Source organism: Amphiura filiformis, chromosome 3, assembly GCF_039555335.1.
Source record: "Amphiura filiformis chromosome 3, Afil_fr2py, whole genome shotgun sequence".
In the NCBI taxonomy this organism is placed as follows: domain Eukaryota; kingdom Metazoa; phylum Echinodermata; class Ophiuroidea; order Amphilepidida; family Amphiuridae; genus Amphiura; species Amphiura filiformis.
This window is the reverse complement of record NC_092630.1, coordinates 72560157-72704335: the sequence shown is the minus strand read 5'-3', so window position 1 is coordinate 72704335 and position 144179 is coordinate 72560157. Positions and strand designations below refer to the sequence as shown.

At 36.6% G+C, this 144179-nt stretch overlaps 2 protein-coding genes across 5 annotated transcripts; both read left to right on the top strand.

Annotated features, from left to right (window-relative positions):
• Window positions 1-36990: 36990 nt before the first annotated feature.
• LOC140149077 (origin recognition complex subunit 5-like) lies at window positions 36991-48998 on the top strand. 4 transcript variants are annotated; one of them, XM_072171236.1, is made up of 10 exons: window positions 36991-37080; window positions 41173-41314; window positions 41825-42121; window positions 42768-42954; window positions 44229-44359; window positions 44648-44787; window positions 45297-45504; window positions 46016-46126; window positions 46764-46876; window positions 48590-48998. In XM_072171236.1, exons 2-10 carry the CDS (start codon window positions 41180-41182, stop codon window positions 48636-48638), a joined length of 1371 nt encoding a protein of 456 aa, XP_072027337.1. In that variant the 5' UTR covers window positions 36991-37080; window positions 41173-41179; the 3' UTR covers window positions 48639-48998. The 4 variants fall into 4 exon arrangements, with proteins under 4 accessions (XP_072027337.1, XP_072027341.1, XP_072027340.1 ...); XM_072171240.1 differs by having other exon boundaries at window positions 37042-37080; window positions 41178-41314; XM_072171239.1 differs by lacking the exon at window positions 36991-37080 and adding an exon at window positions 37196-37217.
• A 12008-nt stretch (window positions 48999-61006) lies between these two features.
• On the top strand, window positions 61007-143052 carry LOC140147483 (reelin-like). The gene is given in 73 exon segments (XM_072169260.1): window positions 61007-61251; window positions 66647-66902; window positions 68205-68308; window positions 69097-69169; window positions 70009-70157; window positions 72278-72374; window positions 73083-73323; window positions 75347-75507; window positions 75971-76122; window positions 76773-76888; window positions 77385-77597; window positions 78016-78146; window positions 78838-78947; window positions 79173-79242; window positions 81304-81537; window positions 84434-84595; window positions 85303-85539; window positions 86242-86375; window positions 86813-86987; window positions 87331-87468; window positions 89347-89536; window positions 90224-90435; window positions 90685-90844; window positions 91385-91549; window positions 92762-92991; window positions 93619-93770; window positions 94700-94762; window positions 94765-94857; window positions 94860-94902; window positions 97029-97279; window positions 100591-100776; window positions 101490-101710; window positions 101712-101770; window positions 108297-108437; window positions 108905-109085; window positions 109565-109832; window positions 110161-110347; window positions 110839-110947; window positions 111643-111869; window positions 112533-112753; window positions 113264-113414; window positions 114049-114307; window positions 115109-115246; window positions 115679-115823; window positions 116417-116585; window positions 116891-117031; window positions 117392-117575; window positions 118032-118225; window positions 118587-118708; window positions 119531-119760; window positions 121218-121398; window positions 121401-121431; window positions 121946-122141; window positions 122921-123105; window positions 123496-123602; window positions 123870-124043; window positions 124611-124831; window positions 125237-125478; window positions 125815-125975; window positions 126322-126535; window positions 127100-127396; window positions 129359-129368; window positions 131627-131841; window positions 132361-132556; window positions 133336-133520; window positions 133917-134023; window positions 134448-134621; window positions 135276-135496; window positions 138224-138465; window positions 138959-139119; window positions 139603-139816; window positions 140572-140868; window positions 142759-143052. Coding segments are annotated over 73 exon segments (12324 nt in total). The 5' UTR covers window positions 61007-61055; the 3' UTR covers window positions 142811-143052.
• The last annotated feature ends 1127 nt before the right edge of the window (window positions 143053-144179 follow it).

Sequence of the window (144179 nt, the reverse complement as noted above, 5' to 3'; positions counted from 1 at the left end):
CCGAAATTTTGAGGTACATCTTTAATGTGTGTTGAGATCACTGTTTTAAAAATATGTTTATATAAAATAATTGTATCTACCAACACAGATGAATTTTCATTCAATAATATAAACGAATTAATACCATACAGGGGAGAAACAGGACATTCCTTTATTGCGTGTTTGATGTTTTGATATTCATTATGATATTTTACTCTTCTATAGATATTTCAGTGGAACAATTATACGGATGTCTGGTGTAAAGTCTGATGTAATTACACTATGGTTAACAGGCGCTGTGTTAACCTGTTCAACAATCGGTAACATCATTAGTATGTGTCTAGTAGACAAGATTGGGAGGAAGACTCTTCTCCTTACAAGTCTTGCTGGTAAGATTGTCATGATTTTGATAATACATCATGCAGTTATTGTTAACTACATGTATGCACACAACACAGGGGCACTCACAATAGGCAATTGAACCCTACTGGTAGCGCTGTATCGTAGCTATTGGGGATGAACTAGTTAGTATCATATATCAAAAAGTATAAAAGCTATGATTTTAGTACTTTGTCTATGTTTCAATTACTTATTCTTTTCCAAATATCTGAATCTTCAACCCGGTACAAGCTTTAATAACGGGGGAACATACATTTTTATTAAAAAGAAATCCTACCATCTATCCAAACTCGCCGTATAATTCCAATGCACATTTTACTTCACCGGGCAGCCATTTTTTGATCGTATTTTGAAGATTGGTGTCATAAAACCGTCATAGGTACAAATTTAGTACTTTCTGTCAATCAATTATGGCTTATTCTTTAAATAATTGGCATAGTCCTTATAATAACGGTGGTCCGCCTTGATGAGTAAATGACAGCACACAGCTGCAAACCAGTGACAAATATCCCAAAACTCGGTCAGTGGGGCTCCGTTCGTACATGTCAATAGAGTCATCGATTGGATTAATCGTCCGTAGCGGACATTTCGGTCGCTCATTGGATCAATATTATCAGGTGGTAATAAATTGTCTTCACCTACACCAACACCAAAGAAAACACCACCACCACCCCAAAGCAACAGCAACAACACCAATGCCAACACCACCATCATCATCATCATCATCATCATCGTCGTCGTCGTCGTCGTCGTCGTCGTCGTCGTCGTATTCGTTTTTATTATCATGATAATGATGATGTATCATCAACAGCATCATAATCATCATCATCATCATCATCATCAAGCCAATTTATTTATTTATTTTTATTTATGATCCTATCTTTGGAGTCACTCTCTATACGATGCATAAACAAGGCATCTTACTTTATCATTACAGAATCCATTTCACATGCGTCCATCTCTCAAAAGCTCACACAAAATCATATCAAAGGACCGTGAAAATCCAAGTAGTGGGACAGTGCCTAATTTGCATTAATCCAAAATTTGGAGTTGGTCAAATACCGAATGTATTTCTCTCGCCATAAGGGTTCAGAAAAACTATAGTTTGACCTATTTCTGATGTATAGTTCTTGAGTTATAGTATGTCAAAATCTGGATTCCACAGGGGACAAAAATTTAAAAATTCTCTGATTTTGATTTTGAAAAATAGTCTCAACTTGTTCCGCTTGCAAAAACATTTAAAAAAGAATAGTGTGCCTTATCTCAGGTGGTTTGTTACCTTGATAACATGGCCAAATATATCAAAATCCTTTGAGCCCTGTTGACCTTGACCTACTTTATGATGTTACCTATGTAGCAAAGCATCCAAAACAATGCAACTGTTCTCATTTTAATTTATTTTTGCCAAAGGAATAATTTGAGACCGATTGAATTAAAACTGTGGACACCCATGGACCCTCAAAATTTGACCTTTGACCTTTTTGCCTATAACTCAAGAACTATTTCGGAGACAGGTCAAACTATACTTTTTCTGAATCCTTATGACGTGAGCAATTACATTGATATGGTTTTTAACAGGATCTGGCCAGCTATGAATTTCCACTCTCTGCATAAGCAGCCATTTTGGATTTATGCAAATTAGGCACTGTTCCACTACTTGGATTTTTAGGGTCTTTTAATGTGTTATTCAATAAGCCTTTATGAAAGGAATGTATGTGATTAAATGGATTCTGTTGCCATTAGTGGCGGATTAACCCCTTATTTTTCCTAATTTTACTGGCTTAATTCCTCTGTGAACTTCTCTGCAGGTGTCACGCTAGGCCTGATATTAATCAGCATGTCTTTCTTCTCGATGTCATTGACCACGCTTGGCGTTGCTATTGAAGAGCCGGATTCTGGTGTATGTTCTACCTACAGGTTAAGCAAGTTTTGAAAACAATCGTTACTCAAAACCTAGTGACTTGTATAAATATATTATTTGACAAAATATATATTTGAATAATTAGAATAATAACATATATTTGTTTCTTTTGGGTTTCATTTTGACACATATTGTATAAGCCTAAATATAGAATAACGCAGTAAGTGCATGACATCGTCCAGACCAGGTAAAGAATTATTTTGTATAGGCATCAAAGCACGTGTCTATATAAACTGCTCGCCGGCTACTGAGGGTAACTGAACTTAATATACACCGCGCTCGGTGAGCGATTGGTTGAAAACCAACCATTGGCTAAAAACCAATCACTAATAGCTCAGCGATATAATTTATTCAGCTATGAGTTTTCTTTCAAAATATCCAGGCTAAATCCTATAGTTGAAGGTCGAATCTTTCAATGGCTGTATAGAATAGTAAACTCGGTGACAATAAGATCACATTCCTCAAACACATAATTGCATATTTTATTCCTAGTTATAATGAAAATAGACATTTATTGGTCTGGTGGTGTATATGATTTTAAAATGATTATATCTCAAATCCTTGAATATATCCCGTTATTTTTGGTCTGTGTAAAAACATATTGCTTGACTTGCAGTTGAATATATGTGTTGAAAGAATATGGTAAACTTATTTCTGCGCTTTTGGTCATTTTAGCTTATGAATAGCAACGCTGCATTCGTTGTAGGAAAGAATCGTATCTTGTTATCGTACATGTGCTTAGCCTGAATCGCTCGACCAAAATCGCCATGCGTGGCTGTTGGAGATCAAGTGGATTCGCCCTATTTCTGACACAAAGACATAGGGATGATGACGCTGTGTCGATATGCGTCGTTCTTCAAGAGAAATTTTCCACTGTTGTAATGTGACGAAAGACTAATTTGATATGTATATTAATCATTGTAGAGCTTGCACTGAATGCATTCAACAAGAAAGTTGTGGCTTTTGTTACCAAGAGGACAGTTATAGGGAGTATATTAAGGATACTGGCTCTTGTTTACAAGTTAACAAGAAAGATATCACACGCTCTATTGTGGGAAGATGCTCAAACAATGATACCAATCATAACAACGTTGGTGTAAACACGACTGCTAAGATCGCCTGGACGAATGAGTTCTGTCCTAACAATGTCAGCCTTCTGGCACCTTTTGCAATGATGATATATCTTCTATGTTTTGAATTAGGTAATTGAGTGTTCAGTTATATTAATTTCCCGAATTAACGTAGTCTATTAATTGCATAGTTAAACAGTCCTGTAAACCGAATACAATCAGCAATATTTGGAAACGATTTTGGTATCATGCATTCTCATCTTTTGATTGTGTTGCGAATCGTAAAAACGCAAGATCAAATGCACCTTTACCCAGTTCGCACACGAATGCGATAAATGTTTTTTTTTAAATTAACTTTTAAGCGTTTCAATCTAATATTGTTCGCTAGAAAGATTTTTTCCACCACTATAAGGCACTTTGTTTGGTATATATATTATAGTTTTGTTAGAATATCCGTTTTGATTACGACTGTCAAAATGTCCAAATCAGTACTTCATTTCTAATACAGGGTGTCCCTGTAAGAACTATATCGTCGGAAACTGAATCGTTTGTGTATTTAAATGCCACACCTAAACATAACTAAATAACTGATGTGGTTGAGGAATATATCAGCTATCACATTTTGACAATTGACCTCTCCGCTTTTTGAAATAAAAGAATTTTACGAAACCACCCCATTTTCAGCCCGTTCCACGGAGTAAATATCTATTATAGACGCCTCATGCGCTGATGATGCGCAGTGATTAGCACTCCGAATACATATCATCGATTGATATTTGAATCCGTGGAAAGGTTTGAAAATGAGGGAGTTTCGTGTGCTCTTGCGCATTTACTTCTGTCACCTCTAATTCCAATATGGCGTCCAAATAGGTCGTCACCTTCACATGCACCCTATACTTGCTACAATATTCTGATTATAAATTCCAATCGCATGCGTGATTGTAACAAGAGAAGTGTCATTTGAAAGAAAATGTTTTTACATGCCGTTGATACCAATGTTGCCGGGGTACAAAAAACTTGCAAGTAATATTTTGAGCCACAAACATGTTTCTAAGTATTTTGTTTCTGGGCTTAATGTAACAAGCAAGCGAATAAATGAGGTGTTCTTAGTTTGAGCGCATGCAGCAGCGCAAAAGGACTTAAAAACCAAAGCGTTTTTTGAGATATGGACCTTCGATTACATGCACAGGCGCTGCGTACGCAGTATCCGGGAGGAATGACAGTTTCGAATTAATTTGTGAATGATATTGAAACTACAACATAAAATGCCAGTGCGCATTTGCGATGCTACCCCGGGGGTACCACTGCATTGTGCTACTGTGCATTATTGTGCATTCTCGAAGTAGCAAGATTTATTATGTTGCATCCCCGGTTGCATCTTGCATGTTACAGTTTCGTGAACAAAATGACGTCAGACATGCGCACTGGCGGCATTTTCAATCCATGCTGATATTTTCTATTGCCAATATATCGGATATTTTCGGAAAGACCGCTTGCAATTTTGTTATGTACACAGGATTGGGTCCTATGACGTGGCTAATTAACACAGAGATCTACCCTACATGGGCTCGGGGTTTCTGCAACGGCCTCGCTACCGCAACAAACTGGATTTCGAACTTAATTGTATCTATGACTTTCCTTAATCTAACACGATCAATAAATCGGCAAGGTAAGAGTTACTTCACACTTCTACCTTAGTTCCAGTGTAACGATTCATTAGAAATTGATAGTGCGATATACTAACTGATGTTCTTAAAAAAGCAGGTGAAGTCGTCAAAGCACAGTTTGCTGATCTTATCATAAATGCATCCAGGTGGTGGCCGCATTACATTCTCTGAATTCAGTAAATTTTCATCGTCAACCGTGTAATTGAATGGGATTATTTTGAAATTTTAAAACGCTTGAAATATTACAAACAAATAGGCCTATGTTGATAAATAATATAAATACAAGCTAAAACCGTTGGGGTTCGATAATGTACAGGTGAGGTACCAAAAACAGGAGCAATGTAGTCATCATCCTCATCCATAAGAATGGGAACATCACATAGACCTGAACAATCTTCTATTTAATATCTTTAAAAGTCATCATTTTAGAGACTTACTTTAGCCTTGAATTTCAATCAACCCAGAGAGCAAACTATATTCACAAGTGGGTTTATAGAACCCATAAACTCATGCAGAGTGCCCCCCCCCAAAAAAAAACCTTATTGCGCCCTCTTTTCTGAAAAGTTAATCAAATAATTATATTTGGGTATGTAAAGAAACCTGTTACCTTTATAGAACTGAAAGATTCAATCTGCTCTTTTAAAGAAATGTACCTATTTTTCACTTCGTCCACGGAGGAGGTTTGGTCACTTTAAAGATTGAAAAGGAGTATACGTAAAATTTGAGAATGGGCTTTACCAGTGGGCCTATGGGCTATGTCTTAAGTGTCATTAACTTTCCTGGTTATTTATGCATTTTGGCTTTATTATGTTTCTTACTTTCTTACTTTGTTGTTTCTTGCTTTCTTTTTATTTATAACATGTCATTTTCTCTTTTTGGGATAACAGGTAGCCTGAAAAGGGCTGTTTGGTATGTCCTTGGTTCTTCGGAAGTGAGTTTACTTTGCTGCTTTGCCCTCTACCTGGTTGCATCCTTGACGAATATAGGTTTCAGCCTTGGTCTTAATTGCATCACCCTCCTAGTGCGCCGTATACTTGCGAATGCAGCATTAATACCATGAAGATGGAAGATGGATAACCAAACATTCTTGGACTGAGGTTCTGAACGCGACATCTCCTGCTGATAAAGCGAATGCATTTTATGCTACTGTTCAGGAAGCAATTGATCTTCACTTCCCCTCTAAGGTTATCAAACTACATTCCGAGGATAAACCTTGGATCACTCCTGAGATTAAGAACCTAATCAGGAAACGTCAGGTAGCTTTTGTTGAGAAGAAAATGTTTCTCTGGCGCTTTCTCCGCAATAAGGTTAGTCGTGCCATCGATCAAGCGAAGAAATTTTACTACAAAGATCGCATTCAGAACCTCAAGTCAAGTGATCCATCGGGCTGGCATAAGGGAATCCAACTAATAACCAACAAATGCCAGAAAGGGCCAATTATCTCAGTCCCTGGTGTCCAGCAAAATGATGAAAAAGCAATTGCAAGGGCTATAAATGATAATTTTGCCTCAGTCTCACAAAGTAGACCTCCAATCAACACACAGGAGCTGCCTGCTTTCCTACCTGCAAGATTGCCACCTCAGATCCAGGTATGGGATATGTACAATGCTCTGAAAAAACTGAATGTTAAAAAAGCAGCAGGACCTGACGGTCTTCCTGGGAGGTTGATTAGAGAGTTTGCCTGTGAGTTTAGCATCCCAGTAACAGATATATTCAACTCATCTTTAAAAGATGGAATGGTCCCCCAAGTTTGGAAAGATGCAACAATTGCCCCAATTCCAAAGGAAACCCTGCTACAATCTCAAAACTAAGGCCAATCTCATTGACTTCCCTTTTGGCAAAAGTATGTGAGGGGTTTGTTGCAAATTGGGTGCTTGATGATATTTCTAGTGCAATTGACCGCAACCAATATGGTAGTATCAAAGGGTCGTCTACTTCTCATTGTCTAATTGAAATTCTTGATGTTTTTTTTCAAAGGTACAGACAAAGGAGGAACTGTAGGAACCCTAGTTGTGACGGACTTCTCCAAGGCATTTGATTGCATCGACCATACTTTAGCTATACAGAGACTCTACGAGCTTGGTGTCAGAAGCGAGTTACTGCCGTGGATTATAAACTTCCTCACAGCTCGTCGTCAACGGGTGCAGTACCACTCTGCCCTGTCAGAATGGGAAACTCTCTCATGTGGTGTCCCATAAGGCACTAAGCTGGGCCCCATCACATTTCTTGGTGTAATCAACAATGCTTCTGAGGAGTCTCTGACTAAAAGCTTTAAGTATGTCGATGATCTCACCCTTGGAGAGGTTCGTCCTGCTAAACAAGTCAGCCAGATTGGACCTGATGTTCAGGACTTGGATGCTTGGGCAAAGACAATCATCTCAAGCTCAATCCGAGTAAGTGCAAGGTGATGCAGGTTTGCTTCATGAGGGAACCTCCCGCCCTCCTAGTCTTCGCATTGCTGGGATTGAGCTTGAGGTGGTGTCTGAGACTAAGCTCCTGGGCCTGACTGTCCAGTCCAATCTTGGCTGGCAGTCTCAGGTTAACAATATGGTATCAAAAATTTGAAATAAATTTAATCTGAATCTGAATCTGAATGAATACGGTTGCGAAGATGTTGGAGGCTAGCTGGTGATCCTCGCTCATAATGAATGCGTTCCGAAGCCTAATGCTAATCCATGTCATTAACCAGTCAACATTAATAGGTAAACTTTCACGGGAAAATTTTCTGGACACGTGACCAATGCGTATCAATGTGAGTGTAACCTCGAGCCTTATCTCTGACCCCCGGCGGTGACCTCGCTATTCAAGTCTTAGTAATTTTGAAGTGGAATAGTATTTTTGACCGCAATTTTGATAGAAATTTGTGCATTGCAAATTTATTGAATATTATGTTATCTTAATTTTTTCACAATATCATCAAAACGTAATTTCAAAAATATCTATCTACGGAAAAAATATTTATCTACGGAAACTCTTACCATAACATTATTAACTTGCGACAAGTAACTTATTTTGCCTCAAAGGAAGAATTCTTCCTATTCAAATACATTGGAAGAACACCCGCTGTGCTCGGGGTCACATTCCATAATGCTAATATGTCTGCGCCCATGGGTGTCACGTGTCCAGAAAATTTTCCCGTGAAAATTTACCTATTAATTCTGACTGTTAACCGTGTGTTTCGTTTTAATCTTTGATGTAGCAAAACCTCATCCGTGGACAAATTGAAAAACGGGTACATTTCTTAAATGAGCCGATTGAAATAATTGTTTTGGTTTATTAAAGCTAACGATTTAAGGTTTCCTTTCATACTAAAATACATTTGATCAACTTTTCAGAAATAGGAGAAAATAAGGGCGCAATGAGGGTTCTGTTTTTATTGGGACAACCTGTAAATAAAGTAAATGAATATCAAAAACCACTGTGCATAGCTGTTCATCAGTCCAAGAGAACGCCAAATATGGATCAGGAGTATTACATAATAATACCCTGCTATGACAATAGCTGCACTAGGTTAATCGTATAATCTCCTTATGTGGTTAGCATGGCTGGTCCAGGAAATCCACAAGGTCAGCCAATGTATGTACATGTATTCGGTACATGTACCATATCTTTTATAATGGGTGATAAATTTCTGGTTTGTTTTATTTCAAAACGCAACATTCGATATTCTAAAGCTTGGTCCAAATCCAAGAGAAGAACCAACTCTAGTAATTTATATCAGACGTTGCCTTTTTGATAGAAATGGTGTTTGTGGATGTGCACAGTTTCCCATTAGATCATATCATGCTGTTGTACATCCAAGGTCAAAGGTCTTTTAATCCATATTTGGCGTTGTTCTGGGACTGTTCATGACATTCGTAGATTATGAGAAGGCGTTTGACAGTGTTGAAATATCAGCTGCTCTCCACTCATTGGTTGACCAGGAAATTGACCATGCGTACATCAACATCATCAGTACAGCAGGGGCATAACCAGCGTCATAAAAGATTGATAAGATCCGTATTGACCGAGGAGTAAGACAGGAGGCACGCTTAAATGCCGTTTGAAGCGCGTTTGGAACCAGTTATTCGCCAGATAATATGGGATTAACATCAATTGAGAGAAATTTAATTATCTAAGATTTCATCTTATAGTAAACAATATACAGAGCAATTGACAAATGTGATCATTAATGAATCGGATAGCAACGTATATTTTTGTGGGACCTGAGAGCATATCAGACACACCAAATTGCATGTAGCTGTGAGGAAATGCCGTCCATCATTTGACAATTTTTACCTTTCGTATTGAAGATATACTTTTTTATGTGTCCGATGTGCTCTCATGTTCCACAAAAATACTGTGCAAACATTGTTATCCGATCCCTTAAATGAAGACTTAATGCAAAGAAAATTGGGCTGAAGCTGGAATCGAACCGGCAACCTCTGCTTTGCGAGACCAGTGCTCTACCAACTGAGCCACAGTGTCTTCGACCCTATATCTTCATGGCAGGAATCGCCATGGTAGGTTAAATCCACAGCCACGATTAGCCATTTGGTTCAAACCTTTAAAGCTCTTTTAAACTAATAATTAGTCGAGGGACATAACTAAGGCTACTCACAATAGCCGGGTAATCGATCTTGGTTGTGCGTGATTAAGCTTGTATACCCCATTGAGGTCAATGGTCATCGACTTTATACTGCCTACAGTGAGTGCAGCTGTACTACACGCTGCACGCTGTAGTCCATAACAGGACCAACGCAATATAAAATGGTCAAATTTTGAGTTCAAAGCGCACGGCCAATTTTCAAAGCGCATTCTAGCGACTATCATATCTGTTCAACACGTATTTCCAAGTTTATGAGACCAAATCTGGTTTCTTGAGAAAAAAATCATGACGGAGATATTCATCATTTTCTAACCCGGTATCAGAAGATTTTCGTCTGATATCAAAATCGTGCATAGCAATTCACGTGTATCGATCCCGTGTATTCATTTTAGTGTCCCTTCTGCACCAAATAATTATTAGCCAGGCGGTGTCGGTGTGTGAGCTATCCAGCCCTATGAAGGACGGCGATCCCAATTACCAATATCTTTGCTAGGGAGCAAGTTGAACAGCAAACTCCTTTGACCAAAATACTACTAATCGGGTCAATAATATTTCTTTTTTTTTTTTTTTGATTTAACAGGGACTTTCCTTCTTTATGCTTGCATGTCAGCACTTGGGTTCCTTTTTGTTTTAATACTTCTACCCGAAACCAAAGATAAAACACTGGAAGAAACAACAGCGCTATTTGATAAGCCAGCTTATTCCTGTTTCGAACAAAACAGGAAGGGTTACAAGAAACTAGATCGTTAAGGTAAGGAGAGGTACAAGCATTTTGCTGAAGGGGTGTCTTCCATTTTATGTATCCTTTCAATTGTTAATTTTTCATCTGAAGGGTATAAAACATTTCCCAGACGGTTTTTTTTAAAATTTTAACAATGTGTGTCTCAATTTCACTGAATTCTTGACCCAAACTTTTTTCCGCCACGACGCCTCAAGAATCTAAAAGGGTGGTGTGAGGGGTAGGAGGGGAGACATTTTCGCTAGCAAATACAATGTATTACTACTATTACTAACTTGTGCTCCCACTAGTTACCGGGACAAATGGAGACAACAAGATATGGCAAATATGAATCACGATCTGAATACAAAATCTGACATACAACCAATTAATGAAGTGGGACAAAATATTATACTATTATAGCCTACACTTTTTGTTTTACTCACAGGTAACACATGCCAGCAGCAATTAGTTGCAAACTGCAATGACATACGTAGTGACACATACGATACCAACTTAGGCCTACTTGAGAGGAGAGAGGTCAGATTAAGAATGAAGAATGAGATTTTTGTTTTTTTTTGTTTTTGGTTGATTTGTATGGCGCTTTCAACTACTGAGGTTATTTGCGCCAGTACTCACTCCTTTGTCAAGTTGCACCTGTATAATTCCATTCAGTCACAATACATAATTATCTGCTTCACTGCACCTTAGTTATTTCTATCTTCTTCATGCCTAGCTCGTTGTATATCTCTTGCTGTTTGCTCGTACGATGAATCCAAATTTATTTCCTTGTCGACGTGGTAAAAAACCAAACAGTGTCTCTTCAGAGCCACCACAGGCTGAGTCAGCCGAGGAAGGGCTAAAACGTGGTCAAATTACTTTGCATGATCCTACGCTAGCTTGACTTCCCCGCATCCAAGCCTGTTCCCCAGAGCCCAAGTTAGCGTTATCCATCCGACACCACGTGGAGGTTTGGGTTGAGTTGCCCGCGAACAAATACTTTGCCAGCTCTACGGGCCTTGTCGGACTGAAGAATGAGAAGCTAGGCGCTTCTCTTTTAAACTGTAAACTTAGAATACCGCATCGTTCTTTGTGTTTTTCATCTATAGAATCCTCGAGTAATAATAATACTCTATATGATAAGCTACACGTTTGCGCAAATGAAGTCAGTCACATACTCAATGCGCAATGGTGTGGTGGTGATATGTCTTGTGTATGTGCAATCATGCGTGTAATGGTTGTATGTCTTGTATAAGAGATTGACCTGTGGAAGAGATGATGCATATTTTTTTGTTCTATACAAAACAATCTACCTGACGAAAAATGACGAACATTTGCTTGTTTCTCTCCATTGCCATGATTGCGATGGTGAAAAACCAAGTAGATGAGACGTTAGCTCAATATGCTAGGAAAATATTGAAACCGATGACCTCATGTTTTGTTTTGTTTTTGATTTTTTTTCCACAACTTGACCTCATATTGACTTTGGCTAAAGAAGACCGTATAAAATTAATGTTTTGGTTCTCGTCCAGAGGATTTTCATGAAATGATGAGGGAGGTAGTGGTGTTTTTTTTCAATGTAAAAGTAGCATTGTTATATTTGTAGTTTCCGGCCTTTTCCAACAGAGCCCGAAGAAAGGGGGAGCCTCCCCCCCCTCTTTTTTAAATGTGAAATTCTGAGGGATAAACCACATAGACTACCACAAAATGTCTTCGAAGATTTTCTAAAGTATTCCAAAGTCTAAAAAAAAATTTGAAAAATCTAAAAAAGGGGTCCGAACAATAGCACTCGACATCCGGCATCTTGGAGAAATATTTTGATGTACTGAAAATGGCCAGAAACTGTTAATAAAACTGCCGATGTGCCAATTTGAAACTGTCGTAAAGTGAATTGCATACGAGTGCCACAGCTCTGTCTATAGTGTAATTTGTGTTCTCCTGTTAGTGTTCTGCATTTGCCATATTTGGAGAAACTGTTAATAAAACTGCCGATGTGCCAATTTGAAACTGTCGTAAAGTGAATTGCATACGAGTGCCACAGCTCTGTCTATAGTGTAATTTGTGTTCTCCTGTTAGTGTTCTGCATTTGCCATATTTGGAGACTACATTTATATTACATTAGTTGCTTGCTTTTGCACATGTTAATGACGCCTCAATTCGCCTATGACCTCGTTTTATTTTTATAGTATAAAAGGTGAAAGCAATAGAGTTCTCTCTTGGCAGCAGTTATTATGAAGAGAGTTTGTATGCTCTCTATGTGTTGGTCGTCGTTGTGCTTCAAAAAGAGGTACACCTTAGTGAACCAATTCGCATGGCCGATAATCATTGATAATGTGCTATTAAATAAATAAAAAAGGAACGAAGGAGAATTTGATTACACGAAGGTGCTCCTCCTCCCTAAGGATATTGTTCTATTGACTTGCTGGAGTCTGGTTTATAAAACAACACACCTGTCAATAAAATGGATCAGTGTATAAAGAAGCCTGTGAAAAGAGAGTGATTAGTGCAAGAAGCATCATTTGTGGAGATTGTCATCTGTGTGAGGATTTTATACCCAAAGGATTTGTAAAAAGAAACTTCAAAAAGAAATAAGCAAACGTGCAATATTGGGTTCCTATACACTTTTTACTCAAAGTACGACCACACCTGGTCTGTCGAATAATTACTCACTATAATAACTTCAGTTTTTTGTTTAATTGTAGTGCAACTTATTTGTCCAGTTTATTGAAGTTCTCGAACACTTTTTTTAATGCTGTATAATATTTATGTAATGTATTTTAATGCTGTATAATATGTGAAGAGCTTTGTTGCAAAAACCCTTACATCCACTTGCTCAATTTTGAGAACACGTCAAAAAATCATTTTCAACAAAAGCAAGTTTTTGGCGGGGTGCTCATCCTAACCAAGCATCCAGCCAAAAACTGCTTTAGTTGCAACCCCCATATATCCGTGAGTTTTTTGGTGATTTTTTGTTCTCAAAATTAGGCAAGTGGATGTAAGGGGTTTTGCAACAAAGCTCTTCATTTATGTAAGTTCAATTTTATATGGTTTTCTTATCATGTATGATCTACGTGTATCTTAATGCTGTATAATATTTATATATTAGCAGTCACCCGTCTTTCGCGGTCACCGTCTTTCGCGGTCACTGTCTTTTGCAGTACTGATGTTTTATATAATTTTTTTAAATGTTCTATTTAATGTGATTGGTGAGGTGAGAGGATATTGTCATTTAGAATTACAATTGAGAAGGTCAGATGCAATTTCAATGTTTGAGTTAATTTTGTTACCTTGGGGTGCACCCCATTTTCAAAGTTGTGGTGCAATTTCACCTGATGCAGCGCAATTTTTGAAGTGCAGTCTCAGAACAATCAAAATCCACATGGGCCTAAATATTTTGCACAGACACAAATTAACTGTCAGCTGCTACTGTATCAGACCCGGTATCAGACAAACCCTCTCCGACCGAGTTCCCTAGTTATGTAGACTTGCACCTGCATTGCTGAAAAGTCACTCAATTTTTTTTCTTAACCATGATCTGTTCCTATGGGAAGTCTCAGTGAAATTGTTCAAAAGTCACCCATTTGGGTCACCAAACCACAGGTTTGGCAACCCTGAATAATTTGTCCTTCAAAAGCTTCACTTACAAACCAATTCAACAAACAAACACTTTACTGTTGACTATAGGTTCTCCATACACAGAATTTAAAAAAAAAAGCGCACTGATTTATAGTGCGCTACGCACAGGCACAACGCCTAGACGTTGATCCACAAGCCTCAGCACACTTTAGCAGACAAATTAGTTGAATAAAAAAGATGTTAATTGAGTTTCTACTGTGTCATGTAATAGTTGAGACTACATGTATACTTCTACTGTGTCATGTAATAGTTGAGACTACAGGCATATCCTCACACCAATGACAGGACAGAAGAAGGCCTATTTCAGGCTATGTCAACATTAGTGTATTGTGTTGGTGTGAAAAGTTTTAGCTCGCAGTGCGCTGCCAGTGCTTTTTAAACTAATTAACATTATTTGACACCATTAACGTAAACAAAAACAAAATTGGATATTTTATTGGGGTGCGGACAACCTTACTCTACGCAACGCAAAAATCCGTTTTCCGAAATAATGTAAAACGTAGAAGTTTTTAGCCTTACCAATTCGCCAAACTCAGTAATTTATTATAGATAATCTCAAATTTATATGTTTTTATAATGTATGATCTACGTGTACGTTAATGCTGTATAATATTTATGTAAGCTCAATTTTATATGTTTTTTTTAATGTATGATCCACGTGCATTTTAATGCTTTTATATGTTTGTCTCAGGCCCCTACTGAAAAATCAAAAATGAAATACTTGTTGAATGTTGAGTAGGTTGCCCTGTTTAATAAATAAATAATGCTTTGGCTTTTTGGACTCCCTTTCCTTTTCCATTTAAAACGGTTTTTTAATTCCTTTTTAAAATGAATTTTACTGAAGGTATATTTTCTGTTTTGTATGCATTGGTATTTATGCACCTGCGGAGATGGCATTTTGTCTTCTCCATTCTCTAGTCTGGTTTACGTGGTTTTTTCTTCAATCATTGTGCTTAAAGTTTGTATGTTTTTAATGATTACAATAAAGATTGAAATTATGAAATTAAAAAGGATATCCATCAGCCGTCCAGGACATTGCAACAGAACTTTGTAATCAACAAGAATAAGACTGCCGGTTAAGTAGTAATTAGAGTGATTATATTGTTTATGCATTGGGCTATTCCAGATGTATTACGCACCCCCCCCCCTATGGAAGACACTTCCGGAATTCGGGGCTAAATTGACAGCCGGAATTCACATGTCAGTAAAACCCCATGGAAGACCCTGCCGGAATTGTGGTAATATGGCCAGCCGGAATTCAAGTAAATGTAAATGTCTTCCACAGGGTTCCAGCTGGAATTAGAACATTTTTTCAGTTTCCAGCCAGAATTCAAGTAAATTGTAAATGTCATTCATAGGTTAATCGAGATGGCGACCATAAGTGAAGATCCTGCCGGAATTGAAGCATTTTTGACCATTTTCCAGCCGGAATATTAAGTTTTTTGATTAATTTTAGCAGCTGGAATTTCACCTAATCTCAATGTCTTCCATACCCTCCCAGCCGGAATCTGTGCTAAAAATGACTGCTGGAATTCTAGACACATCTCAATTCCAGCTGGAATTGTATTTTTTTAAATGTCTTCCATAGGGGGGTGCGGAATACATCTGGAATAGCCCATTTTTGTTCGTGTGTACAACAGTTACTAACCATATTTTACTTTTCATTAAAGATTCAGATTTTGTTAACTTATTAAAACAGTGTGTTATTGTTGTGCATTCGTGTGAATTTGGGTAAAAGGAGATTTTGTCTGGAGTCATTACAGCTCGTAGTCCGTATGTTCTTTTATTGTATGCTAGATGCAAGATTTTGAATTTATTAGATTTTGCATTTGCATGAATTAACGCATTTGTATTTGTTCCAAAAAGAAGTCTGAATTCTGATGACTTTTAATGTATTCTGCTTTAACAAATTATAGATTATCCCCTTTAAGATATAAATGCGTGTAATGCACATTAACGTGATTGGTTGTGTTTCGACGAAACAAAGCGTTGATGCGGAACAATTACTTATAACACCGTAAAGCACATCTAGATTTGACTAGGTTTCTAGTAACATGAGACATCACTTGTTTTTTCGAGTCCAATTTGAGCAGATTTTTAATAAATTTTGACACGGAAAATTTAATGAGATCTTATTTCAATTTCACTAGAAATCGTGTCAAATTTACTAGATAGTTTTAAGATTGTATGTACATTGGGGCAAAATGTCATTGTAATTGATTCAATAAAAATGATCGGATCTTATTCACATAATGAAGTGTGGATATATTAACATTGCAAATAACATGATAGTGTGTATACTTCTCCTTCCCTTGGTTTTAAATTTTAATCGATCACATTGGATTGTTCTAATAATGAAGAAACATTCTTACAGCAATACCGCTACCAAATTAGATTATATTTCATCTACAGATCTTATGAAGAAAGTGCTACTTCTTGATGTACGTCACTCAGTGTCACATTGAGTGAATTTACATGTACAAGTTTTGTAATTTGTTCGGACTTTTACTTTTCTTTTTACTTTCAAGGACTCGTAATTTAGTCATTGATCCTAAAAGATTCCGTGTGATTAAGTCTCACTTTCACTTGAATTTGATTCTTATTCTAACTCGTATCTGATATTCAAGGTTCCCAATCAGAAGCAATAAGAAATAATCTTGCTTCGCCTCCACGAAGGAAAGAATATTTACAAGTAAACCATTACCCTCGAGCACTACGTAACTCCCAGTCACCGCGTTTTCTATAATTAATTGGTTGGAATTGATAAAATATTAGTTTTTCTTAATGCGTGTCTCTAGAGAAGCGGGGAAAAATGATTGCTATAATCTTTGGCATATACAGTGTTGGCGTAGAAAATTGTCGAGAATGGCGAAAAATCACTAAAAAGCCTAAAAATCTAATATCAAGACGGCCAACATCACAAAGAGGGACACGACTTCTGGGGAGGGTGCTTGCTACCCTCGGCTATCCCACAGGGCTTATTGTATAGAATACCGTAGGCCTAAAGTGTACTATGTATTATATCTCGATACCATTGGCTTGTTCAAGAATTACAAGTTGCTTAATGTTTATGATACTTATGATTTATGTATAATACCAATCAGTTACCAAATGCCTTCAATAGTTATTTTGTTGAGCAGAGGAATCACCACAGGTATCACACAAGAAACGCTGAAGATTACAAGATCTGTCTAACAAAAACAGAGTTTGCTAACAAAACAATAAGTACTGCCGGGCCAAGAAAATGGCATTCGATTGACAAATGCGCCAAAACGGCTACATCAGTAAAACTCTTTAGGTCACAAATTAAAACAAACCTTATGGAAATGTACACTTAATACCTCTTAGTTACTTCTTAATTGTTTTTTCTCCCTTTTTAAAAAATCGCTTAAAATTAACTGATCTCTTAGCATTTATACTATAACCACATATTCACAAAATGTCAGCTTTCTTGTGCGATATGAGTTATGAAATCTTAATTTGTCTTACACTTATATTCTGCACGTTCTTTATTCATCATTTGTTTTTTCTGCTTAGTTCTACATGAATGTATGAAAGAGATTGGGGGTGTTTGTATGTATGTAATTGTATTTTATTAGATAAATTAAGGGATCTGGAATGAGCGTTTTGAGCGTTTCGACAGTATTTTTTGTGGGACGTGAGAGCACATCAGACATATCGAATTGCATTCTGAATACGAAGAATGTCCTTCTGATATCAAATAATTTTGATTTTTGAAATTCACGATATAATACAAATTTTATGACAAATTATTAAAATTTGATATTTTTCACATTTGGATATATAACAGTCCTCGAAGTAAATTTTATCAATCTAATGATATGTTCTTAAAGTGTATGTAGCTGGGAGGAAAAGCCGACGATCAATTGAAAATGTTGACCTTTCATATTGAACATATGGATTTTTTTCCCAAAAATACCTAATTTTTTGGTGTTTTGGGGAAAAATCCATATCTTCAATACGAAAGGTCAAAATTTTCAATTGATCGCTTTTCATCCCACCTACATACACTTTAAGTATAAATCATCAGATTTAAAAGTTTACTTCGAGTACTGTTAAATATCAAAAATATCAATTTTAATCATTTGCCATAAAATGTGTGTTACATTGCGAATTTCAAAAAATCAAAATTATTTGATATCAGAAGGACATTCTTCGTATTCAGAATGCAATGTCCCACTGTTCGGGCCTTTTTGGCCTTCTCAGCATCTCCTCATTCAAATGTGTTTGTTTTGCTGTTATTGTATTGTTGTATTTTTGAATGAAATAAAGATTGATTGATTGTTGATGATTCTGTTTGTATGTTAGAGTCCTGGTCTACGTCTACGTCTACGGGAGAGCTATTTACCTTTATTCAATAGAATCGTCACTTATGTTTCTTGATAAGAACATCACCTCGCCTATGTTTCTTGATGAAAATTTGAGAAACACTCTCTATGTTTTTTGATGAGAGGCATCGTCTATATTTATTGATACATTCTGCACGTCCTGTTCTGTCATTTGTTCTGTTATTTCGATGTCCACTATGAGTTCCCGAAGGGGATATTTTCTGGTCCAACATAATGATTTTACTGCAGATGCAGGGATTAACACGTGAATTAATCAACGCCATCAACCCCAAACACAATATTCAATGGTGAAAAATTATATAAGTAGTCGGTGGGAAAAAGACTTGCATTAAATAGCAGAACTGACCAGGAGACCAACATAATATGGAAGTAATAACGAAAATAAGAAGAATTTCAAGTATTTGTCGATGAGCCGAATTCCTTCCATTGCGTTGTCTGCTTGATATTGTCTTCATCTGTTTCTTAAGAATCCTTATTGTGGCGATATTCACAACAACCATCAGCATTACTGGCATGTAATATTTGACTAAAAATGCGGCAATTCCAATGAAAAATTGATACTCATGTCCAGGAAATATATCAACATATATTCCATTCTGGACAGGAGTAAGGTAATGTTGTTTTTGGTGAAGAGTCGCTTGTGTTTTACTGGATGCGTAACCGCCAAATACCTTTCCACTGAAAGTGTTATTAAAGTGAATACCAATGCTACAATAGAAACCCACATGATATTAGAAGAATCGGCCACTTTGCAGTAAAAACTACCGATGACGTTCGGATCCATGCAAGGATTTTTCGGTTGAGGAATATGACAGACGGAGGTTAGGATTTCGACGTTGAATCAACGTTGATACAGCGTCGATGTTTCAACCTAACCTGATTTCAACCTAATGCTTAGTTGAAATTGGGTTTAAATTTCAACGTTGATTTCAACGAAATTTCAACGTTGATTTCAAATAACCTTTAGGTTGAAATCAGGTCAGGTTGAAGTCCATTAGCAATTACAACGTGATTTCAATCTGATTTCTGAAATTGAATTTTCAACGTGATTTCAACGTCACCTGACGTTGAAATAATAATAATAATAATAATAATAATAATAATAATAATAATAATAATAATAATAATAATAATAATAATAATAATAATAGTAATAATAATAATAATAATAATAATAAAACTAACACTAATAATAATAATAATAATAATAATAATAATAATAATAATAATAATAATAATAATAATAATAATCTGCGCCCGCCAAAGCAACGATAAAAGTATTCGTAGCGTTGTGTTTGTCCGAAAGATAACGATAGAGTTTCCTATTATACCAATAATTGCTAGAATCAATTTCAAAATATGAATCCAATCCCAGAGTACGGGTACAAGGTGGATTGAAGGTAACGCCAATTGTGACATGTTACTTTGATTATTATCCTCTATGATTGGTTCGAATTGATTGCATTACGCCAAAGCAATCAACTACGCTATGATATTGCAGATATGTTTTTTGTAGGTGTACATATTTCAATTTAGAGGTCAGTAATAACACGACTGTTAATTCTATTTCTTTTGATCAATCGACAAATATTCATAAGTCACATAATTTCAAAGAAGTAGACAAAAGCAGCAGATACGCATGATCATGATGATTTAGAAGACGAGACTTTCCGATATCACGGTAAAACAACGGTAATGTAATTGTAGATGCGCATAAATGTGAAGGATAAATAGCGGTATAATGTTGAGCTGTAGTCCCAATCAATTAGTTTTGTTAATGTTCGATCACTTTATAAGATTAAAGTAGCGTAGCCAAAATTTATGTGTGAGGGGGCAAAGGACACTTTACTCTTTGCTATCCCCATTTTATCCCTGAAAAATTTCCGAGATACAATACAAAACAACATCTAAAATTTCCCACTTATAGAGTGACTGAATATAGAGCAAACTTCGATGAGTCCAAAGAATTTTCAAAAAGCGCAAAGTCGACACTGCAATGAAGCCCCATTAAACCCTCAAAAGATACTGGCTACCCCAAAGACAAGAGAAGCAAGCTATTAGACAGGTGATTGTATGAGATCGGCTTCCAAAACTGCATATCTGATTATGTTGCAAGGGCAAATAATGTCGTGAATTGAGAGGACTATAAGATACTTGGCAAGGAGCATGTCAGAAGGTCTAGAGAAGTACGGGAAGCGATGGAGATCAGAAAGATGGGGACAAAGAACATGAATAGAGAGGAAGGCACTTATTTCCTAAGTTACGTATATGACCCACTTTTAAAGACTAAAAAAGAGTTTCCCGGGAAAGTAGATCAGAAGCTCAAATTGATTTGAAGTATAAACCTGATGAATCTATTCTCTAAAGTGGATGTAAAACATTATAACATAATGTTATTTAGACTATGCCATGGTCGATATTTGATAAACATGATAAATGAAATATGTTATTAATCATGATGAACGCACTCAGTAGAACTCGAAATTATACTGAAGTTTATTACAAAAATTCAATAAATTGTCATACAAAATTTTAAAAAAGTTTATATAATATTAGTGACACACAGTGTCATCGCCCCGATATCTTCATGGCAGAAATGGTAGATCGAATCCACTTGTTCTTCGATAGCCACGCATTTTGTTCCGACCTGTTTAATAGTTTTGAGACGCACGGGCCGAGTGACATCCGACTAAGGCTATTGACAAAAGCCCGGTAACTAGTAGATTTGAGTGAACCTGGTACGTCATCTGCATTAGACTTCCTCCACCAGTGGTCCAGATTGCGCTTGTAACATGATGTTTCGTTACCCCGATTGTTTACGAATAATGGCAGCTGTCATTTTTTCTGTTTGGAACATATAAAATCTGAATTTTTGTGCGTTTTTGATTTCAAAACGCACGGTTGTTTGTCAATACGCTCGCCTATGACTATCATGTTCTTTCAACACATATATTCAAGTGCAAGCCTTAAAATTGGCTTCTTTAGAAAGCAAAAATTACGGGAAATATTCATCATTTTCTACCCGGTATCCAAAGATTTATCGTCTGAATATCAAATCGTGCATAGCACATACACGTGTATCGATCCCGGGTATTGATTTAGTTTCCCTGCTGTAATTATTTACCAGGCGATGTCGATGTGTGACAGTAAAAAGGACGTTTACGTATGTTATTGACTGCAACATAACTGGCAGAATTAAATGGCACAATACTGAGTAATTGTGATTTTAGAATCTACCCGTTTATTGATCGCTTAAGCCAGAGTAAAACTCACTTAGGAAACTAACAAGCAGAGGGAGTACGGTGACTGAAAATATTAGATGTGAAAACCTATCAATTGTAGGGCCTACACAAATTAATACAAATAAGAGTTTTATGCTTAAATGTAATAGCCTGAGTATGCACAATGGACAAGTGGACTACGGAGAAGTCTAAATGTTTAAGTGTTGACAAAATATTTCCAAACTTAACAATAACATTTCGACTAATACATCTTTAAATTGTAGTCTTTTCATGACCTTTTTATTATATAAAATGCTAGGGTGAACAATAGCCCATGAGGAGCGCGGTGGGGGTGTGCACTATACATGACCAAAACTGAGATTCAGAACAGTTCGGGCATCCAGATGGCAGACGATACCTCTCGGTCAAGGATAGGGTGGTCAGTGCTTTATGTTACACCCCTAGGTTACACCCCTCATTACCCGACATTAAATGTTATTTTTATTTATGACCCAACCCAAAACGCGTTTAAAAAATATTTTTGTCTTTGCGACAATGTTACTTTGCGACAATGTAAGTGTGATAAAAAAATATTATCTTCCAATACAAGATGAAACATCCTCGATCAAATTGGGAATCAAGTTAAAATGCCACAATCAATCAATATTTGGGGAAAGGATTCTTACTCCAAAAAGGTAAATCCGGCAATGGTGATGCAATTAAAATGTACATTTTAATTTCATCGCGCGATGCTGCGATGTTTTAAAAGCATTACAGCATCGCATCGCGCTGTTTTCTGTCAATAACTACATCACTATATAATAAGGTCGCAGACTTCCCACAAGTCGAAAATCATACGTACATCCTAAAATTCGCTCTTAATTAATTCCACTCTTTTGTCTTTATATCGTGGATATCTACTGAAGATGTCATATAAAGAAGATGGTAGGACCATTAATGTAATGTAAGCATTTTCCTAGTTATGTTTTGATTTTATCCTTCAATTTATTTTATACTTGATCAATATTGGATCTGACTGGCTTTGTGCCAAATGTTATAAATTTAGAAAAAAACATGGCAATGAATTATCATTATCATCCAGGGCTGCAAGAAATATATCCAATATCATAAATCATTAAACGACTGTTAAAACTAAAAGGGGAAATTAGGAATAGTATAATGCACTCATATATCATGTATAATAAACTTGATTTCTTTCACAAATGGTTGAGAGCTTTCGTAATGGAAGACAATCACTTAAAGTTGCGGAATGATGCAATGATGTAAAAAAAAACATACGACGGTGATGATTATTTCTTCATTTTCTTGATCGATGGTAATAGTTGTTATGTCACATCCTATGGCTAACATTCAGTGCTAAATTTCATTTCCAAGAATTTTAGATTCGCAGAATGTTGACATAATGTTAATTCCGGAATATGACCTTGCAACACAAATTTTTTGATTAAAATAAAAATCGGTGATTTTTGGATCAATCAATAGTGACAATTGTCAGCTAACATAATTAGCTAAGTATATAAAACACAAGTTACTCAAATGTATTGATATTTTTTATTTATATTGATCAAACATGGACTGTTTTCATTTTCTATGGGATTTTACACACAGCATCATTCAGCAACGCTCCTTGCAATCATTCTGCAACACACCTAGTGTCGGGGACAATTTGGCATAAAGTGACAATGCCTATGATTTTTTTCCAAACGGATACTGATAGTTGTTAGGATACGTCATAAGCCTTACATTAAGTGGCAAATTTAATATCACAGATTACTAAACTCAAGGAGTTTGGCAAAAATGTTTTAGTGAAAACAATACTGCTCCCGTGCGCATCATTCCGCAACGCGAAGTTTGCATGTGCAAATTAAAAAAATTTAATTGGAAAAGCTTCTTCTACCTATAATCATTCCCTTACCAATAGTTCACCAGTCAAGTTAGCTCAATCAATAAGGCGTTCGACTATGGTGCGAGAGGTTGCGAGTTCGAACACTGGTGGTGCCTGGTATGCTGATGCTCTCGTGAAAAAAATTTTTAGTTAGCTTGAAATTTCCCTGGACAAGGAACTCACTGCTAATTTGTCTCGTTGTAACCCGTACGAAACTCGGGGAGCTGATCCTGGTTGCGATGGTTATTTGTGGTATGTCTAGGGTGTGTGCTCTTGAAGCAGCAAAGTCCCTGAATTGTTGTTTAATGGTTTATGGAATGATGTGGGGCCATAGTGGTCAGCGACAACCTGTAAAGTGTGCTGAGGCTTGTGGATCAATGTCTAGGCGTTGTGCCTGTGCGTAGCGCACTATAAATCACTGCGCTTTTTTTTACCATTACACTATTCATCTTATCATGCTTATGTTGTTAATACATGTTTGGCTGCTACATTAAAAAGAATTGGCCAAATTATCAATCATTATGTAGTGGGTAAATTGCGTAGATAAACATGTAGCTCATACGTATAATAAAACAAGCTACAAAATAATGTTAAATGGTCATCACTGTAGATAATAAAATAACGTACGTTCTTTTATTGTACTTTCATGCTAGATGAAAGACTTTGACTTTAATAGATTGTCCTCACATGTACCATTTGCATGAATTTGTGCGTCTTCCAAAAAGAAGTCTGAATCCTGATGAATTTGAATGTGTTCTGGGTTAACAAATTTCAGATTGTCCCTTTAAAGATAATGCGTGTAATAAAAATTAAAGTGATTGGTTGTGTCTCGAAGAAACAAAGCGATAATGCGGAACAATTACTTTTAACACCGTAAAGTCTTGAAACATATAGATTTGATTAGATTTCTGTTGAAAAAAGTTCTCAATAGATTTGCAAATATGACCTGATTCTAGACCCAATTTTGGATAAATTTTAACTAGGAAAATCTAGTCAAATGGACTCGATAGTCATAAGATTGTAAGCTATTGCATATCAGGTACATACGGTAAAAATGACATTATTATCAATTAAATAAATTGGCAGATTTTTTTCTCCAAATTGACGAAAACATGAACACCCTGTCAATAATGAAGTTCAAGTAAGTATGGTAAAATTAAACGTTCGTTGAATATTATAAAAAAATTATTAATATAAATATTATACAAACATGATAACAATGTAAAATAAAGTAAAAGGAAGGTGTACATTATTACTTCTGTTGGTTTTAAATTTTGTTCGATCACATTGGATTTTGTAAATAATGCAGAAACATGCTTACACTTACAGAAATTCGAACACTATCTTTATGATTATGCTTCGTCTACAGATTTTATGAATACGTAATTGTCACATTTAGTGACTTTGCATAGCATAAGCTTTGTAATGTGTACAGACTTAAATTTATATTTACTTTCAATGACTCGTAAGTTTGTTGTTGATCCTAAAATATTCCGTGTGATCAAGTCTTACCTTCAATTTGATTCTCATTCTCGTATCTGAAATTATTGTTCAATCATGCAACAATTTGCAAACCTATGTGCACCAAATGCGATACGAGTATAATGCATTAATGAAAAATAGCCTCAATACGAGAACCAAGATTCGAAATCATATACATTGGGCCTCTGCTTATGCATAATCGATACCATCGGCTTCCTTGATCCTGTTGAAAATTAGAGCCTTTTTCAGTTAATAGAAGCCGCCACCTATGTTTCTTTATAAGAAACATTTCCTCCCATATGTTTCTTGATAAGAAACATTGTCTATGTTTCTTGATAAGAAACATCGCCGCGCCTGTGTTTCTTGATAAGAATCTCTCTATGTTTCTTGATGAGAAGCATCACCCATGTTTCGTGATACATTTTGCACGTCCTGTCTTTGTTCAACAATATCATTTTGATGTCCACTATGAGTTCCAGAAGGCGATATTTTCTGGTCCGACATAAAGGTTTTCCGGAAATTCTTGTTTTTAAATGCATAGATACAGGGGTTAACACATGAATTAACAAAAGCCATTAACCCAAACACAGTATACAATGGTGAAAATAAGTAGTCGATAGGAAGAAGGCCTATGTTAAAGGCGAAATAGCAGAACTGATCAGGAGACCAACATATTATAAATGTAATAACAACAATAAGAAGAATTTCAAGTATTTGTCGATGAGCCGAATTTCTTCCATTGCGTTGTCTGCTTGATATTGTCTTCATCTGTTTCTTAAGAATCCTTATTGTGGCGATATTCACAACAACCATCAGCATTACTGGCATGAAATATTTAATTAAAAATGCGGCAATTCCAATGAAAAATTGATACTCAGGACTAGGAAATATAATAACACATTTTCCATCGTGGACAAAAGTAACGTAATAGCTTAAAAGCCCATTTATAGCCAAAGATGCCAACCAAAGTCCACAAATGATTCCAATGGTGTGTTTTTTGGTGAACAGTCGTTTGTATTTTACTGGATGCGCAACGGCCAAATACCTTTCCACTGAAAGTGTTAGTAAAGTGAAAACCGATGCTACAATAGAAACCCACATGATATTGGAAGAATCGACCACTTTGCAGTAAAAACTACCGATGACGTTCGGATTCACGCGGGAAAGTTTCGGGTGAGGAATATACAGATGGAGGTGGTGAGATCTGCGCCCGCCAAAGCAACGATAAAAGTATTCGTAGCGTTGTGTTTAGATCGGTTTGTCCGAAGGAAAATGTGGATAACAATAGAGTTTCCTATAATACCAATAATTGCTAGAATCAATTTCAAAATATGAATCCAATCCCAGAGTACGGGTACAAGATGGATTGAAGATAGCGCCAATTGTGACATGTTACTTTGATTATTATCCTCCATGATTTGACTCGATTGTATAGCAATCAACTATACGCTATAATATTGCAGTCATGTAATATGGGTGTACATATTTCAATTTAGAGGTCAGTAATAACCACTGTTAATTCCTTCAATTTCCTTCTACCTTATCTTGTGAGCAGTCCTGCAGTCGACAATATTCACAGCAATAATACTTACAGAATATATTTTCAAAGAACGTCAGAATTATATCACAAATCAAATTCATCAAATTCAAAAATAGAAAGCAGCACTTAACGCATGATCATGATGAATTAGAAGACGAGACTTTGCAGTGAGACAACGGTAATATTGTAGATGCGTATACATTTAAGGAGAAATAGCGGTAATGTTGAGCTGAAGCGCCCAATCAACTTTAGTTTTGTTAATGTTCAATCACCAATAATAAGGTCACGCGCAAGAAGGTTTCAATGACAATTATTTTGAAAATCTTCCCAGAAATACTTTTTTCCTTTTCATATTTTAACAGCTATGAAGGCTGGGATATATAATCGTAAATATTGCACTGGGAACTAAATTTACAAAAATTGTACAAGTAGCTTCCAGCTGACAACTAAAGCTCTGTGTGTTGCGCTCGCTCGTAATGAAATCGTAACTACCGCATTATTTTTGCAACATTACTTCATATTTATATGAGAGTGGGAATCCAGATACCGCATTGCCAATAATAAAAACGCCAAAACAAAACACGAACAACACAGCCATATTTAACTATAGTCTTTGTTTTTTAAAAGCTATTTTAAACTTGATTTAAAGTCTGATCAAAATGTGATCACGTTCGTAGATTGATGCCTTGCAGACTAGATTTTTTAAGGAGCCACACGGCTGATGTGAGAATTATTCTGATATTTCCCAAAGCTGGTAAACCGTAAACCGCGAAGCGCCATGTTAGTGTCGATATGTCGCGTCGCATATTTGAAATAGTGCCATGTTTTCAAACAATTTGAATCGAATATCGCAGAAGTACAGTGACACTGACTCAGCAATGTATGCCACCACCCGTGACCATCGTCATTTGTAAGATACGGCTGAACCACTTCAAGTTAATTAGAAACGATAATTAATTGAAGTCCGTTTAAAGGAGCATTCAGAGATGTTGCACACCGACATCGCCCGGTTAATTATTACATTATACAGCCAGAGACACTGAAATGAATACCCGGGATCGATACACGTAAATGTGCTATATTCAGACGATACATCTTTGGATACCGGGGTAGAAAATGATGAATATCTCCCGTAAATGATTTCGTATAATGAAACCAGATCTGGTTCCTTGCACTTGAACATATGTGATGCGATCAAGCAAAATCAGTCGGAACTCGCAAATATTGATTCTGAGATATAGCCAAACGAAGGAAATATTTGCTTTTGTTTCCTTTTGTTTTGGAGACACTTCAATTGCTCATATCTTTGAAACAGCTTGTTCAATTTCAATGGGGTTTTCTGCAAAATCCAGCTTTGTAAATGCTTCTTACTATGCTATAAGAAACTAAAAATTAATATTTCCGAGTTCCGACTGATTTTGCTTGATCGCATCACATATATGTTCAACTCATACGATAGTCGTTAGCTTGCGTCTTGAGAAAGAAGCGTGCGTCTTGAACTCATAAACTGACAAAAATATTCTGATTTTCTGATGTGAGCACTCACTCACATGGCGTATACATGTTCACTCACACACAGAGTTCACACACAGTAGTGGTGTGAGCACTCACTCACATGGCGTATACAAGCTCACTTACACACTAGAGAAGTCAATTACCGAGGTATTGACAGTAGCCTTAGTCGGGATGTCCCTCGGCTCATTATGCGTCTTTGTCGGAACAAAATGGCCATGCGTGGCTGTGGATTCAACCTACCATGGCGATTTCTGCCATGAAGATATCGGGGCGATGACACTGTGTGTTGTATATTTTTTCTGGGATTATACCATCGAAAATCTCTCTTTATCATATCTGAACTGATAATCCATCACTTCATTACCATGTGTAACCGTTGTGTTTGACAGTTCGAATTTCATAAGAAAATCGAGATATTAAAAAAATTCTCGGATCCGATAATTTTACGCGCAAAGCACCATGGGACGATATATTGGTAGTCATGAGGTCTAGTCTCCTCCGGCACTGTTTTGATTCCGGTCGCCAGCCTCGCTGTGTGTAGAGAAATATCAAACCGGCGGCGGCGAAGACTAGCCGAGGTAAACAACACAGCTCAGATGATGGATTTGAACGTAGCGCCATGACCTTGAAAGCTAAAAAGCTAAGGGTCTTTGCGTAATTGGATAAAATATAAAAAGTGATTTGATAAAAGGTTGATAACATATCTCTGTATCAATGAATGTATTGACCAATCCGTTCAAAAAGGATTCATGGAGAAACAAACAACCACTCAACCAGTAAGCATTCAGGTTGTGTATAGGTGCCAGAATATATCTGCAACATGTCTTACTATGACAAAAAATCCATCCGAGTCAAGACCAGTGAGATCACTTTCCCGGGCTCTGTTTAGGGAGTGGAGCCTAAAATCATGTTTCAGTTCATTAAAATTGCTTTCCCAACAGCTTTCGAGTTACTTTAAGAAATATGATTTGCACTTGCAGTGCACAACTAAGAAAAGCAAGATCGTTGGTTCCATAATATGTTTATTTTGTACATGCCGTTCAATATAATGGCTTTAATAAAGATGTTTAGTTTCTTCATGGCGCTCAATATAAGGGGCTTATAAAGAAAACATTATTTCAGCGTCACTTATATATATTCATCAAAACAACCACGAATTATTATTATTGAATTTTTAATATATAACGTTTATTAATTTCCGCTTCCTGGCTGATGAAGTATGCAATAATTTACAATACACCATTCATTCGAAATTGAAAATGACCGTTATATTCCGGGCTTTATTCACAAACGAAGAAAAGAGCATTTCAGGCGATATTTTTTCAGTTGTTGGTAATTTTTCTTAAATCATACAGTTTACTTCTTCAGAGTAATACATTAATCTTACAGGAAATAAGCCAAGGAAGCCACAGGTCACATTATATATTGTCATGTAGATTGTGCTGTGGTTATTGAGTTATGACAAATAATAGGTCAAAACGAAAGCTTTCGCTATTTTACCAGTCCCATCAGTGGCGTAGCTAGGGCTTGTGGCGCCCGTTGTTGTTTTAACGGGTAAGATAGTTGCAATTAGAATATTCCATTAAACACTTTTCATATTTCAAGCTTTTCATTAACAGGAAATAACGCTAAAAATATCGCACCGTTTGTTAGTATCGTCTCAGAAGTTGACGAAGTATTGAATCGTCGTTTCGAGACATTTTTTTTCAGTATACGTTACAAGTTTAATAGTAATACTCTTTGCGCGTTTTTTAGAGATACGATGGTATTTCGATGAACGACCTTCGCGCTAGTTGATCGTAACGAGTCGAACGCCCTAACGTCCGACGTTGAGCGCTTGAACTTCGAGCGTTGAACGTTCGAAGTTCCAATGTCGAACGTCGATGGTTGAAACTTTGAACGTTTGAAGTTTCAAGGTCGAAAGTTCAAAGTTTTCGAGTCGAACGTCTGTATCCCCCCCCTCTTACTACTTACGTCAACTATCAGAAATGTGAATTGTGTGAAGCTAATAACCCTATCATTGAGAACACGTTTTTTGAATACCATCCGCGGAGACTATGGACCTGGATGAGCCCAGGAGATAGAACAAGGAACCAGCTTAATTACATCATGGTCAGGAAGAGGTGGAGTACATCAATCCAAAATGTCAGGACACAGTCACACGACCGGGTGCTGACTGTGGTAGTAACCATCAGCTACTTACAGCCAAACTGAAATTGGGATTAAAAGCTAAGTAAGACAATGAACCACCTACCAGGTAGGATGTTGACAACATCCCCACTCAATACTCAGTAGATGTGAAGAACAAGTTTGACGAGTTACTGATATAGTTAATGAAGAGGAGCAGACCCCAAATGAATTGTGGGAAGACATGAAAGAAGCAGTCCAGACCACAGCAAAGAGAAGTACATCCCCAGAACATGCAAAAAAAATAAAAATAGAAACAGCCGTGAAACTCTTAGCAGACCTTAAACCCTGATGACAGGAAGAGAGCAAAGGAAATGAGGAAAGGAAGAATGAGTACGCTTTATACAAAGAGGTCTCAAAAGGTTAAGGAAGAAACTACAACGAAAGGAAGTGTGTGGAAATGGAAAGTGTGACGGTGACTCAAATATAGCTTTTGGTATTGCCAGAGAACTGACTAAGAAGTGGAACCCCAGGATGGATGTTATAAAGTGAAGAGAGGCGATGGGCCCATCCCAGTATATAGCTCCCAGCTGTTTGAAGCACAAGATTACAAGGTGCATGTACATTGTGAAACGAGTGATTAAAAACATCCACCATTCAGATATGAAGTTAAGCTTGCTACGGATCGGAACTGGTAAAACTGCCAAGTCATGGCATGGCATTGATAATGTAGCTGAGTTGTGGAAGGCAACTGGGAAAGAAGGGATTGACCTAATGTGGCGTCTATCTTGTATCATTTGGAAAAAGAAAAAATGGCCGAGAGACTGGTAGGTATACTTGTGGAGGGCATTATTTATTCCGCTGCCGAAGAAGGGAAATTTGAAAGAGTGCACCAATCACCGGACCATCAGCCTGATTTGCCATGCAAGTAAAGTGCTTCTGAAGATCATCATCAAGAGAATGAAGAACAAACTAGGGTAAGAAAAAACGGATGAGCAGGCAGGATTTCGTGAAGGAAGGGACCAAACCAAATTGTCAACATCAGGAATGTTATTGAGAAATGCAGAGAGCATAGATTTCCTCTTTACATGTGCTTCATTGATTACAGTAAAGCTTTTGACTGAGTTAGCCAACCTCAGATGTGGGAAACTATGAAGAAGATGGGTTTTCCAATCCATCTTGTGGACCTGATCAGCCGCTTATATGAAGACCAAGAATCTGCAGTCAGAACAAGTAGTGCTAGCACATATTGGTTCAAGATCGGAAGAGGCTTGCGGTAGGGCTGCGTACTATCACCAAACCTATTTAACATCTACTCTGAAGACATGAGAACAGCTTTGGAGGGGTTTGAAGGTGGAGTGAAGTTTGGCGGTACAAGGATCACTAAACTGAGGTGCGCTGATGATACCACTCATATTTGTAGCAGCAGAGTAGAGCTGATTGATATTTTGAAGCGCATCAAAGAGGCCAGTGAAGAAAAATAGATGGACAGCAGATTGAGGAGGTGGAGCAATTTGAATTGTGTTCATTGATTAACAACATCGGTGATATCACAACTGAAATTAAGAGAAGACCGGTTTATGCAATGACAACTGCAATTCAGCTATTGATTTCCCATCGGCTGTTTTGTCGTTGTGTTTTTACGGTGCAAAAACCTTATGATCCACGCTCGGGATAAGAAAGTTAAAAGCCTAAAAACCTTACTTCAAAAATTTCGGTGACTACGAAAATCCCGCGGTTTTTTTTTTTTCATTAAAGAGTCTCAATCTGGTGTTCAATGGGAAAGTAGCCAAATTGTCGCATAATTCAGAGGGGCTTCACGGACGGAACATGATCGAATATTCATACTTTCATCTGCAGTATGCATGAGCTATTAAATCACTGAGGTTTTTCAATTCTGCAGACATTGAGACACTATTATAAATACAAGCTTTAGCCTATTGTTCCACGTTCAATAATAGGATTTTGCCTAGATATTTTGAAAAACAACTCATGGCTGAATTTATTACATCGATGAGCTATAAGCTATGGCGATTGGTTTTTAGCCAATGAGATAAAACTCCGGAAAAAGCGAGCTACCTTATTGCAAATACCAATCGCTCACCTAGCGCGAAGTATAGATTGAGTTATTGAGGTCAAAGGTCACATGGGGGATAAAAATGCTCTGATCAAGTTATAAAATATCACAAATTGTTCGTCTGGTCCCAAGGAATACAAAAGTCAATGGTCAAGAACTCTCAAATGGCAGCTTCAGCAGTAAGAAATGGTGGAACACTGTTAACACCTTAGCTGGTAAGTCCACCAGAGCTGATATACCAGTGCACGATGGCCATCAAGTCTACACTACATCAAAAGACAAAGCTGAAAAATTCTGCCAAACCTTTGCCGCTAAATGTGAGCTTGCCAGCGCAGAAGAATCTATTTCTGAAGTTCAACATTCAGCAACGTGTGCAATGGAAAAGGCAGCCTTCAAGGTCAAAGATGTTAGAAAGCTTCTCAGGAATCTACAACCAGATAACGCTACTGGTCCCGACGAAATCCCTGCAAGGAGTCCTGAAGGAGTGCAGCGCAGAACTTGCAAGACCACTCAGCCTGCTATTTCAGCTTTATTTCTCCAAGGGAGTTTTCCCAAGCCAATGGAAGACTGCATCTGTCATTCACAAGAGAGATTCGAAGTCTAATCCATCTATGTTCCGCCCATCTCTATGCTCTGCATCATCAGTAAGGTCATGGAGGCTGTTGTACAGAACCAACTTCAGAAGTACCTCCTTGGAAACCAACTGATTTCAGATTGACAGTTTGGAATTAGGCCACACCACAGCACAGGTGACATCCTCACCATTCTGACTCAAAGGTGGTCCAACTCCCTGGACAGAGGAAACGCCCTGGACAACAAAGGAGCATTTGACAAGGTCTGGCATAATGGCCTTTGCTCGAAACTCATGGCAAAAGGAGTATCCTGCAAGCTGCTCACCTGGATTATGACCTACCTGACAGATCGTTCCATCAAAGTTGTCCTATTAGGACAGTCATCAAGTACCTCCTCCATCAATGCATCAATTTCCCAGGGGTCAATATTGGGCCCACTTTTATTCTCTGTCTTCATTGCTGACCTGGGTGATGAGTGTGAAAACCAGCTATACTTCTACGCAGATGCTTCCACCTTGTTTTGCGAGATTACATCTCTAGAGACAACCCTGAAGCAGTTACTGTTAGCCTAAACAGAGACCTGGAGAAAATGAGGATCTGGGCAGACAGATGGAAGGTGACCTTCGGGCCATCAAAATGTAAGGCAATGACAATATCAAGAAAGAGGAATCCAATCAAGCTAGATCTTCTGTTTGGTACCACCAGTACCAAACTGGCTGAGAAGGAGGAGCTGGAAATCCTGGGAGTTACAAGCTGACCTGGACAAAGCACATCTCCAACGTTTCATCCAGAGCAGGACAGAAGCTTGGCACTCTGAGGAGAGTTGCAAACAAACTTCATGTGAGAGGCAGAGCAACTCGTTTACAAGGCCCAAGTTCGCAGTGTGATGGAATACGCCTCACTGTCTTGGATGCGTGCCACCACCACTCTATGATTATTAGACTCTATCCAGAGGAATGCCCTTCGAATCGTAGGTGTGAGCGAAGAAGAAGCGATTACAGAGCTGAACATCACATCTCTCCATCAAAGACGTCAAGTTGCTGCAGTAACAGTCCTCTACAAAATGCACACCAGCTTGTGCCCACCAGATCGGAAGGCACTGCTACCAAAGCCATTTGTAGTCAGAAGAGCTAACCGCTCCAGCTTGTCCATGCCTTGCCATGCTCTCACAGTAACAGTTTCTAGACCCATATCTACTGCCAGGACCTTCATCCACACTGCCTAGTTCACGTTTGGAATAACCTGCCAGATGGGGTAGTGGGAGACGTTACTAGCAACGGCGCACACCGACATCGCCTGGCTAATAATTATTTGGTGCAGCAGAGATACTAAAATAAATACCGGGATCGATACACGTGAATTGCTATGCACGATTTTGATATCAGACGAAAATCTTCGGATACCGGGGTGGAAAATGATGAATATCTCCGTAAATGATTTCGTCTCAAGAAACCAGATCTGGTCTCATACACTTAAAAATACGTGTTGAACAGATATGATAGTCGTTAGTTTGCGCTTTGAGAAAAGGCCGTGAGTCTTGAACTCAAAATCTGACCAAAATTCTAATGTTATATTGCGTTGGTCCTGTATGGACTACAGCGCGCAGGCTATAGCTGCAGTCAATACTCCAGTGGAGGCAGTATGACCATTGACCGCAATGTCGTATACAAGCTTACTCACACATCGAGAAATCAATTACCCCGGCTATTGTCAGTAGCCTTAGTCAGGTCACTTGGCTACTGCGTCTCATATTAAAGGTGGAATAAAATGGCCATGCGTGGCTGTGGATTTAACCTACCATGGCGATTTCTACCATGAAGATATCGGGGCGATGACACTGTGCGGCGCACCATCCTTCAAGAGCAGAGTGCATAAGCATCTCCTTTCATGTGCCTGATGCTTAAAGTTACTGTACACCTTCACTCTTGTTGTTCCTAATTTCCTAAACTGCTGTGAACCACTGATTGGCCCCTGTGGTTGTCTTTCATAGTGCCTAGGTGCCTATATAAGTTCTTGACTTGTGTCACTCCTCATGGGCTATCCTCTAGCATTTTATAAAAAACAAAAATCTCCAGGATGCATAATTGTTATGGGCACTAAAATGACCCAGGCAAAAATCACCTGCTTCCCATTCCATGCAACAGCAAACACTCAAACACACTGTTTATTATATAAGAACTTAATTACTATTAATTAATTAGTGCAGTATGGCTGTCAATCACATAACAGAATCATACAATAATTAAACAAGATACATAGATATATTTTACTACGATTACTTATCTAAGCCTGGTGATCTTGTTTGGCTGAAGATCTGATGAGATTCCTTTGATGGTCTCAGTTCTTGACCCAAGATCCGGCAATGTCCAAGATCCTGTCTATATATCTCAGTCCAAAGTCCTGATGACTATGTTTTCCCTATCCTAGCTGCTATAGTGCTTTCCAAATGGTCTTCTATGTTGACCGTAAACTCCTCTCTCGGAGATCTCTTGAGCAAGCTTTCTGCTCCACTTGACAGTCAGATAACACACTATGTTAGTTCAGCAAAATACCACAGTTCGATGATGGAGATATTTCAGTCTGCCGCTTCTTTGAGTTGACAGCACAATCGAGCACTATTGGCTCTACTACTGCCTTTGCCGTATTTTATTCTCTCCAACACAAGAATCGCGAACCGAAGTTTGAAGACTTCAGTTATGGTAACTTTGTACCAATACTGGCTAACATAAATTTCACAGAGTTGGCTCTTAGATATTCATACAGCTTCTCCAGATCATTTCATATCCAGGCTTTATACCGTATATCATTTCTTATCATTCTAGATTAATCTGAACTATTTATGGCATATTACAACATTTAATCATCCCATATATGGCACATTACATTATTTCTTAAAATAGATCATTACATCATCACAAGCAAATCAGACTCATTAATCTGTTTACATCATAACACATTACCTCAACACAAACCAATCAGGTTCATTGTGTACTGTACAATGATTCTTGGCATAGCGCCAGCAGCAATTATTACTGTGGTAATCATGTTCAATTGGATTCCATTATGATCCTGAAACTTCTACACATTAGGGCCTACTAGATATGAATTTCTTGATCATTAGCATTCCAGAATATTCTATGAATCTCCAGATATTCCAAATTCAAACAAATGAAGATAAATATCAAACCAACTTCAACAACCCTATAGAGTATATGTAATCTTCACAGTTTATAGGTCATATATACCATTAAATCTAGACTCCGTAGACATAGCAAACCATAGGCCCTAGGCCTACATTTTTTGTTTTCTTTTGTCAAAACGAATAATTTGAGACTATTTTAATTGCAATTGGCTCATTTTGAAAATTTCCCACTGTACAATTTTAGTTTTACCCTTTGACATTATTTTGACCTATACCTCATTAAGGGAGCACACCACTAAATCAATGCGCCATTTGTGCAACCCTACTGAGTTCCGGTAAAATACAGAAAGTTTTTGAGGTATAATGGGCTGCTCTTTGGACTAATAATCAGAAAGAGTAGCGAATGATAGCTTAAATAAAAGTGTAAAGCCTGTGCATGAATTTGAAGCACTAAAAGTCGCATGTTTATAATTATCGAGAGAATAGGTCCGCGTATTAAAAAATGGGCAGAAACGGGTTTACAGTCATGAGAGCATGTCAAAAACAGTGAGGGCGCTGTTTAGCGGCTCCTACCGGGAAAACGAGACGGAAGACTACCCATACATTGAAACATATGTTAAACTTTCATCGATTTGCAATCGACTGGTTATCCTTAAATTTCTCAGAATGTGCCGAAAAGGCCTCAAAACGAGCAAATAAAACTGGTGTTTTTACACGTATTTCAATGGGACAATTATTTAGTGGTGTGCGCCCTTAATTAGGCAGATAAATGACCTTTGACATTTTTACTTTGTGACAAAAGGAAGAACTTGTGATATTTCATAACCTGATTTTAAATTTACTCCCCTTGTGTGACCTTAATAGCTCAATTAGTAATTCTATAACACCCCACCTATTTTGGGTGTTAAAAATTATAATCCCCCTATATTTGGTCTAAAAATTCTATGACTCCCGCAGTATATTCATGACACACTCCCTTTCCGAAGAAAATGACAGCCCCCCCCCAAAGGAATCGACACTACTTTTTAAAGGGCATTCTTGTTTCAGTACCGTGGTAAAGCAAGCTCGTATGACTCACGCGTGGAATTTGATTTCGCAGATTTTGTTGTTGGGGGTTTTAAACAAGAATTTGAATCTATTACAATACCAGGTAAAGTGAAGACTTCCAGACAGATACACCTGTGATTATTGATAATAATAGTGTAAATAAAAAATTGGTTTCGTGATGGCAAGTAGGCTGCATCATGATGAGCAGCATTGTTGATTCGAACTTGTAATTCATGAATTGTAAGCTTAACCATCATTATGATCATGCATTCATTGCATTGTAAACATTGTCATTACAAAATGCTCCTCAGCCATCAATTATATTGTAGTTAGTTGATACACATGGATTTGAATAAATAAACAATGCCTGACCAGTTTAATCTCGAGCTAGCTCCTATAGGCTAACATAACATGGCTAAGTACGTAGTAACTGTGAAATAATGAATGGTCGTTTTTTATGAAGCGTGACATGTACACAAATACAGCCCCCGGAATGGTCTACTTTTAGCAGACCTCAACTACGGAACAGTTTAGTCATAGTCAAAAATGCGATCCCCTACCCTTTGCTTACCTTTGGTCGAATTTGTAGAAGTCTCCGTGTCGAAAAAATGCCCGGTACTTGCCCAGTAGATATGGCCACATTGCTTCAGTCCTGTTAATGAATATTTCTTCCGTAATCCAATGGACAATGGTTCCAACGTGGACATGATAGTCTCCTACACAGCCAGATTGTGTCAGTCTGATGCTCATCGATCCTAACAAACATGTGATAACCACATACAGTCTGGTCTGAGACTAATTTTATACGCATGCGCGATGGAGTTCTTATGCCCCTGTCATACTTGCATGCCGCTGCAGCAAGCGGTATGACGTTTCAGCCAATCGTAAGCCTTGTTCATGTCCGTTTAGCTGCACTGCTCATGCATCATGCCGATCAGCGGCAAGCGACATGAAAGCATGAAACCAGCATTAGACCCGCCATTTTGTGTGTGTTCTGTTCGCAAATTGTCATCCTTGTTGAATAGGAAAGTAACAGGGGTTGTGCACCCACTAAAGTGCAACCTGCTTATAGTGCAGGGCGATACATTCAAAGATAGTGTGCACCCATTGTTATGGTAATTAATTCGGTTACGTAATTACTTCTACGACGAATAGCTTGATATGTAGATTTAAAAAAATAATAAACATAATTTTTCACCAAGTGATCCCGTTTGAAATTGAACCCAGGAGAGGATGTCGGGTTTACAAGTATCACTTTCAAAATTTAAGATCATTTCAAGAGCCCAAATGGCACACAGAAATTTTGAGGCCTGGGTCTCTTGACCAAACGTGCAGTATGGTACCGTAGCGATATCGCAAACCAGGAAGTGAGTTGCTCGAGAACTAGTCGGATTCGCTGAAGCATGACACCGTGTAAGGCAATGGAAGTTCAGAAGTAAACACAGCCGATCACGACAGGCGATTGCATCAAAAATGTTGCTAAAATTACACTTCAGCAGAATTTTAGACTGTCCAAAATATGCAAATCTTGCCTAAAAGATACAGTTGACTCATCAAAATAACTTTCATCCAAATTTCAACATTAACAGAATAAATAACCTCCGGTGTAAAAAATTGCACCGCTGTCCGACCGAAAAACCATAGTAAAGTACTCTAGCATCGAATGCGTAACTATCGTGTGCAAATTCGAAGCTAAGAGTTCTCGAGTAAGAAGTGAGGTTGAAACTTCACTTGAAAACCAGTTTGGACCACTTTTCAGGGAGAGTCCTTACTTACAATGTACCGTACATCATTTATCATCACCAATCTGACTAGGCCATTACTTCGGTGTCCCTGATGTAAAACTGCGGTACCCCAAGATCTGGGGTTCCATCAATTACTTTTCATTCATTCATGAATAGAATAGAATACATAAGTTCCAATAAGGTTTAACAGGCCACAGATTTAGAGTTATGCACAAAGCTTTCGATACAATATCATCTTCAGTGTGTTAATACTACAACCTACTCTCTACAACAGCAATCACAGAAATGACTGCAATATATTTAATCTTACACAACTACTACAGCAACTACAAAATGATGAAAGATAATTTTAAGCAAATCAATATATCAATAAATATTGATCAGAAAGAAGTGTTACTCCTCAATGTTTAGCCCAAGGGGTGTGAGACAGCGGAGTTGCTGGATCCAAAAACTTCCTTTGGTGAGGCGAGAGGAAGGGTCTGAAGTTTGTGGGAGGCATCTATGCCAGTAATGGAGAGATCATTGATGTTATGATTTGATGAATTAAAATGATTGGCAACGCCTTTGTCTTTTTTTGTCTGCAATAATAGAATACATGATATAAATTTACAAAATACAATATGTGAGAGTGAAGGAGTCACAGAAAAGGCCAAAAGAGGCCTGAAAGTATGTGATCCCTTGTTTGGTTAATTCATCAATGGACATGGCAGCAGATTGTCAGATCAATGAAATAATTAACAACAAGCTGTCATATCCTGATATGAATTGACCTAAATAAACATTTAAAAAAACTAACAATAAACAATAGTAATAAATAATATAAAATAAATATCCAATGTGGTCATATAAACCAGAAAAAATAAGAATTAATAGTAACTTTAAAGATGCTTTTTAAATACATGGCGGAATTAATGGATAGATGATGAACTTTTGATGCTGTATATTAATATCAACATTATTCTTATTGTGCTATACAGAATTGTACACAACAGTGATTTTCAATACACGATCATGAATTGATTGAACAGATTAAATCTCCCGCACTGGTACATCTGTGGTTCCGTCAATAGAGGGCCAAATACAGTAAACTCTTCTAGAATTAGTGTATATGTGATGCGATCAAGCAAATTCAGTCGAAACTCGAAAATATTAAATCAGTTTCTTATGGGATAGTACAAAACAGTTATAAAGCTGTATTTTGCAGAAAACTCCATTGAAATTGATCAACCAGTTCCAAAGATATAAGCAATTGAAGAGTTCCCAAAACAAGAGGAAATAAAAGGAAATATTTCCTCTGTTTGGCTATATCTCAAAATCAGTACTTCCGAGTTCCGACTGATTTAACAAGAGTTATGTTCAGGAGAAGTCCCAATTCATTCAAGGGGAATATTGGTATGATTAAAGACAGAATTATAAAGACTGTTTTGCGTCTGATGTCACTATCAATCAAACTCCCTATGACCCTTGATTGGTTAATAGCGCGAAAAAGCCTTCGTAAAATGGAGGTTGATTCATTTGGTGCTGATCAGAGAAATGGAATCGTAGAAGATGGCGAGAAATTACATACTTTTACAAGGCAAAAAGCAACTTTTCTAGGCATTGTTGACATGGTGCCTTCAGGAAAGAAAGTTTTCTACTATAAAAACCTACTTGTGAGATGGTTTATATATTTGAAGGTGCAAAATTAACCATAAGGCAACCTGTTTTACCATTGGGTTCAGCAACTCATCATCGTGACACTTGTAAACAAAATGTGTGCCCGAATTTGATTGACAGATGGCATCAGATGCAAGCTAGTCAATTGATTCTGTCTTTGATTATAGGATGAATTTGGCATCGCCCATGCAGGTAAGAGATGCATGCTAGTTTAGGGTTATAAAATTTGTCATCATTGACTGGTGAATTCAACAGCTTTATCAACATGATATTTTTCTCTAGTTTGTCGGCAAAGATTCAATGTCAGATTCCAAGTTAAGGCAACATGTCGCCAAAGAAAATTGAAAAGACAGCAACACTAGTCTAGCAGCATAAATGATTAGAAATTAGAGGTCTTAGGTTTATGTTTCACTCTGGCAGGACATAGACCATAGGAAATGCAATATCTGCCTATTTCTCCAAGGTAAATTATGAGCTGCTAAAATCTCTTGTCTTGCCAGATATATATAGAGCCTGGATTGATTCCGCTGGTTATGATTGTTTCTTTCTCTCACTTAGTATATTATGCCCAAGTGCTTTTACCACATTCTTGTTGTGCATATCAAGGAGGTGGGGTTGAACATAGATCTGTTGGACAATTCTCCTAGCTTTCCAGGCCTAGCTTATATCTAAATCATCTTGTAACTTGACGCAACCTTCATTCTGTGAGAAAATCAACATGTCAGCATTGCATGAATGATAAAGGAATAGTGCGAGTATAATTGGTTTATAGGTCTCTATCATTTTTTTTTCAGACCAGGTATGGCCAGTAAAAGGAAATCAAGAACAGTGAGCAAGCCAGCCATTACATTGTCAGATGAGGATATAGAAAGACTAAAAGAACGTCTACCATGCCGAAACAAACAACTTTCCCTGTTACTTTCATTATTTGGACAGGTGAGATGAATAAGAATTCTTTAAATAAAAAGGAATTACATCTATTGAAAGGCTTATATGAAGATGGTGAATACATGCATTTTGAAAACTGCACATTCTTCTGCAATACACCTCAAGAGTATATGCAAAGCTCTCAGACCTCTCAAATGAAATGATTATATCTTCTCATTAATGCAAATTGTAGTCCTAATATAAACAAATTCCAATTTCTAAGGCATATTTTGAAATTTGATGCTATAGTATATTCAAAGATGTACTACGTAAACCATTTGGACATTAAAATGTATTGAAAATTGTTAATTGCACCAGGTATGTCCCTCCCTTTGAAAGTGATACTTGTAAACCTGACGTCCTGGCCTGGGTTCAGTTCTTGGCGGGATCTACTTGTCTCTCCGTTATTATTTATGATGGAGAACTTGGTGAAAAATTATGTTTATTATATTCCAAGCCATAAAGTATGTTAGGTTTGGTTTTTGATGTAATGTTCTTCATTAACATTTGACACTACAGGCCAACCTGCCTACCTACCCATCTATATTTATCTATGGTCATTCTGCAACTGGCAAGTCCCTTGTGATCAATTCAGTACTGCGTACACTTCAGCTGCCTCACGCATTCATCAACTGTGTGGAATGTCAAACACAACGTAGCCTATGTGAGAGCATCCTCAACCAGATCGCTGAAGTAGAACCATGCTCAGAAAATAACTTTGAGGTTTTCTCACGCTGCGAAAGCATGAATGATTTTGTGAGGTTGCTGAAAGGAGTTGTGAAAGAGAAGAACCAGGAGAGTCAAACCATTTATATTGTAAGTTTTATGTTCATCTTTTTTGATAATAAGTAATGTGAATTATTTGTAGGATATATAATTTGTGTAGGAAGAATAAGTAATATATTATTTTATTTAAATATTACACCTAAAACTTCTTAATTTAAAATTCCATGAGGTTGCAGTAGATATATTTGATTAGGTACAACATCTAATTTGGTTCTAATAGTGCTATCGATGCCCCTGAGGTACTGAAAGCTCTTTCTATCATACACTGAATGAATATTTGCATAGTGATTTTGTTTTTCATTTAAATGAAAAATGAAAAAAGATAACATTATGCAAATGTTAATTATTATGCTTGATACAATTTATTGCAGGGTATAATAGAAACAGTCCTCTGTACCTAAACAGGCACCAATAGCACTATATAGTTTGATCAGCTCGTAATCGGCGGGCCTTATAACATCGCGGATTGATATCAATAAATTTAATTTGGAGAATTGTCTTGCGACATCTCACCAGAAATATTAAAAATACCGCCGATTACAAGTTGATAGGACCAAATTTGACAAATTGATGTGGTACTGTAATCCTAAAAAACTGGTTGTGTTTTGTTGATTTAAAAGTGTTAAATTTTAAAAATAATGTTAATGGATCCAATTTAACGACTGCTGTTTGCCAGGTTTTAGACAAAGCAGAAAGATTACGCAACATGGAGGGAAATGTGTTACCAGCATTCCTACGACTAGCAGAGCTTTCAGGGTGCAGCGTGTGTGTGATCCTCATCAGTCAGATTTCATGGGAGAAATTCAGATGTGGCACAGGATTCCTGGAACCTCTTGTATTACACTTCCCAGACTATACTAAAGGTATACAAACTATGTTCCTTCTTTGGGTTATTATAGGATACATTGACAAATGTAATGTGATCTGTCTTTTGCAGATAAATTCATTTTATAATAAAAGCAACTGGTGTATTCTACAATTTATTATGCTGTAGCAAAATGTTTAGATATTTAATAATACCCAAAAGTAATTGATGCAAATTTATTAGCCTCATTTCTGGTTCTTTGGCTCCTCCTAGTAGACAACTTTTTGTCCAAGATGAGAGTCAAATTGTTCAATTTATTTCTGTGCATTTGTGCAGGAGCAGTAGAAATGAAATGTACAAGTAAAATACATGTCTGAATAAGAAGAAAAGTGATAAAATAATAATAAATTCATTTATAAAAAATGATTCATAGCCATCACTTTTCTACTTGTAAAAATACAATTGTACAGTTGTACCATATTTGTTCTTTATTTGAACTTGTAAAACAATCTCTTTTACTGTATAAAGTTCATTTTCCCATGAATAATACTCATCAATACTTGACAGCAATCAATTGTAGCACATACCTGTGGAATGTGCAAATATGGTAGTTGTATCCCTGCATTGTTGCCTTCCAAGTGAACTTAACCAAGAGTACATATCTTAATACAGATGGCTGAGCTCTGAAGGTTAACAATGCCGGTGGTAGTCGCCATTGATATACTTCTATCTCTTCTAATTACCTACATTGTTCATTGACATTATGATGTGTATGTGAAAGTCAGTATAATAGTACATATTCCTATATATCATGTTACAAATAGAAGTAATTATAAGATACAAACAAGGGAAGAGGCTTACGCATCATATACTAGAACATGGAAACATTCAAACATTGCAAACTAGCGCATAAGTGGGGTAATCGTTATTCTTAATAATAATATATCAATATACAGCATCACACACTAGCACAATTAAACATGAAATTACAAGTAGAAACATTACATGCATATGCAAGTAAACCAGAGAAAAAACTCCTGACATACTTGCCTGTGCGGGGGCTTGAACCCCAGACCTCTCGCTTGCGGAGCGAACGCTCTAACCACGGGGCTACACACACTGCCCCTGATAAACAGGACTCAAGTCTGGTACTTATGGATATGAGCAGTCAGGGTAAACAGTACAAACAACACATAGCACACCAGTGTACGAAATCAATTAATGATGCTTACCCACCAGCCTAATATAATCATACAAACAATTATAAGATATCAAATTCTTTAGATTATGGATTATCATTATCCTTTATTTGTTCACTTTGTTGCTTTGCAGATGAATTGCTGACCATTGTAAGTCGAGATTGCCCTTCAGACTACCCTGTAGAATTCTACCGTTCCTACGCAAATCTTCTCATGAGTGTGTTCTACATGGCTTGTAGAGATCTCAATGAAATTAGACACTTGGTAAGCACTTGGCCTCTGGGCCAAATCTGACCTGTCAAGCACTTTGAACAACTCTAAAATGTGAAGGAAAACATAACACCCTCAAGCATGTATGGCCCCACTTGTGGCCCTCAAACAATTATAGGTGCAAGGACAAGAGATTGTATTTTAAAAGAACACAGATTTTGTAACAAAAGTAAACTGACATGACTCTGTTGCCTCAAACACGCACTGCTTCACACTAAAACATAAAAAATCAATTGTGCTTAATGGTAGAGTTTATGTTACAATATCAATTACATTTTTCAGGCGCAGCTGAATTTCCCAAAGTATATAGAACCAATTAACAAATCAGAGGCTACCACACAAGATATCCATAAGTTATGGAGGAATATAGAACCACACTTAAAGAAAGCTTTACAGACGGTATATCTCAGAGAGATTACAAGGTAAGGCAATGAAATCATATTGATATTCTTTTTAGGTCTGATAAATTTGACTCGCGACTGGAATGTAGGGGTGTGTGTGTCTCGCACTTCACATTCAAACCGTGGACCACTTTGCAATTGGGGACCATCCTCGGTTTCTGGAGGTCTGCAAACAACTGCAAATGTATATATAATGTATTTGCGAAATACATCCTCTATTGTTATATGAGATATAACGTCCACAGTAGCTAGGTCAAATTCTTAATACACAAACAAAATGGGGGAAAACGTCCTCGGTATGTCGATTGAGTATGGATTTGGATGACCACGTTTGCATGGTCCTAAAGAGTGTCCACGTTCGGAGGCGATTACTTGTAGGGGTGGGTTTGTGTGTGGGGGGGGGGGTCTGTGTGCATTCATTCGTGTTTATAATATTGTTAAAAATCACATGCGTTCTGCTTGATCGCTTGATCAAGCATAAATCTGTGGCAAGGATTTTTAAGTCAACCAATTTGTTTTTCTTAACACAGTGCACAATGGGAGGAGTATCAGCAGACAGGGGATAGCAGCCAACCAGTAATGTTATCATCACGAGCATTTGTTGAGCTGCCATTCTATTCCAAATTCCTCCTTATTGCTTCCTACCTGGCATCATACAACCCTGTGAAATCAGATAGACGCTTCTTCTCCAAGCATCATGGCAAAGTGCAGAAAAGTAAAGTGGCAAGAAAGAAAGAGGTAAGTCATCATAACAGAAAAAATATGAGACAAAAAAAGTAATATAAATTTCAATTTTTTTTCCTGCAACAAATGCAATATTTTCCATTCATAACATTATTGTTTGTATATTTGTTTTCAAGTAAGACTGAGCAGTCAAGTTAGCTCAATTGGTATGGCATTAGACTCAGGCGCATTGGTGAATGGTGATGTGAGTTTGAGATCTGCACAGTCATTGGTTGTTCCCATGAAGTTATGAGTCTCAATTATTACATGCTGAACAAAGTATATAATCGATCAATTAAAGGAACAACTTGGAAAAATCAGAAACTCTGTTTCTGTAAGAGCAAATCGTCTGTTGGCAAACTTCCATTGATTCAGTAGAGTTGTAATCTCATGCTTTTGTATTATGTAACAACTTCTGGTACAGATAGCCAGTCTCAAACAAATAACAAATTATGGCGGTAACTCAGCTACCAAAATTATATAAACAACAATACTTTAATGTTCATGGTAAATTTGATTTCCACAGACAAGTCACCAGTTGCTTGGACCCAAACCATTCCCATTGGACAGACTGATGGCTATATTCTACAGCATTGTAGATGCAAGGGTGGCACCAACAGCTAATGTATTCTCACAGGTATGTCAACCCTGAGTCAAAATAATATTGTGTTTAATGGCATCTTGACAACATCCTTTAAATCAAAATCCCCAGGTAAATGTGAAAGCATATCAAACATTTCATTGATTATGCCTCCGATGACAGTAATGTAGTACATCCCCTCTAGCTCATATTTACATGCACGATGTCACATTTTATGTACCACAATAGTTTTCTTGTATGGAATGATGCATTTTGCTAGGGGAAAGGTTGATAACTTAGATGTGATGTTTCTTACTCAATTTTAATCTTCATCCTTTGTCTCTGAGTCTGAACAGTACAATGGGTTTTTGATGACTGAAAAATACAGAGCATTTAAAAAAAAGTGACAGCCACAAGAGACTTTTGTTGTGGACTTCAGATGTGCAAGTAGGATCACACACTATTTGTCTTCAAGATGTTTTAAATTCGTAATGCAAGTTACCTTTGACACAACCACACAGAATCTATTTCCTAGATTTTAGGAGAAAAGTTAGCACAAAAATTAGTTTGCACCCTCAGTCAGTTGCTGTATGTCTAGGAGCCATGTTATTATGCACATTCACTAAAACATCAGGAAAACTGATAATAGTTTTCACTCTTTAAAGTATGTCTTTGTAACCAATTATAATTTCAGATTTCATCTCTGATAACTTTAAGACTACTCTCCTGTGTGGGTCATGATGACCAGTTAGACACACCCAAGTATAAATGCACAGTATCATTAGACTTCATCAGGGGTATATCCAGGTAAGTCAGCTTTGAGCTCTCTCTCTTACTATATTAGTAAGAAGTTGACAAATAAATTTGTTGTATGCAACCGGACCTGTCACCCACTATAACATTGCACGCATATCATGTGGTAGGCAGAAGAGCCAGAAGTCTGACAACAAATGTAACTTGTTCGAAATGATAGTAAGTGACTAAGATTTTCATAATCTCACAGCTCCTTGTTATGCTCAGGTGGAGTGTTGCAAGTTAGTAACAGAATCTTGCCAAAGAAATCAGCAAAACCTTACTAATTCAGAAATAAAGGGTAATGCAGTATCATTTGCACCCAAATAATGTGTCAGGAGGCAGTAAAATGTACATCGCATCCATTGTTTAAATGGTTTTACTGCCAAAGTTACATTATTTGGGTGTGAAGGATATTGCAACACTCTATATCAAAAGTAGTGCAATTTTGAAGAAGATATGTTACTTTTGTGCCAAATATTTCAAGTTGTAGTTATCAAGTGATGTGGGGCCGTAGTGGTCAGCGACAACCTGTAAAGTGTGCTGAGCCTTATGGATCTACATCTAGGCGTTATGCCTGTCCATAGCACACTATAAATCACTGCGTTTTTTGAGATAGCATATGTGTATTCACAATGTAAGTGACTGCGCATATCATGGAACTTGTACGCATAACCACACATAATGCTCTGCTTAGAATATGTCATGCTAGGGCACATTACGATTAATAGACCCTCACATAATGCATTCGGACAAATCACAGTGCAAATATTTTGAATAATGGATGGTGGAGGTAATATAATGTTGAATAAACCTGCCTTCAGCACACCTGTTATATTCACTTCATGGTTCTGATATGACAATAGTTTCTAAATAGAGAGATCCCTATAAGTTTCTGTATCATACATTCTGTAGTTTTTTACAAACCATACGACCTCATGCAGCTTTTTACTACAAACTATACTTGTGAACCTGCTGTTGGAAGGAATTAACCATATCAGTAATACTGCCCTCGTAGGGTGGTATGATGATAATTACTGTGGGAAGGAAGGAATAAGCAATTCTGTTGTGAAACAAAGTTATTTTACTTTAAGGTGGATCAGAGGGGAGCATAATCTAGAGCTGTTTACACTCAAATATTGAGACAAATAAAGCAGACACACAAGAGGAATGGTATGGGTTCTATAAAGTATGAATCAATCATACACATTAGAAAGCGCTGCATGTAGTAGGTAGTATTTACATGTATGTGAGTGCAATATTATTAGACAAAATAATACATTCCTTATTTTTCTAACAGTTTTTCAGATGTATATAGGAATGCATGAATAATGATTCATGGCTTAAATTTGGCACTTACCTATTCATAGTGGAGAGTTGTAAATAAGGCCAAATAAAAAAAAATGTTTTGGGTCAACCTCCCTCACTTTCTATAGAATCAATTCATGTTTGTTTGTTTTTTCAATTTTCATATTAAATTTTGAAGTTTTTAATGCTAGTGTTTTTGTGGTCTAATCCCACATAATCTTAAATAAAAAAGCGCCACATTATTTTCATGGCAGATGCTGAAAACTTCTAGTAATATCAATGCAAATAAGTTATGAACCATAGCAATTATTGGTTAGTGTGTGAATAACCAGTGAGTGGGTACCCTTAGCTCATGTGTGTGATTGTGTGTAAGAGGTGTAATCATTTGTTTTCTAGCCTCTAATTTTGTTTGTCTTGCAGGACTGTCAATTTTGAAATTGTGAGATATCTATATGACTTTGCTGTTTGAACATCCATTTGAAATCTGAACATCTGTATGTATGAAACTGAAAACTGTATACTATATTGATATAATAGCTGAAATGTTTAGCTGAGAGAACAGAAGTAGTCATATCTTCCTCTGACTCAAAACATAAAGGATGCCTTGGAAAAAATGCTGGCAAAAGTAATTTTCATCCAGCAAACAGTTTGCAAATCTATTTGATAACACCATATTTCATTTGTGAATCTGTAATGCTAATGCTGGATCTACATGTCAAAATGCAATGCTTTTTGGTTGCACAACAGTCCACATGACTCAAGCAAATGCAAACGCGCTAATATATTCAAATTTCTACATGAACGTACCTGTGTATACCATCAATGACCAGTGGACAACCCAAAAAGTGACCATATATGGAAGAAAGCAAGTCTGGGAAACATTGGCTATGTGGATTCCTTTGTGTTAGCATCGGGAGCTTTGTGCACATGCATGAGAACAAAATTGAAAGTAAGGAGAAAACAACACATTATTATCTTGGATTGGTACAGGAAGAAAAATAAAGAAAAACAAAGTAAAATGAAGCAAGAAACACTGAATAGAGCATGATATTGTTTTTATTGACTTGAAATTGTTTGTGTGTAACATCTAGTTGGTATAGATCTATCATTTTATGTTCCTTTAAGTAAATGGCTTTTGGCAGCCATTCAAAGATAACCAGACTGGAAAGGAATGATTTTGTAAACAGTAGGTAATGTTTATTTTGAGTACATTGCATTGTTCAAGTTAATCGGTCTTTATCAACAGCACAATGGCATTCTGTTAAATAAAAGCATCACTGAAAGAGCCCTTTGTAAGTGTCAGGATAATAGCAGTCAATTTAGAGTTTGTTCGGCTTATAATTGGTGAAAAAATTGAAATAGAATGGTGTGCATGCTGTTGGATGCAGCACTTATGCTAGTTGTACATTGCATAATGTGTGACTGGCGCATGCTTATGTGAATTTACAGGATCGTAAGTTGAACTTTATTGACGCGCAGTACCAAAAACCAAATAATTTTTGCTAATAAGCCGAACAAACTTTAGCTCAATCAAAAATACTTGACTTAGTTGCCTTATTGGATTGAATTGTGATTTAGGCCAAAGGTTGCCAACCTGTTATTTAGTAGCAACTTGAACTATCATCAGTGACTTGAAAATTATCACTGTGACTTCAAAACTTGGGTGGAAACATTAATTCTAGTTTGTTTTCAGTGAATTTACCCCGGGGGCACTCAACCTAAATTTCGGTGGGGGTGTGTGGCACGAACCGCTGAATTTTGGGAACTAAAACTGATTTTCAGAAAAAATAGGGACTTGATGATCATTTTTGGGGGGTCTAGTTGGGCCAAATTATATAGGCTTTGGAGCTAAAATATTAAAATTTTAGCTGGAGAGCTACAATTGTCAGAGAGTTTGAGGCTCAAAGAACTGAAGCATGATCCAAATATGGGTCTTAAGGAAATGCCGGAGAGCCTGAAAAGAGGACCCTTGACCGCCGCATATAACTGTACCACCTTTGCATGTGAGTGCCCCCCCTAAATTTAGCTACAAAAGCAACAAATCATGAAGTTTTTGCTAAAGATCATTGGATAAAATTTACTGAAAATATACAATTTGGCAACCCTGCTGGAGCTGTGGCAGTCAAGACAGTTAGCTCATTGAAAAGTTTGAGCCTGCTTAAAGTCACACCTTCCTGGACAAAACATTACAGATTGTCCCTGTTATCTATGCAAAAAGTGGCATAGCTTGGGGGCAGCTGTCCACCAAATGGGAAAACTTGCCCACTACTGTGGGATGTTGGCCGCCATGATAGTGTGCATAAAGTCAACCGCCTGCAAAATTCTTGAATATGCAACTGTTCTAAGGTTATTCAAGATGAAATCTTGTTTGGGTACTCCGGTACTGAGTCTATATCGAGCTGTGCCCAGGGTAACAGTATTTGGCCACTGCTAACAGCAATTTTCTGTAACATGCAATGAACCAATAATCTTATTCAATGTCTCTGCATCGGTTTTATTTTTATGCAAAAGATTTTACGGTCTCTAGACTGAATAAAGACATGTGTAAATGAAGCTGTTATCATCAAGCATTACACATTACACAAAACTTGATTATGAGTCTTCATTCATTTTATATCATTTCAACTTACAATTAATTCAAATAGCAAAGAATATCACTTTGTCTCAACTCCTTTCAAATAAACCCTAAATTAATAGCTTACTAGTTTTGAACAGCAGTTCTTTAATCTGAATCTGGCCTTATTGAGCATGCAGATCAAAATTGTATGTGTAGGACATTGAGTGTTTGTTGCATTTTGTTGTCAGTATTTTGTTTGTTCCAAATAGTTGTGCTATTATAACTTCAATTTACATACATTTGTCCTGGTTTTGCAAACAGTAATGTAACACAACACTCAAAGCATACTAATGTAGAGTACTGAATGTAATAAATGGCAATTTGATATGTAGGTCTGTGAGTAATGAAAGGAACATTCATTTAACAGAAACCAACCTTGGAAGTGAATTTCTTCAAAATCAGAAAGTGTTTGTAATATGGTGTCAGTGATTTAATAAAATACAAGCATGTAAAATGAGGAGATCTGCAATATTGTTTCTTGTATTGATTGTATTATATTATAATGGTTATTGTCATTTTTGTTGTTTCATTTCCGTATAGGAGTATAGTTTGTATGGTTGTCTTATTTTCACATTTAATCTCAAAACCAGGAATTTCAAAGCCTAGAAACATAATTTTGATCCATAGGGTTTGATATTTAGGTCTTTGTAACAGTGAAAAAAAAACTGCTTAGAACTGTAAAATTTGTAAAATAATAATAACACCAACAAATTCTGTTATGCAATAATAGTTTGCCTATGTGATCTGAATCCAATTGAATTTGCATTGTTTCTTTTGACAATACGCTGATTTGGTAATTCAGAACAGAGTGCATTGTGGGTAAAAATCTCAGACTCGAAATGGGATACAATAATGCAATCCTCCCATAGGAAACTGTGAGAATGAACTTTGATCAGGAATTTGTGTAATTTTATTTTTCATTTACAACACTGGCTCTTTGATTTGTTATAAGTTGTGTAGGGATACTATTAAAGACCCAACAATTGGTAAAAGTTTTAAAAAAAGTTCAGTGCCATTGAAGTACTGTACGAGTCCCACCACGATATCTCAGCAGATTTGTACCCAAACTGTACTCTGTTCTGAATTACCAAAATTGCTATAGTTTATAGATCAATTCAGCAAATAGGTCATAGTCTTAATTATAATATGATTTTATTTGTTATGAGGTTTGCAGTAAATTTATGCAGGTGATTTTTTCTGTCCTTGGCCCACTAAAATAGTAACACGTTTTCCCTTTGATTTGAACAAATGGAGTAATTTAATGTAAAGTCTGCACAAAAAGTAACTCAGCTGTTATAAATACGCCTATAGATTCAGAACAAATAATTGTTTTCACAATATTTCAACATAGAGAGAAGGATGATTTATTTACACACATTTTGATACCCCATTCGTCAAATGTCGTTCAATATTAACAACACAGTAGTGCTTTTACAGAAAAATACCCGAATTTAAAAGTTGCAGTTTACAGCGATCAATGGTTATAATGCCAGCACTGTAAACATGTAAAGCCCGCCATTATCTTCGCGCTTACTTCAAATCAATACAAATAACTGCAACTTTTAAATTGGGGTATTTTCCATTCAAAACACTGCTGTATTGTCAATATTGAACAAAATTGACAAATGGGGTATCAAAATGCTTGAAATAAACCATCCTTTTATGTTGAAATATTGTGAAAACAATTATTAGTTCTGAATCTATAGGCGATTTATAACAGCTGAGTTACTTTTTGTGCAGACTTTACTATAAGAATAGCTTGAATTACATGTGTAAGGTAATATGGTAGTGAAGTTCGAACTGCTTCTCAAGGCTGAAAAATGCTGAAGAGGAGATTTAGTTTTAGTGACTTTATGGATGATGCAGTATCATATTATTTACAATCAACAATATAAAATACATTAGATATTTAAAACCATCTGGACTTTTAAAGCTGGCTACAGTATTAAGTCCCATCCGAGATGCATCTTCAGACCCATTGGACTGGCGCTGAAATAGTTGACTTGTGACTCAAATGAGTGACGTCATGGGAGAGATGGCTGCATCATGGCTCTTAACAGGTTGTGGTATGGTCCCCTCCTCAGTTGAGTGAACAGAACAACAACAACAGCAACAACAAGTAGTTATAAAGGGCCTTGAACCCAAGCAGTCTCATATTGTATTTCAACAATTAATGTACCATCCACAACCCACATGTGGAATGCTCTCCCTGCGCATATCGCTGTTATAAAGACCCCGGACCAGCTTCAGCAAGGAGATTAAGTGACCCTACCGACTTTTTATTCTAGGTAGAATATTCAATGTAACATATCTATGTTATTTAATCTATTCCTATTCTATTTCCAGTAATGTTTAAGTTCTAACAAATGTTTGATGAAGTAAAATCGATAATATATTTCTACCAGATATTCTATGTAAGGGCTCATATTGAAATACCCTACCACGTTTTCACACAGAAAGAAGGCAGGATTCCCCTCGCTAAGCGCGCGCCTCATGAAAGCTCGGTCATAAAACGGATGGATTATATGCATCAGTGATACACCCTGCCCAGGATTTTAACAAAAGAAGGCTAGCACAGGAAAGCTGCAGGATGGCGCACACCTTCCTGTGTAAGGGAATTTCAATATGAGCCCTAACTTATTATCGATTTTACGTCATCAAACATTTGTTACAACTTGAATATTAGAATTGTACTAGCTTGTACTAACTAACGTAGATATGTTACATTAATATTCTATGTCGAATACTCGCAGTATGTAGCGGCCCTAATAGCTTTCTAGGTTCGGACCTGCCAGCAGTCTCTACAAGATGATAGTGTCATGCTGTTAATGCATAGGTATGAATTGTCATAATATCAACTCAAAACAATATACTGTACATTGGTCCTGGACTCGGCATTATATGAGGAGAGGGAGCCAAAGTTTGAGTTCATCCTTTTGTATTTTTGAAATTTAGAACTCATCAAACCATTTCTGAACCATCTTTAAACTAAGAAACACCTCATTTAGCCTCAAAAGTCAAAACTGTTCTCAAAACAGTCTATTTGAGGCAAATGTTTTCCTCAAGATTTTGGCTTATGTCGTATTATGTAGATTCAAACAATAGTGCTGGAATCAGAGTACGAGTTCCAATATAGTATATTAGTGATGTAAATTAGCTACATGCTTTATGTTACAATCTCATGACCTCGTTTGGTAACTTGGCCCTCTCTTTTAATTATAAATCTTATTGAAATGCAGATGAATGAAAAGAATATGCACGCCATGTTGTTGACAAATGTTGGAGACCTTTTACCACAATATCATGTGAAACTGATCCAAACCCATTATCACTTTAAAAAAACAATTTGGTAACTTGGCAGAAAGTTGGAACAGTAATTGTAATCCCTGGATTGACTTTGATATTATGCCTCTATTCTAAACCAAAATATGTGCTGTATTGAGCTTGGCAAAGATTCAATTCATTTTCTCCCAATTCAGTAGCATATGGGGGGGGGGGGGCTGACAAAATTTCCTCTATGCATCATTTTGTATCTGCCAACCCAGACACATTTTCTAAGGATTGGAGTCTTCTCTCTGTCTGACCAACTCAAAATATTGTTTTATCACGAAAATGGCAGTTTTGCACCATTTTTCCCATATTGTGGCTGTTTGTAGGTGTTAAACATGTCAAAAAGAAGATGCACACTGTAGTTTTGGTTGCATTTCAGTGGCCAGTAAATGGAGCTAGCCTGCCTGGTACACTTCTTGACAGGGTGCAATAACTTCCTGTGTGTATGTGACATTCTTATCAAGTTTGACATTAACCGGTCCTTTTATTGAACATTCATGGTATTTACAACATTGTATTCGTTTGCCATTGTAGTCCTTGATCTTTCATGAGTTGCAATGTTTTATAGGTTTTGTAGACATTACTGTTTGTAAAAAATATACAACAAAAGTGAACCTAAAAGTGATGCAACCTAGCAAAATGAGTCGGATGTCGGGAATTTTGATTTTGAGATACAGCCAATAATAATATTCAACTTCCTTTGTATTTTATTGTTCCAAGCAACACTAAAATGGCCATATCTCTGAAACCGTAAACCAAATTATGATAGGGTTTTCAGCAAAATAAAGCTCTGAAAATGGTTATGTAATAAAATTGAAAACTAAATTTTGATTTTGATCGACATCAGACTCATTTTGCTTGATCACATCACAAATGTTCCAAGAGTATGGTGAATATGTCAGACATGTATCACAATCACTAGGATCTCAACATTCTTATTTGTTATGACACAGTTCTTTAGCCTCAAAGAGGCATGGTCTGATTTGTCATGTTCTGTTTTGTATCTTTGATTGAGGCCTTTGACTTTTGAGACAATTTGACACATTTGATCATCAGGATAACCAAAACCTGAGATTTGGTAGCCAATTTGGGTAACAGTTTAAGAAAATACTTGTATTTGTTTCCCATCCTATAGAAACCAATGGTTAAGAAACAAAAATTGGGTGACTTTTTGACATTGACCCCCATCATTTTAAGCTTAATTCCTGTCCCAATAAAGCCATTGGTTCAGAGAAAAATTGGGTGAATTTGAAGTGATTTGAGCAGCAATTTAGGCTGTACATTGGCAACATTATTTCATTTGAATGGAAGAACACAATTTAAAAGTAAAATCAATTCAGTCAAGTGAAAGTTGGCAACAGTATTTGTTGCTAACCTTTACTTGATTTTGGTTGTACTGAATGTGTTGCTTGAATGCTAATGCTTAAGTTACAAAATTGGTGTGGACATTGGCACACTTCTCTCTGTTAGCAACAACATTTGGTTGAAAAAAATAGTACAGGTGATAATTTTTATATGACAAGATAATGTTGTTCAGTCTTGACAGGTATGGTGATTTTGAGTAACATCTAGTGGTACCAGCTGGGACATGGCTATTTCCCTTCTCCCATTTGCCTCCCCATTCAGAACAAAACACATTGGAAAAAAAAACCCACTATTTTAGGCATCAATGTTTTGGCAAATTTTTCTCAGCAAATTTTTGCATTTGTGTCGCCTCTGCCTCTCTGGAAAAAAATTATGGTGTGACTACTGGTAACTGCTGGTTCAGGGAGAAGAAGCCTTCCTGAGAGACTTAATTGCAATAACTGTTTGCAAGCATTTAATCTTGTGAACTATTTCCTCTCAGCCTAAGTTGACAAGGTCTTTGGACAGACTGACAGATTGCTATCTCAAGTAGTTGCTTATATGACCTAGGCCTATACTTTAGTCTGTATCAAGGATGCTGTTAGTCAGTATAGACTTTAAATGAACTTGAAGTGAATGCAGTGATATGTCACAATTGCTTCCATTAATCAATGTAGGGAGTAATCAGGGGGCTTTCTTGTTAGAATGTGGCATTCACTCCTGCACTGCATGTTCAATACATAGGCTACACACTCATTGAATAATGATGATTCTGAAGCGGTACATGGATGCACTTCTTCTTCTTCCTTATAAGTGCCTCCCTCATATGTATGAGTATTGTCGCACTGTGTACAGACAAGCTGTACTTATTTTTTACTCTGGAACCTAGAGTAGATGAGTGTATTTTTGAAGTACAGTCAGCAGTACCGGGATGATCCCCTGCTCTTTTCGAATAGCCTGTGACGTTCTTTAACGTGCACACTACAAATATGCATGTACACGGGACCGACAGCTTAAAGTGCCCTCCGAAGCACAAAGCAAGTAAAGTGAAGTGCCTTGCTTAAGGACACAAAGAGCCAGCCAAGCTCAGGCTGACCTGGGATTCGAACCCTTGACCCTTGGATTCACAGTCCAACGCCTTAACCGCTAGGCCACGCTCCCCTCTTATACTTGCGTATAGGTCTTGTTTTTATGTTGGCGTAGATGCAATTGAAACTAAACAAGTATTTTTATGACATGGACGTGGCTGGTGTATTTAAAATTCATTAAAATAATAATATATTAACAACCATGAAATAATTAAGGATGATGCTACAATTATTGCAGATGGTGGGAGTGTTTTGGTAGGTATGTGTAGTAATTCTATAGCTATGCCCAAGTTTGCTCAAAAAAGTTATTTTTTAAACTTTTTTTGATAAAGTTGGTTTTTGATAATGCATGCATGCATGCAGCAGGCAAAATATCATGTGTTCAATAATCAAAATCTGTATTACATTTTATTTGTTAGATTCTTGACGTTAAAATTTTAATTGTTTTACTGAAATCATAAAGTTTTTTTCATTAACATCAAATTTGAATAAAGAGTGGGCATTCCATTTGGTATATTTTAGTGTTTAGTAATCATCTATAAAATAAATGTATGCAAGTATTATGCTAAGTGTTGGTTACCATAAAATTGGTATAATAATAATCATGACCACCTAGCGTTGTCCTGGTATAACTTCCTGGAACTGCATTGTTGAGACTTCATGTCTGAAACTTTTCCTTTTAATGTTAATTCTTTTCCTTACACATACATTATCATGATTATATCTAGGGACAATCTGGTTTCAAATTCCTCATAAACACATACCCATTATTGTACTTGTGAATAGGGAGTAAAATGCTAGGTAGTACTTTCACTCTATCAGCCAATCACAAACAAGTGTCAATACTTTAAACCAATCAGAATCAACTTGGTATCCTTAGCTTACCCATAATTGGTATCTATTGCTAATGGATATAGCCTAAGGCAGTACATCATTCATGACCTTAGGGAGCAGTAGTGAAGTGTTTATCAGTTTGTCACAATTGGTGTGACAAATCTTTCTTGGGATGAGTGGAAGATGGTAGAGAATTATTCCAATGGATGCCTGGATGGATGTGGAAATATATCTTGCATACCTTTCTTAGTCTCAGGTAAGATATTATCAATTTCTATTATAAGGACTATATATATCAAAAATAAATGCATTTTAAGCAGTAAGTTTCATTCAGATTGTTTTAAATCCACAGAGTAAGACATATTTTATATCATAAATTAATTGTAGATTACTATAATTAATGTAGATCATAAACTAATTGTAGATTAAAGATATTTAAATAGATTTTTAATTTCCCCTTTTTTTTACTCCAAACAATGGCATATTTGTAGCAGATTATACTGTACACTGGGGGTATTTTGGCTGGGTTATTTTCTACAATTTTATCATTTCTGGACAGTTTAGTGGGTGTTTAATTCTTGTTTCGAACTATATTTACATTAATTATCATGTGTAATTAATATTTTTGCAGGGTTAAAAATTAGCGGCTGCCTGTTTGACCATGAAAATCGTGGAAAGTAAACTCAAGCGAAAGTTTCCTGCTATGCAGTATATAAAATTAATTATGTATTCATCTGTTCATTAATTTATGATAGCACTTTCTTGTATTTGTGCCAACTTTGCAAAAACAAACCAGCAATATTTTCATATATTATTGACATATCAAAGCCCTGTTTTCAGTGTTCAGGTTTACGAAGAATGTTGTACATAGCATTCAGTACTATGGCACAGGAACAAGCCTTTCTTTTCCAAGTTACTAAAATATAATATGAAAGTGAATTTGCTTTTATCAAATTCAGACAACAACCTTTGTAATCAGTTATGTCAGAATCGGACACTGAAATCAAAATGTTGAATTACATACTTTGATCTTTACTGTAATGGTGGTTTATTTTTGGAAATTGGACTCTCCTCAATGTGAATTAAGTAGTGAAATTTAAATCTGGACTGTCAAAATATGAACATGATAAAAATGCTGTCAAACTTCCCAGTTTTCAAATAAACACTTTCAAAAACTTGTTATATGGTTTTCAAACTTATAATATAATTTGAAATGAGCCTTTACAAGAATCACAAAATAGTAAAAATCAACAAAAATACCAAAACAAACAAAAAACATCTACCCACATAATAATGCCCCTTTTAAAAAAATACCACTTATTTGATTTTTATCTGGTAATATCAGATTAGATCATGAAAATCATCACATATTCATACATATTGTGTGGTTCAAGAAGAAATTTATCAAATTGTATAGAATTACTTTTGAAATAGCTGCAATAGCATACAATACAAAACTTTCAGTGTGTTTGTTTCAAGTAGCCTTATCTATTTTGTAAAAAAAAATGGCTGTGAAAATCAGTCATAAAGTGCTTTTTAATGAAGCACATACAACCTTCTCGAACTCGACCATGACAGTGTATTAACGGTGTTTATCATGGTCATAGGCCAAAACACTTGAAGCAATCTTCAAACGGATATTTCCTGTTTTACAGTATGTGGGCTTATGATGTCCGGTGGTTAATCAGCCATAATATGACAACCATTTAAAAGTACATTGTGTTCTTTATGTCTTTAGATAAATATAGCAAATTTTTAAGTTTGCCAATTCCGAGAACTCATCATCTGTTGGTCTATATTTATGTATAATCATGATAATGTCAAAAAGTATGCTTTTTCAAAGCCAAAACCTATTTTAACCTGTTTAAATTACAATAACATTAACAATAAGGACAGTAGCATCAACAAAACCATAGCAAATTTATAAGAACATCGTCATCAGTAGCAACAACAGGAGCAGCAACAGCAACAAAAAAATAATGAAATTATTGTTAATTTAATTTTGATTAAAAGTAATTTCTACAAAACTATTCTGACATAACTGGATATTAGGGTTCACATGCTCAAGTGTGAAGATAAATTTATAAACAAAAATCTGTGACAGGGTGAGTAAACTTAGATTGACATGGTTTACATAACTTGCATCCTGTATTGCCAAACAGACCAACTAATTGGTCTAGTTGTCATTGTTTTACACATCCCACCTGCTTCTAATAAACACCATGTGAAGAACAATGTAGGCAGAATTGTATCAATGCTGCCAATATGATGCACATTGTCAAATACCAATAAAGAGAGAAACCATGTTTAATAAAAAGAAACTGAAGAAATGCAGTGGGCCAAATTATAACATCTAAAGTTTGGATTTACCCGGGCATTTACCTCAAGATATTCTTTTAAGAATAGTGATAAAAGGGATTTATGGATATGCAATTACATTGTATGTATTAAGTTTTTTTATTACCTTGTGATCTCCAGGTAAATTATTCAATTATCTGGCAGATAAAACTAACATTATTAATTTAACGGTCCGTAACCCGATCGACAACATCATCCCCCCGATTTTTGTCATTGTTAATGAGTTTTTGGTATCACAAAATAGATACTATTTTTCTCATTACTATCCTGAAATTTGACGCTCCAAGTCGATGTATTTCCAGAGAAATCGGAGAATTCACACAAAAATAGCTTACTTCCTGGCTACCAATTTCTTGAATTATGGACTGGCTTATTGTAGATAATTATAGTCTCTTCAACAGCTAGTTTGGTTTCGCATCATTCACATTGTATGAAACTTCCTTCCGAAATTAGTAGCTGCCCGCGTGGCGCAGTCGGTTAGAGCATCGTATTTTGAACCAGAGGTCCCCGGTTCAAATCCCAGTAGTGATAGTTTTTTTTCTGCTCCATTTTTAAACCCAAAATTATTTACATTCATTTGAAATGTACATATTGCAAAGGGAAATACATTTGGTTTCTTTTTTTTTTTCTGAATCGGTATGAAAAAGAGTTTTTAAAATCTAAATTTTCCGTTCACTATTATAGTACGGGCATTTTCAGCATTGTCGTCGGGGCATTTCTGTTTTGCTTTGTTATTGAGCTCTATTGCCATTATGCCATAATTTATATACAAAAATCATCATGAGCGATATACAGACGAACACGAAAAAGACTGGTTGTGGGGAAATGTCACCGTAGTAGTATTGAAATGTGTACCTAGTACAGTGGAGCTTGTGGGGAGCTTGTGTCAGTGCAACCACGCCACGCACGCATGGCACATCACGAACGGGAATTACGGCACATGTTATTGCTTCCCTTCCCAGAATGCAATTCACGCATACCAAGTATTGGGTTGCAAATTTTGCTTTTTATTCACATTTACGTAGAAAATACTCTCATTTTTTTCACAAAGCTGCATAAAGGGGACAATATTTGATATTATATGTAATGTTAAAGACAATCCATATCCAAAACCAATAGGGTTACCCCCCTTTAAGCGAAAAATCAAATAAAATACAAATTTGACAGAAATCTGACAATAATATTTTGATATCTTTGCAGGTGCTGTAAAACTGTTTGGATTGGATGGACACAAATGACATAACAAACTTTCATCTATACACAAAAAACAGCTAGGATATACCAACTTGTACAAACTGTTCAAATTAAGATAATCATGATGCAAAAAGTGCTGCTTCTTATACTGTTCTGGGGTATGCTAGGGATATCGTCACCCCAATTTTCACCCTATTTATTTGTGTGTAATTACCATGGTGGATTGGACCAAGGAGACTTGAGTCAGGGAGAGATAGCTCTGTCTGTTGCTATTGAAGGCAGTCCTGCTTACTATGTACCAGGACATATGTATCAAGGTAAGATTAAGAATGCATATTTTTTTTGCTGTAGAGCAATTTAAAATTTTGATCTGTTGTTTCTCATTTGCAATATTAAAGGCGTTACATGATCAACTGCCTCATAATTTCCCCAATTTTTCAAAACTAAGATTTTGTTATCAGAAGAAAGCTCACACTGTTCTCGTAACCCCAGTAAAATTGAACACCCAAGGTATTTCGTTAAGATGGTGTCAACAAAAAAATTTCAAAAGCCACCACTGGAATTATCTTATGGGACATTGTTATACACATTTTAGTAATATGACTCAAAATTTAAAAGAGATCATTTTAATAGGATGCCTCAAATAAGATGGAATATTTATTATTATTATTAGATTTGATTTCAACATGAAGGCCCAATTCAACAGAAGTTATTCTTCCTTGAGTCTGTGATATACATAATAACAAAACAATTACAAAAGCTTAAGGCTACATGCTCTTTTTGGTTGAAATTTTTGGCGGGAAATAATCCCGCCAAAACATTAAAGTAATCTTTTCCCACAACTAAATATCATAGTCAGGAAATTAATGATGCATCTGGTAGCTTAGATCATAACTTTCATTATACTTAGTTGCAATTATCCCAGAAAATTCTTGATTTGTTTTTACAGAGTCTTGAATTGTCGATGTTTTTGATCAAAAAACATCACTCGGTGTATTTTGAAACTCGAGGCATTAACTCTTCTCAAATTAGCCCCAAATCATAATATACAAATATTGACTGCTATGAGGGGCATGGTTAAAATTATAGGCCCAAGGTAATCTCAAAACCATGCTATGACCCGAGGCGCAGCCGAGGGTCATAGCATGGTTTTGAGATCACCTTGGGGCCATGCTCCGAATATAAAGCAGTCAATATTTGTTTTATATACCGAATGGATACGTGGATGTTGGCGATTGCGCAGTTTGATCGTGACGCACGTGACCGGTCCATAGTTCATTTCCATGGACCGGTCCCATAGCATGGTTTTGAGATCACTGCGGGCCTATAATCTTAACCATTTCCCGAATATAAAGCAGTCAATATTTGTTTTATATACCGAATGGATACGTGGATGTTGGCGATTGCGCAGTTTGATCGTGACGCACGTGACCGGTCCATAGTTCATTTCCATGGACCGGTCCATAGTTCATTTTGCGGGCATAGTTAATTCAATGACTGCACTTTCAACCAATCAGATGACAGGAATCTATATATGAGGTATATAATTTATTATATGCACGTGTAGCAAACACCAATGATAATTGGACGTTGTTTGCGGAGCCTAAACTTGGTTTGATTTTATTTCACAATAATTCTAAGGTGAGAATTTTGACCTGACATTTCCATTTGGATTTCCAATTTAAATTCATTGATATGTGATATTTTGAATAAATAAAGAGTACGCTTACCTTTCTGCAACACTTCCCGGTATCATTAAGCATCTGCTGATAACCAACATTTTAGCTGAAAACAGTCCTTCCTATCATTTTTGAACAAAATATGGTTCAAAAGTGCGTACACTCTGGCGTATATAATGGCACAGCGAGGTAATGAAGAGAGCTATTTACGGTGGGGTATCTATTGTAAGCTATTAGGGTAGGCCTATAGTATATCTTCCCGCAAGTGACAAGATGTGTCAAGCAGGTGCATACATAAGGCGGTATATTCAAACGGTATTGTCTGGATCATTGAGTATCGACATGACGTATACAGTAACACTGATGATGTGTGGTCCTCCCCAGGTTTTGACATGAATTACAAATGACATCGTGAGTGACCCAGCGTTTTCATTTTATTATAACAAAATTAATCGTCGTTTATCACGAGTCCTAAGAGTCGTACCAGTTCAATTCATCAAAATTAATTTGTATTAAATGAAAAACAAACAGACAAGTCGAGTCATATGTCTTTCTATGACTGCATTCCTACCAAAATCTGATTTTCAATACACTAGAAACGTGTTGATATGTATATCTTTGAAAATCGCCGAATGTTAACCACAGTCACCGTGGCACAGTAAGCATCTTTAGCATTCATAGTGCAATTGGCAGTGGTTCGAACCCTGGTGAAAATGTTAGTATTTTTTATTCTTTTTACTAATGCGCTGTGCCGTTTTTCAAACACGCCCCTGAATGAAATTGATGGGCAAGTACCCTTAAACAAATTACAAATAGAAAATTATCAAATGTTAAAACTCAAATGATACATTAATGGTTACATACTTACAGGCATTACTCAGTGGTTTCTACGATTATTTTTGAATATTTTTAGAAAACACAATAAAACACTAGACCACCCACCTTTAAGCAATATGAATTTTGGGAAATAATACTATAGGACATATTTAGATCCTATGACAATGGAACTGTGTATAGGTCTCACTTAAGGAATTATCAGTGTTTTGTCAAACCAGAACATCAAAAAATTCAGCAAAGTTCTCATTATGCATTTTTGGAACATATTATGTGCCAAATGAAGGGAACAAATGTCAAAAGTAAATACAATCTGATAGGACAAAATTTGATATAAAAATGAAGGCAGGGTGCTTTTATTATCACATGAATATATACTCAAAATTTGAAATCCATGGTTTATACATATGCGCTATCTATCGATGCACATGGTTGGTTGAGAGCCAGGCATAAACAATGAAGATGGCCCGGCATTTATGCCTGGCTGCTTAGCATGATGATTGTGGGTAGAAAAACTATGTTTTAACAATGTTTTATGTTATTTTTTGTAATTATTGATGAAATAATATTAATAACCACAAAATGTTTTGGTAACGGTATGTATAAACCAGGTTTATTCATATATTTTCATGCATTTTAAACAATGTGTTTATGCATGAAAATATATGAATAAACCCCTAATTAATCTGCTGTATGATCAAAATGGCCTATTATAATTCTAGATTGTTTTATTGTGCAGTTAGACAAAATATTATTTTACAGAAGGTCTCTGATAATCATTTGAAACCAATTTTGCTTAACTATTTTGGCCCAAAATTACAAAATGTCCCTTTAATGTTGGCTGATTTTGCTTGCTAAACATGCTTTTATGTTTATGTTGTAAAAGGAAGGAATTCAACCATCCTGTTATTTGTATGATAACTCACACTTGGGTAACTATTATTATGTAGTTACTGGGTTACACTGGACAAAAAGTCATTGGATTTTGACTGAGTTAATAATCAATTTTATTTGTGGTATCAAGTCATTGGTAGAAGAAGCTCAGAAGTTGAAAATAATATCTGAATAATACATATAATTTGTCAAAAAGGAAAACAAAAGTCAAGAAAAACAATTCAAGAAAAGAAGTCAAAGAAATTCAATCAATCAAGATAGATCAAAAGGAAGGGAAGGTAGAAGGAAGGCAGAGTAGAAGGGAATGAAGGAAGGGAAAAACAAAGGAAATTACAAAAATAACATTCATGTATAGTAAAGACTTCTTCAAATTCATGCAATGCATCTAATGCACAAGTTGCATTTATGCAGACTGTGCTTATGTGGTCTGTCAGATCATATGAAGTTGATTGTCCAGTATTACACCAACAATCCTCGTCAAAAATTGTTCTATGTTATGGTGTTATTTACGTTATTTTTAAAGTGCTGAAATGCCACTTTCCTAACCTCCCAAACCTCTCCCTTCCCTGCCAATCAATGTTGGGCACTGCAAGGCACGCATGAGCAAAATTACATGATTCAACATTGTTTGGGAGAAAGGGGGGTGGGGCGGGAGTTCATTTACATGACCCTGTTGAAATTGTCATTTTTGATGAGCATTGTAAATTGCAGGCAGAAGATGTGAGATTCACAGATATGTCATCAACCAGGATTCCAGAGATAGATATTATTGGAACAAATGTTAATGTGACATTCTGTATTGCTGTAGTTAAGTTGGGAGTTTATTTTGCACAGTCCATACTTTTCCATTAGGCACTATTCTAATTTGAGGATGCAAGAGGATAGCATGTTGGATAGAAATATGCAATTGTGTGTCATCAGCATTTATATACACTCAACTTCATTCGCAGCTGCAATGCCTTCAATCTGAGAACTATACCTGGTGTAAAATGACAGGACCATGCACAAATCCCTGAAGGACACCAACATTCAGTGGCAGCATATTAGAGAGATTGTTCCAGCTAAAACACAAACCAGTCCAGTGTTTATCATTGATACCATATCATTTCTCAAGGCTTGGTGGTATATTATAGTGCCAAGACTGAGAAGTTCAAAAGGACCAACATGGTCTCATCACCTTATCATTAGTTTGGAGAAGATCATTGGAGATTCTTAAAAGTGCAGTTTCTGTGCTGCATCCTTTGTGATTGATAATTTTCCTGGACAGTATAGTAGTCCACCATTGTCTGTCATTTAACATGTTTTTGGAGCTGGTTCACTGCGACTTTTTCAACAAGTTCAGAGTGGAAGGAAGTTTTGAGATTGGATGATAGTTTTTCATGTCCTGATAGTCAAGTGATGGATCTTGAGGGGCTTGACATGAAACAACTTAAAGTTTCTGGAAAGCTACCAGAAGACAACCATCCATTAGTGTTCCTGTGTGTAATACAATGGTAATGGCACACCCACACTGGGGACCAAAATAGTCTACTGCTCTCTGGCATTTACCAATAAAAGTCCAACATTGAAATTAATGGTTTTCTTTAAACTGGAGCCTTAATTGTAAAGGAGTGCACATGTATCATGTAGTGTGTATTATCATTGCAACAAATTATATTTAGCATACAAATACTTACTTCAATTCAAAATTTCCCAGGTGCATGGTTAAATAATGCAAAGGTACTCTATTTTGCCCTTAAACAAGCAACAGGCAAATATGGCCGAGTACAGACTCTCTATTTGGTATAACCTGTTTATGTTTTTTTAAAAAATATATTGATGTCAAGACATATCAAGGCATTAACAGCTGTTATCGTTACAATAAAGCTGACGGGTTGGCGCCTAGATAGCTATTAACCTCCTTTTTGAAGCTTGTCCATTTCACAATTCCAGGAATGTGAGGAGGGAGTGCATTCTTGGAAACAGCAAGGTTGTGAGATCTAACTGAGCGGCAAAGATGAGGGTCAGTCTGGAGCTGGTCAGGAAGTAGTTGGCATAGTATCTCAGGGGCATTCCCATAGAACATTCCGTGGAACATAGTAGTGGCACCTCTATGGTGAGCCAAAGGCTGAATTTAAAGAGAGGAAAGTTCTTCTCCAGGGAGATCAATGATGCAAACAGCACGCCTCTGGACTGCATCTAGCTTTGACATATACTTATGTTTGGCATATACTTTGAAATCAATGTGCATCAGTTCTGCTATAATCCTGTTCTAAAGCTAACTATTTGATTGTTTTTTGTTTGTTTGTATTTTGTTCGTTTCCAGTAAGCATTGCAACCAGCAGTGACTTCAATGGCTTACTCATCACTGGTCTTTATTCCTCAACTACATTTGACTCTCAGCTCAACCCAGCTATGTCATTACTGCTTGGTGGTAACTCACCAGGGATGCCCTCCTTTAATACACAAGGGTCTAGCCATATGTGCTCCATTGTACACCAGCATATGGGTATCACACCAAAGAAGAGCTCAGAGTTTTATTGGATAGCACCCCATGAAGGATCTGGATGCGTCAACTTTTTGTAAGTGGAACATTTATTGCTTGCTTGTTTGTTAAGTTTACTTCTTTTCCTTTCAAAAAGGTGCAAAATAGAAAAGTTCACAAGTGTGATAATTAGAGGAGGATGTGAATTAGATTGAAAATGGTACTTGCCTTTGTTAAAATGTAATGAATATTAAAGCCACAGCTAGAAACCACATTATGTGGAAATGAGAGTATAAACTGACCAGTAGATACCAGTTGTAGTCCTACTAGTTAATGGCATATTGTTTGGTCCAGGGGAAGTTAACCCATATTTACAAGACTATCCATGCCTTCAATGTGAAATAAACTTACTCATGTTACCCTTTGGCTATGGTCTGGCCTGCTGTCTGATCTTTTCCTGGGAAATAAGGTTGTCCAATTTGGACCTTTAAGTGAAAACATTTCCCTACCAAACTTAAGATTTGTTTTTTGTAGTAGCATGTTTATACTGATTCAGGAATGTGCTTACATTAACACTCTCTGGTTATTGTCAAGTACACTATGAGGAAATGAAAACAGTTATCTAAAATTGGGACTGTATTACCTGAGGTGATGAAGATGTCATGGCTGTCCCACTTGTTGTACTATTTCTACTTTGATTGGAGTTTTGCAGAGGAGATATCTTACCCTTCCCAGAATCCTTTGCAACATGATGCATCAACTAATTACACTCCTATTACTACTTTGTATAGGGTCCCTTTGTTTTTTGGTGTTGAAAATAGACTGGTTAAATATTTGTCGATAGTCAAGAAATAAACATATTTGGCAAGATTTGGATGTGCTCTGTTCATTGAGGTACTTTTTGTCACTATCGAGCCATTTGCACAAGATAATAAATCAGTACAGAAAATTGAAATGGAAGAAATGCATTGTGGGATGTGTAAGATATCTTCTTTGATAGTTTTGAACATATGCCATAAAATTTGGTATTTGTTTCTTATCTATATTAAGGAAATATACTGCCTCAGAGAGGTGTAATTCCAAAGTTATTCTGTTTGAAAGGCATAGTTCATGTGTAAAAATGCAATTCAAGCAAAAAAATTGTTTTAAATATTGGTCATATTTTGGAATAAATACTGTTTTAACAGTACTGTTTTAACAGTATTACACTTTGGTATTTCTTCGTTTGAAAGTAATGCTGTTCACAGCTTTAATGGCCAATACCTGTCAATTGCATACCTATAACTTGGTATGTTTAACAACAAAAATGTTTGTGACCTGTACACAATTTGAAAAGTGTGGTCCATTTTATTCAATAAACTAATTATGTACACTTTGGTGCTTCTTCCTATTTTTTCAGAGCTACAGCAAGTCTTCAGCACCATGTGTTGTTTAAAGATGCATTAGCACTACAAATATGTGAAATGGGCACACCCACACAAGCACCACACAGGCCTCAATTAGGTAAGGAAATGGAATCCAGTTTTAGTTATATAAGCTTAGCTGAATTCAAACAGGGCAGAAAAATAGCCCGGAAAAATAGGAAACCAGACACTGTTCTGGTTACTACTGGCTATATATACACACTTTAATTTTCTATCTACTATCTACTTCTCATGTCACAGATGATAGGCATGTCCAATATTTATTTGCCATGTTCTATGACTTTATGCACTATCCTTTATACTTGTCCATTATTGTTTCATATAATAGGCCTTCACCTGGTCATTTACACACTGGTCTTAAATACAGCTAATCTTAAAACTTACCCTAATGAGAGAACATACAATTATATAACCCTAAACATATGCATGTGGAGCAACTGGCAACAGGACAATATGTGACAGGAGGAAAAGGAAATGCACAATTCTGTTGTAGTGCAATTATAAAAGGGTCACTTTTGATCCAATCCTTATGATGGAGCTAGGTTCCAAAATAATGGTGTGATCCAGTATGGTGTGATTTGTGTTTATACAACCAACCAGTATAATTATGTCGAACATTTTAAACTTGATTGTACCAAATTGCGATTAAATTGCTTCAAAAAGTATTCAGTGTACCAATTCCATTTTAAGTATGGTACTTGAACAAGTTTACTACATGTATTAAGTGGAATTTCCAGGTCAGAGGTCTGGTAGTAACCAAACCAAGTTTTGTAGAACAAAATGTTTTATTGATATTTGTTGGTTGGATGTGATTGGTTGGGAATTGTTATAACAAGATGGCAATATATCTTGTTTTGTTTGTTTTAGCAATGGTGCATAGTGAAGGCGTGATCCTTCGAGATGATTTTGATTCATCACAAGATCTGGACTACACCATATGGTATGTTAATCCATGATTTATTCATATTATAAGGTGACTGCAAATGATGTATATGCTTGAAGTCTAATGTCTGAAGATATTGTTTTTTGGACTTGAAATAGTGCTCACTTCAACTAATGCTGGTTTCATACTTTTTGCCGCTCAGCGGCGCGACGCGTCATCATGCCAGTTGTACTTGTCTGCAAGTGGAGCGGCACACCCCTGTGCAGCAGCAGCATGACTCTGAAAGCCATTGTTTGCTGCTCAGCAGTGCTCCAAATTCATATTTTGTTCTCATAAGTCAGAGTGGCACCAAGTTGACTTGAATTCAACTCCCAGCGATGCTGCCGCTTCGGCAAAGCCGTGAAGTGATTGATATATCAGCTTACCGCTGGTCATCGTTAACGTTTTTGATGTGACTGTGCAGTGAAGCAAAATAATCTTCAGAACAGCAAAGCGACAAGCAGCAGGAAAGTATGAAACCAGCATAAAGTTCATCTCACCTTGAGTTGGATAGTGACGTCGACATTCGTCTCTGTATGTGGGAGAGCATTACAATTGTGCTGCCTTTACATTTGAGTATTTTATATGGCAATTCCAAGAATGGTGCAGGTGTATCAAATATAACCTAAATATGCAGTGACATCATTGCCGCTCTCGAGGTCAGAAGGATGGTATACATTTAGTGGAAATCATTGATATGATTCAAATTAATTTTCTGTAAAATATAAAAAAAAACCATTTTGATGGAGTGTTGAGATTGTCATTTGGGATGCCCACCATTAAACAAGTTTACAAAGCAACTTTTGGAGACACAAACATGACAGAATACTTACATTTGCATTGTTTTCCTTGTTTAGGTCTGAGGTTTATGGAGGCAACATCAGTGACACATGTGGTAATGTATTGCATGGGAACTCCATGGTATTTTGTCAACACATTGGAACCAGAGAACTCACTACAGTACACCTTAATACCACCACAGCATCAGTGCTACAGTTTGCTCTTAGTAAGTCAAAGCTGTGGTGATTGTTTACTTTGTGTGGGTGTGGGGGTTTGTGTGTTGGGGTGCGTGGGTGTTTAGGTCCGTTCATGCTATGCTGCAATTGCTTTGCGATGTGGTGTGTTGCATCATACTGCAAAATACTGCATTGCGGTATCGCAATAAAGTAATAAATATATTGGCAACGCACCGCAAAGCAATTGCGGCGTAGTATGAACAGACCTTTTGCCAGTAAATGAGGACACACACACCCATTTTTCACATTTAAACCGTGGACCTCTCTGCAATGGGGGACCGTCCTCAGTTCAAGGAGGTCTGCAAATGACTGCAATTGCATGTGTAATGTATTTGCAAAATATGTCCTCTAGTACTTAAGATAAAACATCTGTAGTTGCTAGGTTAAATTCCATACATACAAAAATAGACAAACAAAATGGCAGAAAACATCCTCAGTATGTTGTTTGAGTATGGATTCAGACCATGTTTGTTAATCATTCCTAGAAGCGCAGAGATGAACATGCTATTGCCGCTATTCACCTGTTACTGCATAGCTTTCAAAGGCATGTTGCATATAAAAAAGACAGAGATAAAAAAGAATTTATCGCGTCTGGCGTCATCTGTCAATCAAATTCGAGCACGGTTTGTTTACAAGTGTCGTGATGATGACTTGCTGAACATGGATTTATAACCGGGCGCCTTATTGTTAATTTTGCACCTTTCGACATGCAAACCATCTCAAAAGTTAGGTCTCTATAGTAGGAAACTTTCTTTGGCGAAGACACCATGTCGACAATGCCTAGAAAAGCTGCTTTTGCCTTATAAAAGTAACGTATTTTTCGCCATTTGCTGCTATTCCTTTTCTCCGATCAGCACCAGATAGATCGGTCTTCCTTTCTGCGCTGATTAACCTGTGTAAACCAATCAAGGATCGTAATTGACGGTGACATCAGTGTCTTTAATTATAGTGTGATTTGTTACATGTGCAATTGACCCATTCCATGTCAACTCCAGGGATGTGCACCGCAGCACCTCTTCAATTTTTTTCTTTTTCTGTGTGGTGGTAAATATTGATGAGAAAGTAAAATCGAAAATTTGAGCTTCATACTCCATTTAGTTTTCCGTGGCATCAATTTGAAATTTAGGGGTCAGCATAAAAATGTGTATTAAATATGCGAAAAGGCGGCGTTTGGAGGTCCATAAATGTATAAAGGGAACCCTTTACAACTTTGTGAAAGTATGTATCCTGGGATAACCTATGATTGTTGAAGCCATCGAGACCCCAAGCCAATTCAGAAATGTTGTCTGGACATCTTCAAATACCTGAAGTTGATTTCAAATTTCTGACATTGGATTTAGGGCCCTCAAAATGTACAAAATGTCAATCCAGGACCAACTTTGTATGGGTCAGAATCTCCAAAAGTAAAAGTATTTTAATGGCCATTTATTGATAAGAGCCCTAATGTAGGACAAACTCTGACTGGCAAAAATGGCCCATTAAAATTACTTTTACTTTTGGATTCTGACCCAAAGTTGGTCCTGGAAAACCAAGTTGTACATTTTGGCCCTATATCTTTTAAACCAATGGAGTTACAAGTTTTCTGATGCCAGATTTGAATTCCACACAAATAAGTATCCCAGGATACATACTTTTCAAAGTTGTAAAGGGTTCCCTTTATACATTTATGGACCTCCAAACGTTGTCTTTCGCGTTACAACACAATTTTTATTCTGCCCACCCCCTAAATTTCAAATTGATGCCACGGGAAAACTAAATGGAGTATGAAGCTCAAATTTTCGGGATTTTACTTTCTCATCAATATCTACCACCACACAGAAAAAGAAAAAATTGAAGAGGTGCTGCGGTGCACATCCCTGAGTTGATATGGAATGGGTCAATAGAATGATCGACCATCTAGACTATGCAAGAATTCTTGTTCCATACTAAGCACAGGGACTTTGCCTGTTTGTAAATTATATGTACCTCATTAATCTATGCCTATGTCCTTTGTTGGTAGGCATCATACAGGTCGGCTGTTGTTGAGTACACAAATGAATAATGCTTCAAACATGACATTTTGAAATTATATCTGATGTTCTTTGAATTTGCATGTGATTGACTTTTACAGGTTCAGGACATTGTCAACTGGGCCCCAATGACTACAGTATAACAGTATCTTATGCAGTCAATGATGAGGTAGACTGGCATATCATTGATAGAATTAGGTGAATTTGCCATTTCTTTTCTTACTTGTTCTCAATAAATATTGAAACAGATTATAAAGTTTTAGCATCACAATTTTGCCTTGACTTGGAATGTTGACTAAAATGACTGAAAATCCACCCCAAAAATGTGGCACATACCCAAATACCATCAAACATGGAGACCCCCTCAGTTTTAAATCTTAAGCATTCACTCAAATCTGTAGCATGGATGTGTTTAAAGATGCCACATAGATAAGCATATGAAACAGCTGCCTTGTTGTGTGCACACTGCTGACTGCACAATACCAACATAACTGTAGTTGAACAGTTAATATGTTGTACTTCTTTACTGTCAAAAGGGAAAAGGAGATGGAGAACTTTCAATTTTATATAATAATGCCGAATGTCATAATGAGCCACATATGGGGACAAACAGTAAATAAATTGCACCTGCAAGTATCAATGTTAAATATTTTTGACAATAGATTGAAAGTTCAAAAGTTCTCGATTGATCTTTTGTAGAACAAAATTTTGGTAATTGCGACTAGAATAATTGTCACAACCCAACAGATGAGAATTAGTGTTAGGATTGGGGATATGATTAGATGGTGATGTTGAAATTAGGATTATGATTATGATTGGTACATGTAGCAACCATTATTCTTAAGTTAACTTTCACTCTGGTTTTAGTAACATAGCCTGTCATATCTTCTTGATTGCATTAAACAGGGTGCCATCAGATAGCAAGACCACCATTCACATCCTTCATCTACCTCAAGACGCAAGACAAGAGGGCGTATGTGTACGATTCCATCAGGATCTTGCCATGGATTCACACAGCTATACAGGATGCTGGGCTCTTGATAATATACTAATTGGCAATGCTGCCTATAGACCTGAGACACTGCAAGAAAACTTTGATCCTATTGATCCTGGAAACTGGTTGTTTTTTCCAAATGGGGCAATTAAGGTAAGTACATAGGTCTATAAATAGTGCAGAAGAATCCTAGAAGCCATTCAAATCATGAAAAAAGACCAAACTCGAACAGAGACACTGGACTGGACTTTCTCATAACCAAAAACACCTTTGATGTCATCTACTGGTGTGACTTCATCCAAGTTTGTCAAGCCATAAATTAGCAGAGCCATAACATCCAGCTGAGGATGCTGTTAGTACTGTGAAAGCGCTCCCGATAAGCGATCAAATTTTAGTAGAGTTGAAGTTAAAAAATCTTCTAATTAGTTAGGTGAAAAAGTTCAATTTGGTGACCACTCTCTGGCTAGTAAGGTTTGACGATTGATTCGACTTCTATGGACCATTTAGAAAAAAATAGCCACCATGTCCCTCGCGAAAATCCCGGCATTTTTAAGCTAGGCGCTAAAATCCAAAATGGCCGCCGCCACCATTTTGAAAATATAAGTTTTGAACCAGAGCACCTATAATCATGCACAAAGACACTTTTCCGGATATGTCGAGTACAAGGATTCCGATTCTGACATTAGTTTGACATTACGGCATCATTTTCACCCAGAAATCCAAGATGGTGGCCGGCACCATCTTGAAAAATTTAGTTTTGAACAAGAGGACCTAAATTCGTGTACAAAAATGAGGAACATAAACCTAAGATAAGGCATCTAAACCCCACATAAGGTGCCTTAACTCTAGATAAGGGTCGTTAACCCCAGATAAGGGTCGTAAACCTCAGATAAGACATCTAAACCCAAGATAAGGCGCCTTAACCCCAGATAAGAGACGTAAACTCAGATATGGCAGTCTAAACCCCGATAAGGCGCCGTAACCCCAGATAAGGGACATACACCTCAGATAAACCAGTCCCAACCCCAAATAAGGCGCCTTAACCCTAAATAAGGAACATAAACCTAAGATAAGAGAAGTAAACCCCAGACGGCGCCTTATCTGGGGTTTAGACTGCCATATCTGAGTTTACGTCTCTTATCTGGGGTTAAGGCGCCTTATCTTGGGTTTAGATGCCTTATCTGGGGTTAACAACCCTTATCTAGAGTTAAGGCACCTTATGTGGGGTTTAGATGCCTTTTCTGGGGTTTATGTTCTTATTTAGGGTTAATGCCTTATTTGGGGTTTAGACTGTTTTATCTGGGGTCTCACGTCGCTTATCTGGGGTTACTGGCGCATTATCTGGGATTTATATGCCTTATCTGGGTTTAAACTGCGATATGCTAAGGTTAAGGCATCTTAGCCACAGGTAAGGAACGTAAACCCAGGATAAGGCCGTCTAAACCACAGATAAGGCGCCTTACCCCTAGATAAGGGATGTAAACCCAAGATAAGGCAGTTTAAACCCCATATAAGAGACATGAACCCCAGATAAGGCGGAAATGACACACTTATGCTTCTGCTCTCATTCAAAAATCACATTTACGCTCTACCAAATGGGGGCCATCTTGGATTTCTGGGCAAAAATTATTTTGTAACATGAAATTAATGTCAGATTCGGATTTCTTGGGGTCGACTTACCGGAAAAAGTGTCTTTGTACACGATTTTAGGTAATCTGGTTCAAAACATTTTTTTCAAGATGGCGCCGGCAGCCACCATCTTGGATTTCTGGGTAAATATGAGTTTGTAATGTCAAAGTAATGTCAAATTTGAAATCCTTGTGGTCGACTTATCCAAAAAAGTGTCTTTGTACATGATTTTAGGTCCTCTTGTTCAAAACTAAATTTTTCAAGATGGTGCCAGCCACCATAGGTGCTTTGGTTCAAAACTTAAATTTTCAAAATGGTATGGCGGCCATTTTGGATTTTGGCCTCTAGCTAAAAAATGCAGGGATTTTTGCGAGGGACATGGTGGCTATTTTTTTCTAAATGGTCCATAGAAGTCTAATCAATCATCAAACCTTACTAGCCAGAGAGTGGTCACCAAATTGAACTTTTTCACCTAACTAAATCTAGTATTTACCACTATGTATGAATATCCAATTTTATGTAAATAATGTTATTTTGTGTCTTTCAGTCTCATTGTCAATCCAGTGGAAATGCTCTGTTCTTCCGCAGTCATCATGGCGGCGTATCTAAACATCAATATGTCACCTCACATGAATTAAACCTGCTAACTGTACGCCAAGGGGAGGCTTTATTTGTGGAGGAGTTTACTGGTTCAACACTACCAGCAAGGTAACTTTATCTTAAGCTGTGTCTCTGCCTAATACTAATTTAAATTGTATCTTGAAGAATTGGGGACAGATTTGGTTGATTGAATTGTGCCCATAACAGTTTAACTTTCATATAAAACGTTGATGGTAACCATCACAAAGCAGACTTTTTGAGTATTTTCAGAACATTTTTACTCAAGGAATTTACTATATGTGATTTTTGGCCATTTATTTTGGCAAGATGTGGCTATGGGTCTGAGTTGAAGCCAGATAATTAGATATGAATCATAATTATACTCGAATAGTATTATTAATCATCAATGTTTCTTTATTAATTTGGTATGTGTAAGCTTTGACCCTTGAAAGCATACCAAAACTTAAGAATTCCAAACTTCACATACCCATCTGGGTTTGCAATCCTACTTGTAACCTCCTATGAATGAATAATTCAGTTAAACAATAACGATGCTTGTGTGTTTTTACAGCTGGGAGTTTGCTGGTGCCACAATGGGTAGTATGTGTGGAACTTTGCATTCTGGAGACTCTGTAGTTTTCAATGGTGGAGATGAGCGCATGGCTTGCACACCTTTCTTAGACACAACACAAGCTGGCAATTTGAGGTTCTATTTCTCTATGGGTAAGCAAAGTGGACTTAGCACTTAAATTTGAATAAAGATTTTATTTTTCAGAACAAAATTTGAAAGCCCAAGTAATGCAAGAAAAAAACTGTACTTGCATTCAAAATGTGCATATATTCAAAGTGAAAATACCATTTATGCTAGTCTAGCATGATGAGTAAAATTTAACTACATGTTTTCCACATATGAGCTGTTACTAGGACATATGCTTGTGCCACACTGAAAGCCAAAATACAACTTTTGATGTTGTTTAGCAGCTGAAATCACTAGTTGTTCCTTTTGTCAAGTTTGTCATTTCTCAGGAAAAACAACTATGTTATAGTACGCACACTCGCACAGTTGGGCAAGAATTATAGTTGTCCAGAAATCAACACATTTGTTTGGAACTGTTATTTTTTTGTGACATGCTGTTACTTTCCTGTATTTGCCCATTGCACAGTTCCGCCATATGTGAGGAGAGCCTTGATCTGGCAGCATACATGAAAAGGGGAGTGTAAAGTTACGTAATTCTTCTTTTCATGTCTATTGTCAATTTGAGGATCTTGCATATGGCGGAACCATGCAATGGGCAAATATTGTAAAATTTCAGAGTAATTACGAATTTAAAATATCACAAAATAGACCAAACTTTGTGACCTTTGACCTCTAGGTGGTGGATCATGTGACCCAGGTGATTCTAAAGATGTTGAAGTGAGCATAACAGCATATCTAGGAGGCACCAATGATCCTGTTGTGTTAGAGAAGCTTGCATACAATTCTTATAGGGTAAGTTTATTATGCTGAAACTACAATATGTAATAGTATTCAACCATTCTGGGAAATGTTTGGTAGTGCTGGGAAAAGTTTGGTAGTGGTGGAAATTGATAGGTGGAATTCCACATGCATTTTGCTGACCACGACTTGATGCAGGGATAATTGTTTTTCTACAATTGGATTCTTCAAAGTAATAAATACTCTTTATACATTCTATTATATTGCAACATCATATGGAATGTATAGTGTCTAATTGCACTTTCACAAACTGTGCTTTTATTCGCATCGCATAGGATCGATTCATTTTCCTTGGAGGAGGGTGCATTTATTTAATGAATTATTATTTTACTGAATTAAGTGTCAGCACTAAAGAAGTTGAATAAAAATGACAGGATCATAATAACATACAAATATGTTATCCAAAATGAATTAAAATGTCCTCCCTGAAAAATGAAAGTTTACACATGTAGGCTATATGACAGAATTGATTGGTTTGTTTGCTTTTCAGAAAGCACAAATGGTTTCTGTGGTAATACCACCGATGTTGCAAGCTACATCAACTCGGTTCTGTCTTGTCCAAACTAACCACCAAGGAGTCAATCGTAATGTGTGGGCCATTGATGAATTCCAACTGTTACCATGGTTACCATATAACATTACCCATCATGCACAGTTTACTTTGAATTTGAAATGTGGCTCTGAAGACTCAGCAGACAATCAGGTATGTAATAATGTATATCTCATGGTGGGCAAAACTTGAAAATCAATTTCACTACAAAACTATTTATAGTCTTTAATTACCTGCAAAGTAGAGTTACACAGGAGCAACTCTGCCATCCTAAACACTAATATATAGTTGGATGTTTTATGCATTTTGCTGTTGTGACAGACATGCAATTTTCAATCGTCTGCTGTAATTTTGGACTCAAGTGATTAGCTTTGTTCTTTCTGACACATATTATTGTATGGAAAAAGCTTTGACATATTATAACTATAACATAAAAATGACAATAAATAAAAATCTAAAAATCTGACTGTTACAAAAAAGGAAAAAAAAGGCTTATAATCAATTTGAGCTAGATTTTAGCCACATTATAACAGTGGGGTAATTTATGGTCTCCTTCTGTATCTTCTTGTAGATTGATTTTGAGTTTTCTACCAATCAAGGCAAGACATGGTCCTTGTTAGCTCACAGGTGCCTTCCAGGGGTATGCGATGGAAAACCAAACCCAGAGAGTTCATCTTATACCATTCAAAATATTGGAAAAGGGTAAGTTTCATTGTCATTTATCATGCCTTCAAGTAAATGGTCTAAATTGAGTAAGAGTCAAATAGTGATAAGGTATTTTACATTACTAAATTGTTTTTTTTTCATTTGATATTGGAGTAACATGTAACAATTTTCCAACTGCCATTAGTTTATGCACCCTTACAAATCACTTTTTTCATGGAAAAGGGTGACGAATGACACAAAGGTATCCAACTTGAGGGGCAATAACTGGTCCGTAAAATATTGGTACAATATTAATTTCTATTTTCTTGAACTAATGTACAATTGTACATTATTAAAATTGCATGAAAAATGTCAGTTTGACTTTCAAGAAATAATACTTATTAAGCACCACTTCAGATGACTGAAGGACCAGTTTGCTAATTAGAGTCAGTATGCTTCAATGACTGTTAAGTTTTTCTAGCCCTGGTCTGTTTCTCTTTGCAACTTTGCTTTCTGATGATTGCAGGTAATAATCTGTAAAGAAAATGGTGGTTGTTTGTCCCAAGATGTGATGTGTAAAACTAGTCGTAAATGGTTTTTGTGTTTGTCAATGAATTAAGTTCTTGGGAACCAGCTAACAGGTTAGTGATAGCCATTGGTCATACTGTATCCTACATGATTTGTCTTCAAATTTTACCAGTTACTGTTAACATTATAGCTTGATTCCTAATTTTGTTTGTGTCACCAGATGGTCAAGAGTCACTGTACCTCTTCCATTTGGTGCCCTTACATCTAACACAAGATTCCGTTGGAAGCAAAGGAATGAACTCTCTACTGCACAATGGGCAATTGATAACAGTAAGTTGCAGTTGCTTTTAGTAATTACCATGTTGCAGACATTTTACATGAAATGTGTAAAGAAATGTTAAAAACAAACAATTCCACTGGAATTATCATATCATGATTATTAATGCACCGATGTTTCTTTGTTTGATCTTTGACTGTTCTTGGTTATATTAATATTCTTGAATTGATGGAAATCAAATGTAAATGCTCTTGATGTACATTTCTTTTTATCTGTAGTATATATAGGAGATGAGTGTGGGCTTACCATATGTTCAGGGCATGGACAATGCTCCAGGGATGGATGCAGGTAAAACAACAACAACAAAACAAAATCAAAATAAACAAAAATAACACAAACATACAAAACAAACAAACAAAAGCCATTTGAATACTTCACAGTTTAAAGATAATCGACTTACAGAATTATGTCAAATTATAAAATATGTGACCAGCTCCAACAAAACCCGGAACAAATCGCTAGATATGTTTTGGAGTTATAGGCCTTTAAAGATGACATTCCCATAAAAAAAAAATCAAATTTTGAATTCTTTATTTCATGGTATTTGACTTAGGGACTAAGTGGACTTCCAAATCCTTGAAAGAACTTATTAAAAAGAGGTTTATTTAATCAACTAGCGGTCACCCGTCTTTCGCGGTCAGGGTCTTTCGCGGTTGGTAAATTTTGTACATTTTGTGTACATGTAAATGTTTTATTTAATGTGATTAATGGTATGAGAGGAGATTATCATTTAGAACTTAGAAGTATAATATTTAGTATCTTTTCCATATAAATCAATGGCTTGAAATTGCAATTAGATCATGTCTTGCCCCTGTGGGATGCTGGTCGCTCTGATATTTAAGATTTTTATGGATTTGTTTCAACAGTACTTTTTAGCCCATTGGACAAAATTGTTGTACCTTTTAGCTCATTTTTTATCATTTTCATCCAAGTTTGTCCCCCACCTTGAAATGTACCTTGCTGCCCCCACCTCCTGCAAAGGTCCTGGCTACATCACTGAGCAGATGAACACAATTTTATTCACATCCCTCTTGGCCCCTGTGGCCTGCTGGCTGATCTGATATTTTAGATTTCTATGCATTTGTTGTACTTTTTATTTGTTAGCCCATTTTGGATAAATTTGTCGTACTCTTTAGCCCATTTGTGACAATCCCCCCCATGAAATTTGCCTCCCCTCTCTCTCTCTGAAAAAGTCCTGGCTACACCACTGTGCAGCTGAAACAATTTTATTCACATTTCCTTACACTATATATTTCATATTAAGTTATGATCATACCTGTTCATACATTATGCTGATAACATTAAACATAGCACTACCACAAAGCAGAGTAGGCCTATTCATGGTGTGGTTTGGCAACCCTGATTAATTTGTCCTTCACTCCATAAAAACACAGAATACATGCTAATGTTGATCAATTAGTTGAATAAACAATAGATGTTAATTGGGTTTCTACTGTGTCATGTAATAGTTGCTTCTACTGTGTCATGTAATAGTTGAGACTACAGGCATAATATCTTCACACCAATGACAGGATAGAAGGCCTAATTCAGGCTATGTCAACATTAGTGTATTGTGTTGTCATGCAGGTGCGCTGCCACTGCCTTTGCCCTGCCTTTGAAACTAATTAACATAATTTGACACCCTTAACGTAAACAAAAACAAAATTGGACGTTTTATTGGGGTGCGGACAACCTTACTCTCACATAACGCAAAAATCCGTTTTCGAAATAATGTAAAGCGTAGAAGTTTTAGCCTTACCAATTCGCCAAACTCAGTAATTTATTATCCTGGTTTTGTCAGAACAGGTCACATATATGATTTGGATCAAAAGAGGTTAACCTATAGCCCCAAAATTTGGGCTGCCCCATGGCTAAATAAGGGGTAGGTACATTATTTTGCCTTCTGTGATTAACAGGCAAACATGATCGTTGATGGAGTCAGGACTCCGTAGACTAACAGGTATGCTCAGGCCTCAACATGATAACCTGTTAAAAGCAGTTCTATATATCCAAGATAATTGGGAAACAGATTTTCAAGACAAAGAAATAGATACCATTGTAGGATGTGGTCCCTTCCTGAGGTGATCTGCATCAGAATGTTCAGAACATGAACCATTCTTGTTTGAAGGTAGCTGTTAAAACTATTCAAGCCCTAACAATATAATTTCATGTTAAATCAGTTAGTGCAAACTTTCTTTGAAATTTCTTGATTTATAAAAATAAAGGTTATAGGCAGAAAATAAGTAACACAGCTTTAGAACAATTGCAAAGTAGGGGTTCTAGTTTCTGTAATTCATGGGTAGTATATTCTCAGTTTTTATTTGTTTACTATACATTATCATATTGCAGCTGTGATCAAGGATTTTCAGGCTCTTCATGCCAGATCCCATCTTCTCCACTACCAACCAACCTCACAGAAAGCTTCAGAGACTTTGATACACAACACGATGCAAAGTTTAGTACTATTCATGGGGTGGAATTGGGCTACAAATGTGGTGTATTGGCAACAGGCAAAGCTTTAGTATTCAATAAGGATGGAAGGAGGGAACTGGTGACCAGAGAGTTGAACACTACGGGTGCAAGGTAGGCTTACATTTGGGCTACAAATGAGGTGTGTTGGTAACGGGTGGAGATTTAGTATTCAATGAGGATGGGAGGAAGGAAGTGGCAGCTAGAAAATTAAACAATAACTAGACTTAGCTGTGGTCTAAGACCACGAACACAGCCGTGTTGTGACCCCTTAATGACCTTTGACCACAAAATATATGAAAACCTCATAGACATTGGCTAATGTCAATGTATGTGTGCACGTGGCATCACTTTGCCATGTAATTGGTGGCAGAAGGGGCATTTTGAAGGTTTTATGTCTCAGACCGGAAGTGACCCCTTAATGACCTTTTACCCCAAATAAAAAAATACCACGTATACACTGAGGAACATCAATTTATGTGTGAATGTACCGTCTCTGTGCTATATTTTTCTTGGCTGATAAAACTTTTTGAAGTTATTTCGTTTTATACCGAAGCGACCCTTAATAACCTTTGACCCCAAATCTGTGTACACCCCATAGACACTGGGTAATAACAATGCATGTGTGTAAGTGGCATCACTGTCCCACGTGATTTGTGGGAGAAGATGCATTTTAAAGGTATTTCGTTTTATACCGAAATTACCCTTAATGATCGTTGACCCCAAATAAAAAAATACCATATATACATTGAGTAAACACAATTCATGTGTGAACATACCATCACTCTCCTAAGATTTTCTTAGCTAATAAAAATTTTTGAAGATATTTCGATTTATACCGGAAGTGACCCCTTAATGACCTTTGACCCCAAATCTGTGTACACCCCATAGACACTAGATAATAACAATGCATGTGTGCAAGTGGCGTCACTGTCCTACATAGTCTGTGGAAGAAGATGCATTTTAAAGGTATTTCGTTTCATACCGGAAGTGACCCCTTAATGAGATTTGACCTCAAATAAAAAAAATACCACATATACATTGGGTGACTGAAGATCATATGTGAACATACCGTTACTGTCCCATGTTTTACTTAGCTAATAAAATTTTTTAAAGGTATTTCGTTTTATACCGGAAGTGACCCCTTAATGACCTTTGACCCCAAATCTGTGTACACCACATAGACACTGGGTAATAACAATTCATGTGTGCAAGTGGCGTCGCTGTCACACGTAAGTCGTGGGAGAAGATGCATTTTAGTTGAAATCACGTTTTTGACCCCTTTGACCTCTGCATGACCTTTGACCCCACAAGTTTCATGTGACATGTAGGGGCACGGTCAATGATCATTGTGACCAAGTTAGGTCAAAATCGATGTAAGCGTTTGAGTGCTAGAGCAAATGTAATGGTTGACAGAAAGAAGAAAGAAAGAAGAAAGAAGAATTAGCTGTGGTCTAAGACCACGAACACAGCCGTGTTGTGACCCCTTAATCACCTTTGACCCCAAAATATATGAAAACCCCATAGACATTGGCTAATGTCAATGCACGTGTCCACGTGGCATCACTTTGCTATGCTTTATGTGTCAGAAGGGGCATTTTGAAGGTATATCGTTTTATACCGAAGTGACCCTTACTGACCTTTGACCCCAAATGTGTGTACAATGCCTGTGTGCAAGTGGCGTCTTTGTCCTACGTAATTTGTGGAAGAAGAAGCATTTTAAAGGTATTTCGTTTATACCGGAAATGACCTCTTAATGATCTTTGACCCCAAATAAAATAATACCACATATAAACTGGGTAACCATAATGCATGTGTGAACATACCGTTACTGCGCCACGTTTTTCTTAGCTAATAGAAAATTTTGAAGGTATTTCGTTTTATACCGAAGTGACCCCTTAATCACCTTTGACCCCAACTCTGTGTACACCCCATAGACACTGGGTAATAACAATGCATGTGTGCAAGTGGCGTCACTGTCCTACATAATCTGTGGAAGAAGATGCATTTTAAAGGTATTTCGTTTTATACCGGAAGTGACCCCTTAATGAGATTTGACCCAAAATAAAAAATACCACATATACATTGAGTGACTGCAGATCATGTGTGAACATACCGTTACTGTCCCATGTTTAATTTAGCTAAGAGAAATTTTTGAAGGTATTTCGTTTTATACCGGAAATGACCCCTTAATGACCTTTGACCTCAAATCTGTGTACACCCCATAGACACTGGGTAATAACAATGTATGTGTGCGAGTGGCGTCTCTGTCCTACATTATTTGTGGAAGAAGATGCATTTTAAAGGTATTTCTTTTTATACCGGAAGTGACCCGTTAATGAGCTTTGACCCCAAATAAAAATAATACCACACATACATTAGGTGACTGCAGATCATATGTGAACATACCGTTACTGTCCCATGTTTTACTGAGCTAATAAAATTGTTTGAAGGTTTTTCGTTTTATACCGGAAGTGACCCCTTAATGACCTTTGACCCCAAATCTGTGTACACCCCATAGACACTGGGTAATGACAATGCATGTGTGCAAGTGGCATCACTGTCCTACGTTATATGTGGGAGAAGATGCATTTTAGTTGAAATCACGTTTTTGACCCCTCGTGACCTTTGACCCCACAAGTTTCATGTGACATGTAGGGGCACGGTCAGTGATCATTGTGACCAAGTTAGGTCAAAATCGATGTAAGCATGTGAGTGCTAGAGCAAATGTAATGGTTGACAGAAAGAAAGAAGAAAGAACCTGTAAGAAAAAAGACACAGCCGTGACTAACGTCACGGCTGTGTAAAGATGTCACATAAGTTTTGAATTAATATTCCTGACCTACATATGGCAAAGTCTTTGGCCAGGCTGAAATATTTATTGACCATATTAAACACTCTCTGCAATGTGAGAGATGGGGGCCATGCAATTGGTCCATGTATGCACAAGAAACCAACCATGAATTTAATGGTGTATCAATGTAATCTTTGGTTTTTTTTTTCATTCAAGGTACCTGCAATTCACAATACGGATTGGGAGTCAATCATCTCTCGGCAGTTGTCCTGCCCCAAATGAACCTCATGAGGGTGTACTTCTCATGTATACCTGTAACAATGGTGTGACATGGAAATCACTCCGACATCTTAAATATGATCAATATCACAAACCAAGGTAAGTTGTTGCTAGCATACCGTGGATGGGAGCTCAGGGATTGCAAGCTCACCATTAAATAAGCAGACTCAGCATATTTAGCCAACTTGAGTTGCTCAACCCCCATTAATGTTAGTACTTGTTGTAATTCCTAATTTTTTTTTACTTTTTGCTAAAAGCATGTAAAATCAGCCATTTTTGGGACAAATTGATTGATTTTGACTAAAATTTGTTGAAAATATCAGAAAAAAAATCAAGACTGAACAACCCTACTTTAAAAGTCCATCCACCCGTATACCGTAAAACGAGGTGTTTTTTTTTTTCATTGCTCTATGGAAAAAATGAATTAGGTGCAGAACAGAGGTAACTTAGTTACAAGAGGTCTTTCAACTGTTTACATCATTGCTTTCCTGTATAAGGGTCTGCCAGTTGCTTTATTCAAAAATTTCAGTAGCATTGTCAAAATATATTTTGTTTGCCAGTGACATATCCAAAGCAATGTTGTTGTAATGTCTGATGATGTATTTTTAATGTATACACCACAAACTTCAAATTATTATCAAATAAATTCAATTCAAGTCAATTAAATTAAATTAAATTAATTTATTTCAATAATATATTGGGGAAAAACACAAATACAAATCAAATATACCTATTTCACCAAAATGTATCAGGTTAGCAACTTCCTAGAAAGCAAAATGATACCAATTTATCTTGTTTTTTCACAGAATGGAGTTAATCCACCTTCCAAGTGATGCCCGTCAGCAGTCCTGTCGTTTGCGGTGGTTTCAACCCTCCCATTCAGGGGTCAATCAGGATGTATGGGCCCTTGATGATATCACTATATCAGATATACTGTATAACACTATATGGGTTGATTTCAGTGATGTAAACGATGTCAAGAAAGCAGTCAGCTTTCATATGGGAGAAGTCATTGATGCTTGTGGGGCCACAGATGCTTTAGTGTAAGTATTCAGTTTTGCTGTTCTTTTCATATTGTTCCATATACAACCTGTTATGTTCACTGAGCTGGGGTATTGACCATCTGCAGTGTACAGTAGCCCGACCTATTCATATTGTATTCTGCCCAATGTTTAATGCAGAGGCATCACAATTGAGCCAAAGTTGATACAAGCAACAGAATTGGCATTATACTCTCCTTGTAGGTCACTTGTTAGCAGATAGCCATTTTTGGAATCCAATATTTCCAAGGTCAAAGCTTATAACTGACTATCCTGATCACTGAAAAATGGTAGCACCTCCCTCTACAGTCAGGTTTGAATTGTCTGTGATTTTGTGATAAAAGCCATATATCAGCCTCTGGTTGAAACTAGAAAAAATGATATAAATAATTAGCTATCATAACACAGAACCAAAAACTTTTAGGAACCAGAGAACGAGAAGTAAACATTTACCTTGCTAGCATTTTCAACAGCACCTGTTGTCATCCTCAGGCAAACTAAAGTTAATTTTTTATTACTTCCGTGGTCCGGGTACGCGCTGGTGAATTGCGATCGCGTAGAAGTGACAAGGTTATAAGAAATCATAATTGATACACAGATACATCTCATGGGCATATTTTCATTAAAAATATACGAGATTGCAGTCTGAAAGATCGATATTTTTCACTCATATAGTTTTATCTGTTTCTTTAATATGATGTGAAGTTTTTCAGGCCATGCACACAACAATAGTGAGCGTTATGTAGAGACTCAATCAATAACGGTTGGACCATCCTACATGATACAGTTTGATCTTGTAATGGGTTGTGGGCAACCATATGAAGATCCTTATAGGAAAGGTAAGAAATAGGGTGCTCATTAAGGATCTTGCATAAGTTGCATTGGCTGCCATAGTCAGACATGTTATTTGATACAGTAATATCTTATCATAGAAGATGGACTGCAACCATAATTTTAAGGATTCTCTTGGAAAACAGAGAAGTAAGAAATGGATTGATACTCTATATGGTACTTACATGCAGGTTTCCCCACTGTAAATTACTGTTATTGCAAAGCAATGCATTTTGTCATCTCTAGTTTGTTATCATAAACTTTGTGAACAAAAATAACTAAAACAATGCTGATTAACTTTTTTGTGGAGTTCAGAGTTCAAGCATGTAAATCTGTTTTTTTGATAGTTGTAAACTTCTAGTATTCTATAACAAAGTCTATGGTAATGTTGTTCATGCTGTGACTATCTACAAATTAAATATGAACTTGTGTGATTTTATCCCAGATAAATCAATACACTTGGAATACTCCAAAGATCATGGGTTGACGTGGCATCATGTGTATGAGCAATGTCTTCCAGGCCAGGTTGGTTGCCATGGTTACCATGAAGCATCCATCTTTGATGACACTAAATATGAAGGATGGAATAGAGTGACAATTAGTCTTCCTACAAGTTTCAGGTTATACTTTTATATTTGATTTAAAATGTATACCAATTAGCAAACTTTAACTTTACGAATGGAACCTAATAAATTGTTTGTAATATCATGATGGGCATGCCCTGCATGTTTTATAATTTAAAATAAAAATCATCAAGGAATGTAGTACAAAACAACTTTAATATAATGTTTGATTACCAGAATCAAGTTCAGATGTACTGAAAACCTGAAATGTATGAGTTGTTGGTGATATGGAAGATTGGTTGAACACATCACAATTGTACATTTGAAACTATTACTGTTATGTTTTTCATGTAAGTTGCTGTTATTTTAAAAATAATTATATTGTATGTTCTTATCATAGCTCTCTTTCAACCCGTTTTCGTTGGCGCCAGTCAGTGTTTGCATCTTCAGACATGTGGGCTCTTGACAACATTTACATAGGAGAACAATGCCCTGATATGTGTCATGGTCATGGTGCATGTGTCAATGGACTATGCAGGTGAGAGATTTGAGGGGTTCCACAAGAATCATATGTAGGGCCTCCCTATTAGCACTAGTGCATCTTTTAACTGATGTTGGTTTTATAGGTATTACGGCTAAAATTTAGGGTGCAGTGCTTTAATTGTGCACAGCTATAAATCATGGACATTCACTTTAAGTGCTGGCATATGCTCATGTATGATTAAGTCTTAAAGCCATGTTATAACATTTCCATAAAAAATAAAATAAAATGTTAGCTTTTACTGTCAGGTATGATCCCCTTTTAATTTTGAGCAGGACAACTGAGGTAAAGCAAAGAAAACTGAAATTTACTACTAGCGCAGATGTCGCCAATGCATGTCACTCCGTCAGTTGTGCTACTGCACGGGCCTTTGATGTGTATGTACCATCCGGCACGCCATGTACGTACTGTGATGTGCAGCCCTCGAATTAACCCACGGCATATTGCCGTGGGTGCCCACCCCCACTGCCGTAATGCCCTCAAAATATGTCCTTTACCGACGGCAGTCACTTGCCCTGCCCTTCAATGAAGTTGCCGTCAGTGCCCTAGCCCTGCCCCTTCATTATAAATCATTAACAAGTACTGGTTAAAACCCCGAAAAATTGTGGAAAATTAAATCGAAAATCTTGAACACCATCGCTATTTTGAGCATCGTAACCCAGCTATCAATCACAGTATACACAATAGTTTGTTGTGAATTAATATTCATTACCCCTACATAAGCTTACATATTCAACCAATCACATCGGCTTTTATACATTATCTGGTTGCTAGAAATCAGACTTCATTTTTTCGATTGGTCAGAGAAATACCTTCAGCATACTATCGACCAATCAGAAACGCTGTTAGTAACTAAGCTAAGCTTCCTCGTGTCGTTAACAAAATCCGAGCGCTGGGCAAATCAATTGATCTCTCGATTAGCAAACATTGACTTCCCATTGCAAACCGATGGCGATACCCTTCCGGTATCGTCTTATCTTGTTATGTGAGCCCATCTCTAGATATGTTTGAACGTAATAGTTTTTATCCCGGCAAATTTGATCAGTATTATTACCAAAGTTACAGCTGTTTCATCGCTGTTTTGAGTCAGTTTTGCAGCTCAGAACTAGGGATCGCAAAATTTAAGTGAATTAAACTGTTGATTTTTGATTGCTTTGTATTATTTAAGCAGGTTTTTTGAACAATCAGGTTAGTTTTAGTGTAAAGTTGAGAGTCAAATTTTACTTTGGTCGAATTCAGCTGACAACAATGCATCTATTCGCTTTTGAAAAATTGCCTTGGTGCCCTTCTCAAATTTCCAACAGTTGCCATGATGCCCTTTTGAAATATTACAAATTGCCGTGCTGCCTTGCCTTTTCAGTAAAAATCCAAGGCAATTACCAACTTGCCCTAAAAAAGTTGCCGTGCCCGTTCAGATTCTTAATTCGAGGGTTGGTGATGTGAACATCGTGTACGCGTTCGACTAATAATTTCCATCTTAATAATAAAACAACGGTTCCTGCGTTTTATTCCAAATCGCGAATTTTGAAAATTATTGAGGGCATCCTCCTCAGCAAATGTTATAATATGGCTTGACGACATGTAGGTAGAATGAGCTTTTGAAAAAGCTGCCCCTACACGTTGAAGTCTAAAAGCACTGTAGAATTAGAGTTCAGCTTATAGGAGATTTTGATTTTAGCTCAGGTTGCAGTTCTGTTTGTATTTTGCTAACATACTCTGAATAAGATATTTTTAGGGTTAGGATTCAGAATTAAATGGCAATTGCTCCAATGTCTTTGTCAGATGGATTTTAATTTTGATTTTTGATCAAAACATAAATAGAGAAATGCCTGTTTCTAACCTTGATGTATTCCTTCATACCATATCCATATACAGGTGTGATACAGGCTACAAAGGTAGCACATGTATCCCAGAATTCCCATTGCCATCCTCCATCCAATCAGATTTTGAGGAGTCTGGTCTGCTGCAATCTGATTGGCTGGCAGTTCTTGGAGGTGACATCATCCATGATGGGGACAATGCTTGCAACATCATTACATCCGGAGCATCTTTGTATTTTTCTAAAGTAAGTGCATAATCTTGTTTATTTCTTGTGATTTTGCTAATAAATCCTAGGTTCTGTCCAAATTTATCTACGTTCTCAGCATGATTATGTGTAGGATGAGCATAAGGGTTATGAATATATTTTGATAAGTAAAGACTGTAACAAAACTAAACAAGTGCGTTGATGATTGAGAGTCGATGATGATGAAGAATACACAATTACTCAAATAAAGCATGACAACTTGCTCACCTGAGAGCTTTCACAATGTAGACAGGGCCTCAAGGAAGAACAGATGATTAATTGTGTTTTCAACTGATTGAGTGTCCCAGGTTAAAGAAGAAATGAAACAAACAAACAAAAGACACTATTCCTTGTTCACTCAGTTGATGGACTGGTGATTGTTAGTCATTTTAAGGACACTTTACTCTTTACCGACCCCATTTTATCACTGACATTTTTTGTGGGGGGAAGTTCACCCTAGCTCCCCCCTGGTTACATCCCTGCATGTCAAGTACTGACATAATAACAAGAGTTACGACTTGTTTACATGTCCATGGTTTTCTCTTTTTGTGGTGAATGCTATAAACTTTGGAATAGCATTAGCTTCCTCTGCACCCTAACACAAATGATAACCTTAACCCTTACTAACAATAATCCCTGCTGCCTTACTTGAGTGATTATTTGAAATATTTTGTTGTTTTGATGTAGGCTGGTGTGAGAGAGTTAGTCAGTCATGATATGAACACCCAATTAGTTGCATTTGTTCAGTTCTACATTCGCCTTGGAGGAGATGGCACAGATCAAACATGTTGCAACGTTAATGAGAGGAAGGAAGGGGTACTGCTGCAATATTCCAATGATGGTGGTATTACATGGGATATTCTGCTGGAATTATATTATGATGATTACAGGCATTCTAAGTAAGAAAAAAATTTAGCATTCTAAAATATATTAAAGACATTTAGATTTTGCGAGGAATAGGCTGATGATTTTTAAGATGATGGCTACAATTATTGCAGATCATATTTTGTTTCTCCTTTTTTTTTATCCATCAAGACTAAGTTCCTAAGTAATTTCCTAAAGAAAAGAAATAACCCCAAAATGTAGCAAAACAAAAATAATCTAATCTTCCTATGATAAATATAATTTTTGATGTGCTTTTATTTTAGATTTGTCCATCAGATTCTCCCTGATTCAGCACGCACACCAAGTACTCGTATTCGATGGTGGCAGCCTAGTCATTCAGGGGCCAATGATGATCAGTGGGCCCTGGACCAGGTATACATAGGAAGTCACAACAATGTGCAATCCTTGCTGCTTAACTTTCAGGTAATGAATATTATTTCTAATTACTTGTTTCTTTCTTTCTTTCATTCTGATCTGTATTGAAGTGTATGCATCATGCCTTGTCCCTTCTTTTCTCCCTCTACTCATTTATCCTTTCTCTCTTCTCTATTTTCTTCATTCTCTCTCACCTCCCTTTCTTCCACTATCCCCTTCTTCTCTTTCCCCTCTTTTACTTCCCCTATCTCCTCGTTAATGTTGTCCTTCTATTCCCCTCCTCTCTCTCTCCCCCAGGTAATTTCCTGTTGCCTCTTTTCTTAAACTTGCTCTCCGTTGTTTTGCTTTCTCCCCTGTGTCACACTCACCTGTTTTCTTCCCTCCCTTTCTCCCTCTCTCATTTATATTTCTACTTATCTTTCCCCTCTCCCTCTTCTCTTTCTTTTTTTCCTTCTTTCTTTACCCTTTCTTTCTTCCATTCTTTACCTCCCTCTCCATCTCCTTCTTTCTCCTGTTCTTTGTTCATTGTTTATTTTAACACAGCAGCTCCATTTTATAGACATAACAAGCATTTGATTCTCATTTCAGAATGATGACCCCACAGGCCATCTATGGTTAACAATAAGTAATGGTAACATGGGTAGTCATTGTAGTTCAGGGGAGTCTGCCTTAGTGTTTACTGGGAATACTGGAAACAGGTTTGCTATCACTAAGGCCATGGACATCAGAACTGGAGATGTTATACAATTCAAGGTAATATTGCATGTTGTGATGACAAGACTTGTAATTGCTGCCACTCCAAGAGATTCAGATTAGGGTCAGCTTTTATGATTAGTGTTAAGATTAGGGTTTGGATAAAGATTTTATGGTTAGGGCTAGTACTATTGTTGGGGTGGGGATCCCTGATCTAAAGTTGCTCCATTGTAATTGAAAAGTAGTCTAGATAGCTCTATTAAATTTTGATACGGTGACAATTTCTGGTGTGTGACTACCGTCAAAACTTGATAGTTAGCATATGATGTGATCAAGCAAAATATTGATTTTGTGATAAAGTGAATAATAGCATTCAACATCCTTTGTATTTTATTGTTCCAAGCAACATCAAAATGACCATATCTCTGGAACCATAGGTCTAATTATGATGGGGTATTCAGCAAAATAAAGCACTGAGAATGGCTCATGTAATGAAATTGAAAACTGAATTTTGATTTTGATCGACATCAGACTCATTTTGCTTGATCGCATCACATATGTGTACATCCATATCAAAACGATGCACTTGTCGGCAGCTACATGTGTCTCATTTCACATAATAGCTAGGAATATATTACAGACTCATCTCAAATGGAGGTCACTTCAAATTATCCCCAAGTCACATGGTTAAGGAATGTTCTCTGTATTCCTAAACCATGTGACTTGGGGATGATTTGAAGTGACCTACACTTGAGATGAGTCTGGCATTTATTCCAAACTATTATGTGAAATGAGACACATGTAGCTGCCGACAAGTGCATCGTTTTGATATGGATGTACACATATGTGCTTACTATTGAGTGCTTTTGAAAACATGAAATTGTACCAAAGTCCGGCGCTTTACCAACTGAGTTAATGGGGTTGAGACGCAAATTTGCAGGTTTACTTGTTCGTATATAACTATGTGTATCGATGATTTGCTTAAAACGCTGTACACTTTTGTGGATGGGGCACTTCATGTTTGCATGTGTATAAAGCGCTTGATAGTAAGCACATATGCTAACTGAGTTTTTACAGTATATAATGTTGGTCTACTTGAAATTCTGATGGTACTGCTGATGGTCTTGATGGTTTAACTGTCAGAGCTGATCCTTGGATGTGATGGTTTAAGCTTTTAGAGTAGCTAAGCCTCTCAGCTATAACTTCCTAGTTGAAGTTAAAATCATTTGAAATAGCTACAGTGATCAGCAACAATTTTTTCTTGAATCACAGATTGTAGTAGGTTGCCGATCAAGTTTTACCCATTTCTCTCCTGTGCACTTGGAGTTCTCTCAAGATGGTGGCATGCATTGGGAAGAGGTCATGACCTCCTGTTACCCTTCCAATGAAGGGTCATGTCAAGGGTCAAGTAGTGATTATGATGATGGCAGTGTGTATCATATGGGTCAGTATGCCTATTGGAAGCTTGTGGTGATAGAAGTACCAGAGAAACTAACTCAAGGGTAAGTTATTGGAAAGTTTGATGCTGGTGTCACAAGTAGTTTGATGCAATTTTGTAACAAGTAATTTGTGGTGATCAGCGATCGCATAGCAGTGGCAAGGTCTCCTCTCCTTTAACGTGCTGACGAGCAATGAATCAATAGTCTTGTTGTCAAGAACCTTGATCAGCCAATTAGCGTGATTGTTTATCACTTTAGGCTCGTGTACGCTCGGCGCACAACCCAGACCACAGAAGAAATCAAAAATAAACTTTCGGGACTAAAATATTGTACTTTTGGCATATTCAGAGAGTTAAAATTCACAGCCAAAATGATATGATATTATACAATAGATGCATACTGAATTACAAAGGTATATTTGCCTTAGTGCACATTATTTGCACCACAAGGCATTATACACAGATTGCACAAAATTTGTTTTCCAGGCATTTGTTTTCCTCCCTCCATGTGCGATACACATGTCAGCCTATTCAATGAATGTTTATGCATGTAAACTACATTGTCTTACATTATTGCTCAACTATACAAATAAATATTTTGTGCCTTATGTAAATTTTTATTTTGTTAAATTTGCTTTGCTATCAATCAATTTATAAAAAATGAATTGTATCTGTCCTTTACCATAAATAGCACAGTTCAGTTGAGGTGGTGGCAGCAAGCTGGCAAGTTAGCATCTGTGTTTGCAATAGATGATGTGTATGTTGGCCCAAAGTGTCCAAACAACTGTAACGGCCATGGAGTGTGCCAAGATGGACAGTGTGTGTGTGATTATGGATACCAAGGTAAATGATAGGTTTATTGAGAAAAGGCACTTTATTCCTGTCATATTTTGCAGATCCTTTTACAAATTAAGCGTACTGCTAACCGTCCAGGGCGTATTATTTTGTACAAAGTCCTATGCACATGCTTGAGGTTTTGTGTGTATACGTGAGGGCTAATGCTTACAAAGGTCCTTGCAAAAGAATATAATTAACAGGATTTTTGTAAGATAAATCTCAAAGCCATTGCCCTATGTGATGCAATCAAGCAAAATGAGTCAGATGTCGGGAATATTGATTTTGAGATATAATCAATAATAGTATTCAACTTCCTTTGTATTTTATTGTTCTGAGCAACACTAAAATGGCCATATCTTTGGACCATAAGTCTAATTATGATGGGGTTTTCAGCAAAATAAAGCTCTGAGAATGGCTGATATAATGATATTGAAAACTGAATTTTTATTTTGATCGACATCAGACTCATTTTGCTTGATCGCATCACCTATGTGTGTAACCAGGTGGTGGTCGCCGTGCATCCTCTAAATTCAGTAAATTTTCATCGTCAACCGTGTAATTGAATGAGATTATTTTGAAATTTTAAAACGCTTGAAATATCACAAACAAATAGGCCTATGTTAATAAATAATATAAATACAAGCTGAAACCGTTGGGGTTCGATAATGAACCCCACACAACTAACTGAGTATATGGAAAATGCCATACGGCCGGGCGGTTTCACAAGTTGCCGGCTCTCATGCCACTCGCCGCCTGTGTGTAACGTCAGATAAAATTTGATATTCTGTGTCATTTGTATACAAGTTAAAAAACTTATCATAAAAAAGCAGCCATTAATGCTTACAAATTTGCTGCACACTAACACAGTGATTTCTATTGGATTGGCTGTTATAATGTCATACTTTATTTGATGTTGTATCTGCCCATTCCCATAGGTGATATTTGTGAACCCAGAACACAAACACCAAATGGTTTGACTGATCAGTTTGATAACACAACCCCGGTGCATTTTGGGCAGCCACAACTGGTGGAAACATAGGAAGGCAGTGTGGCGCCATCAAAATAGCCAACTCTCTCTACTTTGGATCAGTTGGGCGAGAGAGGCAAGAACAGTTAGTCTCAATACTACATCCATTAAGTAAGTGTTTTCGAATTATCGACCAGTATCGGTATTGCCTTGTTTTTCAAAGATACTTGAAAGATTGGTTTTTAATAGATGTATTGCTTATATTGACAGTCATAAAATACTTAATGATAATCAATTTGGCTTCCGCAGCAATCACTCTACTTATATGGCCATTATACATTTAGTGGATAAAATTAATAATGCGGTAGAAAAAGATGAAACTACTATTGGAGTATTTTTAGACCTTTCAAAGGCTTTTGATACTATAGACCATAACATATTAGCCCACAAATTAGAACACTACATTATCCGAGGCATTGTACTGGACTGGTTTAGGAATTACTTAAGTAACAGGAAACAATATGTATATTATAACTCGTGTGAATCCAAAATGAAAGATATCATATGCGGTGTCCCTCAAGGTTCCATATTGGGACCTCTACTATTTATACTTTATATAAGCGATATTGTTAACACATCTAACGTACTTAGCTTTATTCTGTTTGCAGGCGACACCACAATACTATACTCGCATAAAGATATAAGAAGCAAATTTTGGTTAATTAACAATGAACTAAAGGAAGTCAGTAATTGGTTCAGAGCAAACAAATTATCAGTAAATGCCAGTAAAACCAATTATATGATTCTGGGAACACCACATATGACGTCCAAGAATTGGATAAATATTGATTCAACAACAACTGTCTGTAATGTAGATGTTAAGATAATTTTAGGCGAAATCGTTCTAGAAAGGGTAGATAATACCAAATTCCTGGGAGTACTCATAGACGAAAACTTAACATGGAGGTGTCATATTAACTGTATAGCAAAAACTATTTCAAGGAATATTGGTGTAATGAACCAACTCAAATTCTTTGTACCAGATTGCATTCTTTATACTCTATATTGTACCTTTATTCAACCTTATTTGAACTATGGAATATTAATTTGGGGAAACACATGTAAAACATATTTGGATAAAATTGTGACACTCCAAAAATGGGCGATACGGACAGTTACCAGTAGTCATTACAGAAGTCATACAGCCCCCTTGTTTGCCAAATATAACATTTTGGCAAACAATGACACCTATAAATTAGAATTAGGAGTTTTTATGTATAAGTACAGTATTAATGAATTACCGAGCTTATTTGACAGTTTATTTACCCTACGATCTAATATTCATGATTACCAAACAAGAAACGCTAATAACTATAACTTGACTAAAAATAGCAGGGTTTTCACCGATCACGCTGTCCGTACAGCTGGTCCTATATTATGGAACTCATTGCAAAAATCTTTAAGAGCGTCTTATTCAGTGAAACTTTGCCGAAACGTGTACAAAAGACACTTAATTTCAAAATATGATTAATTGACGAGCATTGTAGTTTTTTTTTTTTGTTTCTTGTTTGTTTGTTTGTTGTTTTTAATTTTCATTATTTGCTGTTGAGTTTTCTGTTTGGTAACTTTTCTGTTAAAGGGGATGGCTACCTCTGGCCTTACTGGCCTTTCGGCCATCTCCTCCATGATTCTTTGATGGTATTTTAATGGGTATTTTGTATTTTGTATTTCTATGTGAATTGTGGAAATAAATAAATGAATGAAAGTAATGAATGAATGAATGGGAACAGATGCAAGGTGTATGATGGCAAAGTACATAAGTATAAATATGCTCTATGCAAGTGTTTGCAAATGTACTGATAAGTGCTGGGAAGGTAGCAGGTTTATTGTTGTAAAGGTACAGCAAATGACTCAAAGCAAATAAGATCAGGCTATATCAAATTTGAGCCCAATCTGTATATCACTTAATCTTTTTGCATCCTCCAAGAAGTTGATTCTAAATTATGCTACCTTGAAAACTTATACCATGTACCAATTACAGTTTTGGAGCTCTGCAATTTGGCAAAACAAATTTATTCAAATATATCCGAGCAGTATACAGTTTAAACTTTCTTTGTAGTAATTAAATTGTGTAAGCAAAAATAAATGTTGTGACCTCCAAATAATCACCAATTTGACCAATTGCTAACCAACAGATGCTACTTTTAGCTGTTGTAATTGTCCCATGTGAATCCTATGTAAATGTAACATTTGGAAATATTAAATCTGTACATAAAGCGTTGTGCATTTCATTTTAGGATAGTTCAGTTCTACATTCGCATTGGAAGTTCCTCCCTTGGTTCTCAATGTCTTCAAGCAACCGATCACAATGAAGCTGTTCTTGTTCAATTCTCAACCAACAATGGCATTGTGTGGACCACTCTGAGAGTCCTTGACCCAATGTCAGCCCTTAACCAGGATGAAGCCGTCAAGGTGACCATAAAGCTTCCACTTGATGCTAAAACTCCAGATACTATGTTTAGATGGTGGCAGCCATTAACATCTAATAGTAAGCAATCTATCATAACTTTTGTCATAACCTTTCTGGTGTTGTTGCTAATTTGTTAAGCAATACAAATACCAAATCATACTTGAAGGACTCATACATTTTATTTATGAAGGTAAACATTTTCTAAGTTCTGAAAACAGACAAAACTGATGGAATAGGAAGGAGTAAATGACAGACAATGAGGAATCAGGGAACATTTTTGGAACAGTATATTATAATTATAGCTACTAGCAGTCACCCGTCTTTCGCGGTCAGAGTCTTTCGCGGTTGGTAAATTTTGTATATTTGTTGTACATGTAAATGCTTTATTTAATGTGATTAATGGTATGAGAGGAGATTATCATTTAGAAATATAATATTTAGTATCTTTTCCATATAAATCAATGGCTTGAAATTGCAATTATATCATGATGGAAGTCTTCTTGCCACCATATCATATCCACCGTGAGAAGTCTTGCCCCTGTGGGATGCTGGGCCCCGGCCCCTGATATTTAAAATTTTTATGCATTTGTAAATACATTAATTTTTTGCCCATTTTGGACAAATTTGTTGTACCTTATAGCCCATTTGTTACCATTTTAGGTCCAAGTTTGTCCATCCCCAACCTTGAAATGTACCTTGCTGCCCCCTGCAAAAGTACTGGCTACATCACTGAGCAGATGAACACAATTTTATTTACTTCCCTCTTGGGCCCCTATGGTATGCTGGCTACGGATATTTAAGATTTGTATGCATTTGTATGCATTTTGTTGTACTTTTTATTTGTTAGCCCATTTTGGATAAATTTTGTTGTACCTTTTACTTTTTAGCCCATTTGTGACAATTTGCCCCCCCTGAAATTTGCCTTCTCCCCTCTCTCTCTCTGAAAAAGTCCTGGCTACACCACTGTGCAGATGAAACAATTTTATTCACATATCCTTACACTCTGTTTCATATAACATAGCATGGTAAAATTCAGTGGTTTGATAAGGCATGCAAATAGGCAATTGGATCATGACCTCAGTAAATGTTGACATTATTGATGTGTGACTAATTAGGTGTTCATACACAGTCCCTGGTATTCTATAATATTGTGTGATTGCTTAAAAGGGCATTTCGTGATCCACAGCCTCATCCCCCCACTTTTCTCAAAAAAAGTTGAGATTTTTACATCACTGGAAACCTCTTGCTACATAATGTTTATGTACAAAATATTTCTTGCAGATTAATTCATTTAGCAAAGATATCGTGAAATTTGAATTTCGTTCTGGTGCACCAGAACGAAATTACAACGCATTGTCTATGGAGCAGTGTAATACACATAATCATGCATAACTCATGAACGCAAAATCGGAATCAACTGAAATTTTGGGAATAGGTTTTTTTCGTGGATATCTAATGAAAAATGACGTAAATAGAGGATGCTAGGGTCACAAAATACTCCTTTAAGGTATCTATAATAAATTACTGAGTTTTTCGAATTGGTAAGTTCAGTGACCATGTTGACAAATTGGTTGAATAAACAATAGATGTTAATTTAGTTTCACCTGGTGCAGGGCAATTTGAGGTGCAGTCTCGGAATAATCAAAATAAATGTACAATTTTGTAGAACACTTACTTTCAACATTGGCAAAGTATTTTGCACAGACACTGATTATGGGACAGGAAATTGTGGGGAATCTTCAAAAGTCACCCATTTGGGCTACTAAATAACAGTTTGGCAACCCTGTTTAATTTGGGTGATTTGGAGACTTTGACCTAATTCACTGATTATGCCGCTAACCTGTGAGTTACGGTGAGCCTAACCAGACTTTTGTACCTGCATTGCTAAAAAGTCACCCATTTTTCTTAACCATCTGTCTCTATGGGACAGGAAATTGTCAAAAGTTGGGGGATCTTTAAAAGTCACCCATTTGGGCTACTAATTCACAGTTTGGCAACCCTGTTTAATTTGGGTGATTTGGAGACTCCTAATTCAATAAACAAACATTTAACTGTTGACAATAGGTTCTAGTTTGAACACTGGCATGATAATGTTGACAAATTAGTTGAAAAAACAATGCATTGTAATTACTCAAGTCAGATTCTCCTGTGTAATGGTATGAGTGACCCAATCTCAGCATTGATCAGATCAGACATAGGATTTGCGGGTGTTCATGTTAAACAGCATGACTGTATTGTAGTGTATTGTGACTGTTTACTCAGTGTTTAAAGCCCGGTCACACTATGACGAATAGGGGTGAACGGACAAGTTTGACGTTAAGCTGCTAATTGCAATTTTGAATTTATTATTATTGATATTGATGTTAATATTTTTGATTATTATTGATATAGATAAAAGTTTAGATTATTATTTATATTGATTTTACTATTTTTGATTATTATTGATATTTATATTGGTTTTTTTATATTATTATTGATATGTGTAATATTTTTTATTATTATTGATATTGATGGTAATATTTTGATTATTATTGATAAAGATATTAATAGTTTTGATTATTATTGATATGTGTAATATTTTGAATATTATTGATATGTGTAATATTTTGATTATTATTGATATCGATATTAATATTTTTGATTATTATTGATTGCTGTCGTGTTGTCGCTAAAGGTCGCTCCCACTCGTCACCGAATCTTGTTTTTCCTCTTTTTGTCGTCGCTTTGCCGTCAACAGTTTGTGATTTTCACGTTCGTCACCTTTTGTTGCTTATTGTCCGTCATAGTGTGACCGGGCCTTTACTCAGTGCTTAGCTCGCAGGTTCCTTGGTAGTGCCTTTGAAACTAATTAACATAATTTGACACCCTTAACGTAAACAAAAACAAAATTGGACGTTTTATTGGGGTGCGGACAACTTTACTCTATGCAACGCAAAAATCCGTTTTCCGAAATAATGTAAAACGTAGAAGTTTTTAGCCTTACAAAGTCGCCAAACTCAGTAATTTATTATAGATTTTTCACTAAGGTTGTATAATTAGTTACTTGCATATACCAGAGAAGTAAAACTGACTTGCAATTGTGTGCATGCAATGGTAACCTCAGCCAATCATAATGAGGAGTCTGGCTGGAACTTTAAGAAAAGATCTGCACTTCAGTACATGAACATTATTCTGTCATTGAGCTTTTGCTCTATATAGAATAAATCACTCACTGCAAAGAACATGTGTTTTAACACACTGCACAGAAATTTTACCTTTAGTCATTGTGGTCTTTTATTTGACAACATTTCTCTGCTTATTTATAAACCTATTAAAATATAATACATATACACCAAGTGAACTATAATTTATCTTCCAAGTGACCATACTTAAATTTGACCTTATTCCAGGAACCCCTCGTGCTCAGTGGGCATTGGACAATGTATTGATAGGAGCCAATGATACCCAGTCTTATGGATTTGAGGATCATTTTGAGTCTGGACCAAGTAGTGATAGCTGGTATATGGTGATGGGAGGACATGCTAAGCAATTCTGTAATGCTGTGTCCAACACATTGGTGTTTGATAGTGAGGCAGGTAGGTAGAATTGTACAAGATGTTTTTGGGCAGGAAATAAATTCTACATGTATCTTGCAATTTGTTAAAAGTGAATACAAGATGTTACATTAAGTACACAGCATTAGGGCTGTCAACTTTCTGGAATTGCATGGAGTGAGATATTGTCAATGAGTGTACTGTACAGGGGTGTATTGTTTGCAGACTACATTTTTTATCATTTTTTCACAAGTTAAAAGGGGAAGGGTAGGTAGGGACAAAATTTTGACAATGCATGAGATTCAACTACCTTGATGTGTGAATGCATGAGAGTTGGCAGCCCTGCGTGAGATTTTACTACCTTGATGTGAGAGCATGAAAAAGTACCCCAAAGCATGAGACTCGCACTGAATGCTTGATTATGTGACAGTTATTTGTCAATATTCTATGAAATGTGGGTTGTATAACAAGGTTTCAGGAGAGTTTCATTGAGTGTCTTCTCACAAATGAATGAACCATATTAAATTTATCAATAATAGCAATAGTTCAGCAGCAGAAAGGCTTATGTCCATCTGTTGCCATATGTATGAGTGTGTGTGACATGCATGATATGGATTGACTCATGTATAGGACATGTACTATACATTGAGTGGGCTCATGCATACAACATGCAATCATACACACTGAAGCTAACTGGCATTTAATATGTCTTTCCGTGACTGTGCCTTTGCTATATTTTGACCTCCTTCAACCAGGTATGCCAAGATTTGCCGAAACCTGGGACTACCACATCACCATGCTGACCTTCCTACAATTCAACTTAGTCCTTGGGTGTGGACAATCATCTGAGATTCCTCCAGCACACTCTATCTACTTAGAATACTCTACAGATATGGGTAAGACATGGCAATTAGTGGCTGAGGATTGCGTACCACCTGACATGGGATGTGGCGAGTATAATGTGAAGACTGTGTACTGGGTCACTGACGCATGGAAACTGGACCAGGGTGACAGTGTATTTGCCAGAGGCGACTCTGTAAGTATGGTAAAATAAAGTATGGTAAAATAAGATTCAAAGAATGCAATAGTAGAATTTCTTCTTTTCCCTGTGACAAAATGAGAATGTTGGCATATGCTATACTTTTATTAAGCCTTTTAATGTCATTGTGTGGCAATGATTTCTGCATCTTCACATACTTGTTAGATCTAATTTTAACATACAAAGGGACAATTACATAAGATGAGTTCCATCCAGGTTAGAAAGTTGAAAGTTGTTCTTGCTTTCATAGAGTAAAGACACAGCTTATTTTGCTCTGAGCTTGTTGCCTTGTTTGCTGCTGAGTTCTATTTGAACTTACCTTCAGTTTTTGACTTTAATTTGTTTTGATACCACAGCATGTAATTGTTGCTGTTTGATTTAATATTTTGTTGTCTGTTCCTGAAGAAGAGCAGTTTATCTACTCGATACATTGGTTTTTTGTTGTCTGATTGGTTTTGTTTGTCTTCTATGTGCACAGTGATTTTCATCACTTCAAGTGTACTTTGTATTGTTTTCCTGACACTTCTGTGGGCTCTGGAATTGGCAATATTTGACCATCGAACTTTGCCTGTTTTTGTGCCTACATTGGTTGCTTGGTTTATTGTGTCTGCCTATGTGCACAGTGATTTTCATCACTTGTTCTAGTGCACTTTTGTATTCCCATTGATCCCTGTTGTTTTTGCAGGCTTAGCACTTGGCCATGGAACAGGTAATTTTGGCTATCAAACTTTTTCTACCTCTACATGTAATGCCTACATTTGCTGTTTTTGCCCCCCCACCGCATAGCGTCTAGTCTGTATTTTACTTGTTTCTCTTTCCAAAGGCTACTTCACTGTAATGAATTAAAGTGAGTTGTCAGTTGCTAAAATTTATTATGATCAAATGAAATAATTGTATTTTATTGTTGCCTTAAATATGACACCTCAAGAAGGCAGATGAAAACACACAGCATGTAGAGCCATTTGTGAATGCAAGTTTATTTCCAAGGAACACCAGACTACAATCAACATGTGCCAAGTACACACCACCATGGTACACGGTTTGGTCATTATCAGACAATGTGAAACTAAATGAAATTCATGTTTGTGCATTTGAAGATTGCTTAATATTCATTAACTGTATAACTTGGTTAACATTGCAAAATTACAGTATCTGTGATTATGCACTTGAAGATTCCTTCGTATTCATAATTGTTGCATTAGGCCAAAAAAAATAATTGTTTGTTTGTCCTCCACAGCTTTGAAAAAGAGGAGGTGCGATGGCGGATTTTTTTTTTTTTTTTTTTTTTTTTTTACGGATTTGTCGTATTTCTGGACCTTGCTAGAGCTAAATGCTACAATCATTCATGGTGACTTTAAAAAATATGCAGTTAAAGTTATAATTTGTGTTCATGTCAAAGTCTTTTAATGATTTGGTGGACTTTTTTTTTATTTTCAACCATGCAAGAGGTCCAGAGATACTCCAAATCTGGGAAAAAAATTGAATTTTACTTATTTTTATAAAAAAAAAAAAAAAAATAGAAAAAAAATAAAAAAAAAAAAAAAAAAAAAAAAAAAAAAATATTGGTCAGGCCTTCATCTGAGGAGCGGGCGGTGGAGGACAAACAAACAACTTTTTTTTTTGGCCTTATTGCAATTATGAAATTATGAAACTTTTGATTGTGCACTTGGAGATTGTCTTATTAAAATAAGCGGTTGCTTTTTGATGGAAATGTGAAATGACATCATTTCAAATTGCAATATAAAATTATCCTGTTTACTGGATAATGTGCTTGCCGAGAGCCTGAACATTGCTTAATCCTATTACTTTTTCTACGGAATAGCAAATTGTTTTAACAAACTAACCCAACTCAAAAAGACTCTTTTGGGCTCACCAATGTTGCCCAAATAGATCCTAAATTTTCAGTAGCCAATGTGGAAATACTGAGGCTGAAGGGTGAAGGTAGAAAAACTCCAACGCACCTTTCAGGTTATTGACGAACAAACAAATTCTGCACCAAGAGGTGGATTTCTGGATGGCCAGTGGCCTTGCTACCTGCCCTGTGGAAGAAGTGTTTTGCATTCCTGTCCACTTGCTTCAACTTCTTACCCCTCTTATCTGCAAAAGCAGCCCAGATACCTTTTTCAGGGGAATATGTAAGACAAAATGAGCTGGGTATGAGGCAAAAAAGTCTGCACAGAAAGACAAAAGGTTGCTCACCATATAGTGAAGTGCCTTACACGAATTTCTAATTAAATGTGACTATCACTCATAATCCAAAATTGAGACGGCTTTTGAACTGGAAATATATAGATAATAACAACACATTCAGATAGGAAAGTGGCATGAACCCTTACAAACTGAGAATATTTCAGACAAATTGTGATACTCCAAACTGATACAACCATAGCAGGTATGGATACCACAACATGAATACAAATTCTTCCAGTCAAAACTGCTGTCTGATGAATCACACTCAACTCATACATCATGGTTGGTACAGGCATCACAACACCAATACCAATTCTCCTAGTTGGTCTAATGAGTCACACTCAACTCATACATCACGGTTGGTACAGGCATCACAACACCAATACCAATTCTCCTAGTTGGACAATGCTCTCCAATATTTGAATGTCATTATGTAATTATCATGCAATTAACTAATGAAGAAGTTATTATCTTACCATTTATTAATCATCATTATACAATATTAGAAACATCATTACACAATAGATAATATAATAAATAAGTATACATTAAACAAGTTTAAAAGCAAAATAATAGGATACATAAAATATACCATAATTAATTCAAAAGAGCTTAAAAAATATAAAAAGAAAATTAATATTTCTGAAAAAGGCATTGTAAACCACAACAATATACAAATCATTATAAAAACAGACAAATTATTTTCAAGAAAAATACTACTCCTTTGGAAACAGATATGTTTATAGCATTTTGTTGAAGTATTGAATGTTGGGGGCATACATGGGGAGAGTGTTCCAAAGTTTGGGTCCTAATAAAGAAAACAAACTGTCTCCAATGACGCAACGATTGACTGGAACACCCAAACTATTCATGCCGTTATACACATTCAGCAAGATCTTAAACTCAATTCTCTGCTGGACCGACAACCATTGAAGCTCACCAAATAGTGATGAAGAGCTAGTGCACCTACCAACACAGAAAATGAGCCACGCAGCACAGTTTTGGAGCCTTTGAACACGCTCAACATTATAACGAGAAATAACACCCAAAAAGAGTTGCCTTAATCAAGCCGAAAAAGGACTAAAGATCTCACTGCATGGGCACATGTGTCCTGGTTAATAAAATGTCAGATGGTAATTGACAGTTATAACTGGTGCCTTTAATGGTCCTGATGTTCCATGATTTTTGATTTGTATACATTTTCATAATATTGCTTGTGTTACTTGTGTCCTGTCCTCCCTAAGCACCAAGAAGCAAATCTCTTCTTTGTCATCAGTATTTAGCCTGTAAGCATAGGAAATCGTAATATATTTTTAAATGCTCCTGACTGCCATCTTTCCACTGCCTGAATCTCTTGGTCTGATATGCTCATTTGCCCTGCACTGGAATTTCCCATGTCCTGGCTTGGTGCAGTATGAGCATCCATGGGCATATTTACATGCCTTGCGGGTACATTTACCACTGTTGAAGTCGAAACAATAAAAGATGGGTCTTGTCAACAGGGACTGACCGAATGACACCTGATGCTGAAAATTGGCCACAAAAGGAACCCTGGTGGCTGTAAACTGGCATCGCCAAATTTTCCAAAAATAAATCAGCATCATAATGATCTTGTTGGATCTAATGCTTGCCCATAAATGAAACTCTTTGTCATAATCCAGCCAGCCAAACCCCCCAAAACTAGATGCAAATTTCCTAATCAAATCTGCATACTTTATGAACTCTATCGCCATGGATGGGTGATGCTCCAAAAATGTTGACATGTAAATAAAAAAATGCACTGGTCCACTTTTGAATATCAACAATTTGCTTTGCTTGTATTGGAGCAAAACAAATTTGCCCTCCTACTTGGAAAAAAGACAATGGTAATTCCTCTTTGATACTTTGCTCCTTAATTTCAACCAAAGACCCTAGTTCTACGAACTTTCCTTTCCAGATTTTTTCTTTGGTTATTAATGACACAAATTTTCCTAGAGGAGCCCCAAATTTGCTGTAACTCCTGTACCCTCCCACTTCCAACTCCCCTTCCCACAACTTGCCCTTCATTATTGACAAAAGGAAAATTATGCATATACTATTACACTCACCATTTCACTCTCAACACTACCATTCGGGCGCCATTGCTTTTAACCACGGAAGGCCCTGGAGCTTGGGTAGACCTGAACTCTTGGAAACTTGTCTTTGAGGGCTGGCAACTGTGGGAGACATGTGCTGAGCCTCTTGATCCCCTGCTGCACAAGTTGGATTGTTTCCTCAACTTCCTACCCACACTTCCTCCTTGTCTGACTGGCCCTCCAACAGCTCCACGACCATGGCTTGCTTTTGGCATCCTGGGTCGCTATTGTGCTACATGCATGCTGTATGATGTGAACACCATGCTACACCTAGCTGAACACACTGTCATGCTGGCATACAATTCCTTTCTCAACTGGGCTACACAGTAGAATATTCTATCTCCACACAGTCAAGGATGAAAAATTAGAAACTGCTTCTTGGTCATCAGCAATCCTGGCCAAGGTGTTGGTCCTCCAACAGCATCCACAAAAGTGATTCTCTCTTCTCAATCTGTTTTTTGTTTGCTGATTTTGTAGAGTGGGTGGTGCTGCCGCCTGTTGACTACTAGTACTGGTCATATGCACCATTAATTAAATATCATATTAAACTCTAGATCACTAAAAGAAAAGAGAATTGATACATACAGAATAGGAAATAAAAAAGGCATATTAAACAAACAGAGCATATGGAGTTAACAATAAAAGGGTTTACATAGACAGTACCATTGCCATATACAAAAGGAACTTTATACAGCCCAGTAAGGCCAGTAAGGCCAGAAGAAGTCACCACCTTTAACAAAGAAATGTTACCATCAAAAGTTCAATTTCATCAATCCATTCTAAGGCAAGCAAGATTACAATTAATTCAGCAGAGAAAATAGACACACCATCAGATAATCTGAACCCCTTGAACCATGGGATAACAAAACTACAACCAACTTTACCATCAATATCCAAACTACCATAAACACGGAGAGCAGCATTTCAATTTCTATTAATCTCCTGAATTGTGATTTCGCACTTAACTCTTTTGTCTTTTATATTGGACGTGTCACCTTACCCAATGTACTCAGTCAGGATGCTAAGATTAAATGCAAACTGGACCAGATAAGTTTTATATCAAATTAAGAATATATTTATTTATTTAAAAAAAAATAGTCTTTATGACTTTCAAAAAAAAAAAAAAAGGTGAACTTACATAAAACTTGAAATCATATGACTTGCATCTGGAGATGACTCAGGCTCAGTTCAGGTAACACCATACCAACAATATTGTCATGGCTGCCGTCCATTGTATCTTCACCGAAGTTCAAGTACACTTGGTTATTTACTCTCGTCAGTAAATATATATTGAAGATGAACGCGCAAGCACAACTGAAATTTTCCATGCAAAGCCTGGATCTCAGCACCCAAGTTGCAAAGTGGAAAAATTAAAATATTGGTGTCACAACCCTATGGGTAAAAATGTGAACTCCCTACATGTTGATGTTGTCACCCTGGTGTCCAGATCACAAGTGAAGTTGGCTATCTTTTGACAAAAAGCATGCTTCCAACATTCATTCAAATAACAGGTGCATTTTCATTCAAGGTTCATGAATAGAACAAAACTCAAAGACCCGGAATTTTCCATGGAAGGTTTTAGCTATCCAGATTATTTCTTTGCTTGAATGCTCACACACAGGTTATAACAAAAGAATCTAAGATTCATTTCATCTCAACTTCCCATATTAAAGCACTTGTATTGAGATCTTATTCACCATGACAGGATGTTTTCGCATGAATTTGTAAATCAACATTGATATGGCAATGATCTCTCTTCTCAATCTGCCCAGTAAACATGCCACATGTGCTGATGTGGCACTCTAAAATTTTCCGCCATACATTATGCAAATTAGTTCATCGCCTGATGAGCAGTTATCAGAGAAGTCCACTGAGAATCAATAATAGCCCACTCTGGAGACTAAAACCCATCCAACCAGAATGTCTAAAATTAGACTTGAGGACTCTTTGCAGGCAAGTATACATGTGCCTAAAGTCTAATCTCAGGAGCCATAACTTCAGGCAAGGAAGGTAGAATATTATTGAACTTGATTCAAGACAGCTCACTTGTCTTTATTTTATCATATATATGCATTTTCATCTTAAAATAAGATACCAATTAGTCGACTGTTTCACTTAATGACATATCAACATTAAATAAAGAATGTTTGATACATGTTATGTGACACAACTGACAAAGTGACAACATTTACAGAAATATATCTATGTTGATTTTTCAGGTCTGACTCTACCCGATTCCGCTGGATCCAACCAACTTTTACCCCTGATGCTGACATATGGGCCATTGATGACATATACCTTGGTAATGGCTGTCATTGGATGTGCTCAGGACATGGTAGTTGTGTACAAGGCCAATGTGTGTAAGTCTCTTTCTTCTTACATAGTTTTTGTTAGTGATTAACCCATCTCAGTCCTGATAGGTCACCATGACCGATGGTATGAACAGAAAACTCTAAACTTTGACCAGGATCAAACAGGTGAGAAAAGTGACTCACTTTATTGTTTTGGTGATTCTAATTATATTTAAACTTTTGTGTGAGAAGTGAAGAAAGTTATACTTCTACAGCAAGGGTGGGTCAAGTTGTCCCTCTGGATACCAGAATAAAATTGACCATACGCCAGCTGTACATTTTCTTTGGGACCTGTTTAAGATTTTTAACAAATTAGTTTAAAATGACAAATTGTTTTCAATACATTTGTCCCCATAATCTCATTAGGCAGCAGGGTAGGGATGACTTACAAATTTTACCTCGCCCCCCATAACATCACTGACCCATACACCATTGTAGTTGTACATATATGTTGTGTCTTTTTTAATTCATCATAGGTGTGATACTGGATATAGTGAACCATTCTGTGTACCCAGACTGCCTTTAGCTAGAGAAATCAAAGATACCTTTGACCAAGGTGACGAATTCTCCACCCATAATTGGATATCTACTTATGGAGGAATGATAGGCAACATGTGTGGCATCCTTGTGTCCAACACAGCTGCTGTGTTCAATCAGGTAAACAATGAGGGATGGGCAAACACATTTTCTTCAGCTTTCTTCCTTAGTTGTCAAATGTTGCTTCATAAGCAGAGATGGATTCAGGATTTGAGAAATATTGAAATTACCATGAAAGTTACAGGCTAAAATTAGCTTGTCAAAAATTGGCTGATTTACATGATTTTGTAGATTTGACCAGTGGCAAGCATGCCATCCGCATCTCATGGATCATGGTCCTGATAACATAAATTTCTGTATTTGCATAGAGAAAACCAAGCAAGCGGATTTTTTTATATGCTGCTATTAAAATTACCTACCTTGCCTGGCTACTAAAATCCAATTTCAAATGCAAAATGTGCATAATGTTACAAAGCAAGAAGGAAATTACCAAACAGAGTTACAAAGAAAACACAAGACATGTAGGATGTGTCACCTCTGTTGTCAGCTTTAAGATTTAAAATGAAAAACATGTATTTCTTGCTTGTATTTTCTCTCAGCCTGGTTTGAGAATGCTTGTAAGTCAAGACTTGGATTGCACAATGATGGAATACATTCAACTAACCTTCCAATATGGCTGCCCTAGCAACACACCTGGTAGTAATTCAATCCTGTTCCAGTATTCTAATAATGGTGGTATATCATGGACTTTGCTTGAAGAGTTGTATTATGTGACGGTAATTCCTCCAAAATTTTTGAATATTGAGCTGCCCATGGGAGCGAAGATGAATGCAACAAGGTTCAGAATTTGGCAGCCAAGTCTCACAGGTATGTTATGATTTAAAGGCTTGTAAACTAATGTAGGCCTTACATATTTAAGCAAAAGAAGCCTTCTAAGACAGCCTGTATACCACAAGAATGGTTGTTGCCATGGTGGGTGAATTAGCATTGATGACCCGTTTGCTCAAACCATATCTTAAAAATCAAGTAAAATTAGTTTCTGCTGTACCATAATAACAGTTACACTCAAAGTTTGGCCAAAATGTTAATGAAATGTTTTTTTAAAATGTATCTTTGATTCCAAGCATAAATATTGTATTCCTATATCTCACAATATCAGATGTTGCTCCATAATAATGTCTTCCTTTGCATGCAGGTACTCCCTGGGCCATAGATGATATTTTGATTGGTGGTAACACCATGAATCGTGGCTGGTTGTATGATGCTTTTGCTGATCCATCACCATCCAATTACAAATGGCTATTCCACCCTGGTGGAGATATTGGAGCATTCTGTACAGCAGGAAATCGAGTTCAAAGCCCCGTGGGACTGCAGCCTATCAGGTTTGAACATTTGAGAAAAAAGTGAAATCCACAGTAAATTGTGACATACATTCTTTAGTATTTTAATATTACTGTCATTACCCTTACTATTCTGCCCTTTTGTGTTTTCCCATTTCAGCACAATCAATGCAAAATGACACAATATTTGCTGATCTGAATTTTTCCCCAAACAGGCCAATACTGCTATTCGCCCTTTGCACGGATCCACCATCTTTCTAAAAAAAAAGATTCTCCCTGCCAAAGCATGCGCAAAAAGTGCATTTTTATTTCTCGTGCTTTTCTAGTAACTGAACTCGCCAGAAGGCTTTTGCAAAGCGTACGCGGTAATTAAAGCACACGTTTGACAGGCGTATGCAAACACAACACTACTTTGCGGGTAGAACCTCATTTTGAGATGACCGTGCAAAGGGCCAATAGCCACATTTTTATGCCATGTTGGATTGCATTTATGTGGTTCAAAAATTGATCAATATGTCTTGCATTTATCACAGCAGTATTGTAGACCATGATTCAGCCTTGGTGTTTACTGACAGTGCTGGAGCAAGATATGTCACATCTAGGGACATTGATGTCAACGAACGCACTGTTGTGCAATTTGAGGTATGACATATACAATAGTATACAAATATTAACTGTCTATGAGTGTGATGGTCGAAATATAATCACGAGGTGAAAGATGTATTGTTCCATTCCACGATGCGGTTCCAGCATGTTGAATGGAACAATACATCTTTCACTGAGTGATTATATTTTAACCATTACACGAATGTAAGACAGTTAATATTTGTTTTATATCATTCGTACATAAATTCTATTACTAAAATACTATTTAAGGTCGGAAATACATTTTTTATCAACATAACACTGTTTTGCCGTGATACACTTCACATTTTGAGGTCCACCCCATAACTAAATCGGCGCGAGTCTAAGAGTCAGCGCACGGCTTGGCGCAGGCGCACTACATGATGATGGTAAAAACTATCACACGGGAGGCTGATGGTAAAAATGATAAATGGCAATCAACCAATGAACTGTCTAGAATTTATGTATGAGTGATATAAACTGATTTAACAAATGTTTTAGTTGTAACTGGGTGTTTGTTGAAAAGAAAATTATTTTGTTTGATTGCAAAATATTTATATGAATGTACTAAGTAATATCTAAAATAGTGACTACTTTCTTTAAAAAGATAATTTATTTTTATTTTCTGTCATTGTATATTACATTCTCATAATCATCCATGTGCAAGAAATATTCCACAGAAAGTAAAAAACAATGTATTTCAAATTGAACAGATAAACATTGGCTGTGCAGATGAGACCATGTCTTCAGATCCTGTGCAATTGCAGTATTCTAGGGATCAAGGATCTAGCTGGAACCTGTTATTACCGGATTGTTTCAGTTCTAATCGGTCTGCTGGGATTTGCACCAGTCATCATGGCCCAGCTAGTGTGTTTTACAGTGGTGAGAGGCAGGCCTGGAGTAGAGTGGTCATACCATTAGCTGGTTTACATATTTGTGGGTAAGAGGGGAAAGAAAATTGAAAACATATTCTTTCTGTAATATATCTTCACTTTGAGATAAATATATCTATTTTCAAAATCTGAAGGATTGGAGCAACTTATGCCAAAACATATGTTAAGACATCTCCTGTTTCAAATTCTAGAGGAAATTGTTTCATGCATTCAGAGATTAAACTTGCTCAAAACTTCTTTGATGCAATTTTGCAAATTCTGTCCAAACTTAATAATATAATGTAGCTATCATGGGTAAAACTTGCCGAACAATGGACTTTCCTGTAAAATTGGTAGAAAAACAGTAAAGCATAGAAATAATGTTTTTCTGTTTGTTTGTTTTTTACTACCTGGCTCCTAAAATTTACAGACACCATTTAAGCTGTAGGACATTTCTTTGAGAAAAATAAACAAAAGATTTGAGAAAGATTTTGCAAACAAATTTAAAAAAATCAACATACATTTCTTTGCTTGAAAAAAGAGTTAGATGGGGGAAATGTGATATTTTGGAATTTGAAAAAAAAAAATCAGTGGGTCAGCTGGTTATTTGTTAGGGTTGGTCTGGTTACAGCAAACAAACTTTATTTTATGTGAGTAAGTGTATAATTCCTTGATAGATGTGCAAGTTCTGCATTCAAGATAACTGATGTTTTATTTTTTCCCTGTGATAGGACCATCAGATTTCGCTGGTACCAAGGGTTTTACTCCCATCATGACAACCCTAAATCCTGGGCACTTGATAATGTATACATAGGTTCCCAGTGTCCCAGACATTGCAATGGACATGGTATTTGTTTGGATGGTATGCATTGTAGGTGTGATGAGGGACATGGAGGAGATTGGTGCTATCCAACAACAGTCAATATGAATTTCCTTAAGGAAGATTTTGCAGGTAAGCTTACTTTGGCATTGATATTATAAAAAAAAAAGCCTATACTATTTTGTTCTGTGTTCTATGAGTAATTCAAATAAGGATTATGTATGCAAATGACAATTATGTTTTCCATGTTAATGTCTGTGATGCATAAGGTGACCAAAAATTGTGCACCAATCACTGCATGACAGAAGTAATGCATCCAATTCTTGTTACACCATTTAACATCATCCATGATGAATAAAGAGTTTAACTTCGACACAACACTGATGATGAAGATATCATCACAAAATCGCCTGAAGACGCTAGTCGAACTAGTGAAAACGTTCGAGGTGAGTGAAAAATAGTGTAGTGTCAAAGTTAAACTCTTTATTCATTTTATCTACCACTACGTATGAATATCCATGATGTTTTAAGTCTGCTCAATTATGTGGTGAACAAAGTATAAGTACAGATATAGGCATTAAAATGAAAGATTCAAGCTGTGGATAAATCAAGAAAGTTTCTAATGTCATCTCTCCTGACCAGGTAAACATGTAGATTCAAGAAAGTTCCATGAATGGAGTGGTGCAGAGATTACAGACAAGTGCGGCACACTGATAACTGGCAAAAGTCTTCACTTCACAGGCACTGGTAAAAGAATGCTGGTTACTAGTACTCTGGATCTGACCACTGCAAGGTAGCTAACAGGATCATAAGTACATTACAAATAGGATGGACCTCCTATGTCCAGAGACTTCCTATAGCATTGTACATAATGCTATGGCAAATCTTCCATATTGGATTGTCGTATTCAGGATCAAAGTAGGGTACCGTCTGTTTAGCAAATGATAATCGTCACCTTTAAAGTATGGGCCCTACATACATATCAAACATGCACACACTTTGGATCAACATTTTATAGGCACTAGCTATCTGGAGGTTACCCTTTTTCTTTCCATGTGCAACACACAAACATGGCAGAGTCTTGATCTCCTATAGTACATTTTGGCTTCCTCAAGAGAGTGACATCATTGTGTGCTCCAGTGCACATGCTATTAAATTGTGCGCATTTACTCACAGAACGCCGAGAACGGACATGTTTAGATGCGCGATCGAAAGCGGTGCATCTCTACATGTTCAAAGCAACTCCGAGACTGACATCATTTTCTTGAGGAAGCCAAATGGACTATAGTCTAGCCTCTCTGAGTAATAGATATATGCATAGCCTAAACCATCACAAAATACCTACTTTTAAAATAATAAAAAAATGGCCCCACTGATTTAAATTCTCTTTATTGATGTGTGCACTTATATTTGTTTGTATTAAACAGTACCCTTCAGTTCTACATTAAACTAGGTTGTCAGCATCAAGCTCCAAGCAAACAAAATAATCCTGTCATCCTTCAGTTCTCCTTGGATGGAGGGATCCATTGGGTCACCATGGAAACAATGGCATTTAATGAAGGAAGTAGTTCACCTATGTATGTAGCTTTGGAAATCCCATTTAAAGCCAGGACAAATGCTACTTTGGTTAGATGGTGGCAACCTTCACATCAGGGTAGCTTTTTGGATGATTGGGCCATAGATCAGGTATGTGGATAATATATAATGTATAACATGCAATTTCCATACTTATTATGTTATTTCCTAATCCGAAAGTCATGATGGTCTTTAAGGTGCGGTTGTAAAAATACTAGAAGAGAGTTGACCTATTTTTCTCCCAATCAGAATATTCTGGCAATGACTAATTTCAACCATAAATACATATAGCTTGTGCTAAAAGCCAAGCTTAATCACATCACACATATCAATTAATATGTTCACTTAAAATGCACTTACCCTTAGCAGGTAGCAGTTACTACTGCTTTCATTATCTTTATTATGCTTGTGGTTGTGTTTGTGCACTTCACTTTTCCGGTATATAAAATAATTGCATGCCCTTTATATTCTCTAATATACATCCCGGGGGTGTAACATTTTAGAAATGGGGGGGGCATGCAAAATACAAGTTCTTGTTTGATATACAATGAGGTTGCATGGCCACATATTTATCAGTATAATTACAAAATTTGATTTGTAAGTGCATTTTTATTCAATAATGTGATTTATTTCATTAAATATGAACATTCTACTATTATACTACTGTGATGAGGAATTGGATAGAAATTGAAGTTAGGGTTTGTACATGCAATTTTGCAATCATAACATTCCAGTTTTAAGTTTACTTACCATGCTTACATGCTATGGCATGAAAACTTCTGCATTTCAGTCACTTTTTCTTTGCAAAAAGATGGTTGGACATTTACTAGAGTGTTAATTAGAGGACACATGCAATACTTTTTTGGTAATTGCAAAATGGTGCACAATTTGTGACACATTTTTATCTTGCAGATTTTCATTGGCGGTCACATTTATGGTCAGTCTGTACTAGAAGATGATTTTGCCTTGTCACTGCAAAGAGATAGTAACAATATCTTCTCTATTCATGAACAAAACTGGCTCCTTTCACCCGGTAGTGTTATGCAACAGGTAAGCTGTAATACCTTACTAAAACCAGTAAGCTTGTGTTATTTATAAAAGCGAATATAATTATATAATACCCATGTGACCAGGTGGGCACTGACATTACGACTTCTAGACAAGAAGTCTGGAATTGTAAGCTTTGGCACAATAGGTGGTCTTCTTGTATATTTCAATTTAAAGGTAGCATTCCTGAACAGATTTCTAACGATATTTTCTAAATATCATCGATACAATTTATGTTAATTCATTTCATTTCATTCGGCTAAGAAGCAGGCGACTACAAAGTTTCTCCATGTACTACGATCTGAAGCCAAAGTGGCAATGGCATCTGGCAGTAGAAAGTTGTCGAAATCCCCCAACAGTTTTTGCATATAATAATTGCACATAATAATTTATGTTAAATTATTTGGTAATTAAGAAGTTTTGCTTGATTTTTAGGTTTGTGGATCTGGAGTCAATGCACTTTACTTTTCTGGTAATGACATTTTGAGATACACCATCACAGCTGATGTCATGGTAACAGAGTTGACATTTCTACAATTTGAATTGGCAATGGGATGTGTGGATTCACAACAATGTTATGGTAAGATTAGAAAATGAATGATGAATTAGTGGATCATTCATATATTTTCATGACTAAACGGTTGTTAAACGACCATTTAGTTCTGACAAAATATGAAATGAACCCCTTTTCATACATACCAGAACATTTTATGATACCTTTTTCATCAAAATAATAACAAAAATAACAAGTAACATTATTAAAAAACACAATTTTCCTTCATTTTCTCTACCCCTGATCATACTCATCCGGGCCACCAGACATTAACATTGTTTATGCCCGGCTCTTGACCAATTGCACAGGCTGTTATATAATGAATATTATGAATACTCAGCTCATTTATCTTTACCCAACTGATGATAAGAATTGGTCAAAGAACTGAACAGGAACACAGCAATCCCCCAACAATCACAGCCACACAAGTTAGAGTGTATACTACTTAATGTCGGAACCATTAGAAGTTTTTTTTTTTTTTAATGTTGAGTTACTCAGTAAGTCTGTTTCTTTCTTTGTTGTTGATATTTTTTTAGAAAAGGAGTAAAATGGCATCAATCCATTAATATGTACAAAGTTATTTCCTGAAGTTGACATTTTATTTTTCTTTCCATTCTCAGAATTGAATTTGGAATATTCCTTAGACATGGGCAAACATTGGCAGTTGCTGTATGATTGGTGTTTACCTTCTGATATTGACTGTCTCAGTTACCATAGCAATAGTAAATTCTCATCTGATATCTACTATGGATGGAATAGGATTATGATTCCATTACCAGGGTATACAAGGTAATGAACTATTTTCAACAACTACAACCTATATCAGGATTTAGGATAACATGTGTGACTGGAATCTGCAACCAGCAAAACTTTGCAAAGCTATGTCACTAGCAAAGTTGAGGGGAAGCAAGGTATTGTAAAATCAAATCCGCTGAGTCAGCATTGTTGTGTATTTATTGGCCTGATGCAAAATCTACTTTTCCAGGCTGCCGGACCACCGCTTAAATTGGACCCTGATGAAAAACACATTAAGGGTTCTTAAAAAATAGGCATAACAAGTCAAAAATTCATCTTAAACATTTTGTTATTTTCAGGTCAAAGGCCACCCGTTTCAGATGGTATCAGCCCAGCGGATTTAATCCTTACGATTCCTGGGCATTGAGTTATGTATACATAGGATCAGAATGTATTGGGATGTGCACCGGACATGGACGGTGCAATGGGGGACTATGTGTGTAAGTATAGCAGTATATAAAGGTAGATGTATAGATCATAAGATCAAGGGCAGATTACTAACCCTTCTCTGTTGCTGCCCTAATTGTGTGAATCTCTCTATCAGCTAGTGTCAAGGATGTGAACTCAATTGTATCATGCAACTTTTTAATTTATCATTTTATTTCTTTTTCACTCACTTATGTAGAGTTATACTTCAATTGTGAATTATAGTTTGACAATTTTCTTTCTTGGCACTTGTAAGAGAAAATAATTGAAAAACCAAACAAGTTATTAACAATCATTAGAAACCAAGGAAGTGGTTGATTGTCAACTAATCAGACGCTAGAATAACAAATATGTGTCATTGTATCCCCACTCAGGTGTAATCCAGGCTGGCAAGGTACTGATTGCTCCACCCCATCTCGTCAGCTATCACAGCAGTTGAGGGCGACATTTAGTGACACATCAAGTATTGAGACAGGCCAGTTGAGTCAGCTTACAGGAGGTGTGGTGTCATCAAGTTGTGGGCCTGTTGCATCTGGAAAATATCTTCTCTTCAATGGGGTAAGTGTCATTTATTTATCCCACATACTTTGGTTTGGGAAGGTCTGTGTGGGGTGTATGTTATTGCATATGCATTGCTATTACTTCCAAGGACATGCACATGACAACACACTTGTGCATGGCAAAAATCTAGCCAGACATGGGTCCTTAAAACATAAGTCCTTTGAAAACATCATAAACAACAATAGGGTCCTATACCCTACTCCCTCTATAGCTAACGTCCTCTGTGTGTTGACCTTGTGAGGAATTTTAAAGTTTTTCCGGATTTTGTTAGGCCTTGGCATGACAACACACCGACAAACAAATGACTTTTGGACTTCAAAAATTATTGTCATTTTTCAGGTCCTTGTAAATATGTGTAATGCAACGGGCGTGGTGTGAGATAAAAAAATAAAGAGTAAATTGTATGCAAGTTTTATTATAATGTTATATATTTATTTTGTATACAATTGCCAGGCCTGTAGCAGGCATCTCATTACTGATGACCTAGACCTTACCCATGTCAGCCATATTCAGTTCTATTTCCGTTATGGCTGTAGCAGCATACCTACAATTCGAGATGAGGGCGTTCTTCTACAATATTCTAGTAATGGTGGCATCAGCTGGCATCTTCTCATGGAACTCTTCCACACAGATTATTTGACTCCCACGTAAGTTGATAAACAACAAAATTTTTAAGGCAAACATGTATCAAGAATGTCTTAATCTAATTCTTGTGTAAAGCCTTCATCAGAGTTGTCTAAAGCCAGTATAGACTAGATTTACACAGTTTGTGTGCACAATAAATACAACAGCAATTTTACCACAGTGTTTTTCTGTTATGACAATAATTTGCTGCACCAACAAAACAAAAAGAGCTCCACGCAAAGGTAATAATTCAAGTTGGATACTTGCTCTTGGACTCACAGGAGGCCTGAGACATAATTTTCAGAGGAGTTGGCATCTCTGTAAAATCCACATTTTTAACCCTGTCTTACATGTATGTTAAGTATTCCTATGTTTGGTTCATAGGTTCTTGTCTATTGAACTACCCCTTGAAGCTAAGCATAATGGTACTAGAATTAAATGGTGGCAACCTAAACACCCAGGATTCAACCAAGCCAATTGGGCCATTGATAACATCATCATTGGAGGTATGTCACAGATGTTTTGCTTTTCAAAATTTATTTTCAAACTTGGAAGATCTCCAGACTGGGAAAGGCTATCATGTACAAAGTCTGTTTTGTTTTTGTGTGTGTGCATTACAAATACTTCTTAGGACTCCGACATAATAACACACCGACACACCGAGGACTTTTTTCATACCGATGACCTAAATGCGCGCCCTCCCTACGCAAACTTCGTTAAACGGCGAAAAATGAGGCCTTATACCCTACTACCCCCTCTATAGCTTATTGCCCTCGCAGTGTTAACCCGAATCGAATTTGTTTAGTATTACCAACTTTTTGAGCACTAGACATGACAACACACAGACACACCGAGGACACACACACATTTGGACTTTTTTGGTCATTTTTTTTTTTTCATGTCCTCAGAAGTATTTGTAATGCACGGGGTGGGTGTGTGTGTGATAACGTACTAGGATAGGCCGTCATTAGTTTGAGAAACAGTGAAAATTTTGCTTGTAAGTCAGTTTATGTCCTACTAGATCATAATGTCACATTTTCTAATAGTGTGGCATGAGCCTCGGTAATCAAGAGTATCAGGCATAATATGAGGCACAATTAAGAGGTTTATGATACAAACAGTAACTTTTACAATTAAAGGATAATTATGAAATATTGTCACCATTTTGCTCTAAATTTTATTAAGTTAACCAAATTGTAGTAAATAATGATCAAAAAGTAAAATTCATTGTTACTGAAAAGAAAAACATTTTTTGTCATCAAGTGATTCATTTTATTCTTTTTATCTTTGTTTACTTGTTTATTTTGTATCTGGTTGTTTTTATACAGGATCTGCCAGTCTTCCAGCTTCCCTGGATGATGACTTTGAGACAGATCACTTAGCTAACCACTGGATGTTCACAGACAACACTATCTTGAGTAGCTATTGTGAGCCAGACAAGTCAACACACATGGGGACAAATAGGGTGTCACTTGTGGGTGGGGTGAACCCCAGGGAAAATACTACTATCACTAGTGGTGATTTAAGACTGCAGCAAGATTCAGTGTTACAATTCAAGGTACAGTATTAGTGAAAAGTATTATAAAAATTTAATGATTATATGTTAATGAATGCATTTCACTTGTTGGGAATGAAATTGTACAAAATAATGCACACATACTAAGATGTTGATGCGTCTAATGCACAAGCCCTGAAGGGGGAGGAGAGTGCATTAGATGCATCAACATCTCAGTACAAGTGCATTATTTTGAACAATTTCTCGAGCAAGAAGTGATACACAATTATTAACCTATTTCATACACAAGAAAAAAATTCCATGGGATTTGTCACTAAAGTGTTAAAAAATACAAGCAAATATAAATGCATCAACCCGCAAAAAAATGAACGCACTTGAAAGTACTGTGCGTAGTATACGGAGTGCGTGCTTGTGCATTTAGACACAATTAATGCATGGTTTCCACTTTTCTAACACTTGCTCTGATTGGTTATCGTTATCTAAGAGTGTATGAAGAATATGTCAAATGTACTAGTGCAAATGTACTAGTGCAGTTCATTCTTGCTTGGTTGCTTGGTTCCTTCTTTCCTTCCTTCCAACTTTTCCTCTCTACCTTATTTCTTCTTTCTTTTTGTCCATTTTTTATTAGAATATTATTGACATGTGTATTTTTCAATTTTCATGTGCTCTGTCTCAGTAATGAATGCTAGAACATATATTGCACAATATGTTTAGTTTCTTGTTTGTTTACTGGGTTGGTCCGTAAGGAACACATGCTTGGGTCCATAGAAAATTTATTGTCCAGACCTATGCAAAATGCACAAGCCAGGCTGGCTATATGGCACAATGCCTGTAGATCTGCAAACTTGCCTTATAAAGCATTCTTGTTGTAAGCTAGTACATTTCCATGTATGATGCTTGTGCGCTATTTGAAAAGCATTGCAAGCATTCAAGATAGTTCTAGCAATTTGGTGATAGACTCTGATGTGTGGTGATACAAATTTGGTGTCAATTTACTCTTGTAAAAAGTAGCCAAGTTGAAATTGTCTTGGACATGGAATTTTGTGCTATATAATTATCCCTGTATTATTACAAAGCTAAATCTGGGTTGCCGTGGTTCATAATTATGTAAAACAGTCTGCAGGCTGTTTTCGGCCACCTTGATCGGCTTTGGTTGAAAGACCACAGGAGAATATTTTGGTCCACATGTTTAACAAGTACCATAGCCCCATAGCACCCATGCATTGGTTCGCCTAAAGTTCGGTAGTGATGTAGGTGCATATTTTGTTGGTAGCAGTAATTAATTGTGCACATAATGTCAATCGCATAGAGTGTACATGCACACATATAATGGCGATTTGTTGGCACACTTGCAGTGCAACCGTGACAAAGCATTGACATCAATACCAAACTTGAGGTGAACCAGAGTATAGAGATGTCTACTTCTGATCATAGTGGTATATTTGTTAGATTTATGAAATAATATGTGCTCTGTTTGGTTTACTGCTTTTCTTTTTCAGATCAGTGTTGGTTGCAACTCAAGTTGGGACAGCCCCATTAAACCTGTGCATTTATATTACTCCACTGACTTTGGTGTGACATGGGATTACCTTATACCCCAATGCCTACCAGGTGACCCACAATGCAATGGTGTCAACAGCCCATCAAGTGTTTATCATCTAAACTCAGGATGGAGCGAGGTATAATTTCTCTGCCAGAGAAGTTGACATCAAGGTAATTTAAATTAATGAAATTAACTTAGGTAGGGCATGTTGATAAAAAAGTTGTGTGCAGGCATTCATTTTCATAAGTAAGGTCTTCAGGAACTGGTTTGGAACACATTGGGTCTTGGGATCTGATTCTGAATGTTTGGAATGAGCCGTGTACTGTGTAGGTCTCAAAGAACTGAATTGAAACTAATTTGACATCCTAAGAAACTAATATGGAAAACAAGTTTTTGTTTAAGTAGGCCTAAAGGTTTTGAGGTAAAAAATAATAATTAGTTGCTTCAGAGCTAAAGAATTGATGGGCTATCCAGATTTTGAGTATGCTAAACCAGGGGTGAGAAGGTGAAATATGTTGAACTGAAATGGTGGTCTTGAAGAACTGTAAGAGTGGTGAAAATTGGAGTCTTAACAACCACACATACGTATCCTGAAGATACTTCAGTGCCATTAAAACTGTACTGTACAGCACATAAAATATGTATCAGAGCTTATAGTTCAGTCTTTTCATATCTCTTTCGCAGGCATATACGTTTCCGTTGGTTCCAGCAAGCCACAGAAGGGTCTGATGTTAGCCAACTGTGGGCCATTGATGATGTCACTATTGGACCAAAATGTCCAAATATATGTAGTGGTCATGGATCATGTGATTACCCACAATGCATCTGTGATGATGGATTTAATGGTGAATCGTGTGAAAATAGCATCAGTGATTTACCAGTAAGTTTAAGCTAAATGAGCTTAAAATATTTTGTTTTCTTTCATGATAATTATGAAATCTGTGACATTGTGTTGTGCTAATTAATGAAATTTGTACAAGGGAGTCACATTGAAATGTAATCAAACAGGAATAGCAAAATTGTTTTTCAGATACAGATAAAAAAAGATGAATGCAACTTTATTTGTTTACAACATAGAGGTGTACTTATGTTGCATAAACATGTTACATTTTAAAAGATCAAAAAGACCTAAGGGAACATGTTTTTACACATTGTGAATGTTAAGATGAAAAAATTATGTAATGACAAGCAGGACTTACAGTGTAATCTACATCCAGTCACCGGCACTAGCTTTGAAGTTCAGCATGTTCTGTGTTAGCTTAGCATTACTTGGTGCGTATACATACTTTTATGTGCGTGATCAACCTTCCGCATATGTACACATAAGAAACCACACTAAGCCAACGCAGCACAAGCTGAGCTTCAAAGCTAGTGCCAGTGACTGGAGGTAGATATATAGACTATAGCCTCTGGACCTTTAGTGTACTTACTTGTCAGGTATTCTATGAACCAAGCTAGCAGCCTCTCATGTAAGCTACGTTTGTTCATGATGTGATCATTACAGTTTACTCAAACTTCAGAGACTAGGGTTAGGTTAATATTTTAGGGTTATGGTAGTAGGGTTCAAAGATTAGAGTTAAGGTTAGATGTATGGTTGGGATTACTATTTTAAAGTTGCATCAAGGTTTGAGATCATATGTCACTTAATATCTCTTGAAGACTTTCATCAAAGAACACATTCCAGATGGAGAATTCAACAAGTCAATATGGAATTTTATACAAGGCGGAAGGGTTGCCATGGCAATGGATGGCTGTGGTGCTGTACATGAGGGATGGTCTATGTATTTCAGTGGCCATGGATTAAGAAGTGCTGAGACAGTAGATATGGACCTCAGAGATGCAAGGTATGATATCATAGGGATTAGAATTATCTTCTACCATAAGATATGAAAATGAAGGGCATGTGAAAACACATGGATATTTTTTCCCCTTCCGGGATAGCTCTTCAATATTTTGGTATCATTGTGTGACTTTCTGAAAGCTTTTATGTTTTGAGCAAAGGATATTTTCACAAGTTTAATCCATTTTGCTGTTATTTAGTTATCAGCAAAGAAGGAAAGGGAACCAATTAGCCTGTATAATTTTGAGTAATAAATCCAGGAAATTAATTGTAATACTGTAAAGGTCCATGTGGCCTGTATAAATGATTTGTGCACATCATTGAAAACAGTTGCAAATAAGAAGTGACTTCAAAATTCAGCTTTTAATTTATTTTTATCTCTTTGACTTTTTAGTTTTGTTCAATACTATGCTGTGATTGGCAGTGATGGTTCCTTGGCAACATGTAGCCAAGCAACAGGAAGAGATGAAAGTGTCATTTTACAGTTTTCAACAGATGGAGGTAAATTTGATAAAAAGAGTAAATATCGAAATTTTACCCACAATTATAAAATTAACAACATTATGTAGATGGTTTATATTATCTGGATGTTTACATTTAATGAATTTGATCTGCTGATTAATTCCTGATCCATTGGTTGATTCTTGATCCATTAATTGATCGATTGATTGGTTTATCGTTTTGTTTGATGGTATTTGGAAATTTTTAATAGATATATTAAGAATAAGAATGAAGAATTAAATCCTGTTATCTTGTTTGATTGACTAGGTATAAGTTGGCATATCTTGGCTGATTTAGACTACCAGCAATACTACCCATCCAGACATGACTACATCACCCTACCAACTCAAGCATGCACCCAAGCAACCAGACTGAGATGGTGGCAGCCTTTGATGGCGGGCAAACAACAGGCACAATGGGCATTGGATGATATCTACATAGGTAAGGGAACAAACCACAAGATTGATCAAGCCCTATAAATGGTAACTAATACGATAGAATTATTACAAAGCTGATCCCTTGCCTTTCCATATATCTCTAATAAAATTGGAATAGGGTAAAAATAACATTGATATTTTTAAGAGTAGGCCTATATTGGTAATAGTAATGTAATCATAGAGCATTGCTGATATCTTTGTCAAGAGTGTCAGGGCATAGTAGATTTAATAATATGGTGAATAAAACTTAGCAATGGCTGGTGTAAGCATAGTTTTATATTTATTAATACAAGGTATTTGTCACACTCGTGTGGACCAAAATGACAACAACATGATTTGTGATTTAGGGCCAAAGGCAGCAAATTTGGAATTGAGATAAAGGCAATAAAATACATAACAAAATACACGTCACAAAACTTCAGAACTTTAGAACCAAGTATGCTAACCTTTGATGTTGTCAGTATGATAGCATATTATTTGTTTAAGGTAATAATTATAGTAACTCAATTTCCAAAAATGCCTCCTCCCCCCATAATAAGCAAGTACAAAGCAATATTTGTATCCTTTACAGGTGGGTCTGGCATCAACCCTACGGTACTGACTGACACATTTGACAGTGCACTTGATGAAACTCAATGGGAGTTTCATCCATTTGGGTCTGTGGCATTACAAGCATGCGGTAACCCAAATAGTGCCCTCTATTGGTCAAACGAGAGAGGATCACAATACAGAACTGGATCAGTTACAACTCGTCAACTTATCATAGACAGGGATTATATTGTGCAATTTAAGGTACAAAAATAGCATCATATAATTAAATCTAAAAAATAAGATATATTTGAGCCAGCCAGTGTATTATTGCAGGCATGTAGCCATGGATGGGGTGATGTAGCAATACACCCCTACCACTACTGACAGGAATGTGCAAATAGGAAAGAAAAAGTTTACCCAACAAAGATCCAAACTTGGTACGATGCTTTTGCTAGTGTATAAATGTTTAAAGAGTCCCTCAAAAGTCCTCTTTAGAGTACATGAAATTTATCACAACCAGTGGGGTCGGTCGTTTAATCCTACCGATCTGCTGAACTGCAATGATACCAAATCAAATTTAATATGAAATTTTGTTGCCATTTACAAAGTTATGACAATTAAATTGTTATCAACACCATTCAGCATGTTCAATGTCTTATGTTACAGATCAGTGTAGGCTGTCAGAATCCATCACACACTTGTACAACAGACCATGCTGTCCATTTGGAATTCAACACTGACCCATCCACTGACCACTGGGCCTTTGTTCAGCCATCATGCTTGCCAAATGATCTGTTTTACACACGATGTGAACCCAATGAATACCAATCAGGTAGTGTGTTCACTGCAAATCAATATACTGATTGGCAGAGACTGACCTTTGACCTACCTCCAGAAGCTATATCAAGGTATGTGCGTCTATGTTTGCATTAAATTTAATTGAAACTGGCCGATTCTTAACTTTGAATAAATCACAAGGTGAAATAGATAAACCTCCTTGCAGAGTCATGTTGCACCTGCTAGCGTGCAAACCCTGATTACTGCATGAATTGGAACTTCAAAATATGGTGTCATCCCTGAGTCAGGGCTTATTCAGTAAATGCAGTGCCAATATTTCATGGTTTGAATCAATCAGCCAATCAGGAAAAGAACATAAGAACTCTGACATAGGTCTTACAATATCTTATATTGTTAATGTACATTGTCTACAAATATCAGGCTTATACTTCCTCTGTTTTATGCAGTTCAACTCGGTTACGCTGGATGCAGAATCCCACCCTAGGACAAGAGTCTCCAAGCTGGGCTTTGGATGAGGTGTATGTGGGAGAGAAATGTGCCAATATGTGTAATGGACATGGAATATGTACCCCAGGAGGACTGTGTCAATGTGACCAAGGATTCATAGGTAGGATTATACATATAATAGTGACAGTAGTCTCCACTGCAAGCTGGGCTTTGGATGAGATATCTTTTGGAAAAGGTGTCCCAATTTGTGAATTGGACATAATATATGGTTACTGAAGGACTGTGTTGATTTGATTGATTCGATGTATCAACAATTTTGTTATCAGACATTTTCCATCATAGGATTTTAAGGTAACAAAGTCAATCAATCTTTGATGGAGTAATTTTGCAACAATCATGCTTGTCAGGTTCTCCAGGGCACAACCTGAAAATCTTGTGTTTTAGGTATGATTTAACTGGCTTAATTAGATTGAAATGTTTTAAATATTATTTTCTGTGTATTTTAGGAGACACCTGTACACCAGCAATCCCCCTGTCACATCAACTCCATGATAACTTTGAAGGTGGTATTTCTTCAATTATATGGTCAGTCATCCGTGGTGGTAGACTTGGCAATGGCTGCGGTGGATTGGTGCCTCATGCTCATGGCAAATCACTTTATTTCAGTCAGTGTGGGACTAGGGAGGCCATTACTGCTGAATTTGACACCACTGTTGTAAGGTGAGAACCTATAACATAAATGATTTGCAATTTATATTAATGATAAGCTTGTAACAGGCAAAAATTGGTTACCACACAAATCAATACGATCCACAAGCCTCAGCACACTTTACAGGTTGCACTAGTTAAAGCGGACTTTATGTGCACACCTTCCTGTATCAATTAATCCACAATGTTATCATTGACATTGATCATTGATATTGTCACATTGTAAAAATTGAATTGTGCATAGACAATGAATGGCCTTATAATGCAGATTATTGTTATTGTTCTTCACTGCTACCGAATAATCATGTTAAAGACTTCTTATCATACATACACCCATGAAGAAAGACGATGAACTTATCCTATCGATAGCAACATATGTGCCCACACGGCATATCAGTTTCACTTTTCAAGATAATAGAAAAATTTTATAAATCAAAGTGAAAGATGCAAAAACCATAGATAGAAAAATATACAGACCATTCACCAACAGGCAAAGTCCTTGTGCTTTGTATGCTGCGAATTAATTTTTAATTCTTGGATATAAATTTGAATTGAATTGTATTGTTTTGTTTCCAGTGAGCTCATGTTTGTCCTTGAGATAGGCAGCAGTAACTATAATCCATCCTGCATTGTGAATCTGACATCGCCTAATGTAGACAACAAAGGAATCCTGATTCATTACACCAATGACAATGGCATTCATTGGCATCTCATACAGTCTCATGATCCACATGACTACACACGTGCACAGCGGGTTTCATACATGCTGCCCACAGATGCTAGAGGGCGTGCTGTCAGGTTCCGATGGTGGCAACCAGAGCATGATGGGGCCAATAAAGATCACTGGGCAATTGATAATGTCAATCTTGTGATGTAAGTATGAACTAACTGTTTAAAACAAACTTTGTGTAACATCACATAATGGTCACAACAGAGCTCAACAGATTAGCAGTTTCACTCCAGTACTCATAATAGTTCTTGATTGATAGTATTTCACCAACTCCCTCATCTTTTAAAAAATATAGTAGTATCAAGTTTAACATTGACGTTTGACATCCCACGTTTTGCACTGATGAATCTTGTATAGTGCAAGTTATGGAAAAGATATACATGCACAAAATAAATCAGGTATTCATTTTTTTTACAAGATGCTGTTGGCTGTTGGCAAAATTCAACTCTAAATATCAAGAAACTGAAAACCCTAATTGCACGTTATTCTTAGTTGTCAATTAAACTTGCTGACTGAAGTTGATTCAGGAAAACTGGAGATATTAGTGAAAAAAATTGTCATCTGAGAAAGTACAAAGTGCATTGGTGGTAGTTTTTCAGATTGCTGACACAGAGAATCATGATAATGTTCACATAACATTTGCTATTGAAAAATGTGTCGTTTTGTTGAGCACTTAACTTAATGGAAATTTAAACATTAAAGACCCAGAAGTGCAAATTTATTTTTTAAGATGACAACAGTTTTCATTCACATTACCAGTTTTACTTAAGAATAGATTTTAGTCAACAATGCCTCAAATTCAATAAAGAAAAGAGAATGATGCCTAGTTGCTTATTTCATTTTTTGTGATATTTAGTCCAACTATGCAAACCAAGTCTTTTAATAAAGTGTCTAATGAAGTATCTAATATACTTTTAACCATAACTTCATAATCATACGCCATAAATAAATCAAAGCATACTTTTTCTGAATCCTTATGGCCAGAAGATAACGATGGTGTGGGTTTGAGCAAGTTTGAATAACTTTGAACTTGACCCCTTTTCCCACTAAATAGGGGGGGGGGTGTTATTGAATGGCTCCATAGCCTAGATTAATCATCTATATAGGTACTATTACTTTGCCAAATACAGCAACTTTAACATGATTTGTATGATTGTAGTGCATACAAACTGAAATCTCTTGAACTATTACAATGTAAGACTGATGTTGTTTGCTTCTATTTTTTTGTTTAGGTCAAGAAGAAACACCTTGTTATATCCAAGGAGAACGTATGGAAACAAGTAAAACAGCTGATGTACCAGAGCTGATGTTTTCTTGAAAGCCACGATTATCTGTGTTTTAAACTGTAGATATGACACTTAGGCAAAGCATGGGCTGATAAGTGTCACAGGCAGCTTATCTTGTGATCGCACCAAATGATCTTTTCCTTTTTAAAAATCATGCAAATTGGAATGCTACAGGACAAATGCCTGGACCAGGGGCCACATACATAACATCTATGGAGAGTGAAAAACAGTACTTTCAGTGGATGATTGGTCCAATAAAAGTTGGTCTACTATACTAACTTTGAGTTACTTAGATTGTCAAGATCTTGATTGGTATCATCATCATGGTTTTTACATTAAGACAAATCCCTCATTACTGTAAGCTTCCTCTTTGCATTATTCCAAATGTTGAGGGCATTGTGTCATGACATTTGTATCATCGCCCCTGCTTACATTTGGCACCTTACATTAGGCACATCACAGGTTTCACAGGGACTGTTGATAGTTACCTGATACTCATATCTTTGAAAATCCAACATGGACATAATTGAGAACCAAATATTTTCAACCCCTGGTTGAAAAAAACAGTTAAAACTGGTTCAATTACAAAAAACAATGTATGCCAGTAAATACCAGTACAATGAACTACATGTACATGGAGAAACCAGTTAACATGGTAAAATACTATATAGTTAAAATACTGGTAATTCAACTGGTTTCAACTTTTCTTTTCAACCGGGGAAACAAAATGAATTGTGTCTTTGTATAATTCGCAGAAGAATATTTTCATTTTCATGGACTTCTTGTGATGTGCCAGTATACTTTATGTATTCTCCACAGATTAGAATTTGTATGATATATTAGAATTACAAAATGTGATATTTGATTAAAAAGCATCTATTTTTGAAGTGTTTTAGATATATTATGAACAGATTGTTTAAACATTATGCTGTTGAAGCAATAAAACTGTAAAAAGGTAACTATAATGAATTATGTTTATGTAATTATTATCAGTTTATCAATTAACTATCATTGCAGATAGACCTATGCTTGTGTTATCAGCATTTTGTGTCAGAAGTGAGTTTCCACTGTACATGTTCCCTTTTCCCTGGTCAAGAAGTGACTGTTAAAGCTATATGCTAAACTGTAATTAAGTTGTTGAAATTCACATTCGTAATGTAAAAAGTAAGATACAGTTTGCATTAAGGCGGTTTTAACAACTCAAATCAATGCATTTTCAGCCAAAAGTGGTTTTACACCAAAGAGTACAGTTAAGTCTCCTTAGAGGTCCTGCAAGCTTTATCCCTTGACTTCAAAAGGATTCAAACTACTATGCATTCTGTTCAATAAACTATTGGTATCAGTTATAGGTTAATGAACGCATATTACTTGTTGGAAGAAACTTGCGCTGATGTTGATGCATCTAATGTTGATGCATCTAATGCACTCCCCCCTTCGGGGCTTGTGCATTAGACGCATCAACATCAGCGCGCATGCATTATTTTGTCTAATTTCTCGAGCAACAAGTAATACAAGTTCATTAACCTATTTCATACACGAGAAGAAAAAACATGTGATATTTGCTGTTTTTATAACAAAATTGTCACTAAAAATATTGGAAAATAGAATCAAATATAAATGCATCAACCCGCCCGAAAAATGAATCGAGCCTATGAGACACAAACGCGCGAAAGCACTACGCGTAGTACGCGGAGTGCAATTAGGCACAATCAATGCATGGTTTGGATTTTTCTAACACTTGCTCTGATTGGTTCTCGCTATCTAAGACTGTATGAATTTATAGTGTACATTTTATATTTTGTTTATGTGTATTCAAGATATTGGTTTGCTTCTGTTGAACAGATGAGCATATGGTAATGATTGCAGGTAACCAAGTCACATGTAGAACCTCTATACAATTGTGATCAGATAAAGCAAAATGAGTACAATGTTACCAAAGTTGTTTTTGAGTTATAAGGTGATTTACCATTCCATTGGTTAAGTACCCAATGTTTACAACTAAAACTTGGCTGTCATTTGACACATTTTGGTGGTATTTTCATCATTCTTTATTAATCAACTTTTTATAACATTGTCCTCATGTGATTGATCAGATCTCACTTTATGGGCTCAGCGTAGCAAAGCTTTGTCTCCACTTTTGTGAAATTTGCCAAAAATTAGAATCTGGTAACAAAATTGTCAGAAATGGGCTTTCCAGTCACATAGAAATTAAACATCCATTTCTAGCCCCAATAAAACCATGGAGCAGTGAAATATAACCTTATCTCCAACAGGGCTAAGTTGTTAGTGCAACACAGTTTAGTTTCTTGTTTGTTTACTGGGTTGGTCCGTAAGGAACACATGCTTGGGTCCATAGAAAATTTATTGTCCAGACCTATGCAAAATGCACAAGCCAGGCTGGCTATATGGCACAATGCCTGTAGATCTGCAAACTTGCCTTATAAAGCATTCTTGTTGTAAGCTAGTACATTTCCATGTATGATGCTTGTGCGCTATTTAAAAAGCATTGCAAGCATTCAAGATAGTTCTAGCAATTTGGTGATAGACTCTGATGTGTGGTGATACAAATTTGGTGTCAATTTACTCTTGTAAAAAGTAGCCAAGTTGAAATTGTCTTGGACATGGAATTTTGTGCTATATAATTATCCCTGTATTATTACAAAGCTAAATCTGGGTTGCCGTGGTTCATAATTATGTAAAACAGTCTGCAGGCTGTTTTCGGCCACCTTGATCGGCTTTGGTTGAAAGACCACAGGAGAATATTTTGGTCCACATGTTTAACAAGTACCATAGCCCCATAGCACCCATGCATTGGTTCGCCTAAAGTTCGGTAGTGATGTAGGTGCATATTTTGTTGGTAGCAGTAATTAATTGTGCACATAATGTCAATCGCATAGAGTGTACATGCACACATATAATGGCGATTTGTTGGCACACTTGCAGTGCAACCGTGACAAAGCATTGACATCAATACCAAACTTGAGGTGAACCAGAGTATAGAGATGTCTACTTCTGATCATAGTGGTATATTTGTTAGATTTATGAAATAATATGTGCTCTGTTTGGTTTACTGCTTTTCTTTTTCAGATCAGTGTTGGTTGCAACTCAAGTTGGGACAGCCCCATTAAACCTGTGCATTTATATTACTCCACTGACTTTGGTGTGACATGGGATTACCTTATACCCCAATGCCTACCAGGTGACCCACAATGCAATGGTGTCAACAGCCCATCAAGTGTTTATCATCTAAACTCAGGATGGAGACGAGGTATAATTTCTCTGCCAGAGAAGTTGACATCAAGGTAATTTAAATTAATGAAATTAACTTAGGTAGGGCATGTTGATAAAAAAGTTGTGTGCAGGCATTCATTTTCATAAGTAAGGTCTTCAGGAACTGGTTTGGAACACATTGGGTCTTGGGATCTGATTCTGAATGTTTGGAATGAGCCAGTGTGGTACTGTGTAGGTCTCAAAGAACTGAATTGAAACTAATTTGACATCCTAAGAAACTAATATGGAAAACAAGTTTTTGTTTAAGTAGGCCTAAAGGTTTTGAGGTAAAAAATAATAATTAGTTGCTTCAGAGCTAAAGAATTGATGGGCTATCCAGATTTTGAGTATGCTAAACCAGGGGTGAGAAGGTGAAATATGTTGAACTGAAATGGTGGTCTTGAAGAACTGTAAGAGTGGTGAAAATTGGAGTCTTAACAACCACACATACGTATCCTGAAGATACTTCAGTGCCATTAAAACTGTACTGTACAGCACATAAAATATGTATCAGAGCTTATAGTTCAGTCTTTTCATATCTCTTTCATGAGGCATATACGCTTCCGTTGGTTCCAGCAAGCCACAGAAGGGTCTGATGTTAGCCAACTGTGGGCCATTGATGATGTCACTATTGGACCAAAATGTCCAAATATATGTAGTGGTCATGGATCATGTGATTACCCACAATGCATCTGTGATGATGGATTTAATGGTGAATCGTGTGAAAATAGCATCAGTGATTTACCAGTAAGTTTAAGCTAAATGAGCTTAAAATATTTTGTTTTCTTTCATGATAATTATGAAATCTGTGACATTGTGTTGTGCTAATTAATGAAATTTGTACAAGGGAGTCACATTGAAATGTAATCAAACAGGAATAGCAAAATTGTTTTTCAGATACAGATAAAAAAAGATGAATGCAACTTTATTTGTTTACAACATAGAGGTGTACTTATGTTGCATAAACATGTTACATTTTAAAAGATCAAAAAGACCTAAGGGAACATGTTTTTACACATTGTGAATGTTAAGATGAAAAAATTATGTAATGACAAGCAGGACTTACAGTGTAATCTACATCCAGTCACCGGCACTAGCTTTGAAGTTCAGCATGTTCTGTGTTAGCTTAGCATTACTTGGTGCGTATACATACTTTTATGTGCGTGATCAACCTTCCGCATATGTACACATAAGAAACCACACTAAGCCAACGCAGCACAAGCTGAGCTTCAAAGCTAGTGCCAGTGACTGGAGGTAGATATATAGACTATAGCCTCTGGACCTTTAGTGTACTTACTTGTCAGGTATTCTATGAACCAAGCTAGCAGCCTCTCATGTAAGCTACGTTTGTTCATGATGTGATCATTACAGTTTACTCAAACTTCAGAGACTAGGGTTAGGTTAATATTTTAGGGTTATGGTAGTAGGGTTCAAAGATTAGAGTTAAGGTTAGATGTATGGTTGGGATTACTATTTTAAAGTTGCATCAAGGTTTGAGATCATATGTCACTTAATATCTCTTGAAGACTTTCATCAAAGAACACATTCCAGATGGAGAATTCAACAAGTCAATATGGAATTTTATACAAGGCGGAAGGGTTGCCATGGCAATGGATGGCTGTGGTGCTGTACATGAGGGATGGTCTATGTATTTCAGTGGCCATGGATTAAGAAGTGCTGAGACAGTAGATATGGACCTCAGAGATGCAAGGTATGATATCATAGGGATTAGAATTATCTTCTACCATAAGATATGAAAATGAAGGGCATGTGAAAACACATGGATATTTTTTCCCTTCCGGATAGCTCTTCAATATTTTGGTATCATTGTGTGACTTTCTGAAAGCTTTTATGTTTTGAGCAAAGGATATTTTCACAAGTTTAATCCATTTTGCTGTTATGTATTTGTCAGCAAAGAAGGAAAGGGAACCAATTATATAATTTTGAGTAATAAATCCAAGAAATAAATTGTAATATTGTTTTAATCTGTAAAGGTCCATGTGGCCTGTATTTGTGCACCATCATTGCAAAACAGTTGCAAATATTAAAACAAGAAGTGACTGCAGAATTAAGCTTTTAATTTATTTTTATCTCTTTAAATTCTTAGTTTTGTTCAATACTATGCTGTGATTGGTAGTGATGGTTCCTTGGTAACATGTAGCCAAGCAACACGAAGGGATGAAAGTGTCATTTTACAGTTTTCAACAGATGGAGGTAAATTTTATTAAAAGAGTAAATATGGAAATTCTGTAGTTACATACAATTATAAAATTAAAAACATTAATTATCTGGATGATTTGTATTATCTGGATGTTTACATTAAATGAATCCATTGATTGATCATTTTATTTGACTGTATTTGGTAATAGATATATCGTAAACGTTTGCCTAATGGCGCACCTGGGCTCCTTTACCGTGGGCTAAATTTCATGTACAAATAGAGAGCTCCCTCCTCTAAAAATCCCAACAAGAATTAAGGGTATGTGTCCTTATTTGCTGGTGTGATTTTTATGGGAGGGGGCTTTTAGTTTGTATCTAAAATTCCAGTTATGTCAAGGGAGCCCATAGCGAACGTTTACGGTATTTAGAATAAGAATGAAGAAATAAATCATATTATCTTGTTTGTTTGACTATCTAGGTATAAGTTGGCATATCTTGGCTGAGTTAGACTATCAGCAATACTACCCATCTAGACATGATTACATCACCCTACCAACTCAAGCATGCACCCAAGCAACAAGACTGAGATGGTGGCAGCCTTTAATGGCGGGCAAACAACAGGCACAATGGGCATTAGATGATATCTACATAGGTAAGGGAAGGAACCACAAGATTGATGAAGCCCTGTAAATGTAACTAATATGATAGAATTATTACAAAGCTGATCCCTTGCCTCTCCATATATCTCTAATAAAATTAGAATAGAGTAAAAATAATATTGATGTTTTTAAGAGTAGGTCCCTATATCGGTAATAGGAATGTAATCATAGAGGATTGCTGATATCTTTGTCAAGAGTGTCAGGGCGTAGTAGATTTAATAATATGGTGAATAAAACTTGGAAATGGCTGGTGTAAGCATATTTATATTGATTGATCCAAGGTATTTGTCACACTTGTGTGAACCAAAATGACAACAACATGATTTGTGATTTAAGGCCAAAGGCGGCAAATTTGGAATTGAGATGAAGGCAAACATATAAACAAACAATAAATTACATAAGAACCAAGTATGCAAGACCTTTAGTTTTTCAGTTTATGATAGCCTAATGTTTGTATAAGGTAATAGTTATAGTAACTTAATTTTTAAAAATGCCTCCTTTTCCCCCCCCCCCCCCATTTGCCTTTGAAGGAGTATGGCTTGGTCAATACTTTATCTCCCCCTATTACAAGCTGATCATAGTATAGTATGTGTTCTTGTATTTACATAATGAGCATCAGTACAAAGCAATATTTGTATCCTTTACAGGTGGATCTGGCATCAACCCTACGGTACTGACTGACACATTTGACAGTGCACTTGATGAAACTCAGTGGGAGTTCCATCCATTCGGGTCTGTGGCGTTACAAGCTTGTGGTAACCTAAATAGTGCCCTCTATTGGTCAAACGAGAGAGGATCACAATACAGAGCTGGATCAGTTACAACTCGTCAACTTATCATAGACAGAGATTATATTGTGCAATTTAAGGTAAAAAATATAAATCAAATCTAAAAAATAAGATACATTTTAGGCCAAAATATTATTTAGATAGTGTATCTCCAACCTTTATTGCAGGCCTATAGGCATGAATGAGGTGATGTAGCAAAACACTCCTACTACTACTGATAGGAATATCCAAATGTGAAAGAAAAGGTTTGCCCAACAAAGATCAAAACTTGGTAGTGTATAAATGTTTAAAGAGTACGTCAAAAGTCCTCCTTAACGGGTTATGCCATTTTAAATCGACTTTCGAAAAGTTTTTTGATACATTCATTGATTTCTCAAAAAGTAAAATCGCAGTTTAACAAATAACGGTTCAAATGAAAGCCATTATTGGGGCTAATTGTTGTATCACTATGATAGGCCTGACACCAATATAAACACTTGTTTCGGTGACCCAAGTTCATGGTCATTTCTGCTCACGCACTTTTTACAGATGGCCTGGAATTTCATATTTCGGTTTCAGCGATTGCCCGAAAAAGGTGGTATGTTTTTGAAAAGCGTTTCCGCTTGGAATGTAGATAGTTATTGTTGCTATTACTCTTCGCGATTTTAATTTATACACTCTTTAGCCGACAATTTTCAATGCATTTTACACAATAGATACGTCGCTTGCATAAATACCGCTATTTTTAACAGTATCGCTTTTGTTAACCAACATAACATCAAAAAGAGTTCTCAAGACTTTGATGAGACCATAGATACCAAATCGGACTACATGTGATGAACAGATTTTACACTAGAATCAAAAGAACCAGCGTAGGCCCTCTCAAAATGTACTTTTTTAAAATATCGCGTTGTGATAAAAATGACTGCCTTTTCCTTGTTTCTTATAACAAGGAAAAGCTTTACTTACCTCAAACTTCAAACGTAGTGCTGTCTCAGTGTCCGTTACTGGTTAGTATTATTCCGATTAAGCGATTTTCATGATTTAGGCCTACTTAGCCTACATTTGAGCAACTATTTGCCCACACCGTGTACGACTTTAGTCCAAAGATGGCGCTGCATTCAGTATCACACTAAACGACAAGGTTATACTAAGATGTGTAAGACTTTCTGACACTATATTCACGGTTGTTCTAATGGCTATTCAAACTTATGACAAATTTGGCTGCTTTGCGTTGTTCAATACCATTTCACCTAGTCTTGGTACCAGCGAAAGTTAGTGCTCCTCCGTCACTAACGGTGACGGAGGAGCACAAACCGGCTGGTACCGAGACTACATTTCACAGACGCCGACAAAATATCACTGCGTGTCCCGTCAGTAGTTTTTCACCATTAAGTCTATAAAATGTATACAAAGTTAGGTTTCAATAGCAGGAAACTTTTTTGGCTGAGGACACCATGTCCGTAAGGCATAAATATGTTGTTTTTTGCCCCTGAAAGGTATTAGTGATCGCGGCGCCATTATCGTGATTATTGGGGATTCCTTTTTTGTGATGAAGGCACCACCCGAAATGTCCGTATTCCAAAATGTAATGAACTTAACTCTGTACTCCCCCGGGGAGATGATGTAGTTTGCGACACTCATACCCCCTGGAATAGTGCATGATGGGAAAGAGGGAAAAAGGTCTATTGAAGCAGGCCTCAGTTTAGCGAACTTTGTCTAGTTTAATGCGATGCGAGTGCAAGCGCCGCTCAGACTGTGAAGGTTTCTGGATACCGAATATGGGTTTAGATTAGGCCTATATCATGTCCTCTAGGCCATATAATTTATTTTTGGAAAGGAAAGTCTAATCTCGGAGCCTATTCAATTGAGAAGGGACTGGATTTTGTCATAATAATATAAAAATTAATACTTAATGCCTCGCGATTTTTTTGATATCCAGCCATAGTATTTTAATTGATTAAACTGAACATAAAGCTATATCTTTACTAGCTTCATGCACTAATTTGCAGACCCGCCTGCCTTCTACATGTAGTGAGTACCACATTAGATTGTGTTTACAAGAAATAATAAGCGCTGCCTCCTCGAAATTTCTTATGCCATCAGCTTTGATGATTAAATATTATCTACAACTCGGCACCTGTGTTCAAGGCCTTTCTTTTATCTATTGACCTCAAAAGAAAGGATTAGAATGATCAGAATGCCGCCCCTGACCCCTTTCCACACATTAATAATGAGTCGGTACGGGAACGTGCTACAGCTATACTTCAATGAGTACGTATGGCTACTACGCATTTCAATGGCCTTATTGTGATCTGGCGGGAGTTTTAAAAGCACGGTCCCTGACTGCGTGGGCATATTTCCGGACAAGGAACAATAGAGACCAATTGCCTGGCAATGACGTCACATGTAATCCCAGTCTATAGTGTGATTAGAACATTATAGGCTGGTGGTCACTTATAGTACGATCAGTACGAAAAGTCCAATGCGATTATTAATGTATTTTCTAAAATTAAAAGAACCCCTTTTTAGCGGGAATTTTTGTAAGTTACACAGCTGAAGTTGTGAAAGGGTTGAAAGACTACAATATTACGGCTTAAACAAGAATTTCTTTGTTTGGTCGTTATTCCTATAGACTCATCCCTTAAAGTATGAGATAGAAGTGAAATTTATTACAACCAGTGTGGTCGCTCGGTTAATCCTACTGACCTGCTCAGCTGTAATGATACCAAATTAAGTTTATTATGAAATTTTGTTGCCATTTACAAAGTTATGACATTTAAATTTTTATCAACACCATTCAGCATGTTCAATGTCTTGTGTTACAGATCAGTGTAGGCTGTCAGAATCCATCACACACTTGTACAACTGACCATGCTGTCCATTTGGAATTCAACACTGACCCATCCACTGACCACTGGGCCCTTGTTCAGCCGTCATGCTTGCCAAATGATCTGTTTCACACACGATGTGAACCCAATGAATACCAATCAGGTAGTGTGTTCACTGCAAATCAATATACTAATTGGCAGAGATTGACCTTTGACCTGCCTCCAGAAGCTATATCAAGGTATGTACATCTATGTTTGCATGAAATTGAAACTGACTGACTGTTCATAAGTTGAAATAAATACACTGTCTCTCCTTGCATAGTCCCTTTGTTCCAGTGTGCAAACCTTGATTATTGCATGAAAATGTCAAAAGAACAGGGTTACCTGGGGGTCACACAATGTCAGGGATTAGCCAATGAAGTGCTGATATTTCATGATATGCAGGCATGAGAATCTCCAGTCAAAACACTGGAACCAGCCTTTGTGACATCAAATTTCCAGCCAATTTTCAGGTGTTTTTGTCCAATTTTGCATGTTTTCCAGCTTTTCCAGACTTTTCATGAATGTGTATTCTCATGCCTGATATGATTCAATCAGCCAATCAGAACCCTACTTCCTTATTCATGCACTACATCAGGGACAAAAAGTGTACAAGAAACCTGACAAAATTTACATATTGTTAAAATACATTGTCTACAAATATGTGGCTTATACTTCCTCTGTTTTATGCAGTTCAACTCGGTTACGCTGGATGCAGAATCCCACCACAGGACAAGAGTCTCCAAGCTGGGCTTTGGATGAAGTGTATGTGGGAGAGAAATGTTCCAATATGTGTAATGGACATGGAATATGTACCCCTGGAGGACAGTGTCAATGTGACCAAGGATTCATAGGTAAGATGATACATAGTGACAAGAGTCTACAAGCTGGGCTTTGGATGAGGTATCTTTTGGAAAAGGTGTCCCAATTTGTAAATTGGATGGACATAAGATATGGTTACCAAAGGACTGCGTCGATTTGATTGATTCGATGTATCAACAATTTTCAAAATTAATGAAATGTTATCAGACATTTTCTCTCAATATGTGGATTTTCCATCAGGATTAAGGTACGAGGGGGTATCCAAAAGTTTTTGAAATCACCCAGAAGTGAAGGAGCTATATAGCTCTTTCACTTCTGGATGATTTCAAAAACTTTTGGATACCCCCTCGTAACAAAGTCAATCAACCTGTGATGGTGTAATTTTGCACCAATTATGCAACTAACATGCTTGTCAGGTTCTCCAGGGCACAACCTGAAAATCTTGTGTTTTAGGTTTTATTTAACTGGCTTAATTAGATTGAAATGTTTTAAATAATATTTTCTGTGCATTATAGGAGACACCTGTACACCAGCAATCCCACTGTCACATCAACTCCATGATAACTTTGAAGGTGGTATTTCTTCAATTATATGGTCGGTGATCCATGGTGGTAGACTTGGCAATGGCTGTGGTGGATTGGTGCCTCATGCTCATGGCAAATCACTTTACTTCAGTCAATGTGGTACCAGGGAGGCTATTACTGCTGAATTTGACACCACTGTTGCAAGGTGAGAACCTATAACATAAATTTATTCTATGATCAGCTCGTAATAGGCAAGAATTCTTGTTTTTTCTATCAATCCGCAATGTTATGAGTCCCTCTTTATTATGAGCTGATTATAGTGTAATCTAGACATGGAGCTTTTCAGATTGCTGCTATGTCCCAAGAAATAAAGTGAAATGAAAGTGAGCATGATCATTGACATTGTCCCATTGTGAAAATTGAATTGTGCATATAGATAATGAATAGCCTTATATAATGCAGATTATTGTTATTGTTCTTCACTGCTACCCAAAATTCATGTTAAAGACTTCTAACCATAAATTACACCCATGGAGAAAGACAATAAACTTATCCTATCCATATTGCAAAAAAAGCATTAAAATATAGGGGTGTCGGGGGATGAGTATATTTTATTTCACTTTTCCAGATATTTTTTAAAATTAGTTTTATAAATCAAAGTAAAAGATGTAAGAATCATAGATGAAAAAATATATGATTATATGCTTTTGAGCACACAGCCTGTGTCTTCTGGTAGTTGTTGATGTTAATCCCATGTCTTTGCTCAATAAATTATTTTAATTTGATTGAATTTTATATTCTCTTTTTTCAGGAAGGTCTATCAATCAGGTCTCAATGGCTGTCCAACCCTTTCCTCCTTGTTTATTATGTAAAAAGTTTTGATGCTTTTTGTTGTTTTTGTTTGCATGTTTTTAATTCTTGGATATAAATTTGAATTGAATTGCATTGTTTTGTTTCCAGTGAGCTGATGTTTGTTCTTGAGATAGGCAGTAGCAACTTCAATCCATCCTGCACTGTGAATCTGACATCACCTAATATAGACAACAAAGGAATCCTTGTTCATTACACCAATGACAATGGCATTCATTGGTATCTCATACAGTCTCATGATCCACATGACTACACACGTGCACAGCGGGTTTCATACATGCTGCCTACAGCTGCTAGAGGGCGTGCTGTCAGGTTTCGATGGTGGCAACCTGAGCATGATGGGGCCAATAAAGATCACTGGGCAATTGATAATGTCAATCTTGTGATGTAAGTATGAACTAGATCTGGTTACAGATCTGGACCTAGCCGGGGCCGGAAATGCCAGTCTTAACTTAAAGTTTGACCTTTGACCGGCTATTGTGGACATCTCACACCATTAATGGTGCATCACTGTAGCATGTAGGGGCTTTATCCGTCTTCCATATGCTGAGATACAGCTACTTTTCCGTAATTTTAAACATTTTTTTGCAAATTTGACTATTTGACCTCCTTAATGACCTTTGACCCCAATATAAAAAAATCCTCATTTACACCGAGAAAATGTATTGTTACAGTTTAAATTAAAAAAATCTACTATGCTTAGTTATGGAGATAAAAAAACTTGAAGTTATTTAGCTTAAAACCGGAAATGACGACTAAATGACCCTTGACCAAAAAAATAAAAATACTGTGCATACATCGGGTAACACTAATGCATATATGAAGTTTATGTCACTCTGGTCTGGTTACATTTTGAGATATAAAAAAATGAACATATTTGATGATTTTTGGTTTTTTTTTGGAAGCGACCCCTTAATGACCTTTGACCCCAAAACTGTAGACACCCCAAAGACCCTGGTTAGTAGCAATGCATGTGTGCTAATGACAGCACTCTGCTATGTAATTTGTAAAAACAGTGATTTTTGAATATTTTTAGCTCTCAGACCGGAAATGACCCCTTAATGACCTTTGACCCAAATTCTGTGAATAAATTATAGACACCGACCAAAGTCAAGTCACATGACCTAAGCATGTCACCATCACATGTTATCTGTGGAAGAAGAAGCATTTTAGAGTAAAAATCACATTTTTGCCATTGTGAGCAGGTCAAAGGTCAAATGGAGTTCAATGTCATGTCACATGTGGGGACATGGTCAGTGGTGTTTGTGACCAAGTATGGTCAAAAACTGTCGAAGCATAACAGAGCTAGGGGGAAACGTGGCAAGTCACGCACGTGTTGCCAGAAAGAAAGAAAGAAGAAAGATCCGATAGCATCACAAGACCTAGCCGGTGTCCCGGCTAGGTAACTATCTTTTTATGTTACTTAAAATCATTAATGCAATATCACATACTGGTCACAACAGAGCTCAACAGATCAGCAATTAACACTCAGTGCTCATAATATAGTTCTCCTCACCTTTTGAAAATAGCAGTATCAAGTATAACAATGAAGTTTGACATCCCAAGTGTTGCACAATTTTAAAAGTATACAGCAGTGATGAATCTTGTGTAGTGCAAGTTATGGAAAAGATATACATGCACAAAATAAATCAGGTATTCTCTTTTTACAAGACCCGGTTGGCAAAATTCAACTGTACATATCAAGAAACTGAAAACTGTAATTGCAAGTCAGTTATTGTCAATTTAAGACTTGCTGACTGAAATTTATTCAGGAAAACTGGAGATATTAATGAAAAACATTGTCATCTGAGGAAGTGCATTGATGGTGGTTTTTCAGATTGCTGACACAGAGAATCATGATAATTCTCACACAACATTTGCTATTGAAAAATGGTTCATTTTGTTGAGCACTTTACATAATAGAAATTAAAACATTAAAGACCCAGAAGTGCAAATTTATTGTTTAAGATGACAAGTTTTCATTCACATCACCAGTTTTACTTTATAATAAATTTTAGTCAACAATGCCTCAAATTCAATAAAGAAAAGAGAATAGTGCCTAGTTGCTTATTTCATTTTTTGTGATATTTAATCCAACTATAGAGTCTTCTAATAAAGTGTCTAATGAAGTATCTAATATGGCATTTATTTTGAGCACTAGTTATTTTCAATGGTGACATAAAACTTGAAAATGTCGTGTCAAAACTCACTGATCATTTCGGATACCTTGTACATTTACCATACTACTTGTAAACAATATTTTCTCTTTCTGATTAGGTCAAGAAGAAACACCTTGTTATATCCAAGGAGAACGTATGGCAACAAGTAAAACAGCTGACATACCAGAGCTGATGTTTTCTTGAAAGCTACAGTTATCTATGTTTTAAATTGTAGATGAAATGACATACTATTTCATAGTACTTAGGCAACGCATGGGCTGATAAGTGGCACAGACAGTTTTATCTTGTGATTGCACCAAATGATCGTTTCCTTTTAAAAATCAAGGAAATTGGGAATGCTACAGGGCGAATGCCTGGATCAGGGGCCACATACATAACATCTATAGAGACTGATCTTGATTGGTATCATCATCATGGTTTTTACATTGTGACAAATTCTTCATTACTATAAGCTTCCTCTTTGCATTATGCCCAATGTTAAGGGCATTGTGTCATGATATTTGTACAATTGCCGCTGCTTACATTTGGCACTGTGCATAAGGTACATCACAGGTTTCATAGGACCTGTTGATAGTTACCTGATATTCTTCGGTTGAAAATCCAACATGGACATAATTGAGAACCAAACATTCCAAAATTGGTATGATCACCTCCCTTTCAAACCCCCGGTTGAAAAAACAGTTAAAACTGGTTCAATTATGCCAGTAAATACCAGTACAATACTAGTTGAACAACCAGTTGAACTACATGGACAAACCAGTTAACATGGTAAAATACTAGTTAAAATACTGGTAATTCAGCTGGTTTCAAGTTTTCTTTTCAACCGGGAAACAAAATGAATTGTGTCTTTGTATAATTCGCAGAAGAATATTTTCATTTTCATTTTCATGTACTTCTTGTGATGTGCCAGTATACTTTATGTATTCTCCACAGATTAGAATTTGTATGATATATTAGATTTACAAAATGTGATATTTGATTAAAAAGCATCTATTTTTGAAGTGTTTTAGATATATTATGAACAGATAGTTTAAACATTATGCTGTTGAAGCAATAAAACTGTAAAAAAGTAACTATAATGAATTATGTTTATGTAATTATTATCAGTTTATCAATTAACTATCATTGCAGATAGGCCTATGCTTGTGTTATCAGCATTTTGTGTCAGAAGTGAGTTTCCACTGTACATGTTCCCTTTTCCCTGGTCAAGAAGTGACTGTTAAAGTTATATGCTTAACTGTAATTAAGTTGTTGACATCCACATTCGCAATGTAAAAAGTAAGATACAGTTTGCATTAAAGAGGTTCCTAACAACTCAAATCAATGCATTTTCAGCCAAGAGGTTTTACACCAAACAGTACAGTTAAGTCTCCATAGAGGTCCTGTATGCTTTATCCATTGACTTCAAAAGGATTCAAACTACTATGCATTCTGTGCAATAAACTGTTGGTATCACGTTTAGGCAAAATTGTGTACATTTTATATTTTGTTTACATGTATTCGAGATATTGGTTTGCT

What these genes read in the sequence shown, in the direction of transcription:
- LOC140149077 (XM_072171236.1), top strand. Translation starts at nt 41,180, where the DNA reads ATGGCCAGTAAAAGGAAATCAAGAACAGTGAGCAAGCCAGCCATTACA. An exon ending in TATCTCAGAGAGATTACAAG is followed by an intron (nt 44,788 to 45,296) that starts GTAAGGCAATGA and finishes TTCTTAACACAG; the next exon opens with TGCACAATGGGAGGAGTATC. An exon ending in CAGCTAATGTATTCTCACAG is followed by an intron (nt 46,127 to 46,763) that starts GTATGTCAACCC and finishes TTATAATTTCAG; the next exon opens with ATTTCATCTCTGATAACTTT.